At 36.1% G+C, this 126,327-nt stretch overlaps 2 protein-coding genes across 5 annotated transcripts; one reads left to right on the top strand and one right to left on the bottom strand.

Annotated features, from left to right (window-relative positions):
• Positions 1 to 18,381: 18,381 nt before the first annotated feature.
• On the top strand, positions 18,382 to 54,016 carry LOC131693111 (phospholipase B1, membrane-associated-like). Of its 4 annotated transcripts, none has more exons than XM_058980667.1 (5): positions 18,382 to 18,537; positions 37,282 to 37,829; positions 46,474 to 46,602; positions 46,660 to 46,821; positions 53,521 to 54,016. In XM_058980667.1, the coding sequence occupies exons 2-5, from the start codon at positions 37,282 to 37,284 to the stop codon at positions 53,993 to 53,995; spliced, it is 1,314 nt and encodes a 437-aa protein (XP_058836650.1). In that variant the 5' UTR covers positions 18,382 to 18,537; the 3' UTR covers positions 53,996 to 54,016. The 4 variants fall into 4 exon arrangements, with proteins under 4 accessions (XP_058836650.1, XP_058836654.1, XP_058836653.1 ...); XM_058980671.1 differs by lacking the exon at positions 18,382 to 18,537 and adding an exon at positions 18,562 to 18,576; XM_058980670.1 differs by lacking the exon at positions 18,382 to 18,537 and adding an exon at positions 18,647 to 18,868.
• A 9-nt stretch (positions 54,017 to 54,025) lies between these two features.
• Positions 54,026 to 78,515, bottom strand: LOC131693119 (pro-resilin-like). The gene is made up of 2 exons (XM_058980680.1): positions 78,433 to 78,515; positions 54,026 to 55,182 (listed from the first exon to the last, which is right to left on the bottom strand). The coding sequence occupies exons 1-2, from the start codon at positions 78,448 to 78,450 to the stop codon at positions 54,151 to 54,153; spliced, it is 1,050 nt and encodes a 349-aa protein (XP_058836663.1). The 5' UTR covers positions 78,451 to 78,515; the 3' UTR covers positions 54,026 to 54,150.
• Positions 78,516 to 126,327: the final 47,812 nt, after the last annotated feature.

The raw sequence follows: 126,327 nt of genomic DNA, 5'->3' as shown, positions 1-126,327 counted from the left end.
TGATTTTCGATATGTTGTTTACTTTCTGAGATATGGGCGATTTTGTCAAAACACAGTAGGTTTTTTGCAAATAACTTTCGAACAATACAATATTGTCCAACAAACTGCACACAAATAGAAAGCTTGTAAAAATACCTTTCTAACAAGCTATAGATTGTCTAAATCTGTGCGCGAGCGGCGGAGATATTAGACATTTTGTATTTTTAGTCCTCGCTTACCAATTTCCACTAACTAAAAATGAGATTGTTTCATACAGAGTATTGCTTTACTGGTGTTTTAGGGGCAAAACTAAACCGATTTTGAATATCGGGGTATGAAAACACATCTACGTGATTCAAGGAATTGATGATATATCAATACACAGATCAACAAGTAATTCACCTACTAGTGAAAAAAAAGATTTCTAATATAATTATACTTGTGGCGTCACCGATAGCAACTGTATGTTTGAAGCCCAAAAATCTAGCGAAAATTTAGCTCTTTTGCAAGATTTAGATTATACTGGTTATGGAGCAAAAATTACTACTTACATTATTTATGATAAGAATGTAATAATCAATATATCATGATAATATACCTATAAAAATAATGTCACTGCATTAACCATCATTTGCCATTCTTCACACGCCCCCCCCCACATCTCTCTCACTCTCTCTCTCTCTCTCTCTCTCTCTCTCTCTCTCTCTCGCTTTCTCTCTCTGTCTTGCTTCTATCGCATCTATCTAGCTATTTCTGTATGCATTTCTAAGTTGTGTGATAAGATCTTCTGCCAATCTGAAATATTTATTAATTGTAATTGCGAAGGTTTGAGAAAACAAAACTATTTTTGTCTGCTGCTACATCAACTCAACTTTAATTCAATTGTATTCAAAGCCTGTATCTACACTATAATTAAGGAAATTCATGGCTATATCAAAAAAATATTTGGCTTAACTGGGTAATATGAAAGTTTGACGATGGAAATTTTCAAAAGAGACATTCCACGTGCGATATTTAAACTATTCGTATCTCTATTGAATTTTGAATTAAATATATGCTCAAAGACTGAAAGCTGAAGCCAGGATTTCGAAGACAAAATACATGAGAGGAAGAGGTTCAAGAGACGACAATGTGAACCTCCTACCCGAGTTCGGATTGACGGTGACGAAATCGAGATGGTCGACGAATTCATGTATTTGGGCTCACTGGTAACCGACGACAATGATAACAGCAGAGAAATTTAGTGACGGATCATAGCGGGAAATCGTGCCTATTTTGGACTCCAGAGGACGCTTCGATCGAACAAAATTCGCCGCCGCACGAAGTTGATTATCTTCAAGACGCTGATTAGATCGGTGGTCCTCTACGGCCACGAGACCTGGACTATGCTCGTGGAGGACCAACGCGCCCTTGGAGATTTCGAACGAAAAGTGTTGCGTACCATCTATGGTGGCGTGCAGATAGAAGACGGAACGTGGCGCAGGCGAATGAACCATGAGTTGTATCAGCTGCACATTCGTTGTATTGGTACGAACTTTCATGAAAAATAACGGATCAAAGACCAAAAATATCCACAAATTAGATCCAGGAAAAGAAGTCCCCAAAGTACCCACTCTCGATGGGGGATGCAACTACAATGTGTCTTCTAACTTATCGTCGTCCATATTTGGATATACTGAGTAGTTTGAACCATTTCTTTTTCACTATATTGGTCTGTATAGGACTTATTGATCCATATTTCCTGCACGAGAATTCCGAACGAAACAATACAAACGCGGCTTTTATGCAATCGACATAGCCTAGACATTTCACACTATTTACTTCAATGCAAATAAAAACTTTGAAATATCTACCTGTCTCATTCACGAATCGCATTCTCCCTCTGTCGTTCTCTGTTCAAGGGGCTTGAAAGCACATGTGACCTTGTCTCACTTTACTATATTCAATTGCGCGTTAAAATACTGGACCAGTAAATTCTGTTCTGCACATAAATCTTTTTTCGGGAATATGTGACCAAAAAGTAAACTTTGAATTCGTCAAGTAAAGAAGCATGAAAACAAAAAGAATAAAACCAAAAAAAGATGGAAGCCCTAGAAAGTCCATTGCATATTTATTAGCCTTTTCTCAGAAGATGGGATTTTCAAAAACATTTCAAAACTTTCTGATGCAATGGTTTTCAAATTCGTACAATCCGGTTTATTCATTTTCTTTATTCAAAAATGTGTTTGGCTTCAAATATATGACCATTTCATTTTAATTAATTATTTCATTCCGCATCTTTTTATTCGTTTTGTTCATCTGCGTTCATTTTACTTATTTTATTCGTTTCATTCTTTGGATTCACTCTGATCAGTTTATTCTTTTTGTGCATTTTACTCATATCATTCATTGTTTTCATTGTATGCATTTTATTAATTTTTTCCAGTTTATTCATTTTGTTCAGTTTCTTCATTTTAATAATCTGACTACTTTTTCAGTTTTAATCATTTCATCCAAATAATTTATTTGATTCAATTTATTTCTTTATATTAATATATAACCTTTTACTGTTGTTCAATTTTTCATTTTAATCAATGCATTTAATTCTGCTCATTTTCATCTTTTTATTCATTTTATCACTTCAGCTCATTTTGTTTATTTGATTCGTTTGTTTTATTTATGCATTTCATTTATTTTTTACTTTATTCATTTTGTTCATCAATTCTTTTTATTCATTTGATCCATTTCATTAATTTGATTCATTGTATTCACTGGATGAATTAAATCAATTTGATACATTTAATTCATTTCATTCATGTGATTCATGTGATTCATTTGATTCATATGATTCATTTGATTTATTTGATTCATTTGATTCATTTGATTCATTTGATTAATTTGATTAATTTGATTAATTTGATTAATTTGATTCATTTGATTCATTTGATTCATTTGATTCATTTGAATCATTTGATTCATTTGATTCATTTGATTCATTTGATTCATTTGATTCATTTGATTCATTTAATTCATTTGATTCATTTGATTCATTTGATTCATTTGATTCATTTGATTCATTTGATTCATTTGATTCATTTGATTCATTTGATTCATTTGAATCATTTGAATCATTTAAATCATTTGATTCATTTGATTCATTTGATTCATTTGATGCATTTGATTCATTTGATTCATTTGATTCATTTGATTCATTTGATTCATTTGATTCATTTGATTTATTTGATTGATTTAATTCATTTGATTCATTGGATTCATTTGATTTATTTGATTCATTTGATTCATTCGATTCATTTGATTCATTTGATTCATTTGAATCATTTGATTCATTTGAATCATTTGATTCATTTGATTCATTTGATTCATTTGATTCATTTGATTCATTTGATTCATTTGATTCATTTGATTCTTTTGAGTCATTTGATTCATTTGATTCATTTGATTCATTTGATTCATTTGATTCATTTGATTCATTTGATTCATTTGATTTATTTGATTCATTTGATTCATTTGATTTATTTGATTCATTTGATTTATTTGATTCATTTGATTCATTTGATTTATTTGATTCATTTGATTCATTTGATTCATTTGATTCATTTGATTCATTTGAGTCATTTGAATCATTTGAATCATTTGCTTCATTTGCTTCATTTGATTTATTTGATTGATTTAATTCATTTGATTCATTTGATTCATTTGATTCATTTGATTCATTTGATTCATTTGATTCATTTGATTCATTTGATTCATTTGATTTATTTGATTCATTTGATTCATTTGATTCATTTGATTCATTTGATTCATTTGATTCATTTGATTCATTTGATTCATTTGATTCATTTGATTCATTTGATTCATTTGATTCATTTGATTCATTTGATTCATTTGATTCATTTGATTCATTTGATTCATTTGATTCATTTGATTCATTTGATTCATTTGATTCATTTAATTCATTTGATTCATTTGATTCATTTGATTCATTTGATTCATTTGATTCATTTGATTCATTTGATTCATTTGATTCATTTGATTCATCTGATTCATTTTATTCGTATCTTTAATTTTATGCATTTCATGTTCAGTCATTCGTTTTATTTCATTCAATTTGTTTGTATGAGTCAATTTATTCTATTAATCTTATAACTATTTCTAAATATAATCTTAATTTTTATGTAATAACCTAATCTAATTTGATTCGTGTATTTGGATCAAAATTATAATGATTTCCATTAATTTTTCTACTCATTTTATAAATTTAAAAACCTATTGTTTCATTTTTTGCTTTACTTTTTTATTTCGGTCGTTTTGTTGATTTCTATAATTTATTTAGTTTATTCGAGATTTTATTCGTGCAAGACTAGAAACTGTTTTCATCCCACCTCTAATTAGGTGCCTACTTCTCGTGAGCTCTGCAACCTAATCCAATGGTGAAATGTGTAAGAAATGTCTCATCTCACTGCTAGGTGGATTAAATAGTTTTTCAATGATAAATCAATGAATGTTATGTTATTGAATGGTGATAAAAGAAAATGGAATTCAATGTCAATTTTGGAATGTTACAATCATGAGCAGTAGCAGGTAACGATATTCCCATTTGCATCGGAGCAATTGTTCGACGAAATTTATATTCTTCACGTTTTTGTGTCTTTCGTTAGTAATTATGAACCATTGTGCTAAAAAATTAATAAAAATTCATTACCGTTGTCGTTCTACACTCGTTCACAAGAAACTTCTTCGAATACTGAATATCTATTATAGTACGTTGAAAACCGGATTTTATCAGCCACATATGAACATATGTTTAATGGGCTCTAGCGGACGAACAAGATTGAATTCGAGTAAATCATTTCTTGAGCAGGTTTTCCTTATCATGAAAATGCATATATGTAAAAATAAAAAGTTCATTTCATTTTAAATTTTACGCCAGAAAACCCCTTTAAGAGAAATTTATATTAAATAATCAGAAATAGTTATCAGACCAAATCAAGGGACGCAAAGGATATTTTAATAGTTTCAGTTTAGTATAAAGAAAAATAATATTGTAAATGAAAAATAGTATAAAGAAAAATAAATTTTGTCAGCCTAAAATACACCATGAGACTCATACCAAACTTGCCACAATCTAACAAACCGTAATTGACGAAATGACGAAATATAACCGTCTTCTGTTTAATTTTATATGAAAGATGTACTTTTCATTCGCAGTGCCATAAAATTACACTCTTCAACATTTTAAACAAACGCCACATGTGGAGTAAAATTACTTGGCTCGCAAAATTCAACGACATGTAAAATTAAATCAAACGTAAAACTGTGTCATTTTTTATGCTCATATATGTCATGGTCAGGAGACGTAAATTTACACTATTTTTTCTAGGTGTGCTGATAAAAACGGGTCTTTATTGTATGTATTATTCACTGTGTGCCACATTAATAGGTACATTCCATTTTTGGGGATTTTTTTATTGCATCGAACTAAAACAATTTTTTAGATAGTTTACAAGGGGTTATTTTATCGACTTCTTCCAGAATTTGGCGAACCAATTCCAATTCGTATACCAATTAATTGGTATACTTAAGGGTTTATATGCTGCAGAAAGAGAAAATACTGAAATTTTCAGCTTTTTCCTACACATTATTACGACAGCTTTTTAAACAACTTTCCCTAATAAGTTTGTGAAAATTATAAACTATTTGAAAATTTTTAATAGTTAATAGCGATAATAATTCAAATCAAGGATACTACTAAGAAGTCACTTTTAGAAAAAGTCGATGTTGAAGTAAAGTTTGAACTATACACGCATGCACTTTTCATTTCATTTTTTAGTTCTCGGTCGCGTTAAGAATTTGAGTACACGGTATTGAGAGTATTAACTTCAAATCGATTCAAAAAAAATTCGATTTTTTTGGCTCAGTACAATATATAACCTCTTTAGGAAAATTCAGTTTTCCCGCCACAATGCATTGATTGAGAAATTTAGATATTTTATTAACAGAGCATTAAAATTCGTTCGTATGTCTATTTTATGGGCCATTTTTCGCTTTCCCATTGATTTGGTTTGAGATTTCTAGCACTGATGTTGTCCTTTACTGATTTGAGCGATTCTCTGACTCCTGTTACAATCCCATGTAGTATGTGTTATCAAAAACATCGCGAATCATCAAGTTCTAAATATTCTCAATCGATATAATATCCAAAGAGAGTGGCATGAGTTATAAGAAATGTCTTATCACACTGTTAGGTGGATTAAAAGCGTTTTTTGCACGGATTCGCAAAAACGTTCTAATTCCTCTTAAGGGCAATAAACCATTTTTGATAAAGTTTTTTGTTTGCACAGATTTGGCAATTCACAGGTTTTTGCTTTTATTCCAAGACCTTTCGAATGTATAGAATTTGGAAGATTTTTGGAAAACTGGAAAAGGTGATCTTGAAGATTCCTTCTGTCCCCCACTTCAACAATCTGGTTGCTTTTGGAACAGTATTAACGAGTAGACGCCAAATGTCCATGTCTAAGGCCATTCTGAAAACGAAGATGGTAACTTTTGGTTTAGTGGATATCTCTAAAGGGGTATCAATATGGGTATTTTTGGAACGGGATTGATGAGCTGCTAGCTGAATATGCCTCCAGCATTCATTCTCACCAACAAGTTACCTACTTTGTATAGCAAGCGTATCTGCCACCATTAATTGTGGTCAGTTAACAGCTAGACTCGTGGCCTCCAGCTGGCGAGTGCCATTGTCAAGCAGCCGATAAAGCGATCATTTACACAATCGTTAATACCGTCACAATGTACAGGAGCAAGCGTTCCGATTTGCATTTTGGCGACGCGTGAGTTGTTTGCGGTCACATAATTATCCATTCCGTTGAGGTGTTATGTAATGTGGTATACAATTGTCGATGCAATAAAATCGCTCTATTCAGTCTTCAGACTACTCGGGGCTGCTGGGCACTATTGAACGAAAGGTTGTTGAACTGACGTAAACAAATTTAGGGTCGATTTGTTCACCCTCGCTTAAATTTTAGACATGGTTCACCAGTACGTTTAAACCTGGCTTAAGCGCTAAGCGAGGGCGAATAAATCGTCCCTTAGAGTAACATTCGATGACTAAGATAAACCTATTATTGCCCAACCTACCATATATAGTAGGTGCTAAGAATAACTCCCATTACTCAGACAATAACGCAGAACAGGCATTATTAGTGAGTTAATATGTATACAAAAGTTAAACTGGTGTTTATGTTCTGAAATTTTTTTGTAAAAATCGAATTTTTGTAAATTAGATATTCTGAAATTACATACGCTGAGGAAAATTTTCTCGGAATTTCATTAAGATCGGGATACTGCAACTTGAGTTACAGCTATTCATAGACCGATACCCATTGACCACTCGTAGGTGATTTCATCTCTGTGATGTGACGGGCATATCGTATTTTACTTCAAGGGTTGAGACATTTTATAAAGGCAAATGAAAAGATAAGAAAACAATTTAAGGATATAAATATGTCGGTCACTACAAATCAGATTTACAACCTATTTCTTATTTCCTTCCGTTCGTATGTTTTCTTTTGCCTCAAAATCATAATTTTTTCAAGTTATGCGTTTTTTAATTTTTAAAATTTATATAATTGAACGGTTTTCAATTTTTGATAACTTGGAAATATAAAGTAAAAAAATGCGTTTTTGCATGACCTTACCACAAATATTTACGATTTTTTGTAAAATAACTTATGTATTTTACAATTTTTAATTTTGGTAATAGTTTTTTTTGTTCATTTTTTATATAGGGTATGGTGGGGCAAATCCGCCCTAGTAAATGATTTTGGCTGTAAAATGCTCATTTTACACCGGATCAAATCGTTTTATATACCAAATTATAGGTTAGACTTCTGGGCAACTTTCTGTATATAGCATTTCACTCGCATCTTGGGTAAATTTTGAGATTCAAGTGAAACATGAAGAAAATGGAATTCAATGTCAATCTTGGAATGTCAAAATCACTAGCAGTAGCACGTAAAAATATTCCCATTTGCATCGGAGTAATCGCTCGACGAATACTTTATTCATCACGTTTTTGTGTCTTTCGTTTGTAATAGTGAACCATTGCGTAAAAAACATATTACCATTGTGCTAAAAAATAATAAAAATATATTTCAATTTGATGAATGAATATTTTTTTAGCAAAAAAGCGGTCGGATTTACCACACTATTTAGAGGTCGGATTTGCATTACGATGCAATTAAAAAAATTGTACTAAATTCATTTATGCTTTAGACTTTAATCAAAGAATTTGAATCCACTAACATTTTTATGTAATCATTTTAACAATAAGAAATATCCTGTAGTCAATGATGTACAAAAATCAAATCAAAAGTTGTAAAAACACACTAATTGTCGTTTGAGTATCTCAATGTAGACTAATATAATGCTGAATGCCTTATGATTATTTTCGATGTTCTACATGAAAACATTGATATTAGTTCTCGTAGTGCTTCCGATTTTTGATAACAGAGGGTGGTCGGATTTACCCAGCGGTCGGATTTGCCCTACCTTACCCTATTAGGAATCATGCTAAAAAGATTGTGTATTATTTTTGGAGTGGACTTAAAATACTTCTTGAGATAACGCTTTTTGATACATTAAATTCGGAGAACATACGGGAACAAATCATACCTGGTTGCTTACTCTTAATGTTACCAACGAAAAAAGTGCACCACTTTGTTGTTGATTTTTATATTCAGTCATTTGATGAAATTTCTTTGTATAGTTTGGTAAATTTGAAGAGATTAACGATTGGCACAACCAGAAAATTTAGCCAAGCGCACGTAAGAAAATGCAGCTCGCGTATTGAAAGAATTCGAAATAATCCCAAAGCAAACTTCGAAACGACTCGGGGAAGTGAACGCCACAGTTTCGAGAGTGCCTGATATTTACGGCCAGTGATAAAAATACAAACGAACTATAACTGGAATTCAAAAACAACAATTCGAAATTGGTTTTTAGGTCTGGCAAGCAATCTGCAGTTGCGAAAAACGAAGTCAGATTTTTGTCACAACCGGGATTATGTACCAGGGTAGATAAATTACCACAAAGAGTGTCTTCAGAAATATCGAATACCAGGACTTTGGTTCATAGGTGTTTTGATTTCATTTGACATCGTTTCGTTATACAAAATCAGTTTTGAGTTGTATACAGTGATCAAGGTAAATTTTGTGACAATAGACAACTGACCGAATCTTTTTTTAATCGAAAGATACGAAGCAGCAGCTTAAAACATCAGGTGCTGCTAAAAATGAAATTAAAATGTAATGAAAGAAGAAGAGTTTTTGTAATCGTAAGGATATTTTACACAGTATTTTCTGTAACGTCTTGTCTGAGAAGTGACAGATACTTCGGTGTAAACCATATGAAAGTCATTCAAAACTGTTTGTAAATATTATATGTAACAAATTGAATCTTTTTCATAATAAAAATAAGGAATGAACTTTTGGCCACTGCTTCTGCGTAACGTAATAATTATGTGGACAACCTTTAGTATTATAATAGGACAGACATAATACTATGACAATCTACGAAAACCAACTAATAATATCCCAATAGAATTCAACTTTTAAAAGTTTATCTTGGTTACGATTTCACGAAGATGTCTTTATACGAATGTATTTTCTTCTTCTTTATTTTTAAACTACGTGGTTTTCAAAAGTGTTATTCTTATCATATTGAACGTGAGCAGTACCACGTTTCAGATATGATGAAACGACAGAATGTGATTTCAGAAAAGCCATATTTTGTGTTCCAACAAAGTTTCCACTTCGCTATCTTTGCGTTTGATATTAATCCGGCTTAGCCTAAAATGAATTAGCAGCTCATGAGTGTTTTACTTGTGTTCGGTATATTAATCAAATATGATCATCAAAATATTTTTCGAAACTAATAAAGATTGAAAAACAGCTAGCATGACTATATGCGGCTACACTCCTCGCGGGCTCCCAAAATTCCAGGGCCCCTGGCCCTGTGTGTCCATGCGTGAAGACGGTGCTGGCTCTATTTATGGCCACACTAACGCCCGAGTAAATAGTTTAGCTGAGCTGCAAACTTCTAAAAGTGACCGATTATGATTAGCAGACTTTGGGCGGATAATTATATGTGGCGATGATTCGATATTCGTGAGGCATGGAAATGTTTTGTTGTCATTCAATGAAGCTGGAAGGCATAATTTCACTAAATGGTGGCAATTAAACGTAGGACAGTGACGATGTCGTAGATTCTGTGAAATCTGTCCATTTTTCCACTATCTAAACACTTTTCGAAAATCCTTAAAATGAATGTAAGTTTGATAAATTATTGAATGTGCAGAAACAAATATACGACAGCTTTCAAACCTCCATAGATTTTTTTTAATAATATGTTAATGAAGTCAAAGAATGTGCAGGTCGTGATCACATCATTTTGAAACCAGGTATGATAACGCATCCTTTGATATACTAATTTTAGTGATTAATTCTCCTAAAAGTAATAATGCAGAATTAACTCTTCAAAAAATAGCAAAAGACGTGGTGTTTTCAGAAAAGTTGTTGATAATGTCGTTTCAAACAACTTTATTGAAGAAATGAAGGCTAAAAGTATGCAGTATGTAATGATATTTAAGAAATTTTCTTATAGCCAGTTCTCTCAACATAACATTTTATTGTAAACTTCAGTTTGAAAATTTGCATGGGTCACCCCAAATTCTTATTCTAGGTGTAAATTGAAAATGACTTAATTTGAACATGATTAAGAGGTGTCCCCATTCAAAAATCATGTTTTCACTATGTTTCCATAGTAAGATCATTTACACTCTGATTTAATAGGCCCTACATGCCCACAAATCATCACAGCTCGTTCCTTGGACATATCTTAACATATACTAACAGGTGAACATAGCTCTAATCGCAATAGAAAATATGTTAACTGGATTCTTTTATAGAAAAGCATATCAAAAAGGAAAATTAATAGTATTTTTTTATTGGGTTTGATATTCTTTTTAAAATAATAATCCAGCTAACAAATTTTCTATTGCGATTAGAGCTATGTTCACCTTTTAAAACATGTTAAGATCTGTCTAAAGAAAAACGTTTTCGGTTTTGTGGGAGAGTAAAAGTTTTTAAACCTCAGAAAATGTGAAATTACTATGGAAACATATCAAAAATATGATTTTTGATTGGAAACACCTCTAAATCATGTTCAAATTAAGTCATTTTTGGCGTAAGTTTTCAAATTCACACCTAGAACAAAACTGTTAGCTGACCCATGTATATTTCCAAACCTTTTCGAAATGTTGAGAGGTCTACTATATATGAGCAGCAGAAGAGATTCATCATACAATAATAACGGAATAAGTTTTTTACATATAATTTAATATATTTCGATATCCTGACTACACGGAGCGTTCATGACATCCAAAGATGACAGTTCCGAAATAATATGTTGTTGGAATTTTCGAGCAATATATAAATATATCAACTTATTTTCTCTATTATGTTAACAACTTGAGAACGAGTCCATGTATAGAAAATTTCATTACACCATTCTATTCAGCACTCAAATATTAATAGCCACTAATTCGTAATATTTTGAAATTTTTATTAATTTCCACTCTTTTTTGAGGTTATTTATATAATTAATAACATAAAAAATCAAATGCCTATAGAACTATTTTCGTCATATTTCTTAATTAGTTTTTGTCTCAACTCAAATTCTCAAAAAATGTAAATTTTCAGCAAATATCGAAAACTACGCAGTTTGTCGTGAGAAATTCTCTGTTTCTGAAACAATCAACCTATTCAAACTTCGCTTCCCATTCGCATATTACGGAATATCTCTTCAAAAAGAGCTCATACTAATTCATTCAGGTATTTTATTTGACATTGATAAGATTTTATAACTATGGGATTTCGGCGAAGAGATCAGTTACAGGATTCCACAATTTTTCATAAGTCCCAGAGATATTTAAGGGGAGGTTCTCATTCAAATTACCAAAAGTAAGCAAAATTTCGATTTTTTTTGTGGGACAATGAAAAAACATAGAATCATAGAAATCAGTTTAAGGATTCAAAAAGCTTATATTTTCGTCATCATTTACATTTTTTTTTCAAAACGAGAAAACAGAATAGCACCCGTGGTGACGTTCTGTCTAAGGTCAGGTGTGTATAAATTACGCGTTTAATGTTTTGAGAATACTTTCGATGAATTATTTGTGCACCCAAAATCCAACGGGTACGTTTCTATTACTTTTGGGTTAAATTCTATTGTCTTTTTGGTAACAGATCGTGCAATTGCGCATTGCGGTAGTAAACACATATTATCGCAAAGGTAAAAACGCTTTTAATCCACCTAACAGTGTGATGAGACATTTCTTATAACTCTTATCACTCTCTTCGGATATTATATCGTTTGAGAACATTTAGAACTTGATGCTTCGCGATGTTTTTGATAACACATACTACATGGGATTGTGGCAGGACACAGAGAATCGCTCAAATCAGCATAGGACAACATCAGTGCTAGAAATCTCAAACCAAATCAATGGGAAAGCGAAAAAGTGGCCCATAAAATAGACATACAAACGAATTATTGCTAATGCTCTGTTAATAAAATATCTAAATTCCTCAATCAATGCATTGTGGTGGGAAAACTGAATTTTCCTAAAGGGGTTATGTATATTGTACTGAGCCAAAAAATCGAATTTTTTTTTGAATGGGAATGAAGTTTATACTTTACTCAAATTTTCAACGCGACTGAGACCTAAATATCAACGCTTTTTCTGGAAAAAAGCGGTACTAGCAGTGACACCATTCAAAGAAAATCAACAGTGAATATTTCCAGACTTGGTTTTATTTCCTATTTAAGAAATATTGTGTTTTTTACATCCTAGATTGCATGATTCAGTGATCGAAACCCAAAACTTCATGAAGTATTTGAAATTATTAAATTAAAATTTGTGTTTGCTATTGAAATTGACAAAATGATAGTATCGCCCCTTTGACGACTGTTTACTTTTTCGGTCCCACCTATCAGCATTGAAGTATCGCCCTTACGTTAATTAAAATACCAATTTTACAAATGGTGGGGGTTTGGTGAAAATCGATCATACTGTCCAAACGGCATAATTCCGAAACCGTAATTTTTGAAGTTTTAAAATTATGCAGAATTAATTTTTCAAAAAATAGTAACAGAGTTCGTGTTTTTAGCGAATTTGTTGAGACTTTATTGTAGTCATGAATATTAACTTGAGAAAATTCACCATAAATAATTCTTGGACGATATTCCGTCAAAATTATTTTATCAAATGATGCGCTGTTTAACGTTTGTAAAACTCATCGAAGATACTAACCCTCCGAAATTGGCGGTTTCAAAATGATGTTATCTTGACCTTAAATTACTGTTTTTGAACATTTGACCTATACATATAATTGGTCATACAACAAAAATCAAATTCTCATCAAAATCGATCAGAACCTGCTAGAGTCGAATGGAAATCGTAATTTTTCATAAATTTCTCTCTTCATTCGGAAAGTGTTATCCTCGTTATTAATCATATTACGTTTTCGTCTCAACTCGACGCATTCCCAAAATGAAAACCTGTTTTAATCCATCTAGTGGTGCAATTGTGCTTTTCTCATTTGTCCAGACTACGATTCCATGGCTGGTTATGTTCAATACAATGGTGGAATTAAATATTACATGTTCAGTTCGTTTTGCACCTACGTACAATGGATCGACAGCCACGATATTGAGATACTGACCGCCGCTGGTTTCAAGCGATGTTTCAGTATCACATAGTAAGATCCGGGAGGTTCGGGTCCTGCCGAAAATTTTCAACTTGTTAAGAAATTTTAAACTAGTTTTAATTTTAAAGTAGCAACCACTTACTGCATACTCCCTCCGGGCCGGTATGATTGACGATTTTTAGAGTGATTGGATAACCTTTCTATATGAGAAAGGCAAAAATGTCCCAAAAAAATCAATTTTTGTCAAACATTATTTTTTTCGAGTTTACATCAAATCTCGATGTTTCATGCATTATAAAGTCATTTGGCATCAAAAATACAAATTTGATTTTGAAAATTTTTCATTTCAGTTTATATGGGAATTTGCTGTGTGATTGCACTCTTCAACTCGTAACTCCGGAACCGGAAGTCCAATCAATAAAAAAATCAATTGCAGCCGATGGGAAGGTTGTACCTTTCATTTGAGACTAACTTTGTGCAAATCGATCCAGCCATCTCTGATTAACAGAGGTCACATTTTTTTCCACATACACACATACACACACATACATACATACATACACACACAGACATTTTCCGATCTCGACGAACTGAGTCGATTGGCATATGACACTCGGCCCTCCCGGTCGGGATTAGATTGACGAATTTTAGAGGGAATGAGAAAGGCAAAAACATTTTAGCAAATGTTGAAAGTTATGCATTTTTTTGGTGAGCTGTTCTATGTTTCATAGACATTAAATCAATTTTAACTTCGCTTCCTATTAAATAAAGACCCTTATTACAGTACATCTCTACAAAAACGAGCTCAATTTGAAAAGAAATCTGAGGATTATGATTGATTACATAACTCTGGAATTTTCTATTGGAATGTTTTCAGGCAGGATTTTGATATTGATGCAATTAGACAACTGTGAAATCAAGACCAATAGATCAGTTACATATCAGGACCCCATTCCGACAATTTATCAAAAGTCCTCATGATGTTTACAACAACAGGATATCAATGTACGGATCAGATAATTGTTATTGTAATATTGAATTGAATCAGTCTGCATCAATAAATTTTCAACTTCAATCCATTTTTTTTGGGTGTGTTGGGGGGGTTGGGGCGTTGTATGGTGTTAAACCCCAAAACCTTCTCTTGGCAACGCCATTGCTTGGAGTTATTTATTTCGCTTTTCATTTTCCGATGCGTTTCAGATCGATCCGATGGTCATGAGTTAGAAAAATTGCAGTCAGAAGGTTCGCACAAATGAGCATTTTTGCACTGATAAGTTATCAAGTTCCTTCCAGACAACTTGGAAGTGTTCGGTGATTATTTCTAGCGGTTGTAGATAGAAAAATGAAATACAAAATTCGTTTTATCGAAATAATGTTTGGCTTATTTCAATGGATTATTACTATATTGAACAATAAATAGGCGACAAAGAGTAATCCACAAACAACAAGCCATAACTTTTAAAGTATTCAAAATAGATATTTGAAGTCTTCAGTAAAGTTATTCGCAAAAGTAAGCGCTACAAATTTGCTGAAAGCATCATTTCGATATAATCACTTCCAAGAAAATTTGTGAAAATATCTCACTCATAGGGGGATGAATCAGCAAAAGCACAATACCAAAAGAAAGGGCATAATGCCTCCATTAAATTCTCCGAAGATACTATTGACCTAAAATAAGCCGTTTTGGCGTTAAAAATAGATTACATGTTTTTGGTCATATTTCTGGCAATGGGAAATGATAAAAATCTTTCGTCCGCATTTAATGTTAAATATCTCTTTTGATAATAGTCTGATTTCAACAATCTATAGCTTGTTCGAAAGGTATTCGTTAAAGCTGTCTAAAAACATATAAATTGTTAGTCTATATTGTCAATTTCTGCAGATAATTCAAAAAAACTGCAAAAAACGCCATTTTTACGCATTCAAACATTCATATCTTGGAAACTAAACATCAGAATCAAAAACAAATTAATAGCGTTCATACTGTTTTTTAGTTCTTTCATTTAAAATTGGTTTGGATAAGATCGGTTCAGCCATTGCTGAGAAACACGAATGAGAATTTGTCCGTTACATACACACACACACACAGACACACACACACACACACACAGACATTGTCCCAAATCGTCGAGCTGAGTCGATTGGTATATAAGACTCGGCCCTCCGGGCCTCGGAAAAAATCTTGAAAGTTTGAGCGAATTCTATACATTTCTTTTATAAGAAATGTAAAAACGACGGATTTTGGTAACTGTATATGTATGTGCATCACAAAACCAATCAGTTTTTCAATATGTGTCAACTTCGGCTCTACTCGTATGTAAGAAAATTCGGTCGATTTCTATGATGTATTGAATCAAACCAACCGGAATGCTCGCAGATTTCTGCTGAAATTCAGGATGGAATCTTTTTAAACATTAACATTGATTTTTTTACTGGGTAGGTTGAATAGTGAAATGTTATTTTTACATCGATACGTTGCTTTGTACCGGTTATGATATAGGTCTATACCCAGGCCTCGAGTCCGGGAGAGACGGACCAGTCCATGGCTCTGTACCAGTTCCCGATTCTGAACCAGTTCCCGGATCTGGACCAGCATCCGGTACCGGACAAGCTGCAGGAAACGAACCACCTCCCGGATGTAGCCATCCCCTTACCAGGTCCAGACCTATACTAAGCCCAGACTTGGTGTTCCAGACAAGTTTCTGGATCCGGACTCTCGGTTCGGACACGTAGATCTAAACCGTAGATCTTGCTTCCCGTACACATCGGGAAGGACTGTTCATGTTTTGTGCATTCACTACCTTGCTATTGACGTCATTGATAGAAAAGAAATTTCCGAAATACCCCACCACTATTCCGAGTCGGTTTTTCTGACTGCTTTGAAGCTGGCCGAGATAAACCAATCTTCAAATACAAAATGTGTTGTTTGAAGAAAATCAAAGCCCATCTTTAACAACATTGTTTGTGTTCGCTTTGCTTGATGCGCAATACAATGTCAAGTGCAATGTCCGGGTTTTTTATCGCACTCAATAGATTTTTTTTAACAATATCCAAGGTTGAGAGTCACATAAAGATTTAAAACAATTCCAGATATTAGTTCGGTTTTCGGTCGCAGTTTCCTGTCTTCTATCTTTAGATCTTCTCAAATGAGTTTAATCGCATTAGATCGCCTACTATAAAAATGACCTGATGGGCAAGACGGTTTGTTAAAATATGTAACATTTGATGATTATTGGTTATAGGGGATCTCGGGGCTATTAAGACCGTGGGGGTAATTCAGACCCCTTGATTACTCAGAAAATCTTAAGACATTCTGACAATCGTATATCTTTGTGGAACCGTTATTCTGAAACATTAATTTTGACAGATGAATCACATTGTTTAGTTCTTTTGAAAGGAGATACGTGTTGCATTTTTTCATCATACTCTAAACAAAAATCATTATAATAGTAAAATCATGATTAAAGTAACAAATAAAAGTGAAAAGATAACAAATAAGTTTTGGAAAGCTTGAGGCTCCTATTTTTTGGAATGATATTTGTTTGGGTGAAAACACAGATATTTTAAACAAGCTTACCACTTTCACGTACGTAGCTATTCGGACCCCCTTATCCGTCAACCACCATTCAGCGGTTTGCGACAGCGCACGTATTATTTTTTTGCTTCTTAAGTAGTTTCTCCAATAAAAATTCCATAGGTAAACATAATTCCAAATGAATTTTTATTTCTCCAAAATGTAGCTGAGGTTTCAAACTAACAATTAACCTTTTACCGATAATTTTTTTCACATCTATTCACCTAGAAGAAATACATTTGATTTATTTCTAATCCATAAGAACTAAGGAATGAAATATTTCACATTAGGTAGTGTAGTCCTACGTATATAGTTCGTGTAACCCCATAGAAGGGAAAGCTTGTAGTTTTTCGAACCCGAACCCGAAAGTTTTAAAATTGGAAACCTTGACTCGACTCGAACCCGATAGTTTAAAATTTGCAAAACCCAGACTCTTACCTGGAATTGAACCTTAAAGTTTTAAATGGTCCAGAATCCGACCATCCCTGCGTCTTGAAGTCCTATGTCATAGAGTCCTAAAAGGGGAGAAAACGAGTGGTGGTCATACAGCTCGTAACCTTATGACGTACATTAGTTTTTAATTCTTATGATCTTATGCGATCAATTTATGGAACATTTGAAATAATTATCTTCCAACCCTGCTACAGAATGCAAGAAATGAAAAGTATATGACTAAAATACATGCACAAATATCAATGCAATGATATTTTAAGAATTGGAGCTTAACTTGGTCAGGTGCTTTTAAACTAGTCATTAAAACTGAACATTGACAAACTAGTTGAAAATACATTCATGTTGCATTTTCAATTAGCTTGATCAATTTGATTACTAAAAAAGCGGCGACTCAAACAAGAACAGAATACTCAATGCTTTCCACATCGTTAAGTTTAGTTTGAGTGCGTGGGTGACAATTGTTGGAATGTTGGTAGGTGTAGCTATACTATCAATACATATGTAACAATCTTCAATCGTATCGATTCACAATGTATCGAGACACGGTTTTTTCCTCATAAGTACACCACCAGCAATGGCTTTGCTAGTTGCAGAATTGAATTTTAATATTTAATTGAACCGTGTTCGAATTATAAGCAGTAATTATTTACACTCGATTACGACCAGTCGCACATTGTCTGAGTGATTCACGTTGTGTCTGTGTCTGGGATGAAAAGTTTAACAGGAACGCACTGAGCGTTACATAGTACAGATCACACAGTAAGTAATCTGTCGTGCCATAGTGTAGCAGAATAGAATGTAAATATTGTGCAGAGTAGTTTGTTTCCATTTACAATATAGTGGGGGATACCTATAGATGAAACAAATTATTTTGTGAATTCAATTATTCAATTTCTCCAACGTTATTGGCTTTTCTGGGACATTAATTAAAGTTGATGATTCATTTTACAAATTGGGTGGTGCAAAAAAGGCATGAAGAATACTTGCGTGTAGTTTGAAAAATATTCCCAGAGATTATATCGGAAACTTCCAGAGTGTATATGAGTGTGTATGTTCGGACAGGATACAAAGAGATCTACATCGATTTTTGGTGAGGGGGCGGTGATTGGGTAAGGTATTTTCAGTTAGAAAAATGAGAGACTAGGATGCCAAAAAAGTAAAACAAATTAGAAAGCTCTTCATGCCTGATTTTTTAAGGAAAATCGTCACCATTACTAAGTGTCTTGAAAACTTCAACTGCGTTTTTCTCAAAACGGCGTTCTGCAATTTTCACAGTGTATTTAAAATTGCATTCTCCAGTGACGCACGCAAGATTTTTTTTAAACGAGCACTTCTGTGTCGATTTTTATGTTATTTTATTTATTTCGTCAAGCATATGTAGACTACATAGAATGGTTTTACAATATTTACTTATATACTATACATTATTTCTACGGTTTAGTTCAGATTTGATTTGTTTTCTAGACATGGAAAGGTCAATTATTACACAATTTTCGTTATAATGACGCATCATTCTATTGATGGGGCTATTTTTAGCATAGTTTGTCCTAAAAGATTGTTCTTGGAATAAATTACGAGTTCTTAGTTGTCGGCTAGGTACATAAAATTTTATTTGCGAAAGTAATGATGCGGATTGTACACGTTGAGAAATAATGTCGTTGATAAAGTAAAGCATGGCAAATTCGCGGCGTTCTTTGAGTGTTTGTATATTAATGAGCATGCAACGTGCTTTATACGATGGAAGAGGAAATGTCGTCCAGTTTAGTTTACGAAGCGCGTACAAAATAAATTGTTTTTGGACTGATTCGATGCGTTCTTCGTACAGGACAGTGTATGGGTTCCATACTATGCTGCAATATTCCAAAATTGCCCTGACATATGTATTGTATAATGATTTTATTGTGTAAGGGTCTTCAAAATTGTAGGTGAAACGTTTAATAAAGCCCAGCATACTATTTGCTTTATTTATTATTATTTTATAATGTTCAACAAATGTGAGCTTGGAGTCTAAGATTACACCTAAATCTCCTACAATTTTGCATTTTTCTACAAGTTGGTTGCCTAAGTGTATGTCTATGGGAACATTTGAAATTTTTCTGCTGAAGGTTATTGAGTTGCATTTCTTTACATTAAGTTGGAGTAGACTTTTGCTACACCACGTGTGGAATATATTTATTTCGTTTTGGAATATTTCAGTGTCTTTGACATTTCTTATTTCCATGAAAAGTTTCATATCATCTGCATATATAAGCACTTTTAGATGTTTGAGTATAAAGGTAATGTCATTAACGTACAAAATAAAAAGAAGAGGGCCTAAGTGGGAACCCTGGGGTACGCCAGAGGTGACAGAAATTGGTTCCGAGAATATATTATGAAAGCGAACTGTTTGTTGACGTTTCGTTAAATATGATTCGAGCCATTTCAATAGTTTATTTTCTATGCCATATTTATGCAGTTTGAAGAGTAATAAAGGTATGTCAATACGGTCGAATGCTTTACTAAAGTCTGTGTAGAGTGTTTCCACATGGTTGCCATTGTCCATTGCATTTACAGTAAATGTTACAAATTCTAAAAGGTTTGATGTTGTTGAGCGGCCTTTATAAAAGCCATGCTGCTTGTTTGTTATTTGATTTTTGATTTGCTGAAATATTTTGTCATTTACTAGTTTTTCGAATAATTTTGGAATGCATGATATAATGGCAATCCCACGATGGTTTCGGATGTCCGATTTAGCGCCTGATTTAAAAATTGGCACTAAAAAGGATGATTTCCATATTTCTGGGAATGTTCCATTTTTCAGTGACATGTTGAAAATATGTAGTAGTGGTAGAGTGAATTCTTCTGCTAGATTTTTTAAAAATATTGGTGCTATTCCGTCCGGTCCAGGTCCTTTTGATGCGTCCAAGTTTTTTAGTGCGGTGGTAATTTCGTGTTCAGATAGTTCGTGGACGGCAATGTCATTTGAAAATTCAGGTATAAATGAAAAGTAGTCGCGGTCGCGGTCTGTTTCGGAATATGAAGTATAGACTTCTTGAAAGAATTTTCCAAATAAATTGCAAATTTCAGTATTGTTATTTCCTACATGTCCGTCAAAATGCATTTGGGATGGAAAGTTGCTACTTTTCAATTTCGTTTTCACGTAATTGAAGAAATTCTTTGGACAGGTCTTGATTTCAGTCTCGATTTTACGATTATATTCTTCATGTGCAGTGTTAATGGCTATGTCGAGTTGGGAGCAAATATCCAGATAGTTTTGCCGATTTGTAATGCTATGTTCTTTTTTGTAAATTTTATGTGCCTTTTGCTTTCTATTTTTTAAATTTTTCAGTTGTTGGTTGAACCATACAGGCTGCTGGCCGCCATGAGTTCTTCTTCTTCTTTTTACTGGTACTGTTCCAGAGATTAAATTAGTTACAATTAAATAGAATTTAGTCACTGCTTCGTTGACATTTCCTTTCATACTCAATACAGTTTGCCAATTTATTCTACATAGTCTACGTTTGACTTCTTCGAAGTCAGTTTTATGGTATTCCGGCACTTCCTCATACTCCAAGTCGTTCGGGGAAGAGTTTTGATGAATACAAATTGAATATTCGATTGCTGTGTGAAATACTTCATTTTTCCATAATGGAGTTAAAGATGCATTAACACAGAAGTCTTCAGTGCAGTTCGTGAATAAGAGGTCTAAATATGAATTTTGTTTATTTTTTACATGGTTGATTTGGTGCAGGCCAAATTCAGATATTTTGTCAAATAAGTATTGAAGTGTTTCATTTTCGCCTACGACTGGGAGTAAGATAGATTCGTTTTCAATGTCTACGATGAAGTTGGTATTACGTTGATTGAAGTCGCCATAAATATGCAGTTTTACTTCAGGTTCCATGTTTGACATGATAGATTCTACAGTTTGAAAAAATAGTTCAAATGATTTTTTGTGAGCATTTTCAGGTGGAAAGTACACAGAGGAGAATATGTGCACTTCTCCTGATATTACTGCTTTTGCCCATATATGTTCAAATTCTATATGTTTAATGGTTTCTATTTCTTCTGAAGGAAAGTCTGCGTTTATGGCTATAATGACTCCTCCTCCAGACTTTTTATTACAAAGAGACAAATTACGGTCATGCCGAAATACATTAAATTGATTTCCAAAAATTTCTTCGCTTCTTACGCTTTCATCCCAGCTACTTTCTGTTCCAAGAATTATATTAAAAGAAGATGAAATTAGTTTTTGTTGGATTTCTTTCATTTTGGCTGGGCTTTTCATTCGATTAAAATTTTGGCAATAGATCAAAATTTCAGTCGAATTCTGTTGTGGATGCGAAGAAGTTTTTGGAATATTTAAATTATTTACAGTTATATTTTCTTCCTCTATAGAGGGCGTCGTTACTTCCGAAAATTCGACGTTCCAAATTTATGCGTAGCTTCGCGGAGTTGTTGAAGGCGCCTGGTTCTTTCGCTTGATAAAAATTTTCCATAAGAGTCAAGGTCTGCTGCTGCTTCGTCTGGGTTTAGCCCATATTCCTGATAGACTTCGATGAAAATGCGCAGGAGATGGTCAGAGGTGGGTAAGAAAACCAACCGGTACGTACAGTCACTGGTATGGTGCTCAAAGTCTCAACACGTGTAAACGAGCGATCCACATCGTGTGCGGTTTCGATTTCGTTCACACGGTAAACGAAATGACAACCTCGACCGAGTTGACAACCTCGACCGAGTGTCGGTTTTGAAAACCAAACCGAGTCACTCAGCACCGTTTACATGTGTGCACGATTTTCAACTCGTGTTAATGTATTCTAAACAGCGGTATCGGTTCGGCTTTAGAAAACCGAACCTGGTTTTTTTCTGTACGCGGTGCTTCGGTTGAAAGAAGAGGCAGTAAATTCATGTGCAGTGCTGCCGAATAAACAACTGAACAACTGAATTGAATGAGGTTAGTTGTTGAGAGTCGATGGGGCAATATCGAAATGTTAGGTTCTGGGCGATTGTTAACGTTTCACAATTGATGTTCTTTACCATATTAACAACCAAGATAACGGACACGAAATTCAAAATGGCTATCTTTCTTGGCGAATAATCGTATGAAACCGATAAATGTAGATATGTTTGATTCGGGAAAGTCGTTGATGTTAATGTAACAATGTTGAAATTGAAATTAATGACTTCAAAGAAATCAATAAAAACAATGAAATCAATACAATCAATGAAATCAATGCGATCAATGCAATCAATGCGATCAATCAAATCAATCAAATCATTGAAATTAATGCAATCAATACAATCAATTAAATCAATGAAAACAATGAAATCTATGAAATCAATCAAATCAATCAAATCAATGAAAACAATGAAATCTATGAAATCAATCAAATCAATCAAATCAATCAAATCAATCAAATCAATCAAATCAATCAAATCAATCAAATTAATCAAATCAATCGAATCAATCAAATCAATCAAATCAATCAAATCAATCAAATCAATCAAATCAATCAAATCAATCAAATCAATCAAATCAATCAAATCAATCAAATCAATCAAATCAATCAAATCAATCAAATCAATCAAATCAATCAAATCAATCAAATCAATCAAATCAATCAAATCAATCAAATCAATCAAATCAATCAAATCAATCAAATCAATCAAATCAATCAAATCAATCAAATCAATCAAATCAATCAAATCAATCAAATCAATCAAATCAATCAAATCAATCAAATCAATCAAATCAATCAAATCAATCAAATCAATCAAATCAATCAAATCAATCAAATCAATCAAATCAATCAAATCAATCAAATCAATCAAATCAATCAAATCAATCAAATCAATCAAATCAATCAAATCAATCAAATCAATCAAATCAATCAAATCAATCAAATCAATCAAATCAATCAAATCAATCAAATCAATCAAATCAATCAAATCAATCAAATCAATCAAATCAATCAAATCAATCAAATCAATCAAATCAATCAAATCAATCAAATCAATCAAATCAATCAAATCAATCAAATCAATCAAATCAATCAAATCAATCAAATCAATCAAATCAATCAAATCAATCAAATCAATCAAATCAATCAAATCAATCAAATCAATCAAATCAATCAAATCAATCAAATCAATCAAATCAATCAAATCAATCAAATCAATCAAATCAATCAAATCAATCAAATCAATCAAATCAATCAAATCAATCAAATCAATCAAATCAATCAAATCAATCAAATCAATCAAATCAATCAAATCAATCAAATCAATCAAATCAATCAAATCAATCAAATCAATCAAATCAATCAAATCAATCAAATCAATCAAATCAATCAAATCAATCAAATCAATCAAATCAATCAAATCAATCAAATCAATCAAATCAATCAAATCAATCAAATCAATCAAATCAATCAAATCAATCAAATCAATCAAATCAATCAAATCAATCAAATCAATCAAATCAATCAAATCAATCAAATCAATCAAATCAATCAAATCAATCAAATCAATCAAATCAATCAAATCAATCAAATCAATCAAATCAATCAAATCAATCAAATCAATCAAATCAATCAAATCAATCAAATCAATCAAATCAATCAAATCAATCAAATCAATCAAATCAATCAAATCAATCAAATCAATCAAATCAATCAAATCAATCAAATCAATCAAATCAATCAAATCAATCAAATCAATCAAATCAATCAAATCAATCAAATCAATCAAATCAATCAAATCAATCAAATCAATCAAATCAATCAAATCAATCAAATCAATCAAATCAATCAAATCAATCAAATCAATCAAATCAATCAAATCAATCAAATCAATCAAATCAATCAAATCAATCAAATCAATCAAATCAATCAAATCAATCAAATCAATCAAATCATGATCAAATCAATCAAATCAATCAAATCAATCAAATCAATCAAATCAATCAAATCATGATCAAATCAATCAAATCAATCAAATCAATCAAATCAATCAAATCAATCAAATCAATCAAATCAATCAAATCAATCAAATCAATCAAATCAATCAAATCAATCAAATCAATCAAATCAATCAAATCAATCAAATCAATCAAATCAATCAAATCAATCAAATCAATCAAATCAATCAAATCAATCAAATCAATCAAATCAATCAAATCAATCAAATCAATCAAATCAATCAAATCAATCAAATCAATCAAATCAATCAAATCAATCAAATCAATCAAATCAATCAAATCAATCAAATCAATCAAATCAATCAAATCAATCAAATCATGATCAAATCAATCAAATCAATCAAATCAATCAAATCAATCAAATCAATCAAATCAATCAAATCAATCAAATCAATCAAATCAATCAAATCAATCAAATCAATCAAATCAATCAAATCAATCAAATCAATCAAATCAATCAAATCAATCAAATCAATCAAATCAATCAAATCAATCAAATCAATCAAATCAATCAAATCAATCAAATCAATCAAATCAATCAAATCAATCAAATCAATCAAATCAATCAAATCAATCAAATCAATCAAATCAATCAAATCAATCAAATCAATCAAATCAATCAAATCAATCAAATCAATCAAATCAATCAAATCAATCAAATCAATCAAATCAATCAAATCAATCAAATCAATCAAATCAATCAAATCAATCAAATCAATCAAATCAATCAAATCAATCAAATCAATCAAATCAATCAAATCAATCAAATCAATCAAATCAATCAAATCAATCAAATCAATCAAATCAATCAAATCAATCAAATCAATCAAATCAATCAAATCAATCAAATCAATCAAATCAATCAAATCAATCAAATCAATCAAATCAATCAAATCAATCAAATCAATCAAATCAATCAAATCAATCAAATCAATCAAATCAATCAAATCAATCAAATCAATCAAATCAATCAAATCAATCAAATCAATCAAATCAATCAAATCAATCAAATCAATCAAATCAATCAAATCAATCAAATCAATCAAATCAATCAAATCAATCAAATCAATCAAATCAATCAAATCAATCAAATCAATCAAACCAATCAAATCATTGAAATCAATGAAAACAATTAAACCTAAAAATATGCCATATTTGAAATTCCAAGGTACTTTCAAACTTTCAAAGGAATCCCGAAGATGGATGATTAAATCTAAGGTGATCGATGTAAAAAGAAATCTTTATTTATTTTAAGTTACATGTTTTGTTATATTTATGCAGTTCCACATGTTATTAAGAATTAATGAAACATGTCTATTTCCGTTCAAAAAGGTCTCTGTTAAGTTTTACAAATAAAATGTTCGACAAATTTTTATCGTTCAGCTTTAATCTTCTGTCTGTTAAGATTAGGGACAGCGAACTAAAAGAACGCTCCACTGACACTTGCGTACATGGGACGGCCAATGCCACCTGAGCCAAGGCGTACAGCTCAGGTTCACATTTTTTTAAACCTTCCCAATAAATGAGGACGTTCTGGTTCTGCTGACCATATCTTTTAAAATGACACCCATATTGATGGTGGTTCTCACTATTTTGTGGTAACCGGAAGTCGCCATCTTGGATTCCATATGGCGCTAATGGTCAATTTTCGGTGTCTGCTTACCATATCCTTTCAAATGACACCCATATTGATGGTGGTTTTCACTATTTTGTGGTAACCGGAAGTCGCCATCTTGGATTTCAAAATGGCGGTAATGGTCAATTTTCGGTGTCCTGACTCCTGACCATATCCTTTCAAATGACAACCATATTGATGGTGGTTCTCACTATTTTGTGGTAACCGGAAGTCGCCATCTTGGATTTCAAAATGGCGCTAATGATCAATTTTCGGTGTCTGCTGACCATATCTTTTAAAATGACGCCCATATTGACGATGGTTCTCAATATCTTGTGGTAACCGGAAGTCGCCATCTTGGATTCCAAATGGCGCTAATGGTCAATTTTCGGTGTCTGCTGACCATATCCTTTCAAATGACACCCATATTGATGGTGGTTCTCACTATTTTGTGGTAGCCGGAAGTCGCCATCTTGGATTTCAAAATGGCGCTAATGGTCAATTTTCGGTGTCTGCTGACCATATCCTTTCAAATGACACCCATATTGATGGTGGTTTTCACTAGTTTGTGGTAACCGGAAGTCGCCATCTTGGATTCCAAATGGCGCCAATGGTCAATTTTCGGTGTCTGCTGACCATATCCTTTCAAATGACACCCATATTCATGGTGGTTCTCACTATTTTGTGGTAACCGGAAGTCGCCATCTTGGATTTTAAAATGGCGGCAATGGTCAATTTTCGGTGTCTGCTGACCTATACGGATCCAAAATATTACGATTTCTGTTCACAAGTCCGAATAAGAAATATTCTGAACACCTGTTAAGGGACCATTCATAAATTACGTAACGCATTTAGGGGGGGGAGGGGGTACGACAAGTTGTGACAAGTTGTGACATAGGGGGGAGGGGGTGTTAACTACATCGTTACGTAACATGTTTTCTTCGAAGAAAACAATTTTTTTTCTTGGAATTTGTTACGTAACAGGGGAGGGGGGGGATGGAGAAATTTGTGACAATTTGTTACATAGGGGGAGGGGGGAGTCAATTTTGGGCAATTTTTGCGTTACGTAATTTATGAATGGTCCCTAAGAACCTATGTATTATTTTCGTACCGCAAAAATGGGTTAATATTCTATACCATTCTTGCTCTGAAAATTTTGTCGAACAATTTTTGCGCTAAATGATATTTGACCCGCTTTTGCCTGAAGTTTTGATAAATATACAATTTCGGATCTAAGGGAATATTTTAACCCATTTTTGCTCTGAACAAAATTTTAATCCACTCTTGCTCTCAGTCTCTCATATAAAAATAGCGAAGGCTAATAAACTTCCTTTTACTTTCGATTTTTGGGCAGTTCCCCATACCAAACATACCCATATTGCAAAGTTCCTGATGATAAATCATCATGAAAATGCCGTAATATTGAGTTAAGGTAAGTCATTTATTTTCTTCCAAAATGACGAGGAACATTTTTTTTTGTACATGGAAGATGTCTCAGAACAATTTTTCAATTACCGAAAAAATACCTGACATTACATCTAAAATAAATATGCACTGAATTTCTAATAAAAATTCTGGCAGCACTAACATAGCCGATAAACATCAACCCGAATACACAACCGCAACACAGCCGAAGTTTGGTTTCGGTATTCTCGTGTTTCGTTCCATACTCGTGCACCGGTAAACGAAAATCAAAACCAAACCACGGTGCTGTGTAAACGAAACTCGGTTTGGTTTTCGTGTCTCGTTGAAACACAACCAGCGGTAAGACCGCACACGATGTAAAGGAAACACAAAATCGTGTGAAAATTTGGTTTACCGCACCGGTACTAAACCGGTTTTTTCCCACCTCTGGAGATGATCAGGAGTGGTCGGTAGTCCTTCGGATGCGAGCGTCATTTTGATGCTGGTCGGCGTCATTCCTTTCACGCAAACAGATGGGTGTTGGTCCTTCATATATGCCAGGTATAGGCGTACAATGTTCATTATTTTTGGTTCGCGAAGTCTGGCCTTTAAAAAGCGACCGTCGCCATTCGTTGATTGTGACGTGAGGCGTTTTCAGCGTTTCTCTATTAAAAAGCATTTCATTTCGCGGAAAATTAAAAGGAATCGTAAAAACTTGCTTTTGGCTCTAGGTCAAAGATTACAGAAGGTAGATTTCCGGCCATGGGCCCTTTCCAAAAGAACTCGCTGTAGTGTTCTTCCCACCATTATTATATACATCTTGTGTAGAATAACCGTGGAGTGTTGCACTCATCTTCTGTAGAACAAACTTGCATAAAAAAAATACGTTCAGTTCGATTCAGACAAGCGTCGCGCATACACGAATGTTGTTATTGGATCCGAATACCCGAATTAGACAAAACACTCGCCTGCGGGAAAATACTGTCCATCAGCCATCTTGTGTTAAAAATACTTGACAGTTTTACTATTATTTTCATCAGAACTTGTATTATAAAGCCCTATTTTACGGGATCTCGATTCATATTTACATTGTGGCAAGTAAAATTTCCAACACATGCCAATTTTATTCTTGAGAAATTTTAAATTAGTTTGAATTTTACATTTGTATCACAATCAAAATCATTTAAAACCAAATTTGACCACTAATACTAATTTTAATTTGTTTAATTTTTTGCAGTTTTGTTTATTTTATTCAGGTTCTTTGTTTTATTAATTTTATTGATTCTGTTCAGTCATCCCTTTTATTCATTTCATCTAATTTTAGCTTGAATCAATTCAATTTATTACATTATTTTATATCTTTTTATATTGTGTAATTTTTGACTTAGTGAGCTGAACTGATTTGATTTATTTAATTTGATGTATGTTAATCATTCCTCTAATTTTATTATTTTGATACTTTTTACCAATTTTTTACTTTAATAATATTTGAATTTCATTTTTTAATTATTTTCTATAATGTATTCAGTTTATTCGAGATATTATTCGTGCAGAACTTGAAAGTGTGTTCATTCCACCACTACTAGTTGCCTACTTCGTATGAGTTCTGTAAACTAATGAATGATCGAACAGTGTAAAAGTGCAAGAAATGTCTCATCTCACTGCTAGGTGGATTGTGGCGGTTTTTTTGTTTTATTGTATTGTTCGGCATTCTAAAACTAGAAAAGACAAAGTGGCAAAAAAAAGATATTCAGTGTGGAGAGTAGGGGGGTGCTGACTTCAGTCCTCTGGGTATCAGAAACATGGGAGAGATGGTTGGAAAAACTAACAGTGGGGAGATAGATATTAATTTTTAGTTTACGGCATCGTGAATAAAAAGTAAGAGTTATAGGCGCGGACGGTTTTCATCAATGTATTGGGACACCGGGCGGCCTTCCTTGAGCCGGCAAGGGTTCTCCAGACGATTTTGTAGTACGATGCTCAGATGCGGATCGGCAGCACACCGCGTTGCGCTTGTGGTGTTTAAGCTGTAGGTCCCGTGATTTTTGACTCAGTCGACAGAGATGTTTCGCGTCAGCTTGAAGTCGTATCAAACTAGCGATGGTGTACGGTACAGGCGGAAGAGGAAACTTGAGAATGATAAGAAAAATAATGGGAAAATGTACTTTTGCATATAAAATATTTAAAATAATCCATAAAGAATTGTAAAACGATCCATAAAAAAGTTGTCCATGTTCCATAAAACACAACTGAAAATCCATAAAACAGTATGAATGATCCATAAAAAGGGGTGATTTGATCCATAGATTATGTAAAATTGAACCATAAAATGGTCGCAAAAGAGCACTAAAATAGTAATAAAAGAGCAATTAAAATCAACTAATGCCCCATAAAAATATTGGAAATGTTCCATAAAATGGTACATTTTGCGCCATTAATTTCCTGACATTGATCCATAGAATATTAACAATGTACATTAAAACACGTCGATATGTTCCATAATATCGACAAAAATGCTCCATGGTATTACAAAATGGAGCAATAAAATGTCAGAAAATGTTCCATAAATTTGATGAAAATGTTTGCTAAATAATTTTTCTTGGTCCATAGAAGATGTACAAAAGAACATTAGAAATGATTCATATATCGAACGTTAAATTATGGTTCATGGATATTTACAAAACGATCCATAAGAAAAGAAAATGTAAAACGATCCATTAATTTGTGCTTATGAACTAGAAAAAATAAATTTAATGAATTCATGCGAAATTTTATGGTAAACTGAAAAAATAAGTTGTGCTTAACAATTCTCATAACAGTGACAGTATTTTAACAAGTGAGCTTATACTGGGAGCTAGTGTGATGCGGCTTGGGCGCATATCCGAGGCCAAGGATCCGTTGGACGAGGCATTGATTAACCCGTAGCTGGAATTGCAAGCAAACCTGTGGTCCTCTCGTTTGCCCGGTTTACTTAAACATAGGGGCTATAGCTAGTCAAAAGCCGACTGAGCGGCAGCGAAGTCGGACAGTGCACTAGAAAGCGATGTGGCGTAGCCACATTAGTCAGTGTTCGTGTATAAAGTGTCCGTTTTCGCTTCAGATAGTTATTCAGATAGTATTTGCGACTCATGCCAGCATGTATCAGTGGTCTAATAACTCTCAGCGCTCTAATATCATAAATACCCTGACGTTTAAAGAGTTGCCATAATGATTTCAGGTTAGCTAAGGTCAGGTAGCTGACTAGTGGGATACGGAAGCTGAAGTTTAACTATAATGTATGCATTATTTGTTGTACTTTGACATTACAACCAAATGTAATAAACTTTATTATTAGTTCGAATAGCAACAATTTCGCATGAATTCATTAAATTTAATTTTTCTGGTGCATAAGCACATATTAATGGATCGTTTTACATTTTCTTTTCCTATGGATCGTTTTGTAAATATCCATGAACCATAATTTAACGTTCGATATATGAATCATTTCTAATGTTCATTTCTACATCTTCTATGGAGCAAGAAAAATTATTTAGCAAACATTTTTATCAAATTTATGGAACTTTTTCTGACATTTTATTGCTCCATTTTGTAATACCGTGGAGCATTTTTGTCGATATTATGGAACATATCGACGTGTTTTAATGTACATTGTCAATATTCTATGGATCAATGTCAGGAAATTAATGGCGCAAAATGTATCATTTTATGGAACATTTCCAATATTTTTATGGGGCATTAGTTGATTTTAATTGCTCTTTTATTACTATTTTAGTGCTCTTTTGCGACCATTTTATGGTTCAATTTTACATAATCTATGGATCAAATCACCCCTTTTTATGGATCATTCACACTGTTTTATGGATTTTCAGTTTTGTTTTATGGAACATGGACAACTTTTTTATGGATCGTTTTTCAATTTTTTATGGATCATTTTTGTTGTTTTAGCGGCGCAAACTTAGGGCTGCCAAAAATAATTCAATTCCTCTGAACTAAGGTTTCGTTGATATCGTCGGGATGATAGAATGCAGCCACCGTCCTAACTCTTCATTGCTCCAAAATGTCTGCCAACTTGCTAGCGTCCTCTGATGAGAGAAATTCATTGAAGCAGATTGGTCTTTCGTAGATGTCACTTTCTAAAGCGCCCGCCTTAGCTTAAGAGTCCGCTTTTCATTACCTGGTATGGTGCAATGCGAGGGAACCCAAACTAAGGTGATCTTGTACGATCTTACAGACAAAGCACGCAAGAGCTCCCATATTATCCTCCGAAAATTTAGAATGTACTTTCTAGGTTTCATTGAATGGAGAACTTCTATTGAGCTGATGCTATCCGAGGTAATAAAGTAATGATCGGTGGGCAATGCATTAATAATCCCAAGGGTATACTGAATAGCAGTAAGTACTCTGATGTAAACTGAAGCAGGATCATTGAGTTTGAATGAGGCGGTGAGGTTTTGATTGAATATACCGAAGCCTTGAGGCTTGACCCGTCGGTGTAAAACATCTTGTTGCACTTCTCGAAATTTACTATGAAAGATATTTGGGATTACTTGCAGACGTATGTGATCTGGGTTCCAAGAATCTTGTTTTTTTTATGGATGTGTCGAAGTTGAATCAGAAGCATGAGGGAGACTGATACGGTTGGGATAATGTAAAGGATTGACATTTTGCGCTATTTAATCGAAGTTTAAAAGGACATAAATCGGGTTTGAGAATAGAGCTCGACAAGCCTCTCGAAATTTGCGATTACGAACGGGTTGAATATATCGTATCGGAGATGAGGTTTTTACGTATTATGTATTGTACAATGTTCATTTTAAAATCGAAATTTCGAACCCCTCCCGAAATTTTTTTCTGGGCCGCCCCTGCCAACAAGATAAAAAATCGAGTTTTTTGCTTATATTAATGAATAAATCGAAGAATATATCACAACAATATTTCATATAGCCTTTTTAAGATTCTAACAAGCAATATTAGAGTAAGGTGCGGTAGAAGTGCGAGTGGGGCAAAAGTCGCATTGGACTTTTTGAAGCATACAAGCGCTAGAACCTGGGAACTCTGTATGAATTGACTATATAATCAGGTCAACTGTCACACATATAAACATGAAAGATTTAAATATAATGGCTTCAAAATAAGTGGGAAGGTCCATTTTTCGTTACCTTGATGCATTTTTTTGAATTTTGGGGATCACAAATTCGCTGTTTGAATAAATCTATAGAACCTGCCGGTTGACAGTCATAATTTTTTGAAGAAATTCCTTGAAAACATATCGCGAATATTACTAGAACACTAGCTCCACCTTTTATACACGGTCCTAACCATTCATTTGCAAAAGGGTTATCCCTCAGGCTCAGGAACAATTTTTCACTAGCAAGTTACAGCAAAAAAACTGTTTTTGTTAGGACCACCCTAAGTTGCTTAATTAAAATAGGTATAAAATAAAAACCTTTGGAGATACAACTATGACATCTTCGGCAAGGTTGCTTGGTGTAAGTTCCTCTACAATGTTGCTGAAGACTGCAAAATTCTTTCTCTTCACATTCAGAAAATAATTTTTGAAGGACCCTAACAGTAAGAGCCACCCTTATACCATCTACATCTGGAGATGGCCTATCCGATACTGATTATTAGTCTAGAAGACATCATAGCTCTAAAACGTAAGGTTTGGCTACAAACGGTTTACAATATGGCCTTGACGTCAATGGGAAAATCACAGGAAATGTTACGGGCCTTTTGAAAAACCAATTGTTGTGATGGAGAAACACGAATAACTTCTTAAAAGGTCGTTATAAAACAAAATGATTGTGTTGTTAAAACAAAAATTAAAATATCTTGAGAACTACTCCATTTCAGAAAATTTTTGTGATGAGCATTTTGATTTAAAATGGCGTTTAGAATCATATTTAAGAATAAAATTGCACTTTTGACTGCAAATAGTATGAATTATAAAAAATTGTCAAAAGTTGTAGTTAGGAAAACTTTTTTTTATAGAAACCTTCTCCATGATCCATATACACTGAACAAGCTTCTTTTATGACTTTAAAATGAAAAACATTAGATTTTTGACATTTAATGATGGTGCAATGCGAATAACTTTTAAAAAGGACATAATTACACGAATTAATTGTTTTTGTTAGAGCAAAATTCCAAATATCTCGAAAACTATCGCATTTTGGAAGATATTTGTTAAATGCATTGCATTTTAAATGATAATTTTATTCCGTTATAAAATTACAGTTTTTTATGTCAATTAGTGTGAAATTTAAAAACATGTTTAACATTATTGCTAGAAAAACTTTTTTGCTGATAAGTTCTCCATCATGAAGCTACGTTCAAAATATTTCTTTTCTCTTTAGGTTTTTGTTGAAAAAATATAAAAAATTAGAAAAAAAGGGTTTTTTTTTTGAAATTTGAATTTTAACATAAATTTTTATTTTTGTTTAAAATAACACAACATTTTCTTCAGTGTAAATTTTTCGTGCAGAAGTGTTCATTCCCTGTAACTCGTTCTCAGACATTTTTACTGTATAACATAGAGTAATCGAATAAAAAAACTGAAATTAATACACGTAGAAACGTCTACGCCCTTTTTTGAAAGATTTCCCTTGTATCAAAATATTGCAATTACCAGAGAAAATCATGGAGATACATAAACAGAACACATCTGTAAAGCTTCGTTTGAATCGACGATGGTCATATTTTGCGGTCGGTTGGATTCTCTTGGAATCCTTCGTGTTGCAAGATACTCCGCTGTTGCATGTTACCCCGTTTGCCGGTATCAATTATCTTTCATTATAGAGTTATAGTGTCTTCGGAAATGTTGCTGTATGACACCTATCGTTTTATTTGGTTGCAGTCGCTAGGGCCAGGCATGGGAAAAATTCCTTCGAAATTCATTCCATTGCATTCATCTTCTGATATATCTCATGCTCTCTATCTCTGTGTTTGTCTCGCGATGTGAACGCCACAAAGTCTACACTGAGCTTTTCGCAAAGCTCATTGAATTTCACAATTTTCATCCCTTGCCGGGTGCGACGCTACTATCTCAAGCCATTCATATAGGCGACGTCTCAAAGTTTTCGCCGTGAAACAACAATTGCTATCGAATTTACATGTCACAGAAGTAGTATTCGATCCAGGTTATATTTTCATTTAATTCGTTCATTCTGTATAATCACCTAAAAGTTTTCGAGCCGAACAAAAAGTTTATAGAGAAACTCAAATTCAATCTTTCCGATATATACCGCGCCCCATGCTTACTATTGGAATTACGTGTATGAAGTTCACTGAGCGAGTCGACGAATGCATTTGATGAGTGAGTAAATTTTGAATCATTCAGAATTCAATTCCTACCTATTCTACTGGCGTTTCTAGAATAGTTTTTATTACTTACTACTAGTACGTGTTCGCTAATTCTTCGGATTGAACAAACGTGGTGATGGAGAGAGCGTTCATCGTATTCTCTCATTGTTCGATGGTCTATGCTCGTTATTGTGTGCGGCTGAACCGAAGATTAATGGCTATCAAATGCATTCAAACGAATGAGTGAATTTTCCCATGTTGGTTAGAGCGGCACCGTTATCATTTTTTTTAATAAAGCTAGATAGAAATATGGTGTCTTCGAGAAAATTGTAGGTCCTATCATTATAAAAATATATCTTCTAAAGATACCGTAAACCGGGGTGACATTGATCACTTTTCGAAGTAATCATTACATATTATTAGACGCCACACATTTTTTTAAAGTTTAATATTTTTAAACCATGTACTGATGTATGGAGAACAAGATTGGATGGTTTTACCTAAAATTGTCCGCTTACAGCTATTTTTTTCAAAAATTATTTTAAGTTGAAGTCCGTTTTCGTGTTCCGGGGTGACTTTGATAACCGGCATGTTCACCCACATTAAGTTATTGATGTCAATGTTTTTCATTCAAATGTTTGCTTAAACTAATTCTGGAAAGATACTCATTGTTAAATAGATGTTAATTGGCATTATACAAAGTATTTCAATGTACTTAAAATTCGAGTAACCAAAATTCGTATAATTTGTGTCCAACTAGAATAAAATATTCTGAAAACCTTTAAAACTGCTAAAATTATTTTATTTCAGTGCTTTATCAATGTACAAAAAGTTTCATCCATTTTAGCACATTGGAATATTGAACAATAAAAAAATGTTGTGAATTTTAGATTAAAATAATTGCTAAATAGTTTTACAAAAAATGTATTTAAAAGAAACAATCTCTTAAAACTAAATTTGGCATATTTCAATCTAAAGAAAAATAAAAACTCGCTTGTAATTTATTACTTTTGCTCAAATCTGAGATTTATTTGTTTTATAAAAAACAGACACTTTACGAAGCTTCGTAAAAGTCAAATTTCGGTGTTTTGAAGTTTTTGTACCCCAAAACCGAACAATATTACCAAAAAGTACAACAAATCAGTATTTTATGTTTAGAGTAAAAATCATTCTAAATTAAAATGATTCGGTCGACTATTCTGGTTTAATAAGCGATCTACGAAAAAAGTTTCGAGTGATCAAAGTCACCCCGATGCTCAAAGTCACCCCGGTTTACGGTACAAACTATGTAGATCTCGTACTTTTCAAGATAGAGCATGTTTTGGGTAAAAAACTAACATATACATTATGTTATCAAAAATGCGCCATGACCTACAAAGTTAGTATCTTCAGAAGATATACTTAGATATAATTACCTGACATACAACTTTGTCGAAGACATTTTTCTATCTCATTCCATTAAAAAGTCCCTAGCGACTGAATTCCGAACTAATATGAAATGATCAAATAACGCGCTAGATGCCATGCAACAACTTTGGCAAAGACACCATAACTTTAAAATGAAAGGTAAGGAAAGGACGTGTGAATTGTGCGCACAGCTGAACAATTTCAGTGAAGTTAATAGCTGATATCCTACCGTTTTGAGCTATCATCTTTTCGGACAAATATCAATTCAACACTTACTGCATGATAGTGAACTGATCAAGTAGAGAATCAAAAAAAGATGATAGTGGATATAAGATGGAATATGTGTTGAACACATATCGGACCAACATCCGACCAATGCTGGACCAATGTCGGACCAGCATCAGACCAACGTTAGACCAATATCAGACAAGCATCGGACTAATATTGGACTTATTTCGGATCTATGCCAGACCAGTATTGGGCCGATACAGGACTTATGCCTGACAAACGGTCGAACGGTACGTTTGAATAGTTTTAATAAAAGCGAATAACGTTATACCTATGCGTTTGAAATATCATCTCGCTGGCAGGCAATATCAGTGACTGATGCATTCCACTGAAAGTTCAGTATAATGAGTGATGATTCAGTTTGTTTGCGATGTGTTTTGATGATTGCGTGTGTTTTGATACAACTAAATTGAAATTGTCTACCTGTAATTGTGGGTTACCACGCCATCCATTCAACTAGACCGGCGCTTGTCGCTAAATATTTTAATCTTTATAATTCAATTTTTATCTTTTTCGACATAATTTTCAGATGGATCAGTTTGGGAAGCAAAAAATCCTCTCATTGCTGTTGGTGTTTGGTGTTATGCTGATGGAAATGGGACTAGCTCAGAATCGGATCAACAGACAGAGGGGTAATATTCTGAAGAATTTGACCGGAACGCATGAGTTCGAAAACCATATTGTAACAAGCCAGCTGGATGCGTCGATGCCGATCCGAATGTTTTACCGAAGCTTTCGAGAAGTGTATAATCGATTTCTGGGGCCCACCGGAGGGAGAGTTCAGGGAGAGTTTCTGCAGTCTCATGTAATGCCGAGTGTGTCATTCCCGTGTGATACCCGCGGATACCGAAGTCAGACTGTTCCAATCAGTGTGCATAAATTGCGACCTGGCGATATCGACGTCATATCCGCTATAGGAGATTCATTGACTAGTGCTACCGCTGCTAACTCCGTTGCTCTGTGGGAGCTTTTGATTGAAAACCGAGGTTTGGCATGGTGCATTGGTGGACAAGGAACTTGGCGGACCCATCTGACACTGCCGAATATTTTGAAGGAATTCAATCCGAATATTTTCGGGTGAGAATACAAAAGGGTGAGCATGTAATTATAGCAACACCGTGAATTTACTATTAAAGCTCATGTATTTGTCGTATAAAACAAAATTCTAGGGCAGTTTACATATACCGTAAATTGACTAGCAAAATCACTTTTTGCCTTTCTCATATAAACAAAGGTTATACAATCACTTTGAATGTATTCAAACCAATCCCGGCCCGGAAGGCCATGTGTCATATACCATTCGACTCAGTTCGTCGAATGCCTGTGTGTGTGCGTGTGTGTATGTATTAATGTGAATAACAAATGCACGTCGGTTACTCGGAGATAGCGTAACCGATTTTATCAAACTTAGACTCAAATAAAAGGTACAACATTCTCATTCCCTGCTATTGAAATTCCGACGTCCGGTTCCGAAGTTACGGGTTGAAGAGTGCGGCACACAGCAAATTCCCATATAAACTGACCTTAAAAAGTTCTAAAAGGGGGGGGGGGGGGGTAGGTTGGTAAAGGAAACGGGGTTATGGAAAATTTCCAAATCGAATTTGTATTTTTGATGCTAAATGTCTTTTCCTCGGCATTGTTACATCACATGCCATAACTATTGTTTCCGATAGCTCATCGGCACTCGGAATTGAAGTGACGTTGTCAGCACGAGGTACTGTCACAAAAACGTCCTTATCGAAATCCTTTATTTTCCACTTCCACTCGCCACACAGAGGAGTATTTGATTGAAAAACATGGCCGAATTTATTTAAATACTTGTTTGCAGCAGAAATTAATATTCAACTAATATAGCATTTAAAATCAATGATTTAGTAATAATCTGTAGGTTTGTGTTCATATACAAGTGTAAAAAAAGCTTTCTGGCCAATGAAAAACTTGCGTTATCTGTTATCTAAAAAGATATTTTTTACGTATTGTATTTCCAAAGGATGGGTGTTTTACAAGAATGAAATCTTGAGGGTTTCGGTTTATAAGAAGTAAGTTTAGCAGATTCTAGGATGTAATAACCAGAAAAGGCATGTTTGATAGCTTTTTGCGCTATCTTGTTTGGTCTTCTAGTCAAGTTTGCCTCACTAAATATGGAAATATCTTCTTCGGGAGAATGTTTTTTAGTGTTGTTACAAGTGTCAAATTTCAAAGTGTAATTGATTTACACTGGTTTCCTGGATACCCTAGAACAACAAAATCGATACAGTAGAATAACTTTAATAATCTTGGCATGAACGGGATTACATGCACTACGTTGACCGATCTGAACTGCATTTGATATTCAATAACAAGTACAGTTTCCCTAAGATTTGGAATTATTATCTTTTGATACACACGCCCCAAAGTTTCAATAGGACGCCCAGTGTTCAATTGAGCCTTCCAGCAGGTGAATGAACAGAATGCAGAATTGAACTACATATTTTGCTTCAACTGTGTAAATCAGTTAGTGCCGAGAAACTTTGGAGCGTTCTGGTTTAATAAAACCATTATTTTGTTTCCCAGGTAACCAAACCTGAGTCTTACCTAGAATTATCCATTATTTTCAAAATAAATATCCTTGCAAAAATTTGAACTTCGCACGGACAACGTAGTACAACGGATGAAAATGTCAAAAATATCAAATTATTCATATATCTCATATTCAAAATGGTGCAATTATGCACAAGTTTTTCTTCGCCGATCTAATATTTGGATTAAACTTGATCAGGTTATAGGAGTTTTTTCACTGGGACGTTTTTCTCTCTTTATTTCTAAGTTCTAAAAAACTGATATTTTTTCGAATACATGGGTCTATCTAAGCCAAAATATCCCTCTGACCTCTGTTTATTGAAAGAAAAGGATATTTGAGTCAAAACAATTCGAATAATGTCTATAGATTTTGTTTACTCGCACGACCTTTAATCAGCCAAGCAGAATTAAAAAATCTCTACCTTTGACAGTTAACACTCTTGCTAAACTTTAGCAAATACACACAACATGAGTGGCGACTAATGCTGAAATTACTAGAGAACGTTATGCTATAGTATAATTCCTTTGATAATGATTTCTAAAAATTTGATCTTTTTCGGTCAAATACTCCTATGTGCGACGTAAGCATGCGTGTAGAATCCGTACAGCTCGTTGCTTATACTCCAAGGCCATTTTTCAATTTCTTCTTAGTGTATAGTAGTAAATATTTGATAGTAGTTTGGCAGAATTTATATTTAATCAACTTCAACTGATCTGTGATCAGTTTGTCTTCACATCTCGCCCTGAGCAGAAGCAAAAAATCGTCCCGCGCAAGTGAAACAGTCAATTCTACCTAAAAATCAATCGGTGCCTATCACACAAGCAGTCCATATAACAATAGCCTATACCTACTGTGCGATTTAGTGATGAGTGACGGAGCCCAGCAAAAAGCAACCCAGATACGGCCGAACTGTGTTGCTGTTGATTTTTCGAAATGCCCCGTAAGACCAGCCATTCGGGAAGTGGAACAGTTATTAAAAGTGCAGATGAAACTCAATCTGGCTGAAGTGAAAACCCTACAAATGCATCATATCAAACATTACGTGCTGATTTCGTTCAACAACATTAACCAAGCTGAGTCATTCGCCTCGCGAAACAACATGTAGCACACCGCCGAATGCGGCAATGTTAAATATAGCATTCCCGTATACATCGAGAACGGCGCTGTAGAAGTTCGTGTCCATGATTTGGCTACGCGTACCCCTGACGGCGCGATTAAAAAATGCTTGCAAAAATACGGAGAAGTAGACTCCGTTACACATGAGACTTGGAGGAATTTTTTCCCGGGCATCCCTAACGGTGTTCGTGTGGTGAGAATGCGTGTGACCAAGCCAATTCCCTCATACATAACCGTCACAGCGTTAGGAAGTGACGATGTTCTCATTCATCAAACATCACTAGTCACGTACCCAGGGCAAATTCCTACGTGCCAGTTCTGCACGAAGAAGCTGCACCTCGGAAAACCTTGCGTAGAAACTGTTAAGGAAAACTTAACCAATCCAACTGAAATCAGCCCAGAACCATTTTACGCTAAACCACTAACAGCTGCAAAACCAACATCTTCGGATCAAGCACCAACAACCAGCAACAACAACAACGAAACGAATGCCGAAAAATACGAACATACAATGACGACCGATAAGAATAAGACACAAACTGGAACATCTGACCGCGAGCAGCAGGAAAGTAGTACGGATGAGGACATGGACATGAACGACAACGCAAAAGAAGACAAACGGATCGAACCTCAAATGGCAGTGGACAACACTGGCAATATTTCGCCCCCTAGAAAAAGGATCTCAGAAAGCTGCGTCTAAACGAGACAAAAAACTTAACATAGTTGTTTTTTTATTTATTGTAAAAAACGAACAATCGGCCTCGTTGAGCTACCGCATTTGGGCCTAAATAAATTTAATAATTATAAAAAAAAACTGATCTGTGATCGACGACCGAAATCTTCCATGAAGCCAAGAAGCCTGTTATTATGATTTCGTTTCTTCGTACACTGTATCGTATCGTACTTTCGAGTGCATCTCCATGCTTCAATTTATCTTTTAATCTAATTACCAGTCCACAAGTAGTATTGTTATAAGCCAATGGCCCATCGTTTGACTTCTCGTAACCCGCTGTGGTAATCACTGACAAAATATTCTGTCAATGGGCGTTGTTTACTAAAAACACGGAAGAGTATCTTAAAAGCGATATTGAGGCGCGTTATGTCTCGATAATTATCATTGTCGGGTCTGTAGATAAGCCATATGAGGCCATCCAACCATTCCGAATACAGTCTTTTTCCGTCCATCATCACGAACAGGGGGTGGATCCCTTCTTGCCCTTTTTCAACTCCTGAATATCTTTTTAGTTCATAATTCTCAAACCTTATGCGCCCCTGTTATGATCGTCTTTTTCAACGGCGTTCAGCCCACTACGCTGTTTCAACGTATAACCAGTGCGAGCAAAAAGCTCCTAGTCTGATTCTTCTCATATGTTGCTCATTGGCACTCCACATCGAACCAATTTTCTCGTGTGTTATACGATAGTCATGTGACTGCTGAACTGATCGTCTTATGAACTTGCTACGTTGTGATCATGCAATCTGCTGTCGGTCGTTCCCCAAAACTTTTTGTCCTAAAAGCGGAATTGTATATCTCATGCTTTCCATGGAATAAGAAATTTAAACATATATTTTTAGGTATTTTATATATTTATTAATGTATTTTTTCAGTTTCCTAAAGTAATCGCCAGAATCTTTTCCAATATTTCAGAAGCAATTTTTTTCTATTAGTGAAACTTCTAACTTCAGTGTATGGGTTATATGTTATGACAAATAATTCAATATTTATGGTAGCAAATGTCATCATGATTTATTGTTTTTTGCCTTTCTCATATAGAAAGGTTATGCAATCACTCTAAAAATCGTCAACCTTATCCCGGCCCGGAGGGCCGAGTGTCATATGCCGCCCGACTCAGTTCGTCGAGATCGGAAAATGCCTGTGTGTGTATGTCTGTATGTGGAAAAAAAATGTCACCTCTTTTTCTCAGAGATGGCTGGACCGATTTGCACAAACTTAGTCTCAAATGAAAGGTACAACCTTCCCATCCCATTAAAACTAGTTTTTTAAAGAAGCATCCGAAAAACACATTTCCATATTCCACATTCGTATAATGAAGAGTTCTTGCACATTTGCCTTTTTCCTTTTAACGACATTAAATTAGCTAGAGATTACTTACTTAGAGCCATAGAAACTTCCGGACTAAGCTTTTAATCTTCTACTGGTCGGGGTCGAGCTTAGGCAGAGTTTCTATGCTCAAATCAATCAAAATGTCTCGCGGCATTGGCAGAATCGCCCCTCTTTACCATGAGAACCGATCTGTATATTCCAAATCCTTTCATAACTAAAATATTTATAATTTTTCCTTCTTAGTAATCTCTACCCGATCAGAAAGAAATAGCAAAATTATTACAGACTGTGTTACTTTGTTATGATAACAAGTTGTGTAATAACTCTGGTCTCGTTAGTTGGTAAAATAACAGAAAACATAACACAAATTCTTCTAGTATATATCAAAAATATGACACATGTGATAGGCTTCTATCAGAATTATAACAAATTTTGTTAGGTTCCCCCACGGCCAATATAGTTTTTATTACCTATTGTATAGTATCAACGAATTTAGCGTGCAAGTCTAAAAATAGAAAAAAATAGAAAAATATAACATAAATTAAGGCGTTTTTCGTTTGGAAGCAAAAAGCTTCATGTAGCAAAAACTTTTTATAGTTTTGTCAAATGATTGCATACATGTTGGCTGATTGTTATTAATATATGACACGCTGATGGTTATTTGTGGATTATATCGATTTGAACCTGGGTATTCTGAGTTTTATGTGGATGTTTCCTGCATGAACCAAAGACGTTGCTTTCGACTGATGTTTAATTTTAGCATAATATTCCTCGCATCCGTCAAGACCAAAACGATTATAGATGCATCTTGTTTCCAGAACGCACACATTGAACTTTGCCAATGCCTAAGGACTGTTTGTTTTCCTTATGTCATACGCTTTGTTTTCATGCAGTTTTACTCACTACTACAGCTGTCTAAATTACGATAGACTGAATACCTTTATAGTATCTTTGCAGATTAGGAAAATGGCTATTTTTAGATTCTGAATAGTGCACATCGGCGCTTCTCTTGTACGTTAACATATTTTACACGATTTCTAGTAATAATGCCGACGCGATGTAGTAACATTGAGTGGATAGTTTACGTACATTATTTAACGGAGAATACGGCAAATGTTATTTATGATTCCAAATAGATTCAAATAAACAAATACCATAGTTTTGAGGATTGCTTTTTGAAATTTCAAGAGGTTTTGTTATTAGCACTTTTAATATGGGGAAGATGAAGTCAGTACAATTATCGCAACCTAATAATTCCCAGAAATACAAATGCAATCTATCAACTGCGGATATTATAACAGATAATCAGAAAATTTGAGAAATTGTTGAGGATTCTTCGGTGTGACGAATTCTAGAATATTTCATGTTTTTCTAAAATATATTTTCCATTCTAAATTTTATTTTATTTTAAGGGGAATTATTCAATATTTTTACATTAAAGTTTTTAGCTACTTCAAGCATTATTTAAAATTCATTTAAATTGTAACAGCGAACGATAATACCAGCTAGGATATGTATATAATCAGAGATTTCTAGGCCAGCTTTATGCAGCATACTAACAAATATTAATATTTCAACAATTTGAACAGGTCACCTTATTTTGTTTTAACTTTCTACAAAATGAATCAAGTATCTTGACTATTACGAAAATTTGCTAGCTCGATGAATTTTTTAAGAGGAACGAAAACCATCGAATACAGCAGAAACATTAGAACATTGCGCATTCAAAGCAATTGTCAGTTCAACCGTAAAATGTCAAACTTATCTTACGTGGAATGAAAAGATAGAACAATCAAGTAACTCAAACATTTTTATGCGAAGTTTAAAAAAAATGCAACGCTTTGGTAGTTCGGAGAACGCACAAACTGGCCAATTTTAATTGTTCATGAAAAACCCGCATAAATTGGAGAAATCGGACTGAAAATCCTCGAAGATCCTCAAAATACATAACGATATTGTAGAAATCAGTATACAGAAAGTTTTTAAGCTCTGAAAATTCGTTTTCGTAATATGCACAATTGATTAAAAGAAAATTAATCATATAACCATTTGACTAAACCATAACAAATAGTTTTAAAATGCTTTTTTATTTCAATTCGCGTTTTATTATTTCATCTGGAGTGCTTAATACTTCCTGCATCTTTTTCAAAATAACTTTTATATGAAAATTATAAACTTTAACATATCTTGTTGATAACTTTACGATTCCAAGAAAAATTGAATAAAGGCAATGAAATCATTAGCCCCATATTCGAAATTGTGTGTCATACGAGTGTCTCTTATAATCAAAATGCAACCAAGTAAGTCAAACACCTTACTGACAAGTTACATCTAAAACTTCGAAAATTTGCTTTAAAAAGTTGAATAACGACGCATGAAAAGAGACTTCAGCGTATTAGTAAATGGACGGTTATTTGTGTAATGTAACAATCATTCACAGTTGATTGTTTGATTTGTTTATTGGAGCTTTAACCATATGGTCATTTTCCCGCTTTACAGTTTACCGTAAGCGTTCAAAGATAATTGTGAAAGAACATATGTATAACTTATTATAACATCATCGTTATATGCGTACATTAATATCATATTAGCAGTGCAATGATATCACCGGAAGATATAATCTTGACATATGTTTGCTTGCCTTGCTGATTGGGATATCACAAAGATAACACAGTGAGTAATAAATATCAACATGAGATATAAATTTGATAGCTTTCTGTTATTTCTTTCTGATCGGGTAGCTAATTTAATGTCGTTTAAATGAAAAAAGATAGAAGTAGAGAAAGTTGTTTTGCAAACAAATAAATAAATTCCAAATAAATAACATCCAAATAATTCCAGAAGCTTTTCAAAGATTATATCACCGTTAAGTTTTAGAAGCAATTTGAAGGTTTCTCTTGCTTTCCATATAATACCTCCTGGAATCGCCTTTACAAACTGCATCAATCGTTTGCAATAAAATGTTTATAACTTTCAGTGCTAAAAATGATATTAATCACCAGTATTCTTGTATTTGAAGTCAGTAACTGAATATTTGTTGTTGTTGCCGCTTCCTCTCAGCAATCTTATCTTGTTATCGATAGAGATTTCTGATTTCAACTAACTTGCGCCAACTGTTGATTTTATCGAGGCGTTCTAAGATTACATGGTTTGCCTAAGTAAAATGAGATATGCAGTAAGCTGCATATGTTTCTCGTATTTCTTCAACCTTATAATCATACTTATGAAAATTTTCAAAGAAATTCAAAACATTAGGGGGGCTATATCCCCACCCGCCAGCCTCCCATTGCTAATTTGATCGTTATTCAATATGACGAGGCAGTTCTAAGTTAACACTGTTAGGTGGATTAAAAGCAAAAACGTCATTTTGCAGAGCAGTTGTAAACAAATAAAAAAAAATTGTTTCTGATCCAATTCCAGAGGATCTACAATGCACACCGTTTACCTATGCAAAAACAGCAGGTTCCACTTTGACCAATCATATCTTAGGAATGACTGAATATTTTTTAATGAAATTTACATTGTAGTTGTATCTAATGAAGTATACTGCCCATGATAAATTTCAACTTTATAGTTCTTGTTCACACACAAAAATAAGTCACAAAAATCCCGTTTACAGAAGAAACTCCCCTTAATTAATTTCCAATCAATGAAAAATGATAAAAGTTATGTGTTGCAATAATTTCGTATCCCCCTTCACTTTGATTCTTAAGAGGGAGGGGTTAGGGGTTTCAGCGTGAAAAAAAACAATTTAATGATTTTCATTAAAAAAGGTATTAACGCATAACGTATTGTACAATGTTCAAAATTTCGGACCCCTCCCGGAATTTTTTTCTGGATCCGCTCCTGGTTTTAAACAATTCGCTTCACCTAAATTTCTAAAATAAATTCGCAAAAAAATGTTTTTTACGCTGAATCCCTTACCCCTTCCCCCTCTTAAGAACATATAATATATGTATTAACTTTTTATCTTATTTCAGTTACTCTTTGTTTGATTCATATAATGTTCATCAGTCAGCTCAATTCAATGTAGCGGAGAACATTGCTACTACTACAGATATGCCTTACAATGCCGCAAAATTAGTCGATCGTATGAAAATGGATCCAAGGTAATGTGCAATAGATTGTTGTGGCGAAAGGTTCTAATATAACTTCTCTATTCCTAGAGTACGATGGGAAAAGCATTGGAAGCTGGTTACATTCATGATTGGCGGCAACGATTTCTGTTCGGATGTTTGCTACCAAACAAACGCTACCGAATGGATCAACGAAGTACAGGAGAAATATTTGATCAAAACACTACAGTACTTGAAGCACAACATGCCAAGGTTTGTGATTAAGATTTAGTCTTTCTCTTGTTTTACGTTACTCGGGAATACGGCAGAATGTCACAACTTAAAAAAACTAAATACAGTAACACAAACTCTTTTTCGTATGCGGATGTACCGTAAACCGGAGTGACTTTGATCACTTGAAACTTTTTTCGAAGATTACTTATTGAGCTAAAATAGTCTACTTAATCATTCCCATTTGAAATGAGTTTTACTCTAAACTTATAAAGTGGCGATTCGTTATACTTTTTGAGTATATTGTTCGATTTTTGAATACAAAATGTACAAAAATACAAAATTTTACTTTACCTTATTTTGGCGAAGCATCGTAAAGTGTCAATTTTCTATACAACTAAAAAATCATAGATTTTATCCACAATAGTAAATTCCAAGTTTTCATTTTTCTTTAGAGTCGTATGTGCCAAATTTATTTTTAAGAGCTTACTTATATTAAAAAAAATTGTGGAACTAGTTCGCAAGCTTAAAATCGCAATATTTTTTTAAAATGGATGAAACTCTTTGTTAATTGATAAACCGCTAAAATAAAACAAATTTGGCGGTTGAATAAATTTTCAGATACTTTTACTCAAATTGAACTCGAATTATGCGAATTTTGTTTACTAGAATTTTACAGTATATTGAAATACATTGTGTAACACCAATTAACAGCTATTTAGCAATGAGTATGTTTTCAGAATTAGTTTAAACAATCATTTAAATGAAAAACATTTACATCAAGAATTTAATGTGGGTGAACATACAGATTATCAAAGTCACCCCGGAATACGAAAACGGACTTCAAATTATAATGATTTTTGAAAAAATAGTAGTAAGCGGACAATTTCAGGTAGAACCATCCAATTTTGTTCTTCATACACCAGTACATGATTTAAAAATATTAAACTTGAAAATAATGTGTTGCGCCGCAAAATATATAATGATAACTTCGAAAAGTGATCAATGTCACCCCGATTTACGGTACCCCATTAGCCATAAATTCGCTAGATATACGGAAGATATGCATATGGACGCCAAGAATACGTACGTTAGGTATATTTCTTGTCTCAATCAATAGTTATAGCTGTTTAAAAACGTTGTTGTCCACAAACAACATGCGCATGAAGGGGTTAAGGAGAACATCTGGTGTAGAAGGCAAAAATAATCTACTTCTTTTTTATACGCTGAAGGGGGCCCTGTTATACAATTGTGGCAAAAAGTACCTAATGTTTAATAATTTTTTTGATGTAGTAAAATGACTTAGACATGTGCGCTATTCTGCAAAATGTTTATTAAGGGTTCATCTATAAAATCTAAATTTCCGAGTGTTAATTGACAAAAATAGCGGTTTTCTCGGAACAACATTTTTCGAATCTGCGGGCATTCTCGTTTTTGAACCATTCAACCAATCAACTTCGGGTTATGCCCGCCTGAAAGAAAACATTCTCGGGCGCTGTAAACTACAAAATCGCAATATTTTGATCATTACCGATTTTTTACAGCCGACCAAAGTAGAAAAATCATGCCAAAAAACGATACTTTATTTTCAAGTGACCGCCGTTTTGTTTCTATATCGAATTTTTTCATGTTTTTAGGTTGGGGCGCCTCTACGAAATGTAAATCTTCAAAATCGATTTGGTTTGCTGCTTGTAGATGACGAATTGCGATCTGTATCGTGCTCGCAGATGAGGTCAGTTTTCAAAACGCCTTTAGCTGGAGCCGCCATTTTGGATGCCATTTTTAACACCTTACAGTCGAAATGTGTTATTCTGTAGATGAACCATTAATAGACATTTTGAAGAATAGCGCACATGTCTTACTTCTTCAAAAAAAATTATCAAGAATTAGGTACTTTTTGCTCAATTATATAAGAGGACCCCCTTAATTGTCAGTATTGATCCTCTAAAAAGGTCTCTCGCAATCTCCGTGGCTACACTGGACTTTTTTTTGTTTTAAGCAGTCATGCATTCCACGCGCGTATTTGCTATAACTCACGCAGATTTCAATCTATCGCCAACAATTTTCGAAAAACTGACAACTATAAAAATTCTGTGTAAATAATACACTCTAAACAACTTCTATCAATATTTTCTAGAGAAAATACCTTTTGGGTCAATTTCTACAGCGTTTTTCCGTGATGCAATTTGATGTGAGGCACCCTTTAATAGCGTTTTTTTCTCTCAAAACCACGTTTTTCAAATTGGCGAACACGATAACTCAAAAACTAATCGACGAATTGACTTTATTTTTTTTATGAGGATGCCCAATATGTGTAGCCTGTCGATGAACCATAGAAAACAGAGTAAAATTTTAGTTTCTCCCTATTATTTTGAAGAAAAATGAGCGAATTTTTCTGTAAAATATGATATTTTTCGGTTTTCATGAAGCCATTTTTCGAAATTTAAACTTTTTTCTATTTTTTGTGGTTCATCGGCTAACTATAGTCTAGGCTTTACAAAACTTATTGAATTTTCCGTACTAGAGAATTTTATCGAGAGTTATCGTGTTCGCCGCGGCGCTCGTCGTTTTGGAAATGGTTGGACGTCTACTCTTGGATCGCCCGTATGTGTGGCTCCGTGTGACTGAAAATATTTCTTTTGTGCTCAATGAATGCATAAATTACACAAAAGATCCATGTTGGCTTGCCTTGTTTGGACACATAAAATGTCATTTGAATTCGGTCACTTTAGAAACAAGTCAATGAAGAAACCAAGGACGAAACTTTGCGAGGGTGGCTGGAAAGGGATGTATGGCAAGTTGGACGACTTCTCTAAAGGATCGGTTAACGTATCGACAAGCTTCGATATTAGCAAAAGTAGTGAGTAGACAGCAGATGTCGGTCAGAGGGCTAGCAACTGCAGTTTAAGGAGGAAAAACACGAAGTTGGAGAAAATGGGGATATCATTGTCTAGAAAATTTTTTACCGCCGATGATTATTCCGTTAGAGTGGCAGCGAAATGGATCGCGAAAATTGGCTTAATGGTTGACCCGGATGGATGAGAATTACGAGATACAAGAGGTTTAAGTTTAGTCGGCTGGCTCAACAACTACTACAAACCAATCCGAATCCACCATGAGCCAGCATTGAACGCACAGTGGTCGGAAATGCCAAAAACGTCACTAGAGGCCAAATTATTGAATATATTCATAGGGTATCTTTGGAGGAATTGTTCGTAAGAATATTCCCCACAACCTGATAAAAATTAAATTGAGGCATGGCTTACTATGATTGAAATAGAAAAATTAACTTTTTTTTACTGACGAGGTAGAAAGTTGGTGTCTTCGACAAAGTTTTAGGAATGCTCATAATGAAGAATTTTGTTGAACAATTTGAGCTTTTAGGACATAATGTTATCGATTTTTAAAGCGTTTGCTAAGGCAAATTTAGCAATTTAATAAAGCTTTTTTCGCTGTGACTTTTCGTGCAAACGATGTTCCAGACAAATGTTGAGGTATTAACACCACATAATATTGTTGAAGACTACATGTAAAAATTAAATTATTGTTGAACACTGCATATATTTTTTTTACCTGAAATCGGCACTCTAGTAAAAATACTCATTTGTTTTAGAATTATTGAAGAATTACAATTTTTTTTACACCATCTTCAACTGCGTGTAAGAGAGAAAGGTGCAAACCAGAATGGACGAGCAGGCACTATTTTCAATATCCGGACTACGCATAATAAAGGTAAGAAGGTTTTAAGGTCATTTTGTAATGTTTTTACTTGGGTGTTTTTACTTACAGTCGTCAACAATATTATGTGGTTTTAATGCCTCCATATTTGTCTACAGCACGGTTTGCACGAAAAGTCACAGTGGAAAAAGTTAAATTTGAGAGTGTTGCCATAGAAAACGTTTTACAAATCGATAAGATTAAATCCTACAAGTTCAACTAGTTCAACAAAATTCTTAATTACGAGCATTTCTAAAACTTTGTCGAAGACACCAACTTTCTACCTCGTCAGCATAAAAAGTTCATTTTTTTAATTTGATCGTAGTAAGCCATGCTTAATTTTAATTTTTATCAGGTTGTGGGGAATATTCTTACGAACAATTCGTTCAAAAATACCCTGTGAATACATTCGATGGTTTGGCCTCTAGTGAATTAAGTTCGCGTTTTTGGGGTTTCCGACCACTATATGCAGCGGTGTCTATTGATGGCTTCTTTTCGATAACACATTTACCCAATTTGTTGAGCAGAGTCGTTTGGTTCACAAGACGAGGTCCAGGCCTCTGAAAAAATCTTCAAAATTTGAGGGTTTATGTATGTTTCTTTTAAAATAAACATCAAAGTTTGAGGGTTCATGTACATTTATTTTAAAATAAATGTTCTTTTAAAATAAATGTAAAAAATCAAAAGCCTTCCCCTTGAGAATTTTCTGCGCACGGGCCTGTCACATTCAAATACTATAATTATTAACAGATAAGAAGAGAGAATGGCCAGATAGTCTGATTTTCAGGAGATTGGTCATCAGCCCAATCCCAAGTAACAATTGAAGGTTTATAGCGCCACAAGTGCAATCTAAGTTTTATTAGTGGCTATAAAACTACCATAAAACCTCAATTGTTACTAGGGATGTATGATGTCTAGCAATTCTGATGTTGTAATCAAGGTATGCTATCTTTAACAGGAGGGAAAAGTCTTCCAACATTTTTCGTGGTGCTGATGTAGGTAATTCTGCGCTGTAATACTTTTTAAACATTTTTGCAATTGGTTCGAATATACCCTTTCATATTCTACATCTATTTCTGCTTGTATCTGCTTGAGTCAAGCATCGTGAAAAACCTTTTTGGGTCAAGATAGGCGCTTCTCTCGCAGTGCTAGTAGCTGTTCAATTTTTATCTTCCCATGCTCAAATCTATTCTTCCATAATATTTACAATAGTTCAATTACACGAAAAGGTAGTCAAAGGGAAGTTATATTTAGCGGTTGTATGGTTTTTCAATAATAATCCAAGATAATGCAGATATATCAATATTGCATTTTTCATCGTAAATTGAAAATATTCCCGTCAGCACTGCTCCGGCGGAATACAATCAGAATATTTGCAATAAGTTAAATTCTACGGATAATACTTAACTACTAGTGCTCAAGGTAAAAGTCCCAGTTGTAAACCTTACTTATTTTTGAAAGCAAATCTCGCCCAAACTAAAAGTTGTAGCCGTTTAAAAACATTGTTGTTCATAAATATGGGGTTAAGTTTACTTTGAGAATGGCACAAAAATGTACAACGAGAGATAAGCAGCTTTGTCCATCGCGTGGGCTAAATTAAAATTAAAATTGCCAGTAGTACTAGTTATTTATTAGCTGATTTTCCTGAAGGTTTAGCACATAGTGTGGAAATTAATTGCTATTTTGGTTCTGTATATTTGTATATTTCTCCATTCGACCTTAAACGTGAAAGGCGCAATGTAGTTTTAACAGAACATTGCGAAAATCATCTCAAAATTAATACAGTAGCGTATTGAGGCTATGAGACAATTTTCACAAAATTAAAAAAAGGTTTGCGTCTTTAAGGGTTAAATGACAGTAATAATATTGCTGAAAGAGCAGTGGCCTCCTGTGAATCACTCTATGAAGATAGTTGTAAGAATGGCGCTGATAGAAATGAAGTTTTGTTAAAGATCGTTAAAAACATGAAGAGTCAATAAATAAATCTAAAACATCAAAGATGCCAAATTTATTCCATAACATATGAATTGGTTTTGATTAATTGTTTTATTACAGAATGTATCAAATATTATTATTAATAAAAAATTATTAATCAATCGTGAATGTTATACAATAGCACCATTCACCAATGTTATACAATAGCACCATTCGTATCAAAAATTCTAATTCAAAAAAGGTTTTGATCTGGCACTATTCTATAATTGTCTTAATAACTACCGTAAAATGGGATATCTTTGATCACCGGGGTAAGTTTGATCAATTGAGATTTTTTTCAGTAATATACGATAAGATGGTTCCGTCTAACAAAATCATCGAAACAAAAAACAAACCATATTCTAAACATGTTCAGCATCTATCAGTAACGATTATTTCGTCTTTTCATATACTATTTATGAGCGCAAATTCAAATTGAAAATGATACAACTCCCATGCATCATTTCAATCTGTTCAAACAATACCTTGTATATTAATGAAGTCAGTCAATTTCAACTAAACTGATCATTTAAAAATCCGAAATTTTTGTTGTTAAATATTTCATTTCGAATATTTTCCTGGAAAAGTTCGATAAAAGCCAACTGTATCCTTCGAGGCAATTCTGTTCTAGTTCGAGACGTCACAATATCGGGCCATGAAATTGCCTGCAGATATGCAATTTACACAACATTTTAAGCGTTATCTCTCATTTCGATAGACATATTTTGTTGCCCCAAAAGCAACCAATGAAAATTTACAGCAAAGCAATTTTATTTTTATAGTTAAACAAAATAAAATTCCTAACTATTTGAACATTTTCAATCTATGAGTACCAGTACTTGTTTTAAAAATGCAAACAGTTACATCTACTTGAAGTGAAGATAGTTATTCGAAAAACTTTTGAAAAAGTTATTAATGTTCCCCCGAGTTGTGTACAGGACACCATGGTCGCGTCCTGTACACAACTCATTATTTTTTCTCGTGGACTTTATTCAACTTATGATAACAAATGTAAACTGTTAATCTATTGCTTTCTGCTCCTACTTTCAGAACTATCGTCAACCTGGTTCCATCCCCTTTAATTAGTCTGTCATTTTCAATGGACAAATCACAACTTCCGTTTTCCTGTAAACTAACGCGCCCGATCGAGTGTTCCTGCTTGTTTGGGCCAAAGTATTCCGATCGGCGTAACCTTTTTCGTCAGCTGGAAAGAAAGTTCGTAGCCATCATGGAACGTGTCAGCTACATGCCGGAATTCCACAGTGACGATTTTACCGTTGTGTATCAGCCATTTTTTAAGGAAGCCAGTGTCTTCTACCGCCGGGATGGTAAATCGGATATGACTATTATGTCGATCGATTGTATTCACTTGAGTCAGAAGGGACATGCCGTTTCGGCAAATGGATTGTGGAACAACATGATGGAGCCAACCAGGGGGAAATCTTTAGGACTAAGGGAGCTGTTCGAAATTTTCAAGTGTCCGACTGTGCAGAATCCGTACATTAGAACCTATTATAATAGTTGACTGTGATATATTGAAATAGAATAAAATGTGTTTAATTTTTCAGTAACAAAAACTTTTCATTTAACAGTTTCATAATGGCGATGAAAATGATGGTTTGTGAATAAATTATCTACATAGAGGAATGACTTAGATACTTTGAAATTACTAATTAAATTTTAGTGAAAATGAGGAGTTCCGTAGACAGGTCGAGGGACTGAGTAGACTGGAGCAGGTGCGTTATAGCTAGATGAGGGGCCGTGATAGCTCGCGGATGGAGCATGATAAACCGAGGTGGGACGAAAAGCAGGAACCCGGTAGAGACTACCTCCAAATGACGGAGGTCCATGTGAAGATGATAGTGCCCCGTGGGATGATGGGGCACTGTACGAGGAGGATGGAGCGCCATAGGTAGATGAGGGGGAACTGTACGAAAATGACACAGGTCCATGTGAAGATGATGGAGTACCATAGGAAGAGGATAGGGTGCTGTACGAAGATGATGGAGCACCATATGAAGAGGATGGAGCACTGTACGATGAAGAAGGAGCACCATAGGAAGATGATAGAGAATTGTAAGAGGGTACACCATACGAGGATGATGGGATGGAAATTGAAGAATGCGATGAATGGGAATGCGAAGAAATGGATGGAGCCGAGTAGGAATGGGAGCCAAAAGAAGGTGTAGAATAGGAGGAATGTGACACAAAGGATGGAGCAGAGTAGGAGTGGGATGAATAAGATGGTGCACTTTGGGCTTTATAAAATTCCGCAAGCTGGATTCCTTGTCGTACGTGGCCAAGTTCCACTCCTGTCACACGAGAGGAATGTCCTCCAAACGAGGGAATACCGTAGATTGGGGACGGTAGAGATCCATGCGAGTGAGATGGTGCTCCGTATGACGAGGATGGAATTCCGTAAGATGTTGAAGGGGCGGATATTGAATGCGATGAGTGGCCGCTGCTATAAGAAGCTGATCCAGCCCCACTGTTTTCGTGTTCCACGAGTACTTCCTTCACTTTGTGTAGCAAATGTGGATCAACGTGTTGACCTTCCGAGGTTTGATGCCCACTATTAACGGTAATATAGCCTCCATCAGAGCCATGACTATGACTATGACCATCGTCGTGACCATGACCACCGGAATAAGAATAACCAGCGCTCACTGGAGGCTCAGCGATAGCACCTGTAGCCAACAGCAAAACCGTAATCTGAAATAAAGAAACAAAGAAATCCTTGATTTTATTACTTTCATATATAGTGAGTTGTGCTCATTTTTGTCGGGTTTTATACTATCGAACCCATTTGAATTTGCTTGTGCTATTGCTTGTCAAGGCACTAAGAGATTTTAATAAACTAAATATCGATCTTTAAACGAAAGTCGGTGCAATCAATTAAAATATCGACATGAAAAAATGAGATCTTAAAATAACGCCCGGTTTTGAAAATAGATAGTAAGCTGTAGATCATCGCTTTGAAAGTAAAGTTAACCGCTAAAGTAATGCAATCTCTGAGCTACTTTTTATAGTTAATTCTTTTGAGAAAATATAAAATAATGTTTTTTACGAAAATTGTAGCCGCCATAAAATCGATTGGAGTATAAAAATGTATAGATCGTCGCTTTGAATTCGAAGAAACATAAGAAAAATTCGTTAGTTTGTATACTGACGTTGTAAGCGTAGCAGCTGCTGTGTTTCATGTCAGCTCGCATTCTTCGGTGGTGGGTAATACATCCTATGACTGCGGCCAGGCGCTGATACCGTTTCATTCTAATAATGCACTGGCGTGCCAGTTTCATGCATACACGGAAGATACAATGATGATGGTGTGAGAGAGACGAGCTCTCTTACCTTTTAAATTATATGTGGCGTCAGGTGCGTGTACAGATAAATTCACCACGGCGCGGGTGTGATTGACGATTAGATAAGCACTGGTTGTTTCATTGTGTAAAGGAGATGATGTTGATGATTTGATACGAGTTACTTCGTAAAGCTTTTTTAGGAGTTTGTAGGGCTTTTATACACTACCCGGGGAAACTTAAAATACTCAGTTCTCGGGGCAAACGGAAAAAAGTTTTACGTATCATCAATGTTTAAACACGGTTAAATAACAATCCGTAAAACCAAGCTAATTTTATAACAGGACCAGCTTAGTTTATGTGCGGCTAGATGACGCAATGTGCATTTTACTTTTGCAAATATCGCGGCTCAACAAGTGAAAAGCTCCATTAAAAGTGATGTCCTGGTACTGCATTCATTGTCGATTATCATACGTGACAATTGCAGAGTTATTGCGAAAATTCCACTCTAAGAAACCTGCTCGGTTAAGGTTTGAGCATATTATTATTTGGAAAAAGATGGGGTAAAACGCGCCCCCTAAGGAAATAGTATAGTGGCTTATAGAACATTAATTAGTAAATATCATTCAACCAATATTTTCCCCTGTAATCGCAATCACAACGCTTTGCAAAATGTTCAAAAACATGTAAAATATGCAATGTTTTAAAATCATTAATTACACTTTGGAAAATGGTTAGGGCAGAACGCACTTGTGTGAGGGTAAACCACCGACAAACCGACATGACAACTATATTATATTAACGTTTCAAGTAGAAAGTATAGTGGTATTGACTAACTTTGTGCTCCGGTTGGTTTCATGAAAGACAAATCGAAAAAAGCATTTTTCAAACACATTCGATTAGTCCATTCCATTTTCGTTGTTCGGGAATGAAACGATTTACTATCAGATTGCACAGATTTTTCGTCGAAAATGCAGTATATGTCTTTTTTTCTGAATTTAGCATATTCCCCGATATTTTGTCAAATATCGTTCTATCTTTGCAAATATCAGATAATTGTCAACTGTTCAACAAAACCGGAACATATATTTCTAAGATTATTGCGCGCTTCAACAATTTCAAGTTTAGCCCAACTTTTTTGAGCCACATTTCAATTTTCTCTTGGCCAGACTTTTAATATAGGCACTCTAAACAATACATCATCGCTGTTGTGCTATCTTACGACAAACGCCCTTTTGGGGTGAACTGAGTTAGTTATGCCATGTTACTAAATCTTAAAATCTCTATAAAGTCGCGCTTTCAGAATTTTGAAATTCTGCTGGGTTACTGAGATATAGCGAAACACGATTATGACATGCGCCAATTTCTCGAGTAATCGAGTTACAAAGAAAACACAGGCAACATTCCTAGTTTGTTGGCTTGCTATAAGCCAGAAAGGATGTCTCTGATGACATAGGTAATTTCTGTGCAGATCAACCATAACCACTAGCTAGATTCTTGTCTCGGGAGCAAAACTTGTTCCACCAAAGTTGTTTTTCTGGGAATGGTTGGTTTATATTTTCAAGATTATTGAACTTGAATTTCTTTTAAGATTTCCACTAGTTTCGGAAAGTATGTCGAAATGTAAAGATGGATAATACAAGAAAAATATTTGTTTCGTCTAGTCGCCTGTCAACAATAACATTGTTTGATATATTCTCTCTAAATTGTTAATGGAACCAACATTTGTTTACTGTTTTTCCCATAAAGGAGAAACATTGTGAAAACTTTGTGTTCCAATGCCATTATTTTGACCTCATATAGCTGCCAACGCATGGAAAAGTATAATATTGGACATAGTGATCTATAACGCATAATTTTACGAATCAGTTATGATTCATTTTTATATGAAATCTTCTGTGCACGTTTGTGACACGTCATACATATTTTATCATCAATATACACTTATGACACGTATGCGAGCGCCTTTGGTTTACATTTTTCTTGCTAGAGAAAAATCTGCAGTAAGAATCCGACAGTACCACGGCAACTTTCAAAGATTCCCCTTCGATAAATAAAAGAAAAAAAATACACAATTTGTCGAGCAGAGTCGTTTGGTATATGAGTCGAAATCTGCCAAGTGCGCAAACAATTTTTCGTTGGTCGTGCTCTTTCGGTAAATTTTTTATGGCTTCTCAACGGTAAATAGTAAATACAATTTAAACAGTTTTTCGAAATTCGAATTATTTTCCGACTGATGGTTATTTAATTTATTTAACATGAGCTTGGATTTTATTTTATTGCTCATGATTGGTAGCATCGATCCTTCTCATTTTTTCACCAGTTAAAAGTTATTCTTCCAATTAAAATTTGGTATGACGAGAATAAAAGTTTACAGAAGAAGTTAAATAAAATTAAAATGAATTGAAATAACGGCGATTTCCCAATCGATTTTCAACGTTATTTCAGTCTAATATTGTTGTATATATCGTAGTAAATCATATTCAAAAATAAAAACAGGCAAACTTCCAACACGACAAAAGTTATTGGCGTTTTTCTAATGACGCGCATCTAGCGCCATGCCTATCACGCTAGGCATGCAGCCCGTGCCTCTTTGAGCGTGTGGCGAGCGGCCAGAAATGGTAGTGATTGCGATATTTTTGTTTTATTTCGTTATGAGCAGTAGCTCTTCTAAGCCCCTTCAGGGCCGGCGGAAAGCGTGGGTAGTATGGGTAGTACTACCGACTCGAAAATAACCGAGTGGGTAATTACCCACTCGAAATTTTGAACCATTTCAAAAAATTTAGATGTGCAACGCATGTATCTCGCACTACACACATTTGAAAACATCGATGTACCTCAATTCCATTTGCGTAAACGAACGTGCTTTAATGTGAATGTAATGTAAGCGTGTGCATTGCGAAAAGAGAAAAAATCCTTACTAATAGACCCCTCACCCTATGCTTTCTACCCACTCGGGCGTAAAGTGTTTCGCCACCCCTGAGCCCCTTATCCTGTTTGGTTGATAAAAATCGATTGATTTTTTTACATTTGTATGAATATGTTATTTTATTGAGTCTATTTTTGAAAAAAAAAATCGTTTTCATCTTTTTCTGAAGCAGTATATAGCTTACATGCAAGTGTGTAACAATACTAAGATTGAGTGTTTCACAGATTTTGCCAGTCGATATGTAGAAGTTTGAAGAACTCGCTATGTTTAAATGTTATACCTTATTTTTCTAGCGATTCAAAACTTTTGAGATGCTAGGTAGAATACCTTGGTGGTTAAGACCTGAAGTCACATGAACATTTCCTAGGTGACAGTAAAACTCTATCGGGTTTTGAAGTACGAACTCTATCGGAAGTACTAAATAACAGCTAATACACATTCGTTTTCGAGCTCTCCATCGAGACAGAGGTTGTTTTTTCTAGTCCGTAGTGCTGTGTGAGGCGATAAAGAATAGTTTTAATCCGCATTCAAGGTTATTTTGCCAGTTCGGTTCGGTCCTCAGTCTTTTGTTCGCGTGTGAGGATTAAACAATAGCCAGCTGTATAAGCTGGATCGGTTCGTCGTTGGACACCAGTTTAAAGCTAAGTGGTTTTTGTCTTTTGTAACACATTTATTGCTTTCTTCCGTCTGCGCGGGCGCTGACCCCGTGCGTTGACGTTTTCTATGGTTCCCTCTCCGGATGGTCAAATGGAAGTTGAATCGGGTTCAACTTCTAAGGCTCCCCCCCGGCCCAAATGCTATCCAGAACTCTCAACTGGTCCATTTGTGGTCTTCTTTCGGCCCAAGACTAAATCACTGAATCTTCTTCAGATTTCTAGAGACCTGACGGAACGGTTCTCGGCTGTGACCGAAATTTCAAAGGTCCGCTCGGACAAGATAAGGGTGTTGCTAGCCAACTCAAAGCAGGCAAACGATATTGCTTGCTGTGAGCACTTTACGCGGGATTATAACGTGTATATTCCGGCTGTAAGAGTACAATCCGAAGGCGTCGTAACCGATGAGAGTTTCACGTGCGAGGATCTGCTGAAGTACGGGGTCGGCCGATTCAGAGACCGCTTACTTCAGCCAGTTAAAATACTTGAGTGCAAACGTTTGCACTCAGTAGTAGTTGCGGGGGATGGTTCAAAAACGTACCCCCAATCAAACTCTTATCGGGTGACCTTCGCTGGTACCGCTTTGCCAAATTTCGTCCTCTTGCACAAGGTTCGTCTGCCTGTGCGTCTGTTTGTGCCGCGGGTCATGAATTGCACAAAGTGTAAACAACTGGGTCACACAGCCACCCATTGTAGCAATAAGGCCCGCTGTGGAAAATGCGGGGAGAATCATCTAGATGATTCGTGCAGTAGGCAAGCCGAAAAGTGTCCTTACTGTGCGGAGAGTCTGCATGATATCTCGGCATGTCCCGCGTACAAACTACGCGGGGATAAACTGAAACGTTCCCTTGCGGGACGATCCAAACATTCTTTCGCAGAAATGTTAAAGAATGCTACGCCACCATCCTCAGCAAACATCTATACTCACTTGCCTCCTGACGAGGGCGAGGCTGGTAACCCACAAGAGGGAACATCTACTAGGGTGCCTAGAATTTATAGGAAGAGGAGGAACACTTCCTCTCGTAAAGTTCCTTGTAAAGGCCAGAAGGTGTCCCTTGAGGGGGCTCCGAAAGTCACATCTATTGGAAGTGTTGCAACCAAACCGAAGCAATTAGCTCCTGGTCTCGGAGGATTAAGCTCAGAGAAGGAGTTCCCAGCACTTCCAGGAACATCAAAAATCCCAAGTGTTCCTTTGTTTCAGTTCGAGAGTAATCACAGCACTGGAATTATAAAACTCTCGGACATAGTGGACTGGATAATAAAAACTTTCAATATTACTGATCCTATTAAAAGTCTTATGTTAGCTTTTCTCCCTACAGTGAGAACATTTTTGAAGCAGTTGACTGCTAAATGGCCCCTCCTCTCAGCGATTGTATCCTTCGATGGCTAACTCATCGAACGAGGTCACGGATTTGATCACTGTTCTACAGTGGAATTGCAGAAGTATCATCCCGAAAATCGATTCCTTCAAAATTTTAATAAATAATTTGAGTTGCGATGCATTTGCATTATGTGAAACTTGGTTAACTTCCGACATAGAATTCAACTTCCACGACTTTAATATTATTCGCCTGGATCGAGACACCCCCTATGGAGGAGTGCTTTTGGGGATCAAAAAGTGCTATTCCTTCTACAGAATTAACCTTCCCTCGATAACAGGTATTGAAGTTGTCGCTTGTCAAGTAACAACCAAAGGCAAAAGCCTTTGCATAGCTTCCATATATATTCCCCCCAACACCGCGGTTGGGCACCGACGGCTACAAGACATCTCAGAATCCCTGCCAGCACCGCGACTAGTTTTAGGAGACTTTAACTCTCACGGTACAGCATGGGGTTGCCTCTATGATGATAACCGGTCTTCCTTAGTTCAGGATCTTTGCGATAACTTCAATTTGACAATTTTAAACACGGGTGAAATGACACGGATTCCTGCTCCTCCAGCGCGCCCGAGCGCCTTAGACTTGTCCCTTTGCTCAACATCGCTGCGGTTAAGTTGCACGTGGAAGGTAATTCCTGATCCCCACGGCAGCGATCATCTGCCGATTGTAGTCTCAATCAATAACGGTTCAAGGCCATTGAAATCAATCAATATTTCGTATGACCTCACACGAAATATCGATTGGAAGAGCTATGCTGCCGCGATATCCGACAACATCGAATCTACCCAAGAACTTCCTCCGGAGGAAGAGTACAGCTTTTTGGCTGGCTTGATTCTCGACAGCGCGAATCAAGCTCAGACTAGGCCAGTACCCGGCGCGAACATACAAAAACGTTCTCCCAATCCCTGGTGGGATAAAGAGTGCTCAGACGTGTACGCAGAGAAGGCCGCCGCGTTTAAGACCTTCCGGAACGACGGGTTACCCGCCAGTTTTCGACAGTACGCGACGTTAGACAAGCGAATGAAGAGTTTGATGAAAGCCAAAAAACGCGATTATTGGCGCCGGTTCGTCGACGGATTAACGAGAGAAACATCGATGAGCACTCTTTGGGGAACAGCCCGACGTATGCGAAATCGAAACAGTACTAATGAGAGCGTGGAATATTCAAACCGTTGGATATTCGATTTCGCCAAGAAGGTTTGTCCGGATTCCGCCCCGGCACAGAAGATCTACCGCGCCGCGTCTCCTCACGATAGCGCGAACGAAACACCTTTTTCGATGGTGGAGTTCTCACTTGCTCTCTTGTCGTGTAACAATAAAGCTCCGGGGCCAGACAGAATCAAATTCAACTTGTTGAAGAATCTGCCTGACTCTGCCAAGAGACGCTTGTTGAACTTATTTAATAAGTTTCTCGAGGCTAACATTGTCCCACTCGATTGGAGACAAGTGAAGGTCATCGCCATCCAAAAACCAGGAAAACCAGCCTCCGACCACAATTCGTACCGTCCGATCGCAATGCTATCCTGTATCCGGAAGTTGTTCGAGAAAATGATCCTATCCCGCCTCGACAATTGGGTCGAAGCAAATGGCTTACTGTCAGATACACAATTTGGCTTTCGCAAAGGCAAAGGGACGAACGATTGTCTTGCGTTGCTCTCAACTGAAATTCAAATGGCCTATGCTAGCAAAGAGCAGATGGCATCAGTGTTCCTAGATATTAAGGGGGCTTTTGATTCAGTTTCGATCAACATTCTTTCAGAGAAGCTGCACCAGCATGGTCTTTCAGCGACTTTAAACAACTTTTTACTAAACTTGTTGTCGGAAAAGCACATGCATTTTTCGCATGGTGACTTATCGACATCACGATTTAGCTACATGGGCCTTCCCCAGGGCTCATGTCTAAGCCCCCTTTTATACAATTTCTATGTCAACGACATTGATGAATGTCTTGACAATTCCTGCACGTTAAGGCAACTTGCAGACGATGGCGTGGTGTCTGTTACGGGACCCAAAGCTGTCGATCTACAAGGACCATTACAGAATACCCTGGACAATTTGTCTGCTTGGGCTATTAAGCTGGGTATCGAATTCTCCACGGAGAAAACTGAGCTAGTTGTATTTTCAAGGAAGCGTGAACCAGCACAACTACAGCTTCTATTAATGGGTCAAACTATCGCTCAGGTCTTCACAGTAAAATATCTAGGGGTCTGGTTCGACTCGAAAGGTACTTGGGGATGCCATATTCGGTATCTGAAACAGAAATGCCAACAAAGGATCAACTTTCTTCGTACAATAACCGGAACATGGTGGGGTGCCCCCCCAGGAGACCTAATTAGGTTGTATCAAACAACGATACTGTCGGTAATGGAATACGGATGCTTCTGCTTTCGATCCGCCGCGAACATACATTTCATCAAACTCGAAAGAATTCAGTATCGTTGTTTGCGTATCGCCTTAGGGTGCATGCAGTCGACCCATACGATGAGTCTCGAAGTGCTGTCGGGCGTTCTCCCGTTGAAAAATCGATTTTGGGAACTCTCATATCGATTGCTCATTCGATGCGATATCTTGAACCCGGTCGTGATTGAAAATTTCGAAAGGCTTGTTGAGCTCAATTCTCAGACCCGTTTCATGTCCCTGTACTTTGACTACATGGCGCAGAATATTAACCCTTCTTCTTACAATCCCAACCGTGTGCATTTCATAAATACTTCTGAGTCTACTGTTTTCTTCGACACATCCATGAAAGACGAGATTAGTGGAATTCCGGACCACATACGCCCACAAGTGGTTCCAAACATTTTTTATAATAAATTCCGAGAAGTCGACTGTTCTAAGATGTTTTATACTGACGGATCAAACCTCGAAGGATCCACTGGCTTCGGTATTTTCAATCAAAACCTCACCGCCTCCTACAAACTCAGTGACCCTGCTTCAGTTTACGCCGCAGAACTAGCTGCCATTCAGTGTACCCTTGGAGTCATTGAAACATTACCCGCAGACCATTACTTCATCGTTTCGGATAGCCTCAGTTCCATTGACGCTATTCGCTCGATGAAACAAGGCAAGCACTCCTCGTATTTTTTGGGGAAAATACGGGAGCTACTGAGTGCTTTATCTGACAACTCTTTCCAGATTACCTTGGTATGGGTCCCTTCTCATTGCTCCATTCCGGGCAATGAGAAGGCAGACTCCTTAGCTAAGGTGGGTGCCTTAGAAGGAGACGTTTACGAAAGACCAATTTGCTTCAGCGAATTTTTCAGTATTACTCATCAGAGAACCCTCGAAAGTTGGCAAACTTCGTGGAGCAGTGGAGAGCTGGGAAGGTGGCTACATTCGATAATCCCTAAGGTATCGACGAAACCTTGGTTCAAGGGGATGGATGTGGGTCGTGACTTCATTCGTGTGATGTCCCGACTCATGGCAAACCATTACACGCTGGATGCACATCTCCGGCGTATTGGGCTCGTGGATAGTGGTATCTGCGCTTGTGGCGACGGCTATCACGACATCGAGCACATTGTCTGGGCGTGCACCGAGTACAGTTCCGCTAGGTCTCGGCTAATGGATACCCTGCGGGCCCGAGGAAGACCAACCAACGTCCCGGTTCGAGATGTGCTGGCAAGCCGCGATGTTCTCTATATATCCCTTATATACACCTTTGTGAAAACCATCAATATACAAGTCTAACTGCCCCTTGTTATCTTCTTATCATTCTCAGAACGCTCTTCCACCTGTATCAAACCATCTGTATCGAATGAGCCAACAAACACGGGACCTACGACACGAACATAACACGCTTAACTCGAAATGTAGCCGATCCACATCTGAGCCGTACTACGAAATCGTCTGGAAAAACCCCTGCCATCTTGAGGAGGACCACCCGGCGTCCCAGTACATGATTCCCCTGATGAAGGCCACCCGAGTTTGTAATCCATCCGTTGATCTCACGATGCCTGAAACTGAAATAATTTTCTCTCCCTGCCATCTTTGTCTACCCTCCCTCCCCTGACTCTTATACCCAGAAGTAACACCCCTACCCCCCCCCCCCCAATATCATCACGAAGCATTTAGCTCTTCTTGTCTCTTCTAGTTTTAACTATTATATTATATAATCTCGTTGAAATTGCCCAACTCTACTACCCACAAAAATAACTATAATTACGAATCTTTACAAAATTCAATCATGCCCTCTAGTTATGCCTAGTTTTAAGTTAGTCGTAAAAAATTGTCCCCCTTAATTAAACATTATTTGCTCCAATAATCTCACTGATAAAAATGTCAAACCATATTGCCACAAAAACTAAATGACCCCCCTAATCTTACGAAAACAATATTATCCCCTTGTGTAGATATATAAGATAGCTATAAAATCGCATTAGTTTCATTTTAAAAAAATCAATATGTAATCCCCTAGTTTTAAGCAATTTAAAATGTAAAACAAAACAAAATTGGCACCTTTAAGCTAACGCAACGTGCCTTATCAAATAAACGATTTGAATAAAAAACAGCTAATACTGACACACAGAAATGATTCTTTCTCGTCAGAGCTCGCACATAAGACCAGCGTCTGACCGTCTAAACCACGAAGAATTATTAGTAAATGTTTGTAAGTACTGATAAAGGTCATTTGTGTAAATTTTAAGCATATGCAATTGCGATACAAAGATAGTTGAGATAGATTATGCGTATTCAAATATATTGGCATAAAACAAGTTCCTGCTATGCACTTTGACGAATTGGAGCTATAACGTTATATGACCATCGTTCATCGCCGCCAGCAAATTCAACAGGTCTCTGTGAAGCATTCCAATTTGATATTTGTATTGCCATTACATAACATCGTAGCTCTTTAAAACCTGCGACTCCAGGTTCCTTTCACTCTGGGCAATTATTTTGCTTAATCAAGATAAACTGGCATCCCCGTTGGACGCTACAGCGCATTATTTACACTTCCAACCACAGAGTGGGCGTAGAGAAATATATGACTCAACCGATAGTTACGGGAATAAACGATTCTCCCCTTCGTCGCATCACTCTAGGGCATGGCATAACGCAATTCGCTCAACACAACATTTCACCCATCAGGAAACTCCTTGGGAGACAAACCAATAAGCTCTAAGTTGAGCTATATGTACATACATGAACTACATAGCTTGCGGAGTCCAATGACTGAACTTCCTTACGTTTCGCACTTGATTCGATTGCCACCCGTGGTTTTGAGCGTATAGTAAACAAATGCTTATTCTCTCACACCACGCTAGACAACACCTGTGACATGTTCATTCATCAACGAGCGGACAGCAGCGTTGCGCTTTGTAATCCACTTCTTGTGAAGGGGTCTTTAACTTAGCTATGATATAATATTGTGTTTTTTTTTCGGAATCAGTACTTCCTCTTACTGTTGTTCACAGAGCAGCCACTTGCCAAATAAAAAGTACGCTTCTCTTGAAATCCAGCGAGTGATGTAAATCTCTGGCAGAAAGAAAACCATCAAAGAGAGCTAGTCGGAAATCTCATAAACAACCAGTTTGATTACGCGAGAAGCTGCGAAATTCAATGGTGAAATTGCCCTTTTGAACGACGTTCGTAAATTTGATTCGCTTTGGATAAGATTGGTTCATCCACCCATTGCTGAGAAAAAACGAATGCAAGTTAGCCACATATATACACACAGACATTGTCCCAAATCGTCGAGCTGTGTCAATTAGTAAATAAGACTCGACCCTCCGGGTATCGGAAAGAATCTTGCAAGTTAGATCAAATTCCATAACATACAAAATCGAAAAGAAAGTTCGACTACGTATTTTCAACTTCAGCTGCATCGGAAAAAATCAAAAACAGCATATGGCTTAATGATCCAATCGCATAACTTTTTTTGTTGAAAAGGCCAAAAGTTAATGAGCTTATGGAAGATACGTAAGTTTTTTAAATTAGTAAATGATGCGTAAAACTTATCATAACAATCTTAAAAGGAATTTAGACAATCTATCAGATGCCGCAAAAAAAAGAAACTCACAGAACAGCTATTCATAGTCGTAAATTCTAGCAAATTCAAAATTTCTTCTAATTTGGATGTGGTCCATTGTGTCAATTTGAACAATTGAAACAAATCCAAGAAAGATATTTGACAAAAACAAATGTCAATTTCTAAATTTTCAATGGAATGTTGTTGCAGCACTAAGATGCTTTTTCTTTAAAATTTTCATTTTCTTTACGACAAAGTTGTATGTTAATTTACACTTAAAACTCCTTCCTCAATCCGCCTAGTGGTGCAATTGTACCTGCATCATTCATTATCATTAGGATTCTAAGCAATTTGATACCCATTTCAATGTGTTTCAAATTATTTAAATTACCCTGGTTTTGTGGTGTATCATACGCGAATTTTATGAGCCAGTCGTCGTATGTGCCTGTACAGATTAATACATAAGTAATAAGGTTTGTTGTATCGTAGCACTAGGTCAAATCCGAATGTAAAATATCTGCAAGTTATTGGTTATGTCTACTTATATTTAAAATCGACATTTGTCTAATTACTGTGTCTTCAAATCTGCATCTGGAATCGTCAATTCAGTTGTATACCAGTTTTTTAACACAAATAGTTAAATAGCCAATCCATGGTATTCAATGCGTTTTAATATTACTAGTATCATCAGAATCGGTAACAGTTTTTTCAGACTTGTTTCGACGGTCATGGTTTGGTAGCACAAGGGATAAGACATGTGCATGTGACATTTTTACTGGTTTTTTACAATTATTCACGGGTTCTAAGAACCGACGGAAATTGATAACACGGCTAAAGAGAGTTTAGAATGTCGTATGTGGTTGCACTTATTAACCCAAATCTCCGTAACAGGATCCGATCCAATAAATTTTAATGTATGATTATGAAGAAGTGGTATTTCTCACTCGAGTTTGTTTGCTGAAGTCAATTCAGCATCTCCGAGAAACCATTGTGAACTTTCTACTTGATTTTTATCACTTCTTCCTGAATTTGCCGAATTTTCACTATATATCCAATCATACTTTTTATCCATCTGTTATTAAAACAAGCTACTAGGGATTTTAAAATCTTCATTTGAGCATATGTTTGTGAAGACTGATTTAGGCAATTTCCTGATCGAATTTCGAACAATTATTTGATATTAAATGTGCTTTAATAAGAGTTTTGTAAATTATACATCATAGTACTACCCATTTATATTAAAAAAATCACTTCTCAATCCGTACGTTTGGCCAGGCCCGTAGCTAGGATTTTGTTTCGGGAGGGGCTTAAAAATTATTGCATAAATGTATTAATTCTGATGACTTGAGATATTTACTGGAAACTGAACGTAATTATGAAAAGTTCTTAGCGAAAACAATTCCAAGTTAGAAATTTCTCTAGTTACAAAAATGAATATTCAAAAGTTCAAAGTATTTAGGGCTGCTTGAAAATACTACGCATTCTAGACTACACCGTTTACAAGATGTAGAAGACGCTAAATTGGAATGAGTAGAAAATAATCCAAAAGCCCGAAACTTTTCACGCATTTGCTAATCAGGAGAACGAAACCAACCTCAAGGTTGTCTTCATGGATAGGAATATATCAGTGTGAAATCCAAGTTTATCGTTGCAAAGAATGTCCGAACAAATTGAATGTCGAAATTTGCTTCAAATCTTCTGATAAGGCAGGGGATTTGTAGATGCGGAAAATAGGTTCAACTCCTATTTTCATGATCAGGCATCTTGCTACTATTACTAGTTCTGTGACTTTATCCGAAGTTTGCTTCTGATAAAATGCTTTATGAAATTTTCAATTTAAATGATACTGAACATGTCGTAATCATAACAATCCTGAGAAAAACACATGTTGTTTCATTTGACTCTCGTGGGGATTGAGTTAAAGACTATCTTCGGCAATATTATCAGGCAACTGAGAATAACTATCTATTTATCTATTTAAGTAGATTCTTTTTAGGTACTTTTTATATAACTGGACTTACGAATTAAAAATAATGTAGACTGATTTTCCTAGATCCCTGAAACTATAGTAAAAGTCAAAATGTAAAGTGAGTGCAAAAAACTACTGATTTCACTACAATGCAAGAATAAGAACCTTATCTCTATTGACTTTCAGCAATCTTGCAAAACCATTGGAACTTGACAAGACTACCTAGATTAAGTAAATATTTTATTTGAACAATTGAAGGTTTTATTTCGGAATTCATGATTTAATCTACTAATAGGAACTACCCAGAATTTAATCTAGCTGAGCGAAACTGTTCAGAACTTGTTCACTAATCGAAAGAAAATTGCTTAGCACTGATTAGTAAATGCTTCTAATTTACGTAAAATATCGTAAATATAACATTGATGACACGACCAAAATAACTAGAAACTATAAACATAGGTGAGTTTAATAATTTCAGCATCCTTGCTTCCGACACATGGAATAGAACACATTGCACTTACCGAATTTGCTTTGTTTTAGAGTTATCTGTTTTTAAATTACAGCAAATTATCCGTTTCCTGTCAAACTATTGCAAAACTTTTTGTCAATTCGTTAAATAAATGTGTGGACACTAATCTGCTCAATAATTGGTGTGTTTCTGAATAAAAATAATTAGCTCTTGATTTTTTTACAATCATCGTCAAGATTGGAAGAGATGTATGACTTCTTGAAGAAAACTGTAATGTTTGTCTGATTACAGGCTTGTTTTACCACTATTTGGGAAGTTTCAATTAAAATTGTTGCACCTAACGCATCAAAGTTGTATGGATAACGAAAACGAAATGAGAAGATCAGAGCGCAATTCCGAAAGCACTCGTGTTGAGTGAATAAAAAAGATCGAAGAGTGATCTTGAATCGATTTCGATTGGTTGATTTTTTTCCTCTCTTTTCTCTCTTATTTAAGATTATTTCTCTCATTTTATTCCATGACGAGCAAAAACAGAACGAAAGACTGTCACATACTGAAGACATGAAATCGAAACACTTATCCCAATTTATTGGCTTATAGATTCAATCAGTCCCAACATTTTAGTCGCTCTTCGTGATTGCCTATTGTTTTACCACTTTTTGACCCGTTCAGTTTTAAAAGAAGTTTCTTTTACACGTTTGTTGCAGATAACACGGATTTACGGATAACAGTTTATTAGTACGGAACGAATTCCTCGTAATAGAGAAATGAAGCGTCAATAAAAATGGGCACATATGTAATTTTTTACATTCATGAAAAAAATCAGGGAAAAATTTATTAGCAAACAAATGCGGAAAGAAAAATCGGCCAATCAAGCCCATGGCTGGGGTAGGTTGGCCGAGTTTGGTAAAATAAGATAAACACGTCAAATGTATCAGTGGAAAACTTTTAATTCAAAAAAACATCGTTTTTTTCGTATAAATAAAATCCACTGTTTACTTTTTAGTCTTTTTAACCTTTTTGAACTTAGTTTTGGCAGCTTTAGTGAACTTTTTACCAGCTTTCGCTGATTTTTTCCTCCGCCAGCGTACGGTTACGTTTGATTTCATTTTTCTGCTCCTCCAATACAGCTTTTATTGGGGAATCGGTTAAAATTTGAGTCGATCGGCGTTTACGACCTTGCCACTTCTTCGAATCAGATAGTGCACTCGCCTTGGGAAGAGGTCTGACGTCTTCAGAGAGGCTTACATCTGTAGCAGATTCTATGCTAATGGACGAGTTTTGTTCGAGGTTGGGTCGATCTGTGACAAATCCTGCCAGAAACTCCTCAGGAGGAAAAATTTCAGGATTGAAGCGGCACAGACACAGGCGCCGGAGACTCTGAAACCTGCTAGGCATTTAATGCATAAAATATCAGAATCAACTTCTTTATAAACAATTTCCGACTTTTAATGATTCTAATCTCTTATTTCTATTTGGTAATAATTTTAAATTATTTTTATTACTTATTTCTCGTGTATATTTTTCTTTATAACCATCAATATTAGCATAACATCAAATTTTGCTTTGAAAAAGGTTGGCATTTCACAAATATCAAAGTGCACATTACTCTACACTAAATTTACAACTCGGCCAACTAGCCCCGCACAGAACTCGGCCAACCTACCCCAATGTATATTTTCGAGAACAATCACGATTTACAAAAAAAAAAAAATATAAGGGTACACTGGTAACCGTTATACTATTTTGTTGGGTTTTGAATACCCTTTCCAGCAGTACCAAGTTATTGGAAATCAGATGTAAATTGATTCACGTTACGCATATTATTTTTCAGAAACAGAAATTTACTCACCAGTGCCGAAAAAAGAATAAACGTGCTCCTGTACAAACGACAGCACCAAAACACCTGAAATTACGTCGGTACATTGGTGACCTAATACCCCACCAAAATCACTATAGATGTCGCTACTGCGCATAATAGCCTTTTCATAAAAGGCACTCGGTCAACCTGCCCCTTCGGCCACCCAGCTCCAGTCACCTCTATTGCGTTAAAATGACGCGAAACAAAAACTGCCTTCTCGGATGAATAGTTCTCAGAAAAATTGAAATATTTTTTGTGTGACACAGTACAAAGTACAGAGTGCACAGTGTGCATTGACCTAACACAGAAAATCAAAATTTGTGCAATTGAAAAACTTATCATTTAAAAATAACAAACGGGGTCGTGGGTCTTTTATATATTTCCTTATGTAAACAATAGAAATAATATAACTAGTTTAAATGGTTGTCCGGCAGATATCGCGCAAGCGCTTAGCCATTGCACGTGGAAACCTGTTTACGAGTCGAGGAAATATTTTTTCCTCACCAACTAGGTTTTGGGAGGGGGAATGTTCACTTCTATCTTGCTATTGAACATTTGCGTGTCATCATCGTATTGCTGCCTTTATGTTCGCGAATATCTGATTTCTTCCTTGCTTCTCGCCCTCAATAAGTCCAAATAACCGTCTTAGTACTACTCGATTTTAGTAAAGCTTTTGACTCCATCAATCACCGGTTGCTTATTCATAAACTGAATTCAAATTATCTATTTGAAAATACCGCCGTAAAGCTTATTTCCTCATACTTAGAGAAAAGTAATCAATTCGTCGAACATAATTCCGTAATTTCAAGTATAGAACAAAATCACAGTGGAGTCCCCCAAGGTTCGATCTTAGGACCAACTCTGTTCTCATTATTTATAAATGATTTGCCCAGCGTACTGAGTCATTGCAGCTATCATCTTTACGCTGATGACTTTCAACTATACCTCTCTGGTGATAAAAATGATATTGATAGTGTAATTGCCAAAATCAATATAGACATAGAGAATATAGTGCAGTGGTCTAAATCTAATGGATTAATGCTCAATAGTAAAAAGACACAAGCAATTATTTTCCATAAATCATCTACTGTTATTAAAAATGATTTGCTAATATCAGTAGACAAAACCTCAGTCGCATTTACGGATCAAGTTGTAAACTTGGGGCTAATATTCGACTCTCATTTAACTTGGAAACCTCAAATCAACGCATTATGTAGAAAAATTTATTACAGCTTACACTCTCTCGTCAGTCTTAGGGAAATTACTCCTTTTCACATACGAAAGAAGCTGGCACAAACTCTCCTGGTTCCCCTATTTCAATACTGCGATGTTATTTTTTCCACTCCAAATACTACACTATTTAGAAAACTGGAGGTAGCATTTAACTCGGCTACTAGATATGTTCATAATCTATCAAAGAAAGACCATATATCACAATTCAGCAGTTCAATTTTACGATGTACCTTCCAAAACTATCTGAAATATAGACACTGTACAACAATGTTCAAAATTCTACACGAAGGACCGCCTTATCTGACCACTATTTTTACAAAATGCAGATCAACTCGCGTCAATAATATAGTAGTACCCAGAATAAATTCAAACTATCTGAGAAATTCTTTTCGAATACGTGCTATCAATCTTTGGAATAGTCTCCCTACAACTATTAAATCCAATATCTCCTTAACTCGTTTCAAAATCGACGCATTTAAATTTTACTCATCCCTCAGCTAAGATCTACGTAGTTAGGCAATAGTGCATACTTGGAGAACAGTGATGTTACTTGCACAATTGTTAGGTTAAGTTGTTTGTTTGATAAAAATAATTGCCCTTCCGAATGGATTCCATTTCTCCCAAAAGTGACATTAATCTGCGAGTAAGCGGTATCCGATCTTGTAGCGGAACATTGATTTTCTCATCGTCCGTATATGGGAGGATCATAATTATAGCATTATCACACACAACCATGTGTTTTAAGTTGTTCGAAATGAATGGTTTCGTCTGGGCTAATTTGTTGAGCGGTAAATACCTGACATGGTAGAACTCGATAAAGGCGGCTTCCGGAAGTCTAACCTCCATTTACACTTTCAGGAAATGTTCCACATTATGAATGTTCGGTCCTATGCGAATCATCAATAATTTTATAATCATCGTATTTGGCTGGAGCACCACTTGTTGCTGCTGCTACTCACTGATCTCGGCAGATTACTACAGCAACAATTATAGTAACAGTTTCTTTTATTCTTCAGATAAGGTACACAATATAAAAGTTACTATTTTTGTCGTTCGCTTCGCACTGGCTCGAGCAAAGACATAAAGCACACTGAATTTCATGACCATTGCCTTTCGTTGTTTCGAAATAGCCTTCTTCAACTTTTTCTCAATAATTTGTTCATGCCAAATGAGCAACAACCGGTTTTTAAAATTTATTTTTGAAAAATTTTGGGAGGGGCTTTAGCCCCCTAGCCCCCCCTCTGGCTACGTGCCTGCGTTTGGCACTGAAAAATCAATGCAAATAAAAATCGATGGGATCGCATGCGGTAAATACACCTTTATTGTAATAATAGTCTCTAAAAACGTATTTGAGCTCCCTTTTTAGAAATTATGCAATTTCAGTATATATTAGTGTTTGATATGCGTTGTAGTGACAGTACTGCCGAATCGTTCGGACGTAAATTTGTTCGCTCTATTTTTTTAGGTTTTTCGGTGAGTTTAAATTTTAATTAATACAAAATAGTCGTTCACCAGGTCTTTTCTTTTATCGAATTGTGTGTTAGTTGGTGAAAATATCGCGAGAATAGTGGAATTTACATAGAGATTTTGGTCACTAATAATAGTGAAAAGTATGTGCGCGATTCGAGCCGCTGTAGTTTTTTTTCGTTTACCGTTGGCAGCGCCATCTGAATGCGACTGACTGGTTCATCGCTTTGGTTGATCGATAGGATAGGATAGGATTGATAATTGTCAGCAATTAAATGATTAAGAACAGGAAATTGCTGAGATCGTTTTATGTTATTTTTCGATAATTTGCTTGAAGTAAATGTATTTTAGAATCAAAAACGTTATTTTTCATTCTAGAAGTGTAGATATATTGCACTTATTCAATTGTTACGTGAATATATTCAGTGTGGAGCACTCTTGAAATTGGTCGTTGGATGTATAATAGAGCAATCACCTTTCATCTCCACGAGGAAAAATGTTAGCATCTTTAGATAAAACAAATATGTCAACGAAAAGCTGCAAACACTTTTCTTCTATAAATACACTGCCGGTCATTGGGAGGGGCACCCCCCATGGATTTCGCAACCATCGAAGATGGGCTATGCGCCTAAGTCTGCAGATCAAACCAATTTGGCACCAATTTAAGTAGTTTTTTACTATTCAGATATCCTGTCTGTATTAGAAAGGCAAAAAGGGTACAAGTTTATATGGACGTGTCCCCGTTCTCTGTTACTCATAACCCCGGGGGTTTAACCCCCTCCCCACAAAACCCAAAATTAGTTGGATTGAAAAGTTCTTCAATATCGTTTTATATCCCGATATACTGCATTCATGTAGTTCAACAATGTTTTTTTAAAATAACATTCAACAACTTTTCTGAAGACACCAAGTCTCTTACTATTTTTGAAAAGTTAATTCTCCATAATTGCTTCTAGGAGCACTAAGCTACATTTCTTAGTGACGAAAACAGAAAAAAACAGTTTTTTTACCCAAAATGTTTCTCCACCAAGGAGAAATAAAGCATAGTACATATTGCATTGACTTGCTAAGCCAAACCAAGGATCGGTTCATTAATTCTCATCAGCTTAAATCAGAACTTCACGTAGGACTGGGGGTTTGCTCAGAAGCACAAATCGTGTTTTCGTTTTTTGGAGCTAGCGTGAATCCGGCGCTAGCTTAGTCCGTTATCTAAGTCAGTGTCGGATTCTGATGAGAGTAACTCGAAACACCTCTGCAATAACAAATTTACTTCTAGAAGATTTAATCACAAAAATTACTATATCAAAAGATGTGCTGTTTTATGTTGGAAAGCTTTTTTGAGGTTGTTAAAACTCCAAAGTTGATGTTTTCGAAATTGTGATCTTGACCGTTAGAAAAGTTTTCGAACATTTATTCCACTTTAAAAGTGATCCTTGTATTTTCACACTTTGACTTAATTGACATATTATGAAAGAAATTATAAAAGGCATTTGTTAGACTAATTTTTGTTTCTGAACTTTCAATAATTTATCAACCTTACATGAAATTTAAACATTTTCGAAAAATCAACGATTTTCAACGCTCCCCTCAAACCAAATTTTTATTTATTTATTTCGTCAATCTATGTAGACTACAGATTTCCTTAATTACTAATGTGTATATTTCGTGAATTTAGTATAAATGAAGCAATTTCGGCTTTTACAGAATCATCCTCTTACGCGTTAGAATTTCTTTTGTGTATAAAATATTGCTTTAGTTTCAGTTTAGACATTGTAAAATCAATTGAGTCGCAATAGTGATTATAAATAGACATCATTCGATTTATGGGGCTATATTTTGCATAGTTTGTGCGAAAAGGAGTTATTGAAAATATACTTCGATTTCGTAGCTGTCGTGAAGGTGCATAAAAGTTCAATTTGGATAAAATTTCAGCTGAATCGATACGATGCGAAACGATATTATTAATGAATGAGAGAATTGCAAATTCGCGACGCTCCTTTAATGTTTGAATATTGATAAGCAAGCAGCGTGCTTCATAAGATGGCAGAGGGAATGCTGTCCATCCTAATTAACGAAGGGCAAATAATAAAAACTGTTTTTGTACCGATTCTATTCGTTCTTCATGTCTGCTTGAAAAAGGGCACCAAATAATACTGCAATATTCCAATATCGACCTAACATATGCAATATATAATATTTTTATTGTATAAGGATCTTCAAAATGATAGCTAAAGCGTTTTATAAAACTGAGCATGTTGTTAGCTTTGTGTTCTGGCTACGCCACTGCTCATAACACTGAAAGAGTACTTCAATCCAAATGAAATTCGGTAGCAATCATCGAGGATACTACACCTTTCATTTGAAACTTTCACTACCAATGATCGCATAGTTGTCCCATTTTCTATGGGATTTCCTATCATTATGGGACTGACTTGCGATTATAGGCAGTTCATTGGTTAGAAATAATGGTTGCTCTGAGTTATATGGGCATTCGTATGTGACCGCACATTTTGACACGTAACCAGAACTCCGATCTACATGAAGTTCATTAGCAGGTAATAAGGGATGCTGTAAAGGGTGTATGGAACCAAATTGCACTTTCAAATTGCTGTAACTTTTTGCCTTTCTCAATAGAAAGGTACATTGAATACCCGTTTTTATCAGCCTCTGTTTTTACCAGTTTTTGACTCGATTTTGTCGACCAACCGGTATTATGAGGCTATGTCTAGGGATTAAAGAAGAATATTTTAGAGCTTCGGTTTATTAAAAAGAAATAAACGAATGTTTTGCCATTGTCCCAATTTCGTCAACCTAACATAAACAAAGGGGGGTCTTCGCTGTATTGCAATTGCTCTGAAAAACGACTTTTTCCATTACGTATTTTTATAGAAAATTTAGTTCAATGTGTATTGTGGAGAAAAAACTACATTTAAGCAAAACTTTTGTGCATATTTCTTACAACATGAAGGATTATAGACATACAAAGTCCGAAAGGTGCCGAATCGCGATGAATGGCAGAATGCAGTGGGGAAATCACGTGCGCGCAAGCTATATAATTAGCTGTTGACGACACCACATTGTCTCACCATGGATGGCGAGACATAAGTGAAAGCAGCCGGACATAAGTTATTTCAGCCGGACAATATCCCGAAAGCTGAAATATCCAAGCCTCCCGCTACAAGCATTATATCCCCACTCGTTTCAGCTGCGAGGATGTACTAAATACAACCACCAGTTTCTTTGAATTTGGACATGCACGCTCTCGCAGATCAAACTAATATTCCATCCCATGCTTCTACCACATCCACTGCCCACCTAGTGGACAGCTCCTGCAGCCCCTGAGCTATCAGCAACCAGAATCAACTCTGCATCTTCAAACGCAGCCATCATCAATACAACCACGGTGTTTTTGATAGTACAAATTTATGCAAAGAATTCAGCATCTCTGAAGCTTCAGGATATGAAAGAATGGACTTTCCCCTTTCATTTGGAAACAAAATCAAAATAATCCGTCGGGGTCCAGAGTATTTTTTTTGAAGATTTTTCCGTGAGGACGTAGGTTTTATACTAATACTTGTTCACATTTCTGCTTCTAGATGGTGCTCTACACATTCAAACAACACTAAAAGTGAGAATCTGATAGATGATTCAATTGTCTACAATTTAGTTAACAACTGAAAATCGATCTGAACTCATTCGGAAAAGTTGTTTAAAATTTGACGAAGTTATGTTTGTGCAAGTTCGCTGAACAGGAGGCCTAATTGTTTGTAAATTAATTTCCACACACTTATTTTATTTGCCAAATAGTTGGGTATAGTTGAACAATGCATTCAGAGGAAATTGAGCGCTTGAAAAGTCCCATCTTTCAGCTGCAAATTATAATTCCAAATTCCACCTGATATAGGGCACCATTGATGTCTATGAAATAAGGATACAGGCAAGTGTTGACCACACTTGTGCGATATCAATTTTATTTTTTATTTTTATGACAACTATTATGTCGAAATTATGCAAAACTTATTAAAGTAGGTGGAAAATTATTAGGATTTGCCAGTGTAGATCACTAATGACAAACCAAAGTCGCTTTGGTCACCTACGATGGTTGCTGAGTCCAGAAATTGAAAAATGTTCAAAGGGCAAATTTAAAAATCAAATTTTTATTTTTGATGCCAATTGTTTTAAAATTCACGAAACGTCCAGATTGGATGTAATTTAAAAAAAAGTTCTGACGAAAATTCACTGTTTTGCATTTTGGCACATTTTTGTCTTTCTAATATAAAAAAATTATGCAATTAGTCTGAAAATCGTCAATCTAATCCCGGCATAATTTTTTTTCAACTGAGATAAGGTTTCTGGATTTTAACAGGGTCGTAACTAGGGCTGTAGGGAGAGGTGTTAACCCCCTCCCCCACACACTGACCTATCTCCATTTTTGGCAGCTCCCGTTCTAATAGGATAGCTAATATTAGGGAAATGTCGTACTGATATTTGAACAAACAAACGCTGAAAGTTTCATCGATGCATATAAAAACTATTAACATTATAACCACTGTATGTTACGGTGAACACTACACACATCACTGTGTATGCTAATATTACGCATTATGTTGAAATACCTTGTCCGCTTTCAATTGTATACTACAGACACAATACATCGCATCTGTACATTACAACATTGGAAAATGTAATATCAATGATTATTTTCGTTTTTAATGCCGGTAATTTTTTCACTCACCACACTGAACTTGATCATTTTCGCACGTTTTAACTAATCAGCATACAGTTTTTCAAGCCAACACGAGCCTAACTGAAAATTTTGTTTATGTAGTTAAACTCGAGATCTGCACGGAAACACTGCGAAGAGATTAATACCGAAAATGTTTATAGCAGCACAGACTTTTATATTTGTGATTACCTTCACTCGGCTGTCATTCGTGCCGGTTGCCGGTCGGTTTGTGTATTTTGTTTTGGAAAAGTTGACTTTCTCGTTGGCAAGATAGGGTTGGGGACGTGTTCCGTATCGGTCTCCCAAAACGGGTAGTAGAACAGGTCAATAGGTGCGGGCTTTTGCTTTTTATTGTGTTGATACTATGCCTTCATTTCTTGCATTTCTAGCAATGATCACCTATGCGCATTGGGTTCGTTATGAGGTAGTTGAATTGTCGATAAACTTTTGCAACGGGATCGTAAACATATGTGGGTTCGTTAGAATTGCTGTTTTGGCACCAGAGGAATTCCACGAAGATCTTCCGAAAATCTTCAAAATCGTAACCGATCATCTCAGGTGAAACTTTACCTGTTTCACCGGCATGGAAGAATAAACATTTTCCACAGTCAATAAGTTTAGTTTCACTCAAGATTTTTGAAAAAGTCGTGAAAGTTTCTACATGTAGCATTTTCGAAAAAAAAACTCGAATACCGTATTTTATACAACAAAACTATCTGAGAACGAGTTACAGGGAATGAATACTGCTGCACGAAAAATATATACACCGAAAAAAATGTAGTTAAATTTTTCACAAAAACAACATTTTTGTAAAAAATTTAAATTGAAAAAAAAAAATTCAATTTGTTTATATTTTGTTAATGAAAACCTAAAGAGGAAAAAAAAAACATTTTGAATGTGATTGCATGATAGAGATCTTATCCGTTAAAATTTTTTCTAACGATAATTTCATACATGTTTTAAAATTTCATACTAATTTACTTACAAACTGTATTTTTATTACAGAACGTGATTCTAAGTATTATTTTAACCGTTATATATCCGACGCGGTACCCGGGTACCTTTTTAGGTTTCAATTCATGAAATTCCTATGTTTTATCCATAGCTGGAAATTGAAACTTTGTGACATCTTAGAGCTTCACTAAGTCAAGCTTTTGGGTGAATAATATTGTTGATATAGTAAGGGGGAGAGTTAGGAGGGGCTCCTGAATTTTTTTACTACGTAACAGGCCGACGTGGGTACCCAAAAAACTGAAATACAAATAACTAAGTTAATATCCAACCGATTTCGATACTTTTGGGTGTTTTGGATTCAAGAACTCATCCGCTTTTGGACTTGGTAAAAATGAATCGGGTTACTTCATTCGGTTTCCGGGAATCCGGATTTCCGGAAGCAGGTTCCAGTACTGGGATACTATTTGTGAACTTCAATGGAATATTAGCAATATGGGTATCAAAATTCTTGGAATTGCATCAGTAGGCTGTAGCTCGTGGTTTTGGAACCATTTGATGATTTGACCACGGAACGGACATTCCGGAGCAGGTTCCCGTGGGGCCGTGAGTGGCCATTCCATTTCAATTCCATTTTTTAAATTACTATAGGGTCCCGTAACAATAAATACGAGACTTCCGAGACAATTTGAAGAGTTTTGATACTAATATTGCTAGGATATTATTAAAATTTACAAATCATACCCTAGTACTGGAACATTACCCCGGAAAATCCAGTTTACCAAGCACCAGATCCCTTCATCCGGTTCAATTTTATAAATCAAAAAGTGGACGAGTTCCAGAATCCAAAAAATCCAAAAGTTTTCATATCGGATAAAGAGAATCATAGTTATGAGCATTTCAATTTGTGGGTACCCGGGTACCCACGTTGGCCTGTTAAAGGTGTTTTTTGTTGGACACATAACAGTTAAATCATAATGCATTCAACAAAAATCTATATATTTGGGATTTTGCTTCGACAAAAACAATAAAATCGTATGATTATGCTCTTTTTAAAAGTTATTCGCGTTTTCTCATCATAAGATATCAACAATCTAATGGTTATCGTTTAAAAGACGCAAAGGAAACTTTTTCAGTGTATTTGGATCATGGAGAAGCTTTCAATGAAAAGTTTTCCTAACAACAATTGATTTATTTTTATAATTCATATTATTTATAGTCAAATCCAAAATGCCATTTCAAATCAAAATGCTCATAACAAAAAAAATTCTGAAATGTAGTAGTTCTCGAGATATTTCAAATTTTGTTTTAACAACACAATTATTTCGTTTTACTACGTCCTGTTCATACATTATTCGCGTTTCTCCATCAACAACAATAGGATTTTGAAAAGGTCCATTAAATTTTCTGTAACTTTCCTTTTGACACGAAGGTGATATTGTAAACCATTTAAAAGCTACATGAAATTAACCAAAATATGATTCAAATATATAGTTTAATCATCAGACCCTATGCAGCCCTTTTATGCAATTGTGACGTTAGCGCCAATAGCAATATTTTTCAGGAAACCAATTTTTGTGTTTCGTGATGTTTTCAAAAGCACGAATAATGTTTCAACTATCTGTTCTGTAGAAAATATGTACAATCCATCGTAGATAATAGCTAATTGCTTAAATTTTCACTTTTTTGCAAAAACCTTGCAAATTTCAGCTAATGCCACTTTTACAAAAAATAGCGATTTCATTTCACTGTTTTTATGCAATTCTGATGTACGTATACAAACCAATAGTGCCGGGTAAAACGTGTCGTGTATTATAAACCGTTTCAACTGAATTATCTGCAAATGATTATGAATTCTTTTAAGTTTCCGAGGCTATATGTGGTGTTCTAGGATCTATACGGAAGTTTCATGGGTTATACCTCTTTTTAAAAGAAATAACCTTGGTATTTGAATGGAAATATTTTTGTTTTAAGAAAAATACGAGAAAGTGGGGTCATTTTGTCCCCAAAAACTCCTGTTTTTGAAAAATTTTCTGCTCAGAGATGCAAATCATACATATTTTGCAGTTTTTCTAATGTGGAAAATTCTCAGCAATCGAACAGAACCGTTTTGACCTTTGTCCGAATACGAGAAGTTGGGGTTAGTGGGCCTTTTGTCATTCATATTAAATTTTATCATTTTCTCGTGCATATATCTCTATTTTTCTTCACTCAATTTTAATAAACTGTACCTGGTTGAACGTGGAAAATTCCTAGGAACAAAATGAAAAAGGATTCGTTACCAGTAAAATTCAGATGCATCAAATTATCTTACATGCAGTCTCGATTTCAGATTTTGATCATTAAATCGCACATATGAACTCCATTTAACAATAAATTCTTATTAAATTTATTACTTTTATTGTAAAATACGCTTAGGGATCACATGAGAAAAGTTTCATTCCCGGAAAAATATGGTAAGTTGAGGTATTAGGACATTTAATGAAAAAAAAATGTGATTTGTAGAGTTAATATGAGGGATTGTCCCCATGACCTATGCCAGACCTATCGATCATTTATTAATACCACAGCTTATTCATAGAACTGATCTAGATATACTAAAACATTCCATTTTTAACAAGCTACCTCTAGTCAGTAATCTGCAAACCTAATAGGTAATCTCCTTTCTCTCACTGATCTTGTCAACATAATTTCATCGCTCACTGATTCACTGCTTTGTTTTCTCAATCTAGATTGTTGCTTCAGACGGGCGGGTATGAGTTTTTTCGTATCCGGACCCGACCCGAACCCGAGTATTATTTTTATAAGTTCACCCGAACACGCAACGTACCCGGATTTTTAAAAACTACAAAACCCGAACCGTACCCGCATTAAAACTATTAAAACCAGTACACAACTCGAGCTTGATTTTCAACCAATAAATTCAACCGTATTTGATCCGAAAGAGTAGAGTTGGCTAGTTGGCGGTGTTTTCATTTTTTAACTCTTTGACATAGATTCACTGTGCATTATTGAAAAATATAATCATTCAAAAAATAGATTAAAACTAACTGTTAATTACACCAAATCATTATTAAAATAATTCACATATTACAGTCGAAAACATAGTCCCAGCTCATAACGTTTACAAAACAAAATGTAATGCAACTTAAATACATTGGAGGCAATATTTCACATTTCTTGAATTAAAAAAGAGAGACAACGCCATATGTCTAGGGACTCTGCCAACTTACTTCTCCCGCCAACTAGCTTCGGGTTCTCCTAATATTAGTTCAGATTTCGGCATAAATCTTTATTCATATCAACAAAAGATAGAAATACCACAATTCCAGATTCCCCTCGGCATCATCATCATCTGATGCGAAAAACGCTGAAACTGCCAAGAATCTCCATGTAGTGAGTGAGATGTGTGGTATTTTTTCCAAAACTATTTACCGTAAAATTTGATCTTACTTATTTTAGTAAAAGCTCGATAAGATGATTTCGTACAAATCATTTAAACAAACATCATTTTTATTTTAAACACGCTCAACTTCTGACCGCCATGATTAGTTTGTAATGTAATATGCTATTTTTGAAGTTGAATATGGTACAAATTTTCTGCATATTTTGGATTACTTAAAACAATCCCGTGTACATATTAACATGAAAACATTCCTCTTTAATTAAACTGATCAATATTTTTTAAGCTACAACATACATTTTTGTTCATAAAACCACAAAAAAAACTATAAGGGGCACCCCTATGGGGTTGCACGAGCGGTAGACGTAGGACTACACTACTTAATGTAAAATATTTATTTTCTTAGAACATTTATAGTAATAATAAATCAAACATATTTCTTACGTATGGTTTAATCACAACCAATCAACATCGAATATTACATATTGAACCAAACCTTCTTGGTTATCAGGTCATTTCATTTGTAGTAGGTGATCGAATCCGATTAAACTTATGTAAGAAGATCTGAAGAAAGAAGACAGAAAACTGTGACCGAACTAATATCTGGAACTAAATCTTTATAGCATAAGATTAGCTAGTAAAAACTTTTCGATTGTGTGTAGTAAAAACCCGGACCAGTGAAGAAAAATTTTAGACAATATAATACCATTTCATGTATAGACCAAGCATTCTAGTAATATTTTGTCATTATTGTAACTTTCCTAAAGTACGCATACAAATATAGCGAATGCAGTCGTCTTAATCATATATCGAAACTATAAATATACAAGAATCGAAAACAATTTTATATATGGACAAGATGCGTTTTTGCAACGTTTTTTCAAGTGGCAGTGTATTCATCCATAAATAGGCTTTGTAGTATGTACCTATTAGTAGAATCAAAATACTATAGGCTGAATGGAAATGAATCACGTGATGGGGAAATGAATCAATGAATTGATCGAAAGTAAATAATAAACTTTCGTTGTGCAATTTAGTAACAAATTAGATCTACCTACCTACACACTCGCCTCAAACATTAAACCCAAGCGCACAAAGCAAAATGAATGAACGCTGATGATGATGGGTAGAGCGAAAGAGACAACTAATACCACAACACTATGTTAGCCGTGTTTGTAAATGGAGCTCGCATGTACAAACTATTTTGTGTACGAAATAAAAAATAAAAGTGTGCTGGAAACGAGCACAACACAAAAGATAGCATAGTGTTTAAACAGACAAGCTCAGTCGCATTCACTGGGTAGCGTACCTCCACAAGCAGTGTAACGGACTTCTAACTCAGCTACACTGGCTGTGAAAATACAAGCGCAGTGATCTGCTTCACCAGCCGGTCAACAGGCAACTGAGCTGATTCGGCGAAATCCGTCCGTTTAAATAGTCGATGATGACGTCATTCATAGAAGCGTAGCGCGCTAGGTACACAAATCTGTCGTGCTGGACTAGGGAAGCGCTATCTTCTGTGTGTAAATGCGCGATATTTTGACTAGGTTTAAATTTTTAATGCCATGATATCAAAAATCTTTGGGTTTATCTATTGGAATCTATTCTTAGAAGTATTTCGGGGCGATATGCGCAAAAAATTTGAAAATTTATCGTGAGATGGCTGAATTATATGCGTTTAAAATTGGACCACTTTTCGTTACATACCATTTTTGTAGAATTTGCAACGTGCATCCCTATATCGAAAACAACGACGTAGTCCTACGTCAAAATACAATTTCTGTTGCCTGTTGTTGTTCAACTTTTTTTTTCTAAAAAATCATGATTCATTTATATATCTTTCATATGCACTTGTTTTTCTTTCAGGACATCGTAAAGTTGAAGTCAAACACACCTCATTTTCTCTCATTTCGGATCAGAGATGTTACTGATCAAAATCACTTCACGAGAAGGAGTAAATGTTTCCCCGTTTCACAATACAGCAAAATTTCCCTAATGATTAACTCCCTGTTCAAAATCAACGTTCGCGTCCCTCGCATACTACCTCTTACCTATAGTGATCAAAACAGTGATCGATTCAGTTTGCGTTCTAAGCCAAATGGGCAGGCCATCGAATGAAATAAGTTCACTTGCATTGAAAAGGAGGAGCTTCGAAAAAACTGTTCAAGATTTGCGGCGCGGTGCATGAAATTAGCGAAAACTAACCAGGAACGAGCCTCAGTCGGATGTTTTAAAAGCGGTTTTTTCCATATGTATGCATTTTTCCACCCATTGGAAATAAAAAAAATAGTTGGCGAAGGAATAGATTTTCAGATCAGTGATGGACATTTTGAAAAATAAAATCGATTTAGCTACATCGATCTTTTTAATAAAAATAAATCGATGTTGTCAAATATGAAACCGGGAAAACTCAGATAATAAGAAAAATCGATTTTTTGTGGCGAAAAAATTGAATTTTGTTGATAAAATCGAACCAAAAAGATTGGATGTAAAAAATCGTTTTTTCGTAATGAAAAAATTAATTTTTGAAATCGCATCGTCATCGTCCATTCCTACTCCACATTTAAGTCTTGATGTGGTTTGATAGCGCTTATAAGGGCAAATTGGTTTGACAAAGAAAATATTCACCGCGTAGGTGGGTGGTGGTGGTGTAGATTTTTGTTCTAATTGGTCCTGGTTCCTACACGAAGCTGCGCAAATTAATCCACGAAGATGAATCCTAGTAATACCCTTCCCGGTGTTGATTACAGTTTTCGGACATCTGACCAGACTAGCTGAAACCGACTGAAATCACAATTCTTTCTGTTGAAGATTTGTGGCTCGGTGCATGAAATTAGCGTGAATCAATCATTTTTCGCGAGCATGTGTGTAAATGTTTTTTTTTCAGAGAGAATTAAAAAACTTTCAAGAAAGCCCTGAGACGGGAAAAAATAAGTACAAAAACCTTAATATCACAGGGAACGGGTTTGAGTTGCCATCACCCGACCCGATAAAAAGCCACTGCTCTTGTCCAGGACCTGATTCCTCCCCGACATTACCTTCCGGCATTACTTCGGGGAGGGGTATTTATGTTCATACCACCCACTCTTATTCAACTACTTAGTAGTTCGTTCTTTCAGCAGGGTTACAGCACCAAATCTCAACACACCACCAGTTCTCCACCATCCACACAGACTGGCAATTTCTGTATGGCAATCGGAAAGCTAGGTGTGAGTCGAGACTTAGTGCTCCTCCCCTTCGAAGATAAACTGGGCGGCAAACTTCAGATTGTCTAATTCCCCGAGCCCTTGTGCCATTCAGCATCACGACTCGGCTCCCTTGTACCAGTTGGCAGCGCAACTCCCTCCGTACACTATTCATAGCCATCTACTCGGTCTAGTCCCGACGAAGGACCTAGCCTATTCCTATGAATAATTCCCTGGCGAGAGAAGTTCTCCCGAAACCGAACCAACCAGCCAGGTGTCGAGGTCAATTCGACGATTTCGGTGGAAGAAAGTGTCCGGTTCGCTGGTGCCCCGACGATCCGAGACTGGTGGTGTCTAGTCGCGGTCTATTCATTCTAGTCCTTGGCGGTGAATCTAGCTTACGCCGACGGAGAGATCCCCGGCGAAGAAAGCTCTCCCGCTCCGATTCTTCTTTGGTTTTAGCACCACAATTTTTTGAGCCCTTTGGTAACCTCTCGTTTCATTTCGCTCAATTTTCCTGATAAGCCATTCAGCTCCCGCTCTTACTTGTTTGCAAACTACTCGGTCTGGTCCCCGACGATGGATCTAGCCTACTCCGACGGAAAATTCTTCGACGAGAGAGGCTCTCCCGATGCCGATATTCATTTCCGTGAGCCACTTAGCTCCGTCCGCTTCGTCCCGATCTACTCGATCTAGTCCCCGGCGGCGGATCTGGCCTTCTTAACGGGCCAGCCAGTAGGTGCTGAGGTCCATCCAGCGATTCCGGGTGGAGCGTAGCTTCCGGCTCACTGGCGCCTCAACGACCCACTGCTAGCTATTCGACGCGGTCTACTCGGTCTAATCCCCGGCGGTGGATCTAGCCTAATCACGAGCTTCCCGGTAGGGCATCGAGGTTGGTCCGGCGATTCCGGTGAAGCCTGACGTCCGCTTCACTGACGCCCCGACGACCCAAGTCCGGTGCTATGTCGCGTACTACTCAACTCGTCCCAGGCAATGGTCCTAGTGTATGTGTGTGTGTGGGTGTATGTACTTTTCGACCTATCGGAAATGAAAATGACAGCCTCTGCAAGTAGCACGCAACGATCCAAACTGATACATCCACCAGCCATGTACAGCTCACAAATATTTCTTTCTCGGTATTGTACAGCCCAATTCGCATCAAATAGCCAAATACGAATGATAATAGGAACAAATCTCTAGCGAACCTATATTTAAAGCTTTTCATCATTTAAGTTTTCGATTGGTGCGCCATATTAACGGCTCTGACCGAGATTAGCTAAAAAATTTACACAATTTTCATGCAGTTTTCGAAATATTTTTCAAAACACAGTTTTTTCGTTATTAATGCATGTTATACATACTCCAAATTTTATTACTACATTACTAAACATATTTACGACAAAATGGCCTAAATATCGAATCATTCTGTTTAGTATAATGGAAGTTATTAACGTTCAAAATCTGTCACAGCCGATATTTTGAAATTAAAATTATTCTTCATTAAAAAAAACTTTTCGGTGCGGTGTGGCGTTTTGAAATGAGCGTGTAGCACATTCTAGATAGGACGATAAAGAATATCAAAATGGCATATAAAATTTGATTACACCTGTTTTTCGTACGGGATAAAACTTGCTTGCTTCACCTCATATGATTTGTGTGCAACCTGGGCCATAATATTGCACATCATGGTCAAAAAGTATATTCAAATTATTGATATGTACGCAAGAGGGACATGACGGCCTGTTACACTGTTTATGTTTGCAGGATGCAGCCATTCATGCAATGGCCTGAATTCGAGAATAATATACCGATTTCAACTAGATCGGAGCTATACGAGTAGGTAGCTGTGATCAAGGCAATTTAGTGTATTCCGCACCGATCCAATTCAACTCAAAGCCGATACGAATCCCCAATTCTGTGCGGTGTTTGATGTTCGTCGTAGCGAGCCACAAGTTTTAGGTAGCCAGACTATTCCTGCATGGTCTATTGGGCACCACCTTATAGCAATTACGATGTGAATGATTTTATTTTGGAAACTCGTTTTTGCGGCTGTGGGATGCCTTTGTGGTTGTGTTGCAGTTCCTTTCATTGCATAGCTAGCCGAATAACGTACATAATCAGTTTCAGGTTTGGTATAATTTGTTGAAAGCAACATTATAGTGCATTCCCAAGAGAAATGGTTTGCCTACATAAAACATGAGTTATGTCATTGTGTGTTTCATTATCATTAATCAGGTCACAGATTACATTGATAATTAGACTTTGTAGAAGCTTGTGTGATAGGATTTCTAAAACCTATTTCAGGGTTATTGATTTAATGCATGCAACTGAAAGGAGTGAATTTGTATCTTAAACTGTTACTGTATTTGACGCTTGAAAGCTGACTGCGACTATGATACAGGCCAGATTCGATTAACCGTAGGGTGCAGAAAAATTTCGCTTCGGATAATCGAATCATTCGGATAATCGAGCCAAAATAAAAAGTTTTTTTTCTTCATTTCTATTTGTTATATGTTGAAAAACAGTATCTAAGGTACATGCATCAATGTTTGACTTATGGACGATTATCGATCACTTTATATTCTATAAAGTGAAAGTAAGATATGTAATAAGTTATTTAGCCAGCTTATTTTATTTTACTTATTGTGCTCGATTAATTTGGATTAATATACTTATGTTTGGTCGGTGCTGGGTCATTAGGCCGAAAGCCGGTAGGCCGAATGTCGTTCGGCCGAATGCCGTTAGGCCGACTGCCATTAGGCCGAAAGGGTCATTGGGCCGAAGGCCATTTGGCCGAACGGGTCATTAGGCCGAATGGGTCATTAGGCCGAATGGGTCATTAGGCCGAATGGGTCATTAGGCCGAATGGGTCATTAGGCCGAATGGGTCATTGGCCGAATGGGTCATTGGCCGAATGGGTCATTAGGCCGAATGGGTCATTAGGCCGAATGGGTCATTAGGCCGAATGGGTCATTAGGCCGAATGGGTCATTAGGCCGAATGGGTCATTAGGCCGAATGGGTCATTAGGCCGAATGGGTCATTAGGCCGAATGGGTCAGTAGGCCGAATGGGTCATTAGGCCGAATGGACCAAAGAGAATGATAAATATGTATTGCGATTGTAACTGAAAACTTTCAATGAAGGGTGACTTTTTACGATTTTTTAAAACTTACAATAATAATGTTTTGAATATTTACAACACCTTTCTCGTTGCTGTAATGTAACAAATAAGTGAAAGCGACGCCTAATGTGGCTACGCCACATCGCTTTATGTCAAATGCTGTCCGACATCGCTCCGCTCCGTCGGACTTAAACTAAAAAAAAGCCCCTATGTTTGAGTAATCCGGGCAAACGAGTGGATCACAGGTTTGCTTGCGAGAGGCCGCCGATTCCGACGTCGAATAATATATTCATTAATTGCATAGGTATTAAAAATTTTAACGACTCTGCGGAGTCGTTCATTCATCTGAGCGTATTCATTCCTTTGTGCGGTTCTTCCTCCACATTTCATTCAAGGAACACATTCGTCCACACACTACCAGCTTTCTGTCCAAACGAAGTTCGTCAATCGTCTTCCATGTTTCCACATGCGGTGCCCCAACAAGTTTCAACTGGCTATGCCACGTTTCGACCTGGTTTGTTGTTCTTGATAATTCAATGCATTGGAATATACAGATCAAAAAGTCTGAGGGTATATAGGAAGACAGCGCTGCGGAGACTAACTAGCTAACGATTAGAGGTTAATCGAGACTACCAACTCACAAAGAAGTACTCCAAATTCCATGGTATATCGTATACTAGATCTTTTGAAGTAAAGAAGAAAGAACGGTCTCTTCAGTTTTTGCGATCTTGACAAACAAATTTGATGATCGAATTTTCCATCTGGCTCGTAAAATTGGTAGCAATTGTTTATTGATCGTTGCTAAGTTCGTTTCAAGGATCGTTGCTACATGCATCTGTTATTTTTACGAGCAAAAATGCGTAAAGATTTTTAAATCATGCAACTCCACCGAGATTGGGAGAAAGTAGCTCGTTAAATGGACTAGGAAAATCGTCAAAAGATTGGCGAAGCGTGAGGGAATTAAGTACTCAAAGGGAAGTTCCACTTGTACTCGTAAAGAAGTTTTATGACGAGATGTTTTGAGGCGCTTGCTAACATTAAAACTGATAGCGAATATGCGTCATTGTGCCAGAGAGACGCACTAGGGGTACGTTGTAAACATCGGAAACAATTTGGGTTGAAACTTTAATTTTTCAGACGTTATGACATACACTCAATTTTTGATCTTATGACATACGGCTTGTGTATCTTAATGTTCCGGATGATACATGCAATGCTAATGAATACGTATTGGTGTCCGCAATCAACAAGTTTAAAAAAAATGTTTCTTAATAAAATACATATAAATAAACCCATCACAACCGATGTTAAGGAATATACAGCACTCTCCAAAGAAAAGCCAAGCACCTTCGATTCTAAACGCGTTTTCTGTTTGACATTTCGTGGGACCCTCTAATACAACATGACTTTTTAGCCTTGGGAAACACGTGAACCCGTCATCTCAATTAGTCTCTGAAACGATGCTTTTAATCAAATGACATTCAGCGCAATGGTACATACGGCCTAATGATCCATTCGACCCTACTGCCTCATTCGGCCTAACGACCCATTCGACCTAATGACCAATTCGGCCTAATGACCCATTCGGCCTAATGACCCATTCGGCCTAATGACCCATTCGGCCTAATGACCCATTCGGCCTAATGACCCATTCGGCCTAATAACCCATTCGGCCTAATAACCCATTCGGCCGAATGGCGTTCGGCCTAATGACCCATTCGGCCTAATGACATTCGGCTTTATGACCCATTCGGCCTAATGGCGTTCGGCCTAATGGCATTCGGCCTAACGGCTTTCGGCCTAATGGCCCGACACCGTTTGGTCTAATAATCAAGACGCATAAAACTAAATTCTCTGCGTGAAACTTCAGTAAACCTAATACTGGTTTCGGTAAATTTAGACAGAAATAACAACTGAATTTGAGATTACGCACCACTGGTTTGTATACATATACAACAACAAAACTGTGGTAATCCTTGAAGAGAAACAACATGCTAGATTCCACTGAGAAGCCCAAAAATTTGTTTCAAAACCATCAAACACAAATCCAGTAATGGACGCCTGCAGAACGGTCTGCTGGGCGTCGCCCAACGTTAGTCCAACAAAGAACCAGCATTGCACGATTTTGAAACATGGATTTCTTAGGGGGATGAATTTTGCACACGTTACGAATATCAAAAATGCACAACTTTTTATGCGCACCACACCAAGAAGCGTGCGTTGTTCAATCAGCAGCAGTAGAGTAAGGTGGGGTAAAAGTGCGCGTGGGGCGCTAGAATCTGGCACATCTGTATGGACTTAGTATATCATTAAGTCAACTAATCGCACATATAAGCATGAATGGTTTGAATATAGTGGCTTGAAATTAAGGGGGAAGGACCATTTTTCGCTGCTTTGATGTAATTTTTTGAATTTTGGTAGGCATTGTAATTCTCTCTCACTCACGCGAGAAGAAGCTTATCCGATGTCCAACTTTTCCGAGATAAGATGAGTCGCAAAATTCTCCATCTCCACGAATAGCGTGAGAATGATTTTCCGGATAAAATTTATTTGACTTTTTCCTTCTCACTGGAGAAGGTGATAAAATTTTAATTTCGTAGAAATCAATTAAAACTTCAAAAAATACACTTAATTACAAAGAAAAGCGACAAAGAAGTATGATAGACTTGTTTTTCTGTGTTTTGGAATAACGACAGAAAAGCAGCGAACGCAAAGAGGATACCGTGATAAACTCATTCACTCATTCTCCGGCTGTTTTATTTATCCGGAGAAATAACACGTTGTATTTATCTGGAGAAGTTGTGTGAGTGCCAATAACTTTTCGTGTGAAAATGTGAGTTTTTATTGTCGCAGTAGCAAACTATCCGGGCGCATTTACTCATATGAGCGATAAATGCAATGCCTGAATTTTGGTAATCTTAAATTGGCTGTTTGAATAAATCAGGATCTATAAAACTACAGTACCCTAAAAATCTTCAACATATCCCAAGTAGCAATTCTGGTTTTATAGCCTACTACAAGTGCATTCTAAGTTTTAAGAGGGGCTCCAAGAGTGCCATGAAACCTCAATTGTTACTAGGGATGGTTCGTTGCGAGATATATTTGATTTAATGAAAAAAATTCAGTAATTTTCGTAACAATTTAATAAGTTAAAAAACTGACGGTAGGGTAAAAGTGCGCATAGCATATCCGCCCCAATTAAAAAGACGCAAACTAAGCTTTTTATATAAAAATTGAACTAATTGTTCCATGATTTGAAGAAGAGACCAGCATCTTCAATAACTGCGAGCTCACCGGTCAAATTACGACTGATATGAGCGGTTTAGGAACAAAAGCATCAGCATAACTGGTTCCAAGGGAAAATATAGAGTGCCGAAAGCTCAGAGTAATTAAAAAAGAAGCAAAAAAATATGAACATGTAAATATAGATGTATTTCCAATATAAATAGCATATTCGCAAGAATTCTTGTAGTGATCCACCCAACTATGACAAATAATGATGTTACGAGGGGTGACAGTTTGATCATGAACGACATTATCTAAAAGATGAAACATCCATGTTTTTTCAACATAATGGAAAACTGAGCAACATCAACCGAGGCAGAGGAAGGAGTACTTTTTAGTTATGAAGGAAGAGTAAGAGGGGATGGATATTCTATAATTGATTAGTTTAATTTTCTACCAATAGTTATTTTACGAAAACTGTTAGGTGCGCACTTTTGCCCCACCTTACTCTATCATCATAGTCATCATACGCTCTAGAGATATTGTTTAGCGAGCTAATCAGAAACTAGTTGAATTTTGGTTCTTGGATATTTTTAGCTATAAATATGCTTGTTAAAACGCATTAAATGATTCAGTTTGTCATACATCGTCGCACAGTAAACTTTTTTCTCTTGTTTGCTTGGTGGAAACATCATCCAGGATCTTAATTTGGCCATTCTTCAGCGTTCTACCGAGTCGCTTAAAGGCTAATTAGTACATCTACTTCGTAAAGCATTATTAGCGCTGTTTTTTTAAGGCGGTGCAAAGTACTGACTACAGTGAAGTCCCCGTGTTTGTCCACTTCCGAAATTTTATACAATAGAGTTTGTTAGTTTTTTGACCCGATTTTGTCAGCCACATTTAAGCCAAAGTCTTCTGCTTTTATTCCCATATGTTAAACGATGAAATTAAAGCGAAAGCCTTTGCGTAAGTGTGTTAAGAATTCAAAATGTCGGTGTTCTTAAAGTAATTAAAAAAGTTTCAATCTTTTTTCAAACTGTTGCGATAATAGACTGATTCCGAAGAGTATTTTGGGGTTTTATTTCATACCTTAGTTAGTCCCAAACAATCTGAAACCAATATGTTCAGATTTCGTCAGTCCTAAATACATAATGGGGCTCACAGAATCGGTCATTGTATTCATTCTAAAAATTACAGAGAAAATTGCAGGTATCTACAAGACAATGTAGATTAGGTGCATTAAATTTGATAGCACACCGCATTGAATTGAAATATTTGTTGGTTAAATGAAATCTCTTTATTTTCCCAAATTATTGTAATTTTCAAGACTTTAAAATTATGTGCTTCCAGGAAATGTAGCTGATATCAATTTCTATCGATTTTTGTATTGGGACAAAAAAAATTTTTTGTGAAAAATGCGAAATTTCTGCATTTTTACGTATTTTAGTGAATATTTTGTGAGAACATAAAATTCTGGTTTTCCGAAAACTGTAGCTAGTATCAATTGTAATCGATTGGTGTACGAAAATATGTAAGTCATCGCAACGAATTCAAAATTAAATGCTAATTAAGTAAAATTTCTGTATTTCTATGAAGATTTCATATTTTTTTAGAAAATATTTATTCTTTCAGAAACTGTAGTTGGTAACAATTACAATTATAGATGTGTAATGTGGCTTTAGAAAAAATAATATGCGGACAATTGAAATAATTTCTTCGGACTACCGATAATTGAGTCATTTTCTACGGATAATCGAATATGGCCTGTAATGCAATTCTCATTAACCCTTTATAAGGCGGTGGCAACTATATTGCCACCTTTTCGTTTCGTTCATAACGCAGGAATATGAAGTGAAAATTAAATTAAAACCTTATGAAATCTATTTGCTAGGAGTCTGGCAACTTTTCTTATCACTTTTTATTATAGTGTGAAAACTTTCAGAATGGTTAAGAGATTTTAGAAAAAAAGCGGCGATTTCCTTTTGAACAACAAAATTAGCTCGATTTTGAAAAAAAAATTCTTAACCCTATAAGTTGGTGATGCAAATTTTTAAAAACAACGATTTTTTATCCGAAAACTTGTTTTATGAATGGCAAAAATTGCCATGAATAAAATAAAATGATTTAAAATTGGTGGCAGTATGATGCCACCGCCAGCTAAGAAATGTTCGTCTTCCTAATGTTTGGTGTATTTCAAACGAGACCGGTGTGAATATAGAGACAAATCGAGCTGGATCAAAAATTCAGACCGAAATGAAGGTAGTTTGCTGCTTGTTAGGGACCATTCGTAAATTACGTAACGCAAAAAATGTCCAAAATTGACTAACCCCCTTCTCCCCTTGTAACAAATTGTCACAAATTTCTCTATCCTCCCTCCCCTATTACGTAACAAATTCCTTCAGCAAAAACTTGTTTTAATCCACCTAATTATTACATAATTAGTAAGATTTGCACATATATACAATGTGTCGACGCTTAAACATCGCTTGAAACCAGCGGCGGATCAAGAAGGAGGATCATTCGGACCCTGCCGAAAATTTTCAATTTGTTAAGAAATTTTAAACTAGTTTCAATTTTGAAGTAGTTTCAAACAAGAAATCATTTCAAACCAAATTTTTCACTGATTTTAATCAAATGAGGTTATTGCGTATTACGTAATGTGTTCATTTCGAAACTAAAATTTCAGACCTACTAGGAAATTTTATTCTGGATCCGCTGCTAGTTGAAACAAACATATATAATATTTAATCAGTTTAATTAGCAATAACCCAATGTTGGCTTTCGGCTAACCGCATTTCGTCATGCGGATGTGTGTGTTAAGGGGATAAATAACCCACAATTGACGAATTGATCTAAACTTTTGTACTTTATAATGTACCATTTCAATAACATTCATGCAAAAATATCGACCAGCGACTCGGTGATGAAGCTTTTGTAGAACGTCTCTGTAAAAACACGATTTGCGGCGTTAACTGTCATTCAAAAATCAATTTTTTCATACACATTCTATGTTAAAAATACCTATCCTCTATGTTGAGTTTTTGAAGCAACTTTTCGATTAAGGGTGCTTTGTACTCATTTTAAATAAAAATTGCTTTCTTTCACGGAAAATTCCGCCATTTTATGTGTGAAAACCCCCCTTAATCGAAAAATTATCTTGAAAACTCAACGTAGGGGGGGTGGGGTATGTTTTACATAGAGTGTGTATGCTAAATTAGAAATAAATTGGTTAACCCTCCGGCACTCGCGCCGTTGTATTTTGTGCAACACCTTACGGAACTCTAGCGAAATTTTCTTCCAGCAACAGCGGCTGCTTAATCCGGGAGCCATTCGCGGGTTAAGTAGTTTTTGAATGGCAGTTAACACCACAAATCGTGATTTTTTTTTTCCAGAGATGTTATTCAAAAAGCTTCGTCGCCGAGTCGCTTGTCGATATTTTTTCATGAAAAAATCACAGAATATTATTGAAATGATACATTATAATGCAAAAGTTTTTTTTGATTAATTCCCTTCACCCAAATTTCTAAACAAAAATCGCAAAAAAGTTTTTTTTTTCGCTTAAACCCTCATCCCTCTTAATGGACTAAAAGTTAAACAATTTATATGACAAGCAAACATTTGTTCTTCGCACTGATATGACTACCGGAAATTGGTAACTGGTTTTGAGTTCTTCTTGAGAATTGTTAATTCTCAACCATCATACATAATTCAAAAGTCATCATTCACTTAGCAAGATCATGCGTATTCCCCACGCGCATTAGTGGATTAGTTTCCTGGTTGGTTGAATAAACACTAAACAAGCAAAGAAATTAGTTTGCTCTGTCTAAAGAAATGTCAGCTCGATTGGCATAAACCGGCAGACACGTGTTCCCTTACAAATCAATCAAATCAAAGAACATTTAAAAATATATACGACAAAATATGTGCAATTCATAATATAACGAAATGAAGATTGCTCAATTATATGCATACAAATAAGATCGGACAGCACTGCTGGTGAATCGCTTTATGAACATAAGTGATAAGGGATGCGGACGAAAATAGCTGATCACCACAACTAAGTAACAATTTATTGAAATCGAGAAAAACGAGTTTAAAGTTTGAATCGCTGCATCCTTTACATGATAATTGGAAATTTCTTTTTGCCATAATTCTTCCTTATTATTATATAGATCAGTTATCAGCACCCGATTTTATCAGCCCCCGATTTTATCTACCCCAGATTTTATATGCTTCATATGAAAATTGATAGTTGGTAGTTTGATGGGCTCTAGCAGACGAACCACAGTGAATTCGAGTAAATCCTTTCTTGAGCATATTTTTCTTATCTTAGAGATCCGAAAAATGCAAAAAAAATATTTTTTATTTTTTTTAAATTTTACACTGTTAGACACCCTTAAGGGAAGTTTAAGCTAAATAATCAGGAATGATTATGAGGCTATATCTAAGGACTAAAGAAGAATATTTTAAGAGCTTCGGTTTTTAAAAAAAGAAAGAAAAATATATGTCCCAATTTTATCAATGTTCTGGTTTTATCAGCCTAAAATTCACCAAGGGGCTGTTAAAAACGGGTGTTCACTGTATTTCAAATCTGGCAAAAGTCGAATGCCCCTTAGTCCAGTCTGCCTTAACACCGACCAAATTATCGCCATGCTTGTTCAGTCAAAACAATCATTCTGCATCCAACATGCCAGAAAGAGTCATCAGTGCGGCCAATGCTAAACCATAAACCTGAAAGTATATTGTAATTTATTTTCAGGCATAAGTAATCAATTGATTGCTGATTGTAGAGATTTTTTTTCATCCGTACATAATGATTATAGATGTTTTAGCCTGAGCATCATTCGCCCCTTTTCGGGTTAGAGAAATCTCTTTTTGGAAAAATCTCTAACCCTATGTGTGGGGTTGGGAATTGAACCCAGGTGAGCTGCGTACAAGGCAATCGATTTACCAACTACGCTATGCCCGTCTCCTCTAAGAAATTTTTTAGATAATGTATATCCTCAATTAAAAATTGTTCATAAAATAGTGCAGTCCTCTCTCAAATGGGTTAAAATAGGCTCATTACCTCATGTGAACTTAAATGGCATTTCATCACCCCCGCTTAGCTTTTAAACCAGCTTTACAGGAGCACTACACCTAGTTTAGTCGTTAAACCGATTTGAAGAAATCGGGTTTCAATCTATTTATAGAGTTATCAAACATTTATATCATTTTTCAATTGCGTCTTTAGTGATCATCATTTGTGTCTAGTAATAAACAAAAAAAATAATTACGAACATACATCAGCTGCATACACAAAAAGCAATCAGACAACTATGAGCACATACTATCATCTATTTGTTTCTTGAGCACATTATGAGGGTTTGGCGGCCCACTGTGCTCTTCTGATTGATGACAACTTGATGGATTCGATTTCATTTTTTTCCATTCCAAAAATATGAATATGCGCTAACAATTACGTTGGCGAGTAGGTCATGTAAAAGGTTAGGTGTAGCGATTGCGATGATATCCACAGTAAATAAATAGTTTACCACTACATGTCACCCAATCTTTTCCAAAACCGTTTCAACATACCTATCCGATTATTATCATTTATCCGCCGTCTGTCTGAATGCACCCGAGGCCACTGCTATGGTGAACGGAGAGATGTTTGATGCGACCGAGCCACTTTTATTTTAGTGTGTTAATCGGTGGTCCATTTTTTCTCCCTTCACTTCAGTTAAATGCAACGTTATACCTAATATATTGCGTAAGCATTGCCAAAAACCCGGGTCTTTGCGTGTTATATCACCAATGGATATTTTCAAGACTATGTTTTTGAGTAAGTTACGACTCATAACCTCGCAGCATCGATCCAAAGCACATAATGTCATTAGTCAGCTATTTTTAATTAAATTGCATCTTTGCGGTAAGCGCATACAGATTACAATTTATAGTATTGAACTCAAACTTAATTTTATTTAAGTTAAGCGCACAAAACAAACAATATATAACAATTAACTCTACACACAAAATTAGTAATTTCATATCTCATTTGTTTTAACGTACATCACTCGAACTCCAAACTCCATATTGATCGTGAAATTCGCGGAAACAAATTCCACGTGGCCAGGTTGATGGGCGTAGTGCGGTTCGTTTTAGTTTAGCGTCAATTCCCACTTTGAACGAAATAAAAGGCATCAAAGTTTCTACCTTTCAATCTGGCACTGACTTTTTCACTACTACTGCGGTAGGTTCGAGTGCGGCAGCAATCATGTTGGAGATGTCTCTAGCTCGTAGAATTTTTGACACTTGTAAAGAACAAACAACATAAAGAAGGACTCGACATTGATGAGTTTCCATAGTTGGATCCTTTTCCAATACCTTGCAGCAGTCTCGTCGATGATAATGGAGGGGTACGAATAAGAATAATCGGACAGCAATTCACGCTTATCACGAACAGCTTGAATATGACAAAGATTGCTCAAAATATCTATACACTGGAACCTACATTTACGAACCAAACCGGGGGTTCGTAAATTGAATTAGTCGTAAAACAAGTGTTCGTTATTTGGGTTCGTAAAAAAAGTTTCCTTCACATTCTTACAAATATTCGTTGGTTGAGCATTTCCGTTATGAACTCGTCAACCCTATTCCAAAAATACCCATATTGTTGAGGTTTTTTTTTTTTTTATTCATTTCGTTTATTTGATAGGCACAAATGCGTTAGCTTGGCGGTGCCAAATTCTTTTGTTTTTACATTTTGTATATTTTAAAACTAGGAAATTACAATGTTGAAATATTTTTTTAAAAAAGAAAAATTTTACAGCTATCTTAAGACTAGAAATAAGATTCTATATACAAGAGAGGGGGCGAAAGATTTTTTTTTATGAAAAAATTTTAAAACAAGGAATTCAATAGTAATAATTTTTTGGAAATATTTACAGTTATCTTAAAACTAACAATATAGTTTGGTACACAAAAGGGGGAACAAATATTTATGAGAAAATTCGCAGGTGTTTTAAGACTAGGGATACAATTCTATTTACAAGATGGGGGACAATAGTTTTAACAAAGAGGTAAAATTACAACTATCTTAAAACTAGGAATACAGAATACAAATTTGAACTTTTTTAGCGGAGACTTATGCTTGGTCAAGATATTCAGAGGGGGGCTGTAGAAGCAGTTGTATCAAGGACAGGGGAGAGAAAGCGTAGATGGTGACCGGGAGAGAAGAGCAAAACTTGCAACTTTCGCTCAAACGGGAGATCAGCGAAAGATTACCGCCTCAGTCTAGTAGGTCGGATTGGCGGATGGTATTCTTCGGACCCGCGGGGAATCCTTCAAAAGTCATCGGACCTTGAGTCGCTCTCGCTTCAGTTTCCGTAGTGGTAAGTGCGACGGCGGTTACATAGTTGCAGTCTGGAGCTGATCGGTCCCACAAGGCAAGAGAAAGCTTCTAAAACGAGAAATAAAAAGAGAGGGGCTAAATTGGGATATTTGTCGTTTTTATGAAAGTATAAATAAGGGACATATAGGGGAAATCACGATTTGCCAGTATATCTCGGACTGGGACATTGGGTGGTCTACCTCGGGCCCGAAGGGAATCCTTTAACTGAGACCTGGCGTCCAAGTACCCGACGCATACCCAGACAACGTGCTCGATGTCGTGATAGCCCTCGTCACAAGCGCACAGACTACTCTCCGCAAGCCCAATACGCCGCAGATGCGCATCTAAGGTGTAGTGGTTGGACATAAGTCGGGACATTACACGAATAAAATCCCGACCCACATCCATCCCCCTGAACCAAGGCTTCGTTGATACCTTTGGGATAATGGAATGTAGCCATCGTCCAAGTTCACCATTGCTCCACGAGGTTTGCCAACTGTTGAGTGTCCTCTGACGACAAATACTAAAAAATTCGTTGAAGCAGATTGGTCTTTCGTATATGTCACCATTTAATGCGCCCACCTTTGCTAATGAGTCGGCCTTTTCATTGCCCGGGATAGAGCAATGAGAGGGGACCCAAACAAAGGTAATTTGATAAGATTTTTCAGATAACGTACACAAGGACTCCCGTATCTTCCCCAGGAAATATGGGAATTGCTTTTTGGGCTTCATCGCACGAAGAGCCTCGATGGAGCTGAGGCTGTCCGAAATGATGAAGTAGTGATCTGTGGGCAGAGTGTCGATGATCCCAAGGGTGTACTGAATTGCAGCTAACTCTGCGACGTAAACTGAAGCGGGATCATTGAGCTTGAATGAAGCGGTGATAGTATTGTTGAAGATACCGAAGCCAGTGGACCCATCGAGATTTGATCCGTCAGTGTAGAACATTTTGTCACAGTCGACTTCTCGGAATTTATTATAAAATATATTGGGGATCACTTGCGGGCGTATATGGTCCGGGATTCCACGAGTCTCTTCCTTCATGGATGTGTCGAAGAATACAGTAGAATCAGAAGTATCTAGGAAACGGACACGGTTGGGATTGTACGAAGAAGGATTGATGCTCTGTGCCATGTAGTCGAAGTACAAGGACATAAAACGGGTTTGAGAATTAAGCTCGACGAGCCTCTCGAAATTTTGAATTACCAACGGGTTCAGAATGTCGCATCGGATGAGCAATCGATATGAGAGTTCCCAAAATCGATTTTTTAGCGGAAGAACTCCCGCCAGCACTTCGAGACTCATCGTATGGGTCGAGTGCATGCAACCCAAGGCAATGCGCAAGCAACGATACTGGATTCTCTACAGTTTGATGAAGGCTATGTTCGCAGCGGAGCGGAAACAGAAACACCCGTACTCCATCACCGACAATATCGTTGTTTGGTACAACCTGATCAGGTCTCCTGGGTGAGCACCCCACCATGTTCCAGTTATTGTTCGGAGAAAATTGATCCGTTGTTGGCATTTCTGTTTCAGATACCTAATGTGACATCCCCAGGTACCTTTAGAGTCGAACCAGACCCCGAGATATTTAAATGTGAAAACCTGGTTGATCGTTGCACCCATTAATAAAAGCTGGAGTTGCGCCGGCTCACGCTTCCTAGAAAAAACAACCAACTCAGTTTTCTCCGTGGAGAACTCAATACCCAGCTGAAGAGCCCAAGCAGACAAATTGTCCAAGGTATTTTGTAATGGTCCTTGCAAATCGGCAGCTTTGGGCCCTGTAACAGAGACCACGCCGTCGTCTGCAATTTGCCTTAGCGTGCATGAATTGGCAAGACAATCGTCAATGTCATTCACGTAGAAATTGTAGAGCAGGGGACTTAGACATGAGCCCTGGGGAAGACCCATGTAGCTAAATCGCGATGTTGTTAAATCGCCATGCGAAAAGTGCATGTGCTTTTCAGACAACAGGTTTAGCAAAAAGTTATTTAAAATTGGCGAAAGACCATGCTGGTGCAGCTTCTCTGACAGAATGTTGATAGAAACTGAGTCAAAAGCCCCCTTAATATCCAAGAAGACTGATGCCATCTGCTCTTTGTTAGCATAGGCCATTTGGATTTCTGTAGAAAGCAACGCAAGGCAATCGTTCGTCCCTTTGCCTTTGCGGAAGCCAAATTGTGTATCTGACAGTAAGCCATTTGCTTCAACCCAAATGTCGAGGCGAAACAAGATCATTTTCTCGAACAACTTCCGAATACAGGACAGCATTGCAATCGGCCGATATGAGTTGTGGTCGGAGGCTGGTTTTCCTGGTTTTTGGATGGCGATGACCTTCACTTGCCTCCAGTCATGAGGGACAATGTTACCCTCAAGAAACTTGTTAAATAAATTCAACAAGCACCTTTTTGCAGTGTCAGGTAGATTCTTCAGCAAGTTGAATTTGATTCTGTCTAACCCTGGGGCGTTATTGTTGCATGATAAGAGAGCAAGTGAGAACTCCACCATCGAAAACGGTGTTTCGTTCGCGGTATCGTGAGGAGACGCGGCGCGGTACGTTTTCTGTACCGGGACAGAGTCCGGACAGATCTTCTTGGCGAAAGCAAATATCCAACGGTTTGAATATTCCACGTTCTCGTTGGTACTATTACGGTTACGCATACGTCGAGCCGTACCCCAAAGAGTGCTCATCGCTGTTTCTCTCGTTAACCCGTCGACGAACCGGCGCCAATAACTACGTTTTTTGGCTTTCATTAGACTCTTCATTCGCCTTTCTAACGACGCGTACTGTAGATAGCTAGCGGGTAACCCGTCTTCCCGGAAGGCCTTATATGCAGTGGACTTTTCCGCGTACAGCTCTGAGCACTCTTTATCCCACCACAGGGTGGGAGACCGTCCATGGGTATTCGCGCTGGGTACTGGTTTAGTCTGAGCTTGATTCGCACTGTCGAGAATCAAGCCAGCCAAAAACCTGTACTCTTCCTCCGGAGGAAGTTCTTGAGTGGATTCGATTTTAACGGATATCGCGGTCGCGTAACTCTTCAAATCAATGTTCCGTGTGAGGTCATACGATACATTGATTGTTTCCGATGGTCTTGAACCGTTAGCAATTGAAATCACGATAGGTAAATGGTCGCTACCGTGGGGACCTTCCACATGCAATCTAACTGTAGCGAAGTCGAGCATAGAGATAAATCCAACGCGCTTGCGCGTGCTGGTGGTGTAGGAATCCGCGTCATTTCTCCCGTGTTTAAGATGGTCATGTTGAAATTATCGCAAAGATCTTGGATTAATGTTGATCTATTATCATCATGAAAACAACCCCATACCGTACCGTGCGAGTTGAAGTCTCCCAGAACTAGCCGCGGAGCCGGTAAGGATTCCGTGATATTACAAAGCGTTCGGTGCCCTACCGAGGCTCTAGGAGGAATGTAGATGGAAGCAATGCAAAGGTCTTTACCTTTGATTAAAACTTGACAAGCGACAATTTCAATGCCTGGTGTCGAAGGGAGGTTAATTCGGTTGAAAGAATAGCACTTTTTGATCCCCAAAAGTACTCCTCCATAGGGGTTTTCTCGATCCAGACGAATTATATTAAAGTCGTGGAAGTTGAGATTTATATCGGAAGTTAACCAAGTTTCACATAATGCGAAAGCATCACATTTTAAACTATTTAGTAAAAATTTAAAGGAATCGATTTTCGGGAGGATACTTCTGCTGTTCCACTGTAGAACAGTGATCGAATCGGTGACCTCGTTCGATGACTTAGCCATCGAAGGATACGATCGCTGCAAGGAGGGGCCATTTAGTAGTCAACTGCTTCAAAAATGTTTGCACTATAGGGAGAAAACGTATCAGAAGGCTTTTAAGAGGATCAGTAACATTGAAAGCTGTGAAAATTAAGTCCACTATGTCAGAAAATTTCATTAGTCCGCTACTGGACTGAGTATCTGTTTGAAAAAAGGGGACACTTGGGGTTTTTGGTGTCCCTGGAAGTGGTGGGTACTCCTTGTTAGAATTAATACTTTCAAGTCCTGGAGCAAATTGCTTCGGCTTTTGTGCATCACTTCCGTTGGATTTATTGATTGCGGTTGGCGCACTCTGAGTGGACGACACCTTGGCACCCTTACGAGGCAATGTAGGGGAGGCTAGATTTCTCCTCTTCCTGGATTCCCCTGGGTTAACCAATGATGTTCCCTCTTGTGGGTCGTCAGATTCTTGCTCAACGCCAGCCAAAAGAGCAAAGGAATTTTCGGAAGGGACAGATGGCGAAGCATTCTTTAGCATTTCTGCATAAGAGTGCCTCGAGCGATCCTTAAGGGAGCGCTTAATTTTATCCCCGCGCTGCTTGTACGCCGGGCATGACTTAAGAGCATGTGGAGGGCCCCCGCAGTAAATACACTTCTCAGTTTCTCCACCGCAAGCGTCATCCTCATGCTCTCCCTCGCATTTGCCGCACCGTTTTTTATTGCCACAATAAGTGGCTGTGTGGCCCAGTTGCTTGCAATTGCTGCAGTTCATTACCCGCGGTACAAACAGGCGAACAGGTAGGCGGACCTTATCCAGGAGGACATAGTTGGGAAGAGCAGATCCGGAGAAAGTCACCCGAATCGAGTCTGACGGAGAATAAGTTGTCTTATCATCTTCAGTTTTTGCGGAATACAATTGCTTGCATTCCAGAATTTTCACCTTTTGAAGTGAAGGGTCCTTAAAGCAGCCAACCCCGTACTTCAACAGGTCTTCGCACTTTAGACCCGGTTCGGCGACGACCCCATCGATCTCCACAACTCTACAAGGCACATACACTTTGAATTGCTTCGTAAAACGCTCGCTGCGAGCAATCTGGTTTGCCTGGTCGAGGTCATCTACTATAACGCGTATCTTATTAGCTCGAACACGTGTTATCTGAGCCACGGACGGGTAGTTGGCAGTCAGCTCCCGTGAGATTTCTAGAATATTGGGCGATTTCGTGTTGGGCCGGAAATAGACCACCCAGGGTCCAGTCGAACTGGCTGGGTATGTTTTAATACGGGGAGGACTGGGGGAATCAGGGGAGGGAGTAATTTCGGGTTTATCCGGTATATCCATGGGAATATCATTCCCATCCAATGTTACTTCGCCCTCGGCCATTTAGGCACGAGGATAACACGTGGTGTAAACGAGAGATGAAACTTATATTCAGGGGAAAGGGCAGAAGTAGAGACCGATCGGGGAAAGGGAAATGAAAGAAAAAACAAATACTTAGCTTATATAGCGGCGATTCCGGCTATTCCGGTATTCACTTCACCAGCCTGGGCACCGGCGAACAAAGACTGCCTCGAACAATGGTTGACCTTCACTGACAATTTATTCTTGTTCACTTTATGCACAGCACCAGAAAACGAACTGCTTCGATCGAGAGCTCGGAGGGTTATGATATTGTTGAGGTTATGAAGAATTTATCTAAACTGGAAGTCGCCTTCTTGGATTTCAAAATGGTCCAAGATATCGATTTCTGTCATGCACTCGTTAATCCCGTTCCAAAAATATCCATATTGCTGAGGTTATAGAGAATTTATCTAAACCGGAAGTCGCCATCTTGGACTGCAAAATGGCCCAAAACATCGATTTCGGTCATGCAATCGTCAACCCCATTCCGAAAATACCCATATTATTGAGGTTATAGAGAATTTATCCAAACTGGAAATCGCCCTCTTCGATTACAAAATGGCTTAAGATATCGATTTCCGTCACCCACCCTTCAACCCCATTCCAAAAATACCCAACTTTTATTAGTAATAGTTAGCTAAGAATATGTTAAACTGTATAAAACTTCATTCTGTACTGCACGAACTCAAACTTTTTTTCCGAACTTGGTTCGTAAAAAAAGAGTTCGAATTTAGTTCGTAAAAAAAGTTATGTAAATGGAATATTACGTAAAAAAAGAGTTCGTAAATGGAGGTTTCAGTGCTGGAGCCTCCATTTTCGAGCCAAACCGAGGGTTCGTAAATTGAATTAGTTCGTAAAAAAAGTGTTTGTTATTTAGGATGTAGTTCGTAAAAAAAGTTTGCTCCACATTCTTATTAAAATTCGTTTGTTGAGCAATATTCTCGATAATCTTAACAATATGGGTATTTTTGGAACGGGCTTGACAAGTAGACGATAAAAATAATCAATCGAAACCATTTTAAAAATCCAAGATGGCGAATTCCGGTTGAGCGGTACCTCTGATAAACCTATCAATATGGGTATTTTTAGAACGACAAACAGATGGTGAAAATGGACAATTGGAACCTTTTAAAATCAAAGAGGGCAACTTCCGTTTGAGTAATATTCTCGATAACCTTAACAATATGGGTATTTTAGAACGGGCTTGACAAGTAGATAATGCAAATGGTTAATTGGAATCTTCTTGAAATCTAAGATGGCGACTTCCGGTTGAACAATAACCCTATCAACAAGGCTATATTTGGAACGGACTTGGCAAGTAGATGATGAAAATGAAAAATTGGAATCTTTTTGATATCCAGCATGGCGATTGCCGGTTGAGCAATATTCTCGATAACCCTAGCAATATGGGTATTTTTGGAACGGGCTTGACAAGTAGATGATAAATAAGGTTGGAAGTCGCCATATTGGATTACAAAATGGCTCAAGACATCGATTCCCGCCAAGCACTCGTCAACTCGTTTTACTGTACTGCATGTACTCAAACCTCGTTCGTTATTTCGAATTTAGTTCGTAAAAAAAGTTACGTAAATCGAATATTACCTAAAAAAGAGTTCGTAAATGGAGGTTTCAGTGTATAGGACTCTAAAATGATATCTATTTTTTCCTACCTTTAAAGCTTACTCACATACTTTTGAAGGTACAATAAAGACCTGTTTTTAACAGCCCTTTGGTGAATTGTAGGTTGCTATAACGGGGAAAATATCGGGACATATATATCTTGTATTTTTATTTTGATTATAGAAGTTTTAACCTTACGGTCGCCTCTTTTCGGGTTAGTTTTCGGGTCTCTTTTGGAAAAATCTATCTCTCTAACTCTGTGCGGGGTTTGGGTATCGAATCGATTCACCAACTACGCTATGCCCTTCCCCACATATATTTTTCGTTCTTTTTAATGAACCCAAGCTCTTAAAGTATTCAGAATCTTTTGTGATTATTTAATATAAATTTCCCTTTTTGGCATATTTTAAATCTTTACGATGAGAAAAATAATTCCAGGAAAGAATTTACTCGAATTTGGCTTTGTTCGTCTGCTCGAGCCCATCAACGGCTTTTCATATGAAACTGACAAAATCTGGGGTAGACAAAATCGGGGGCAGATAAAACCACAATTTTCGATTCCATTATTCGGAGGCAACATTTTCTGAGCATTACTGATAATCGAATCTGTTCTGTAATCAAAATATTATAGATTTTGTAGTGTACGTCAACAAGTCGTTCAACCATACCAAGCTCTTCCATGTAGTTTTCTTACCTTCGAGGAAGCCTATCCAACTACAGCACATGACACCCCAACTCTACCTGTTTCTATCGGATTGACATTCAAATTTTAGTCAATTTATAGTTGTAAGATTCGTTGTTCTTAATTTTCACATGACAGGCATTCATCGACCATTGGTCTTGAGCTGAAAATGTGGAACTTACGCATTTCTCCCTGCGTTTTGATGATTTTCCAAATTCCAAATATTAACACATTTCTCGACAAACATATGATTACGGCCTAAAAGCCAACTGTCAAAATCCACTTTGAATGGAAATTCCGGATAAACCGTTACGCGCCAACCACAGATGTTTATAGTAACCGAAAGAGAAAAGTTTTCTCTTTCATAAACTGTTGTGAACTGTGTTCGGCTAGTTACGGTTTGTCCGGAATTTCCATTCAAAGTGGATTTTGACAGTTGGCTTTTAGGCCGTAATCATATGTTTGTCGAGATTTTAACAAATTATAAATGACGATATATAACCATGTTCCGTTAAATTTTACATGAAAGATGTATTTTGCATGCATAGAGATATAAAATTACATTTATTAACAACTAAAATAAACGCCAAACATGGAGTAAAATTATGTAATTTACGAAATTCAACATCATGTAAAATTAACACTTCTAACCCCAGGTCTCAAAATTAGTCGCTATACCTTCACTGTTTTCCAACAGATTCAAAATGTTTACGTATATGGATAGCCCCAAGTTTGTAGATGTGTTTAGATGCCAAAATTAAAAATCGGTTAATCCATTATGACCCAGCGTATGAAATTTCATACGCAAGAACAAAACATTTCAGAATCATATTTTTTATACACTAGAGGGGCCTTAAAACTTACCCAGTACCTATCAATTTATAATGTGTATGCTCAATCATCTTTTTTTACAAAATTCAATTGTGTTTTCGAATGTCAAAGTTGTAACAACATGTAAATCAAGACGGACAATTCAAATTTAGATATTTAATATTCTATTATAAAATAGTAATTCTTGTTTCGGAAATGGTAAATAAATGGTCACGAGAGGTGTAAAAGTTGTAACTCACTGCGACAAAATGTAATAAATTGGTGAAATAATTGCGAAAATTCTGCTGGTAGTTCATTGTATGAAATTTCATACTGGGCTGAACCAACATCAATTTCCCCAACGTAAAATTATTTCCTCGAGAAATTTAACGTTTAAGGTTAAAATGTGTAAATCAATGTTCGTACACAAATTTCCTTTATCTTAAAATAATTACAAAGTTTTGAGAGATGGCTTGACGTAATTAATCTATCATGAGACAACACGCCTCGAAAGAGGAGTTTAAATCATTCAAAAAAGGTGATAGGGTTAAAGGGTATAATACGCCCCACCGGGGCAAAATGCCCCTCTTCAATTCCCAGGATTCCTGAATTATCTAAAAAGTAAAAATGACTGATAACAGTATCGTTTCATGAAATCAACGTACTACGTTAGTTTGGTATTTTTTATATGTTGCTAAACAACAATATACACAAAATTTTCAAAAGAGCTACTTTGATGCAAGCTCTCACTTTTTCCAATAGCATTACAACCAATTAGAAACAGTTGGATTCGATAGAACGATTTCAAGTAGGTTACTAGAATAGTATAGTTACTATCTTAGTTTTTAGCTTGGCTGTGGGGCATACTCACCGATTGCTGTAGGGCATACCATCCTCTTGTTGTGGGGCATATTACACTTTAACCGGGGGCATTTTGCCCTTGGTGAAAGAAAAGACAAGAATAGTTTCGAATGGTTAAATATAGCTGTTTTTGCTAAAGGGGGGCGTATTAGACCTGTTTACCCTAAATGAATGTTCCGAAAAGTTGAAGATATTATTCCATTATATCCTAAATATAACGAGATTAGCCTTAATTTCTATGTAATACTTTTTTGATACCCTGTCAGCCGAGAGTATGAAGTTTCATGTGCTAGTTTTTTTTCGCAACAAACCTTCCAAAGTAGACATTTGTTTTTTCCCACACTTATTTGGACATAATATGTGAGCACACGAAGTATTGTATGAATAATCAAAAGTTGCTGGGTTATAATGGGTTAATGTGACAATGTGAAAAATCTATTTTCCTGTGACAAGTTTTGTTTACATCCAAAATGTACTTAATGTACACAATGCTCATTTTTCGTTGAGACATTAGGAATTCTGGAGAAATGCTTTGTGCATTGCATACATGCAGCACATTTAGAAGGAACAATACTTGTCACGGGAAAATTGAATTTCCACTTGTGGGTAAAATGAACAGGGGGGTAAAATGAACAGGTGGCCAAATCAAGTAAATGTTAGTTAAATTTAGAACAAACTTCACAGAAACGTGACCTGCCAAGTATTCAAAGGATATTGAAATAATTTCTTTTGATAAAAAGCTGTCCAATGTGAAATAAATATGATGAAAACCAAAATCGGCATTCATGTTTGTCGCTGATGTTAAATTCGGCATGTAGAATATAAGGTCTTTTGTGGTGAAATTTTAATTTTATTGTGAAAATGGTGTTACATGACAGTAGTTGAACCTCTTGCAGATATTTCACAGCAATAAGTAGAGATCAGGACAAATCGGCTCAATCGGAACGGCTGTTAGAAAATAAAATGTCTTAGGGGGTAAAATGAACAGGTTGTAGTGGGGGTAATATGAACCATCTTGCTGCTCCAAGTACCAAGCCTCAAAATTAATTGCTAAGTTCAAGTTGCTATATCTTCACTGTTCTCCAACAGATCCTTAAAGTTTAAACACCTATGGATAACCCAAAGTTTGTAGATGTGTTTCCATGTCACAGAATTGTGAATTGGTTAGTATTACATGAAAATTTAATTTTTCCGTGACAAGTTTTTTGCCTACAAAATGCCCTGTGTGTATGCAATGCTCATGAGCCGCTGGGACATCAGCATTGCTCGGAAATTGCTTTTCAACGCTAAGGATTGCATACATACAGAACATTTTGCAGGTCACTGGAAGGTGTTCATTTTACCACCAGCACATGTTCATTTTACCCACACGCTATAAACATGTCTCTTTTTTGAACATGTTTTGAAATCAAGAATAATGTTTGAAAACTTGTGTTTATGTCGAAATATTTTCACCAAATATGTACAAAACATGTTTAACAAGAAACGTATAAGGTGATTGTAGTATCTCAATCATTTATTAGTTAGAAAATAATGACTTTGCTTAACGTGTTCATTTTACCACCAGTTCCCCTATAGTATGATTCCGTTTTTGGCAATTTTTTTTCAGTTGCCCAAACTAGAACCGTGCCAAAAATGGAACCTTACTTTGAAAGCTTTTATTTTCAATTTGTGACATCATAAATGTCACAAGAACATTAATTACATAAGAATGTGTGAAATGGAATGAAATGATAGAAAAAATAATCAAAATTAATTGTATTCGCTGCGCCCACCCCCATAAAATATAATCAATATGACTCTCATGTTTGGAAATAAAGTTAAAAGTGATATCAATTATTACAACAAATGTGTATTGAGCATTTTTAATAAATTTACTATGTACAACAACGTTATCAAAAGCGGAACCCATTTGTTGCCAAAAACGGAACTTTTTTGTTGCAAACAATGGAGCATGTCAAAAACGGAATCTTACTGTATTATTATATTCAGTCTTGTGGCATCTAAACACTCCTACAAACTTGGAATTATCTATGAGAGTTACAATTTTTCGGACGAGTTCGAAAATTCGAATTAGCGTTACAACGCTCCTCCTAACTTGTGCTTAGAACACGCTTGCCACGCTCCTCACCTAGTTACTGGCAAAGACGAATCACTTCAGAACTCTAATCACCATGTTCTTAAAACTACATATGATATTTTTGATACTCGTATGCATGTCAGGTTCAGAAGACGTAAATTTGCACGGTTTCATTTATCTAGATGATGTGATGTGTTATAGAGTAGAATGCCATTAAAGTGCATAACTTCAGGCTATTTCTCATAATAACAACATTGCAATTAGATAAGGGAAAACAAAATAAGTTAGTCTACATTGACCTCACTTTCCCTTTTCTTATGACCACCTTCATCAACTGCACATGCCAATCTTTCCTAACCAAGGTATTCATCTTTCCTTTCCCGGGTGGTAATTTTTCCCACTCAAATTTAAAAATAACTATTTTGTGTCTCCTTCCACGATCATGTTGATTATATATTTGTGTTTGAAATTTAATAGGTATAAGTAACTATATTGATAGAATATGATCTCAAATCGCGGATTGTGTGAAATTTACGAGCAGTGTTTATTGGACGAGTATAACTTGTAATTAAATTTTATTCCACCAAGTAAACTTCTCGTTATATGCACACATTTGTTGTTTAACATAATGTTCCCAACTTTAGTGAGTTGAAGATACTATAATTAATGTACTTTTACCATTGTACGGAGAAAGGAAAGAGATACCAGCGTTTTTGAAATGTAGTTTTCGTGTATAGGTATACTCTTTGAGAAAACTTCATAGCTCAAAGCAGAATATCATTGATGATGAACTGTGTCATTTAAAATGCCTTATTTACAAAGAGCTAAAACAAAAGCTTTTAATAAAGCTTCCAGACGAATTCGTTATCGTGAAATTGGAAGTAACACAGATAAACGCCGAAAAGTAGCTTAAAGGAAATACGACATTCGGGTTTCTACGAGTGCAAACGCAAACGCAAGCAAAAAAACAAGACAATCGGAACCCCCTGAAACAAGCTAATCGGAGGGCCCGCACCAGAACGCTAGTACGTAACCGACATCATCCCACAGTGGTTTAAAATGCGAAAAACGTGATCGTTTTGAATAACTTTAAAATGGTTAGTTATAGCGATATACTACCTTCGGAAGAATTTATGATATTGAGACGCCCCATCTTTTCAAGTCAAAAGTTGGATGATTAATCCTCCTATAAGTGAGATTCAAAATTTATTTCTCGTATAATTAGAAATAGCGAGTTGGTGTATTCTGCAAAGTTGTAGTAAATTCTTCTGCAAGAAACTTTAATAACTTTGGTAATAGTCTATCTTTAATAATTTTTGAGATATAGAGCATTATTAGAGAACATACAAAAAAATCCAATTTTTCATTATAACTTCTTTCCAAGATTTTTTGGGAATTTAAAATGTTCTACAAAAATGTCACAATTAATGAAATACAAAATTTTGTTGAAGGAAGCAACTTAATATGTTGAGCAGTTTCTGAAATATTTACGATTTTTGTATTTCATTAATTGTGACACATTTGTAGAACTTTGTAAGCTTTCAAAAAATCTTGGAAAGAAGTTATAATGAAAAAATTGATCTTTTCGGTATTTTCTCAAATAATGCTCTATATCTCAAAGATTATTAAAGATAGACTGTTACCGGCTTCAGTAAAGTTTCTTGTAGAAGAATTTACTACAACTTTGCAGAACACACCAACTCGCTATCTTTAATTATACGAGAAATAAATTTTGAATCTCGCGTATAGGAGGATTAATCATCAAACTTTTAACTTAAAAAGATGGGGCATCTTATTATCATAAATTCATCGCTATAACAAACCATTTCGGAGTTATTCAAAACGATCACGTTTTTCGCGTTTTAAAACACTGCGCATCCGTACCACTGCCACAGTGGTCAAAATGGTACCAAAACGTGCGTTTTATTAAGGTTGAACAGAGAAAGGGGCAAAAATCGAAAACGAAAAAAGCAGTTTTTTCCACACCGTATGTTAGATTTTCATAAAAATCAATCAGCAGTACTGTAGCAACATTCTACATAGGATGATTGATTTTTATGAAGATCTATCAAACGGTGTGGAAAAAACTGTCTTTTTTTGTTTTCGATTTTTGCCCTTTCTCTGTCTAACCTTAATTGTGCTCTAAGATTTGATTTAAGTGATTGCGTGTTAGGAATGCTTTTTTGGAATAAAAAACCCCTTTTTTGATGTACATTGAATTAATTATTCCAATTTTATTGCGTTTCGTCTTCGTCTCTTCAGAACCACGGCACTTGACCAATGCACCGGGCTGACGCTAAGTCCAAAATTGGAAACACTACTTGTGAACACACTAAACGACTTCTACCTTACTGTACTTCTACTGAGCTTCTTACGTATATTCTGAGCGTACCGAAAACCTAAAAAAACTGGAAAAAAACTGGATGCTTGAAAAAACATACTTTACCCTTGTAAGGTTTAAGTCAACGATTTTTTTTGTGTTTATTTAGGAAGTAAACGATTCAATGAACGAAATTTTAAGTAAACACGCATGTTCCATACCTTTATCTACCTTGAGTATGTTTTCGATATTGTTGTCCAAATTAAAAAATGATAAAGCATTCTAATTTGATTGTAATTGTAATAGTTACAGCCGAATTTTTCTGTTTTGAAGGTTTCAATGTACACATCCACAAAATCCTCAATTTAAGACCATTTTCTAAACTTAAGAATGCGCCTAAACCTTTCTTACGATACTACTCTAGCAACTAGCTGAGAATTCAACAAATGTTCATAAAAATATTTGACACAATGTACTGCCACCTATACGTTTGAGTACAATTCATTTGAAATCGAATCAAAATGTACATTCCTAAACCGTTTTACTCACAAGTGGTATAAAAAGAGTTCAGGTTGGGGTGGATTAAAATCTTATTCAGGGGCACTCGGTATTTTCCCATCGCTTGCTTGAAAATTCTATGATTCATGTTGCAATTTGTGAGAAAAAAACCAAATAAATGAATATATAAAAAAATTGGATAAAACTGGCTCAAAGTTAAAAAAAACTGGAAGATTTTTCCGATTGTCTGTTTGACTGGAAGTTGCGTTGCGTGCGCTGTGACGATGATTTTGGCGGATTGCACACTGACTTCATCATGTTTGACTGCTGATTATCTAATAAGAGTTGCTTAGGAAATGGTAAGTAGGAATTCATACCAATCCTACCCACATTAAAACCTCAACAGCATGATAGCCATCATTGCTGGCCGCCCCCATCTTCATCGTTCACGGGGAAGGATAAATGATAAGGTAGACAGGAAGTGTTGATACTCCACCTACTTAACGGAAGGACGACGATTCATCAGACTCTTCCATATGTGTCGCGGAGTTGGTAGTTTGGAAGGGTATCAGGTCTAGGATTCGCTCCAAGCAAGCGATGCGACCTATAAAGCATATTTTATTGGGTAGTTGTTTAGTTAGTCTTCGAGTGCACGATGACTCGAAAAAGAAAAGATCTTGTTTAGTTTTTGGTTTTTTTTAAACTCTGGGCAGCCGGCTACCGAGAGTATCCTATGTTCCCTAAACAAAAGCAATTTGAACTCCACACAGCCGACCGTGGGAGTATTGCCTAGGTAAGCTAATCTTATCTGCGTAATGGGCCGGATCACTATTTATTGAAACAGTATTTAGACGGAATTTGTTACTTCTTCTCTACGATATATTTATTGGGTTGAAAACTACCGAGTTATAACACATTATACAGGTAAAGATAGCGCGAGATGTTATAAATCATGGAAAGTATTTCTTATTTTCCATATCGGATTGTTTTTGGAATACAAGTATACGAGCGATAATAACGAACACTGAAGGGAAATATAAAGGATTGTTAATCTGATGCACGGGCTTGTTAGCAATAACGGAGCTTGAAATTAGGTTCATAAAAACAGACGCAGCGAATTTTCAATTCGTATTGACCCGTGATTAACGATACTAGTTAGATTAGTCGTATTGGGGCTAATTTCCGATCAACTATTCATTTTTACGGCAATGTGTTCTCGACTAGATCTGTTCGCACTTTCTCATTCTGCTACTATCGGCAGAAAGCTGATAGCACCCAGTCGTCGCCGGTCTAAGGACCAAATGTCATCCATAGACTTAGACTCGCGTGGAGGCATGAGATAGGAAACTTGTGAGAATTTTGTTATCCCACCATTTGACGACCCCGATTGTCTGTTTGACTGGAAGTTGAAAAAAACCTGTTTTATTCCATCTAGTGGTGCAATTGTGCATTTCTCATTTATCAAAGCTATTATTTAATAGCTGGTTATATTCAACAACATGGTAACATGGTGGAAATATCTATTGCATTCTCCTTATAAATTATTATATATGAGTGCAAGACTGCCACGAACCTCATGAACACCATGTCGACGGTTACACTCTTGAAACAAACAAATATATTATATTTAATACGCTTAATCAGCGTGAGTTCAATGTTGTCTTCATGTTAATATATTTTGAAATGCGAGGTGGTGGGGGAGTGTAGGGTGATAATTAATAGGAGGGGAAGATGCGTTGGGAACCTAACCTAACATATTTTGGTATACGGGTGTGAGGTTGGTCTGTGATGGAGGGCGGGTGAGAGTTGAGAAGGGGTGTGGGAGGAGGGTGGGGGAGGGGTGGATTGGAGGGTGCAACACCCAAATGCATATTATACCTTCCATTTGATACTAGGTTAGTGAAAATTGGTTCAATCATCACCGAAGTGGCTTTAGTTCTGGAATATGTCCGGAACCCGGGACTTCCGGAATTATCGATAGTGGACAATTTATTCTAAGAATCTTTGATTCACTATCAGTGATCTAGGCCAGCAAATCGAAGTAATTTCATGTAACTTCAATAGATTTTTAACCTAGGAGTTATGATTGTACCGGTTAATATGAGATATTACTATGTGACCGCAATAACCAAGCTGTAACTCCGGAACCAAAAGTCAGTACTGAATGAAATTCAATAGCAGTCAATGAAAGTATTATATCTTTTATTTGAAATAAAGTTTGTACAAATCGATTAGGAGCTCCCTGGAAAAAGGGGTGTGACATACGCTTAGGAACAAGCAGGAGCGGATCCAGAAAAAAATTTCGGAGGGGGTCCAAAATTTCGATTTTAAAATGTTCATTGTACAATACGTAATATGTAATACCCTCATTCAATTAAAATCAGTTTTGGTGGTGGAATTTGGTTTGAGATGATTTTGAAATTAATACGAATTTAAAATAAAAATTATTCTAAATTTTCTCAAGAAGTGAAAAAATTTCGGGAGGGGTCCAGACCCCCAGGACCCTCCCCCTGGATCCGCCACTGGGAACAAGCAACTTTGGTTAGTGATCCAGATCCGCAAATCCAAGAAATGTTGAACCTATTTGAATATGTATTATATCATTCGGACACCATGGTGATACCAATTTATAAGGGAATTTGCTATGTGACCGTACTTTTCAATCCGTAACTCCGAAACTGGAAGTCGGTTCAACTGAAACTTCAATGGCAGCTTAAGGGAACGTTAAACCGTACATTTGTAACTTGTGCAAATCGGTTCAGCAATCTCTGAGAAAATTGGGGTTTTGATACACACCAGGGTGACAATAAAACGACCATTTTTGAAAACACTAATCTTCACCCCCTAGCGTCGTTCCAAATCATGAAAAAATGACACTGTCCAAATTTGAGCGAAATCGGTTAACCCTAACCCCTCCCCCAAAGAGCTTAAAGTTTGTATGGGATTTTTGACCAAAATGTATGGGGACACACGCGCAGTTCACAAAATCGCCACTAGAGGTCGCTGTAAACTTCCGATCACGGACCTAGGAAGGAGTTAAGCTTTTGAAAATATGCTGAACAAGTTTGTCGAAGACTGCAAGACAATCCAATCAACCGTTAAAGAGTTATTAACGTTTAAAGCTGGATACTGCTGCTTAACATTCGCAAAGGGCGTACTCCGCTTAGGGGCCATGCATAAATGACGTAGCATTTTGGGGGGTAGGGAGGGTATACCAAATTTGTGACGAAGTGTGACGAGGGGAAGGGTAGGGTCAGAAGTTGCGCGACGTAGCATTAAGTTTAAAACCCATTGTTTAGAGAAAACAATTTAATGATCCTCCATTTCCAAGAGAAATGAATTTAAATTCAAACATGCGGTTTTTGATGAGGTAAATTTTACGATTCGCGGAATTACAGGTTCGCAAAAATACGAAAAGATTTTGTATGCGGATTTAACTTGCTACATTAGTTAGCTAATGTTGCTAACTAGTAGACTTAATTTGGAAGCTGAATTAAATTTTCAGTTTGGATTCAATCAAACAAACTTTGTAATGGGTTGATTTCATCGGTCCCAAATCTAACCATTACATTAGTAATTTAGATGAACGTATGGTTCTTAGAATCATTTGCAGCTGCACGATTGTGAACTGAGAGAACTTGCCTTCATGCTCTCCTTGACATATAAAATTCAAAACAAAACTATCAACACTATATTTGTCATGAAATGGGCTTATTTTGCACGCAATTTGCTGTTATAATGAAAATGTTGATAAAAGACGTCAAACATTTTGAAAGGAGATGTATTTAAAATAATTGAAAAACATATGTATTTTTTGTTCATCACCCGGGCGCTTTGCATGGGACGAGGGGGAGGGGGTTGGTAAATGCTACGTTATTTACGAGGGGGAGGTTAGAATTTTGTGACCAAACGTTACGAGGGGGGAGGAAGGGGTTAAAAATCGCCGAAAAAAGCTACGTCATTTGTGTACGGCCCCTTATCTCATGTATGTGAAACACACGTGAAGGTGGGACAAAGTTAGGAAAAACTCATATATCTCTGAAACGATGAGAGATAGAAAGTTATGATGTTCCGCAAAGTGGTAGAGGAATAAAAGGACTTTTTGGTTTCACTGGAAAGTTTCAGGATTTCTCCGCGAGGTGGCGGTAGTGAGCCAAGCAATTTAAAGGGAATACTCCTATCTTTACAATGGTAAAAGATGGATCATTTGGATGTTCTACAAAGTTGTAGAGTAGCAAAAAATATTTTCTTTTCTCATTTGAAAAATGCAGAATTCTACCACATGGTGGCGCCAGTGATCAAAATTAATTCAAGGTAATGCCTCTATCTATACAATGTTAAGAGATAGTGCAATCTGATGTTCTGCGAAGTTATACAGTATTTCAAATGCTTTCGTGTCTCGTTATTAAAATTGGAATTAGTACGCATATATACTGTGTGTATGAAGCTTAAGGGGTTACATACCTTTTTTATCTTCCAAAAATCGATTTTTTTATTACTTTATCTGAAAGTACAACTCCTTGAGAAATTTTTTTCAAATTTTTATAGAGATCCGAGAAATAGATCGAAAGTTACAGCGCTTCCAAGCGTGCTTCATCTACCAAGCGCAGTGGTAACTTGCAATTATCTCGAATTATATTTTTTTTCTAAAAATGGTTTTCCCGTGATCACGATTGCTGAAAAACTACTAAGCCGATTTTTTAATTGATCGTAATTAGTTTTTCTCATACCTTAACGATTCCTTTTTATGCATAAATTTTTGTTTGTTTGTTAATGTGGATGAGAATTTTTCAATACACTTTTATAAGCGTAAAACAGCGATTTTTTTTTGGGAAAAGCGTTCCCGAATGCAGGAAAAAATTATTATCTATTCAACTAATCGTCAAAGAACGAGGAATACTCATATACTAATGGAATTTTTGGAGTTTTGGAATATTAGTTGATCTATTGGTCTGTAGTCGTGATCACCGTAAACCTCTTAAATATAAAAGGGTTTCGGGGAAAAAGCATCGAATCATTGAAAAGTTTATTTATTTTATGATTTACAAAAATAGAACCACCTACATCAAAACGCTAGCATCTATTATTCAAAAGATATAAGTACTTATAATATCAAAAATAGATTTTTTGTAATCAACTTTATGAACTTTTAATAGATACACGCCAAAATCTGTATATCTGTACATACAGATTCTTGGTCTGAAAATTGCTGAATAATCTGTATAAATACCGATTATTCTGTATTTTTGGTAACCCTGGTCGTGAGTCCAACCGGGAAAACCAGCCTCCGATCATAACTCGTATCGACCGATTGCAATGCTATCCTGCATCAGAAAATTGTTGGAAAAAGTTATCCTTCGACGTCTCGACAATTAGGTTGAGGCGAACGGCTTGCTCTCAGATACCCAGTTTGGTTTTCGGAGAGGAAAGGGAACGAACGATTGCCGGGCGCCACTTTCGTCAGAAATCCAACTCGTTTACGCAAAAAAGAACAAATGGCATCTGTGTTATTTGACATAAAAGGAGCATTCGACTCAGTCTCCATGATGTTCTCTCGGAGAAACTACATCAATGTGGTCTTTCACCGATAGTAAATCATTATTTATACAATTTATTATCAGAAAAAACATGCATTTTTCACATGTCGTAGGTTAGTAGGTTCTTTACAAGTCCGAGGCAGACCAATCCATATTCCTGTGAGCAGAGTTAAAAATAATCGAAGCTCTTTTTTGACTGCTGAAAATGAACCTGATGTGACTCGCGGTGAATAGAAAAAATATTCATTCAAATATCCATGTTATTCATTCAGTTGAATATCGTACAATATATTCATTTCACTAATTATCTAGGAAAATGTTTTCAAATGCCGGTAAAGCATATGAAACAACTATCATCATCGCTTACATTGTGCCTGGGCCTACTTTGATACGTTTGATTCGTTGCTGCACGGTCGCTTCGTGTAATAATCGGAGTCGAATGAAAATCTGCATGGATGAATGGCGGTTTGTTCGTTTGACGTTTTCAGCTGCGTCACTGAATATTGAAAATGAATGCGGCTGAATATGGTCAATTTTCATTCAATGAATTTGAATATTTTTAACTCTGCCTGTGAGAGACATCCTGGCTTACCGCTATCCTCTATCCATGGAACTTATCTATCACTTCCTAAAAACAGTGCCTGTTAAAATTTAATTAGATGCATCTCCTCATATTCTCATGTAAGGCTAATCATTCACCAATTAAAGTGTCCTAGAATATTCACTTTTGTTCTAAGTTGAGAAAAAAGCAAAAATGTAAATAAATACACCGAAAACACAAGAATCCAAGAGCAAACATAAAAGTGACGATAATTACTGTGTTGACAAATTACTAGTATAGTTAAAATTAGTCCTAATAATTCTTGTAATAGGCTATGTAAAAAAGAAACTTTGGCGCTTTCGCAAATGCCGTGTCAAATAAATGTATTGAAAAAAAAAAGATCCCGATTCACGTCTTTATTGCGTCTAGAAAAATTCCTGAAATATGCCTGTATTTTTGTGCTCTACCGTGGTGTAACCCCTCAATTCCAGCGGTGGTACATAGAAAAATTAAATACAAAAAATGTTCACATGTCCTTCGTTTTATCGAATTAAAATGCGTTTTGTTTAAATGGATCATTGCTACATTGAACAATGTATCGGCGACGAAGGGTAATCTGCAAGCAACATGGCATAGGTATTTAGGTATTTAGTAAAGGTGTTTGCAAAAGCTACAAATTTACTGAAAGCATCATCTCAATCATATTCATACACTACTGAAATATCTCAATTATAGGTGGATTAATCTGCTTCAAAACAATCAACGAACATACTGCATCTTTTAAATACTCTGAAGATGTTATTGGCCTAAAATTATAGGATTGGCGCAAATATTGCATGTTTGGTCTGATGAAATGAAATGAGCTATAAAATCATTCTTCCGGATTTAATGTTAAATATTTCTTTTGATAATAGTCAAATCATAATAATCTATAGCTCGTTGGAAAACTTACAGATGATATGCGGCGCTTTTTGACAGGTGATCTTAAAAAACTACAACAAGGGCCTTCTTTACGTACACAACTATCCATATCTTGGAAACTAAACATCAGGATGGAGAACAAATTAAAAACATTCCGTCTGAGTGTTATACTATTCAATTGAAATTTTGAATAAGATCGGTTCAGTCATTGCTGAATGAGAGTTTGCGACATACATACATACAAACATATACATAGACAAAGTCCCAAATCGTCGAGCTGATGTCATTGCTATGTAAAACTCGGCCCTCCGGGCTTCGGTAAACATTTTGAGCAAATTATATATATTTTTATTGCAACAAATATAAAAACATAACCTCCGTGATACAATCGAGATATTACTGTAATTAAAATGTGGTCATTCCTTTTTTCTATGTTGAGAATTATTGCCTCTAATTTTTTATAATTTCTAAGCCATTTTAATATTATGCCAATATTAGTCTTAATTCCATTTTTTATAACGAGACACGAAAGCTTTTAGGTATACTGCAACTTCACGGAACATCGGGTTGCGCGATCTCTTACCAATATACAGATAGGCGCATTACCTTGAATTGATATTAAACAAACGAGAAAAGAAAGTTTATTTAGGAATCTACATCTTTGTGCAACATCAAACTGCTCTATTTTTGTACAGATAGAAGAATTCCAAAGTATTGCTTGGTTCACTGCCGCCACCATGTGGGAAAATTCTGAAACTTATAACTGAAAACCTGAAGTCCATGCATTTCTCTACAACTTTATGGAACATCATAACATTCTATGTTTCGTCGTTTCAGAGATATATGAGTTTTTATTAATTTTGTTCCACCCTTGCAAGTGGTTCACATACCTACATGAAATAAGCGGAGTACGCCTTTTTTCAATTTTAAGCAGCAGTACCAGGACTGGTTCCAGAAAAAAAATTCCGAAGGAGTCCGAAATTTTGATTTTGGAATAATCATTGTACAATACGTTATGCGTCAAACCCTCATCTAATGAAAATCGGTGTTGGTGCTCAAATTTGGTTTGAAATGATTTGAGGTTTGAAACTAATATAAAATTGAAACTAATTCAAAATTTCTCAACAACTTGAAAATTTTCGGAGAGGGTTCGAACCCCCAGGACCCTCCCCCTGGATCCGCCACTGAGCAGTACCTAACTTCAAACGTTAATAACAATTTAACTGGTTGGATTGCCTTCCAGATTTCGTTTCCAACGAATTCTTTTGATTTTTAGACTTTTCTTCACCTTCGCAATTCATGTATATTATCATTATTACTTTAATTATGAGATTTGCCAACATAAACTATTGCCGATTCTCAAACCGATTTAAATACATGCAATAACTGGAAGTAACCCTTCGTTTCCGCGCCAAAAGTCTACGAGTAGTCCAAGCTCCGTGTACAAAAGCTGCATTGATGTTGTTGCTTAGAGGTGATGTATGCCGCTTTACCAGCAATGCTGTGTGAATAACTTGAATAAAATAGATACAATTTATTAACAAACATACACCGAGATTATTCTAATCAGCAAAATTTGATTTTCATACACGGTAGATGTAGTGTTATAATGAAATTCAGTATAACAGGATTTGGGAAATATTTTTTGCCATTCAGGTTAACTGATGGTGCAATGGAATTAAATTCAATCGACCATGAGCTCACGCAAAAAGCTGAGAGACAATATTCCATTCGGCTCTAAACAACGCACACAGACCATTGAGTTTTTGCAAGAACCTTCCGATATCATACATTATTCTACGCTCTCTAGAAGCATGCGACGGCGAACAGATCAGGTTCTTACCCTGTAGTTACAAACTCATCATAATTAACCATGAAGCTGCTATCGTTGTGCCATTATACGCCAATTAGATAGAAATCGTAGAGTTTATATTGAACAGTCTGTTAAGGCTCAAGTTACCTCAAGGCTTGGTAGTATGCGTAAGAAAAATTGTGTTCAGCTTTGCCACCAGATTATCCATTTAAACCTTTTCAAAACTCTAAAAGAAGAATATCAGTCGATTTATTAGATCATCACGATTCAATTCATGCAAAATACCTGCTGGAAAAACCATCGGCTTAGCTGCATGGTGCTTTTGAAAAAGTGGCTGTGATTTTTTATCACACTACCACACCGAGCTGGGGTACGCAACACAACTGCGCAATGAAAAAACCACTGCCACTTTTTCAAAAGCACCATCCAGCTAAGCTGATGGTTTATCCAGCAGGTATTTTGCATGAATTGAATCGTGATGATCTAATAAATCGACTGATATTCTTCTTTTAGAGTTTTAAAAAGGTTTAAATGGATAATCCGGTGGCAAAGCTGAACACAAATTTTCCTACGCACACTACTAAGCGTTCAATTCTAACACATGCTTAAAAAAGGTAACTTGAACCTTAATGTATATAAGTCCCATAATGAAAAACGATGATTTACTTTTTCATCGAGTCTTATTATGCACGCGAAAACCGGTAAATTGTACAAAAATGATGCCCTCTGGGATGTCTTACGATGATCCAAGATGTTCATTTTTCAGATATAATTACACCAATTAATTCCTCTTGAAGTGAAATATTTGCTTTGAACTACGAAGAGCTTGTTGTTGCGAATATCTTTACTGAAGACCAAATACCTATATTTATATTAGGACAGCTGTTGTGTTATCTTATTGCAAGCGCCATTTAGCATTTTTCGAGAAAAACGATTTTTAAAGTTTGAGATTGAATTGAATTGAATCTATATATCTCGATCAGTGAAGCCAATTTTCATCAAAATTAACACTCATCACCCAATCAAACCTGATAGTAATCCATGGTTTCGATGCACGAATATGTGTACAGACGAAAACCTTCCATAGTAACCAATTTTCAAGTTGCAAACAAATCAGTATCGATGAAATGCGTAACCAAGTTCGCTTGTTTGCATTCCCTCCATTCATTCATTCCGCGTGATCATTTTTCAATCTGAGTATGCTTCACTATGTTCGATTCTTATCCATTCAGAAGTGAGGCACGAGATCCAGAATATTTTTCGAATTGGATCGAAGTGATTGAGACAGTTTTGACGCTCTTATGCATAAAAAGGGCATTTGAAACCTATAGTTACGAGCCCTTATGGTACTAGAGCCTCGGATAGTACCATTGATCCCAAAATATCTTCATTTTCATACCCAAAAAAATTGCAACGAATGCTATTTGATTCATTCATCAAGCATCTAAAGTTATCGATTGCGATGAGAAAATATTCATATTGGACCGATCTTCACTCAATGCTGAGTTGCCTCTGACAACAGGTAGTGCAGCATTTATTGAACAATGAAAAGTTCTATTTGGCGCGTTATGTATTTGGATTTTATCGCCTACTACAAATAGGATGATCTGATAAGCAAGGACAATTGGTTCAGTATACAACATTCAACGTTGATATGCATCATTTTAAATCTACAATATTTTCATCAATCACCATCACTGATCTCGATTTATGCGAAGATCGGTCTATATTGACCGTTTTTGCTTTAAATGTAAACCAAAATCGCTCGCATACGTGTCATAAGTGAGTATTGATAATGCTATGCTATGCTCAATATTATATTTTTCCATACGATAGCAGCAGGTTACAAAATTATAGTACTGAAACACAAAGTTTTCACAATTTTTATTTTTTATTCGGGAAAAAACAATAAAGTTGGTTTTATGACAGGCGACTACACGAAAACAATATTCTTCTTGCAAAATCCATCATTATATTTCCAAAACTGGTGGAAATTTCAAAAGGTTTTTTGAATAATCTTGAAAACACAAACCAACAATTCCCAGAAAACAAAAATTATGATTGCAATTTTTTTGCTAAAAGTTTTGCTAACAAGCTAGGATTGTTGCCTGTTTTGACATTGAAAATGTCTTACTGCAATATCTGGGGCAGGGTGTCATTTTAAAAACTAAAATCAAACGATGTCACGTTTTTGCGTCACTATTTTGAACGTTAATATTTTTGTTATTTATGAATGGATTCCCGTCCGGTTATGACTAAACGGAATTCGGAATTAACTGAAATTATGTTTTATTGCTTTAGTATTTTTGTATTTCAATAGCATAATATTGAAAAACAAGCAAAACCGAATAGATCTCGGAAATCGTTAAAACTCATCAGTTAATCTTTCCCGGGCGGAGCCTTCAAGAAGGAGCACCTTAGTGACTCAAACGAACACGAAAAGTTATAAATGTATGTATCCTTTGGGTTGTTTTTCATTAGTTCATCTCTAATTGCTTCAAGTTAATCGAAATTCACGGTGAAAAAATGATATCGAAAACGACTCGTAATTCCACGATTGCCAAGAAGAACCTGGAGAGTGACGCATTTTTAAATTGGATTCTAGAGTACAATTTAATTGTTTTTCAATGATCTATAGATTATGCATTTTATGTCTTTGAAATGGTACGTTTGTAAAGTTTTACTTAGAAGTGGTCGTTGATAAGTCAGGCCGGACTAAGATATTTTTTCAAATTATAGCATAACGAATACTGCGATTCAAACTTTAGACTTTTCTCAATATCAATACAATGTCGCTTTGCCCGATCAGACTTAACGCCGACCAAGTATAAAATAAATGGCGTATAAAATGTGTCTTAAAAAGAATATTGCAAAGTCATTTTGGACACAGCTAAATAGCAATCTGTTTTTCAGGTTAGAATAACCAAAATGTAGAAAATCAAGTAGCGATAAGTCGAATGCAGTTTATATTCGGATTTCTTCTCAAATCATTAGCAAGTGAATGGAAATTATGGCAATTGATCGTTTTTTGTGCTGCTCTATTCTGCCCATATATGCATAAGAGTCCCATATTGAAAAACAGCAAGCCGAGAAAAACGCTACTCAAGATTTACATTTTTCATTGATCCTTATGTTTCATGTTTTGGTATTTTTTTCTAACAAACTGAACAAACCTGGTAATCGTATTCGTTCATTATTATTCAGTGGTGATACAGAATACAATCCAACAGATATCTCATTTTCGACAAAAATCCATATGGGACTCATATGCTTATATGGGCAGTATTGTAAGGTGACTTGAAACTCGAACGTTCTGACAGTGGATTTTTTCTAACAATGCCATTTCTAAGCATTCACTAAACAAATAAATCTAGTTGTGTCCTTCTCAAATGATAAAAGTTCTAGTTTTTCCACTTTTTAATGCAAAAGCGAGACTTTGTCGATTACTTTTTTAAAGTGCGGTTGCGGTAATAGCGCAGTAAAGGTTCATTTCCCGCATCGCATCTGCGGCAAAAAGTGTCTTACCGCACCGCAGATTTTGCGGTATGGTAAATACCACGCGGTTGCGGTAATTACCCCAACCGCGACAAACCATATCTATTGTTGTTTCATATCTATTGTTGTTGTTGAATTTGTAGTTAGAGCAATTAATTAATACTTCAATGTGTTGAACTCTTTGTTTGTCTTTAATGCATAACAATAAGATCATGAACGGTTATTATGGAATGCTAGAAACATTGTAATGACGTAGTGCTAATCAGATGCTCTCGAAGAATAGTGATTCGAAGCGCGGTTTCGGAATTTCCCTGTCTCATT

This window comes from Topomyia yanbarensis, chromosome 3 (genome assembly GCF_030247195.1).
Source record: "Topomyia yanbarensis strain Yona2022 chromosome 3, ASM3024719v1, whole genome shotgun sequence".
In the NCBI taxonomy this organism is placed as follows: domain Eukaryota; kingdom Metazoa; phylum Arthropoda; class Insecta; order Diptera; family Culicidae; genus Topomyia; species Topomyia yanbarensis.
Note: the sequence above shows the minus strand (reverse complement) of the source record. Positions and strands in the feature narration are given on the sequence as shown.

What these genes read in the sequence shown, in the direction of transcription:
- LOC131693111 (XM_058980667.1), top strand. Translation starts at nt 37,282, where the DNA reads ATGGATCAGTTTGGGAAGCAAAAAATCCTCTCATTGCTGTTGGTGTTT. An exon ending in CGTATGAAAATGGATCCAAG is followed by an intron (nt 46,603 to 46,659) that starts GTAATGTGCAAT and finishes CTCTATTCCTAG; the next exon opens with AGTACGATGGGAAAAGCATT. An exon ending in TTGAAGCACAACATGCCAAG is followed by an intron (nt 46,822 to 53,520) that starts GTTTGTGATTAA and finishes TCCTACTTTCAG; the next exon opens with AACTATCGTCAACCTGGTTC.